At 37.7% G+C, this 144,179-nt stretch overlaps 1 protein-coding gene across 1 annotated transcript; it reads left to right on the top strand.

The window, feature by feature from the left end:
* The first annotated feature begins 28,362 nt into the window (after positions 1-28,362).
* On the top strand, positions 28,363-125,351 carry MPP7 (MAGUK p55 scaffold protein 7). The gene is made up of 17 exons (XM_086467327.1): positions 28,363-28,414; positions 30,330-30,448; positions 59,658-59,735; positions 64,250-64,330; positions 80,711-80,842; positions 88,996-89,077; positions 90,019-90,104; positions 91,913-91,987; positions 92,599-92,795; positions 93,322-93,386; positions 103,778-103,816; positions 112,054-112,224; positions 118,975-119,055; positions 120,856-120,949; positions 122,032-122,140; positions 123,662-123,805; positions 125,172-125,351. The coding sequence occupies exons 1-17, from the start codon at positions 28,363-28,365 to the stop codon at positions 125,349-125,351; spliced, it is 1,785 nt and encodes a 594-aa protein (XP_086323453.1).
* The last annotated feature ends 18,828 nt before the right edge of the window (positions 125,352-144,179 follow it).

Raw genomic sequence — 144,179 nt, 5'->3', positions numbered from 1 at the left:
ATTAAAAATGCAGTGGAGCATATGAATGTGGCTGAAGGTAGAAGCAAAAAAGGCATACAGTGATTGTGTTAATGTCGAATATTTTCTGATAACTGGAAAATACTTTTTTTTCTGGGGCAAAGTGGCAAGATTTGTCTATTGTGATTCTAGACGATTATTTTAAACAGTGCTTAGAAAAAATGCAATACGTGATACAATTATTTTAGGGATTGTTTGTGAGTGGATTTGTAGACTTCTCTGTCCTATGTTTATATAAGTAGTCTGATCCCGTCTTTAGGTTGTAAACTGATCTCTCTACTTATGAAACGAGAAGTAATGCGGCCCACCCCATTAAGTTTGAAAATCCTTTCAGGAGGTGGATAATTTCATTTCATTCAGGCTGACTGTTTGGTTTTGTGTGTGGGGTGTTGGTTTTTTGTGGTGTGTGTGTTTTTTTTTTTTTTTTACTTCAGCAATTGACTGGAAGTCAAAATGTTTTCATATGCATCTTTAAAGCCAGAAGTGAACAAGTATATTTCCATCCTTCTTGGAGAATTCAGGTTTTTGCTGCCTGATATTAAAATATGGAAATTATTCACTCTAGGTTGAGTGGAAAATCGGAGCAGGTCATGATTTTGTCTCTCCATTACACTCTGATAATTTAAAAAATAAAAGTAAAGTATTTCTTGTTTAGGTCATGTGAACTTGCTGAACACAACAAACCATTTTGGTCCTTAGAAGGTGCATGGTAGGGTATTCCAAAAGCACTTACAACCAGAGTACGTTTTAGTTTTACTTCTTTGAAGTTTCTCTTGTGAATTCCCATCCTGTGATGGGACTGGGGACCGCAGTAGGATTCCTTGGGGAGGCTCTGCTTCTCTGTGTTCGTTACATGGTTCATCTGGTGAATTAAAAATTTGAAATATAGCATAGAGCTCTGAAATACATGCACTTTCTTAATGTTTTCCTACATGGTGTTTCCTTCAGTGTGTAAATCCAGTGTTGCTCCCTCAGGTCATCGTTAACTTGTTTGTGTATTTGGATTAACTAACTTGGCAGCCTCCCAGCGCCTTACAGCAGATTAATAAGACAGCAAGTTTCACCTTGTTTTTTTTCATTCCTTTCATAACTTTATATGTGACTTTCTTTTTGCTGATTGTCCATAACTTGTTTTTTTCTGATCTGGTCTTTTAAAGAAGACATGCAGTTTCTTGAAAGTGGGGAGAACATTGTGTGCTAACAAGACAGCATGTTTATGATATGTAAACAAACCTGGGTATAGATCTTCTGCTCCCTCTGGTGTTAGGCTGATTTGTGTATTCTCTCCTGGAAACACAGGAAAAAAAATTGCATTTTTCTCCTTCAGTTTGGAAAGATTCTCCTTTCTAGTGGAAGGAGAGCTGTGGAGACCGAGGGATTTACACTGAACAAGTTTTGGAATATCTATGTATTATTTAGCAGTGGGCCAGGGAAGTTTTGTCTCTATATTTCTGCTTACACTGTATTTCTCTTTCCGCTAAGCTAGTTTTGTGTCTGTGGCCTGCCAAATATCAATGGGCTTAGAAGGTGTTTAAGGATATACAACAGAGCTGGCAATGCTGGTTTTCCTGCGGTCCAAGCATAGTGCCCTCATGCTGCTGGTCTCCGTCTGGGGTGGCAAGTGTCTGCTGCTGGTTACTGCAGGTTCTGGTGGCAAAGATTGGTGCAATGTTTTGAAAGGTCCAGTTTTTCCGCTAATGAACCATGTAGGTGTTGATGATTTGCCATGATAATGTATGTAGTTTTTGTATGAAGACTACAGGAAACTGTTTCTTCACTACAAGATTGAAAAAATACCACTAAAATTGTTGTCGGGTGCGCTGAAATTGAGCAGTTTTAAGATTTGCACTTATAGCTTTAGTTCTTTTCGTAGAAATGTTTTGATGGTCCTACATGACACAATATGCTCTTTGAACAGACACCTCAATCTCAGTTATTGTTGAATTTGTAAGGCTTACAGCTAATGCAAAAGGTTGCAGGAAAGGGAAGGTCAGCTATCATTAAGGCATTGGATAACTGGAATGGAGAATTGCACTGAGTTCCTGCCTCTGCAACAGAGTTGTTCTAGTGAGTTTAATAACACTTTAATTAGTGTTTCTAGGTAACTTAAAACTTTTCAAGAGAGGCTGCTAAATAGACATACTTGAGTTTGAGTTCCCAGTGTGAGTCTTTGGAACCTGGCTTGCAAAAGTCCTCTCTGTCTGTTCAACAGAGGTTTAAGTTAGTTGTAACTGTGCTGTTGCACATACAGGTCTTCATTAAAATGTCCTTAAATATTAGAGCCTCTCAGAGAGGGCAGTACAAATTAATCAGTACTGCTGACCTAAGCGCATCTGTGACTTCTTTTTGAACTTGGGGATTAAGTACAGTGATGGTCTCTTGCATAAATATTTTGAAAATGTATGAAAATTGTAAAACAGTATAGTGCAGAGAACTTAAGTCAAATTGTTTTGCAATAACCAGATTTGATAACAATTTATGTAAGAATCTGGAAATTTGTTTTGAAGTAGATTCTAATTTTATTTGCCCTGGAATATCTTGTTTTTTTCTGAAGACATTCATTCCTGTTAGTTAACACCACTTTTTTGCTAACAGGACTATACAATGTACTTCTATACATTTTTATTTAAGCAATTGGCTAGCTTAACACTAGTTTTCTTATTTTTTGTACTTTTACTGCTAAGAATAATGGGAACCTGTTAAACTTGTAATATAATATTTTTGCTCTTAATTTCCATGTAAGCAGCCAGTAAGTCATTGCTGAATTGAAAGTATAAAGAATCTCATAAATAATTTTATTTATCAATTAAAATTCAAGTGTGTATTCCTATGGGAACAGTTATCTAGTATATATGCAAATCATTTCATTAAAAAAGTGAAATACTAATCTCCATGATAATTTGGAGGAGTACATCCGTTTTACTGTCTTTTGAGAGAGGAGAACAAGCAGATCCTATCATGCTTGCCTTTCATCTGTATACAGGAAAATGAAAACAAGCATTCCTATACTTGAAGTTCCTATTTGGCCACTTGGATTTTAGGCTAGTTATTGAACCTGTTGAGTAATTTAAAATCAAGGAAATAGTCTCTGCATATGTAAAAATGCTGTTAGTAATGCAGTGTGGTACTCCAGAAAACCTGTCCATTGGAGCCACTTGTGCATTTTCATTGGTAACTGTTGCACAAGCACCCATGCTGTTACTCATAACTTTGCTCATTAACATACTGTAGATTTTACAGCTTTTGTACTAAAAGTGATGGTGTTATTGCAGGGCATTCAGTGAGTTAGATATTCTGCAAACCTGGCTGTTACTGTTACCTGTGGCTGTGGGGAGGTTAGAGGCTGGGCTGTGTCAGGTGTTATTATTCTATATTCTTCGAGCATATTGGTACAGAAAAGGTTTTTTGAAAATCACGTATCAACCCTATGGTTTTTGCATTGCTTCCTAAGCTAGACCTCCTAGTACTGATTTTCTTCAGTAAGTTTGTAGTTCATGAGGGCCTGAAGGTGTTTTGCACGTGGCCAAAAGAGGAGGGAGATTAACAGCTCTCGTTCATCCTCCTTTGTGTCAGCGTGTATGATAGATACTCAGCACAGAAGCAACTCTGATCTTCAAAATGCACTATTTATTTACATGCACTATTTGTTTATTTACATGTACTTACCTGTACATTTTGTGTCATTAACCCTTGGGGATTTTTTAATTTTGTTGTTGTCATTTATCTGTTCGGTTTTGTTTATGCTCTCTGCTTGAAACAGTGTGATGTGACACTTAAAAAAAAAGTTACTACCTTAGTAAACTGGGATTGTGATTATGAGTCTCTCTTATTCCTACTTGTTTTCATAGTAGAAAACAGTGTGAAAAGAGTTTTCTTTCTTCCTTTCTCTGCCACTTACTTTCTCAGCTCTGGGCAGGGCAGAGGCAGTGGCATTGTAGCAAAGACTTTGACGACCGGAGGAGCTGACCTTGGAGAAGCACAGGCTTGGGCTTCAAGAATGTCTTGAGTAACAACGTATTTAAATCTCAGTTATTTCAAAAGAAAATTATTTTTTTTAACCTATGCTTGACACTTAAGTGAAGAGAAATTTCCTTTTGAAAAATTAATTTGACTCTCTAAAGTTTAGGTCAAAACGTTAGCCAGCAAAAATCCTACATAAACTTTTTATCTGACCTAAAAAAGCACTAATCAAACTTGTTAGTGCATTTGCCTAACAGCAAAGACCACCGGACATGTGTTGTCATTGTAATCTCTGTGTTTGGTTGATTTTTCCATTGGACTGTTGGCTGTAAGAACTTAGAGCACACTAAGAAACTCTTCCAGAGTGCTTATGCGCTTTTGTACTTCCATTTCCTCGCCACTCCCTTACTGATGATAGCTACATTACTTTCAGTTGAAAGGTCATATTTTGTTTTGTTTCAAACTGGTGGGCTACGTAATGATGAAATATCTTCTGGTATCCACTTAATAGCTTTTAGGGAATTAACTTTTAGGTCCTAATATTTGTTTAAACTAGTTTATAATGTTATGAGTAACAATTACAGTATTTGTGAAAATTTAGTTACATGTCAAAACTCTCTTAGTATGCTTTAATCATACTGCCATACCTGAAATAAGCTGCGACAGCAATATTTTGGCAAATAATATACCATGAAAAATAGTTATACTCTAATATTTTCCACAAATCTGAAGCCTACCGATGAGTGAGAGAAGAGTAGTTACGAAACTGTGTGAAATTTAGACTACGTAATTATATTGCTATACTGTAAAAGCTTGCAGTGATGTAAAATTTGGCAGCAAATATTACTACTCCTTTTGCCCTGCTTTTTATCTTTATGACTTTTCTTCCCCTCCTCCTTCACCACCCTAGTTGAAGGTCATAGTAGACACAATGAGACAATTCTGAGCATCACTTTTCTTTCCCATGAGGCCAGATTTCCAGATTTTGTAGAACAGACTATTGCAGTTAGACTGACTTTGTCATTGAATAGATTTTGCTGTATATCAATTCTGTTTTTAAGCACAGAGCGTTAATTCAAGAATAATAAGATAGTCAAATTAGAAGTTACATAGACCAGATGGCTAATTGGTTGCTTGAATATGATGATGCTGCTAAGTTTTATATTTCTGATTAAGCTGAGAGTTGTGCGGGAAATGCTAATACAGTCATTAGTAAGGAGCGGAAGAGATTAGCTTCGTTTTCTTTGAGAAGAAGCCCAGAATATTGTCACTTTTACCATGGGGAAAATGAAATCATATATCAAAGTCCAAAGCAATGGCCTGGGAACCTGCAAGGAATAGCAGAAAGGGATGTGAAGTGGGAAACTGAAGTGCTTACCTGAAACTCAAACCACTGGGAGGTGGAAATAGGTAATTTCTTATATTTGCCACAAATCACATCTTACATCTTAGACACCTTTCCTCTTCAAACTGGCATATGCTTTCTAGTGAGAAGTTTTCACAGATTAACTTATTCCAATGGGAACAAATTTCTTGGACATTCTTTACTAGAGTATTACAGATAAAAGTAAGGACTGACTCAGTCTTGGACATTTTCATTGAAAGAGAAACAAGAGTGATCTCCAGGCTTAAGGCATATTAGTTCAGTTGTAACCCAGCCAATTCACTACCTACGTGTACTTTGAAGAGAAGTGACTTAGAAATTCGCTGTAGTGAGATCTCTTAAATATCCAATCCGTTTTATTCCATAAATTTTCCCCCACCCTAGAAAAATTACCAAAATCCAGTTCCTCATTTCTTGTAATTTTAGACAAGATACTCAACTTAAAGAAAGATAGGAAGAACAGCCTTTCACTGTTAGGAAATTCAGTGTGGTTTCATACCTATTGTGTCATTGTTTATAGATCATGTGATTTCACTTATTGAACAGTTTGCAGACAATTATTTCAGCTTTATATTTATGTAATGTGAAAATGATTGCTTTCATGAGGAGGGGAAATAAAGCTAATTTTAACCAATTTTGGTTTTAAATTTGTGTCAGTCATATATAATTACTGCATTATGTATCTTAAAGTTTCGTGTTAGATTCTCCCTGTATATTTTCTCTTTAAGCAACCAGATGCAGACCTGTGTGTGGCATGAGACGAGGGGAGCTGCTTTGTTAATGCTAAAGGCAAGATGAAAGCCGTGTTGACTTATTTGAAAAGTGCAGGAGCTCCCTCTTCTGGCTTAAAGCGCTTTAAATTGAATATTTTTGGGACTGTTCTCACTCAATTCATCACATTAAAAAATATCTTAGTTTGAATACTTACCTGCTGAAATGTTTTTCTCGTATCTTGGCAGTCATCATAAAATTTGGTTTGGCCTCAGATGCCCGTTTGGATTCTGCTCTGAGTGCAGCATCTATATTTCTGTAGCCTTGCTCTGTACTATCCTAGACAGCAGATGTCCTCTCTGTCACTGTGGTATTGCTGGTATGGTCACGACAGCAATGGTTAATGTAGGTGTAAGCTGCAATTCCAGTATGATCTCTTCATCCGACCTGAGCTTTTCACAACTGTCAATAGTAATGCGAGTCCTCGATGGTCACTTGGTACAAAGCCCTATAAATCATTATATGTTTAGAAAGGAGGAGTAGTGGGGTCTTTTAAGAATATTAAAAGGGCTTTACAGTTAATGTATTTATTGTGACCCCTTTCCTCCCCTTCCATCCATCTAGGGAGACATAGGAGAGAGGAGGCTTCATTGCTGTTTGTGTTTATTCAATCACTTTCCTTTCGTAGTCTCTTCAATGTTGCAAATCCTCAGAGAAGTGCTATAGTTTGGTAGATATTGGTATTGCAGTACCTGAGTCTTTCATGTGACAACAGTCCTAAGGTTAGGACCTGACTGGAAAAGGTGGCACTGGCGACAGATCTCTTACTATAGCTGTTTAAAAAAAAAAAAAAAAAAAAAAAATTCCAGTGAATTTCTTAATTCTGAGAATAAAGGATGATAAAAAAGTATTCAGCTGACCTCTGTCAGTGCTGTGCCTTTAAGTCATCTGTCAAAATAGGAGCCAGGAGTGCCAGATGAGCCCTACCTACTGTTCAGTTCCTTATCTTACCACCTCAAGGATGCTAATACAAGGAACACATACCAATATGTACTTGAAGAGACCAGTTATTTGGCAGTGACTATAATTTTTGTACAATATATGTCATTCTTCAAGGAGCTCCACTTAGCTGAATCCAGTTACCTGCCATCCCTCTATTTTTTGGACTACTTAGGTATTTTAGATTTTGAATTCAGAGGGAAGATTGAACTACCTCTGGTTACATCCTCTCATAGGAGCATAAGGGAGTATTTGCAATGTACAGGAACAGTGCACTTTCCTGTTTTAACTTGTCCAGTGCTATTGAGGAATCTTCAATGACACCATCTCAAAGATTTTACTGTAGAATATTTTTCCATTGCTTCTCTGAAACTTCTTTATTCAGAGTATTTTATTTTTCAAAGCATCAGATTTTTTGTAAAATGTTTCTATACTTTTATTTAGCTACACTTGCTGGAGCAGGTATGCTTACTGATTTGTATAGCATCACCTTTGTCATTACCTAACAAACTGCAAGATGTAAGTTGGAGAGGCCACTGAATAACAAAAATTGTGAAAGGTTCACTATCAAACTGCTTAGCTCTGATTTATACCACTTCAGACAAAATAAGAAAAAGCACTTTGGTATTTGTAGCAAATGCCAAAACAGAATCAATGCAGTATTGTTCACCTAGTTAGACTTGCAAAATCCAGGAAATGCAAACACTACGTTTCCAATAGCAACATTGACTTGGACTCTTTGCATATCCTGTGTTTTCCTGGTATACATTAAGACATAAAGTAATTTATTAAGCTGTTCAATCACAAGACAGAAAAAATTCTTCATGTGTGTGACACTGCCAAGTTAAGTTCTGGTGCCATTTGTGTTTACTGACCTTTTATAATTTTAAATTATTTTCTTCATAAAGATTGAATATGATTTTTTTTTTTTTTTTTTTTGGCCAAATGAAGTGAAATCTGAGAGCTTGTCTTCACTGCAGTGTGAAGCTGACACATGGTTTACCCCTTGCCTTGAATCTGACTCTTCATCCATCAGTATCTCAGATTTGAATTAAGTGGCTTTTAAACTTGAAAATATGACTTGAATCTCGGAGACTGGCACTCTGATTGCAGTGGGAATGTAACTTAGGCTATATAGGTTAAGAAGACAGAACTTACAATTAATTCTAATTGATTTATTTTCTGCTAATTAAATTTGTACATAACTAAAATGTCCAGAGTGACTGTACTTGGAGTTAATCAAGCTTGAAGTGTTGTAGTAGAGATGAACTCTAACTGTATCTCTCTTGAATTATAATGGATAACTTTGGAAACTATAAATATGATTGGTTCCAAAATTTGTAGGGAGTACTCCAGATGTTACTGAGCATTGATTATATGTAACTTAGAACATAGGAAGGTCCTGCTCTGAGGGCGGCTCCAGCCTGGAGACGGTACAGAGCTGCAGGCAGAAAAATCTCCCAATCTGATCTGTTCCTATCTGCGACTGCTTGTATGTGTCATGAACTGACGGTTTCTTGCCTGTGTGAACTAGGCTAATCCATGTTCTAGAAGACAGGTAAGACCCTTAAAGGAGATACCTGGAGAGTAGTAAAGCAAGGACTTGATGGTCAAGAATAGATTTGGAAAGTGAATCTAGGTTTGGGAAGCTATGGTGTGAAAAATAGAGAGAGTTGTTAGGGCAGCAGCAGGGGTGGGACAGGAATGGAAATGGAGACAGGAGAAAGCGAAAACTGTAAAAGAAGTAAAAGCGAAGTGTCAGGAGGTGGGGATGTTTGTAAAGAGAAGGGTAAAAAGCAAGTTTTGTTAATGGAGGACTGTGAATTAATGACAAGAGTAGTGAGTACACAGCAGTGTCACGTCAGGAAAGGGTAAGATGGATATAGATCTGAAGCAAGAAACTGCAAGGTGGAATTGGGACAGCAAGGTCTGAGAGTGGGAAGAAAGAGGGAAATTGAGAAGATGAAGATAATGAAAAGAAAACTGAAAGAAAGTATGTCCTGGGTGGCAAATTACACAGTGGACTCTGGGCTACCTCCCAGAGGTAGCCAAGGAGGAAGAGGAGGAGGGGAGGGTGTAAAGCAGGAGGAGAGCTTTGCAATGGCATTTGAGAGTTAGATGGAATCGGAGAATTCAGGGATGCAGAATGGCCACAGGGAGCTTCCAGGGAGGAAGGGAGGACTGCAAGGAGTGTCTGGTGTGCTTGATGTACCAGCAGTGCAGAGGCTCTGGAACGTGTCATTGCCTGGCTATTCAGCTTCACCTTTGTTTTCTGCCACAAACTTAGCATCCCAAAATAATTTGGCTTGCAAAGCTTGGAAACTTCTGGAAATTGAACACGCGTACTTCCTCTGACTAGCTCTCTGTCCATGTGCGGTACTTTGTTTTTGCTGTGCACATGTATACATCAGGAAGTTTTTTGTTACTTACGCTCAAGATGCAACTAATAAATTTCCACTTAACGAATCAGAACTTCTTCCAAAACTGAGGTAAAGGCATATACTTTTCAGATTGCTCATATTAAATTTTAAAACTTCACATTAAAGAAAGCAATCTGAACCTGATTAAAATGAAAATTATCGTAGTGAGGGTTTTTTTGATAAAAACGTATGTTAAGAAAGAGGGGGTTATTCTGCTTTTGCTCTTAGGGGAAAAAAAACACCATATCTTTTAATTATTAATTCATTCATCTCTTCCCTTTACCTATGTTCTCCTCCATTAAAAAAATAAATCATTACACTTTGACAGAAGTGTTTTATGGGAAGTTATGCTGAACAAAGGGGAAGTGTTCAAAAGATTAATCTGAAAGAGAAAGGGTGTCAAAACTTCTGTAATAATATGGAAGCACTGTAAAATATCCGTGCCTTATTTGACTCTAGAGATATACAAAACTAAGTTTGAAAAATAACATTCTAACATTGTAGGGGATGTTTCTGACTTTGAAATCATAGTATTTGAATATTTATATATTTCTGAGGATGATTTTTGGATGTGGCTGTTTAACAGGCCTCAGAATTGGTGCATGCATGTTTTGTTGAGCCACAGGACTATAAAGTAAATTATGCTGTTGACACAAATACTTGGCTAAACTATTTAAATAAATCAAAAATTTACTATTTTATTAAGCATGGCCTTAATCCTGGTTTTATTTCTATCAGAGATTTTCTATCAGCTTTTGTAGATGTGGGATCAAAGTGCATTATAATACTATTGAAATGCAGAGTGTATTTCTAAAACTGGAGTTGTAGAGCCCTTTGGCACAAAGCATGTGCAATTGTCTGTTTGGGAGTGTTGAGGTTACTCGGTGACTCATTGCAGCAGGTTTTGCTGAACTTTCTCATTTATAGAAAATGTTAGTTGTGAATTTTTTCTGTATTTTGGGGGGCCAGTAAGGTTTACCATTTACTGTAGTTACGGACATTTTTCAAACAGTCTGTCAAGAAACCATGCCAGAACAAAACTGTTTGTGCAGGTAATTAATGGAGGGGCTGTGGTACCTGCTGACAGTATTTTCTGAGAAAAGGAATGGTTTGCAGTTTGGGGAAAAGTGTTAAAAGTGTGCCCAAACCAGTAAATCAAACAGAAAGAGCAACCTTTGATCTGAGTTTAGGTCACATTTTAATGAATAGCTTTATTAAACTAGTTTTATTAAACTAATATTATTCTGTCAGTTGGTACATTTTATTTGCAGAAAATTGGATCAGTCTAAGGGTATCTGACATCGACCACAGTGATGCTGTTTTAAATTAAGCTGGTAGCTTTAGTGTATGTATTTAAAGGAATGTTTTCATGCATTTGAAGGAATGTGCTCCATTCCACCACTGACATTTAAAATCTGAGTCTGGACGGAGCTCATGTAGGGATTTTTGTGCTAGACAGGGAAGGTGCAGGTTGCAGTTGGTCTTGACACTGTTGCAATATTGCTGCTTATTGAACGAGTTTCACTTGTAGCATAGCTGCGTATTAAGGCAGCAAGGATCTGTCTGAAACATTTAATGTACAATAGATTATAATAATTAACATAACTCTATTACCTACAATATGTTTTATATTATAATCTATACTTTATTCCTGGTTTTGTTCTACATTAGATTGACTCATTGAAAGAACGTATTTCACAGTTGTATGTAGAGAGGGTTCAGATAAAGGAGGTATCTAGATAAACAGGTTTTGTTATGGTCCCCATCTGGCTGAAGGAATACCAGGGGGGAAAACAATCAAGAAGAAAATTAGGATATTGGTTTCAGTGTTGCTATTGGAGTGTCTAGGTAAGTGAGATTTTTACAGTTGACACAGGATTAAGCTCTCCAGGAGGAACAACCTATTTATTGCTGAAGTTGTGAAGGAAGCAAATCTTATGCTGTGCTCTGTCCCCTCTCCTGACAGTCTTCTGAGTCCTTTGTTCAAATTCAGTCAAACATGACAGAAGAGAAAAGATCTCAATATGTGAGTTTCTGGAACATTTTTGGAAATGGGTGGTCAGGTAATGATTTGAGTTGAGTTTCTTCTGTTAATGATCCAGTGAGGGAAGGGTCTAGCGGGAAGACAATAAAATTATAGAGGCTCAAACATGTAGCCTAGACACCACAGTGAGGAAGATCACTGGAAATCAGCCTTGCTTCATTCTGCTGTTGATCAAGCTGCTCGTTATAATAAGCACTCACAGAATTAACAATCACAGACTAATGGGGATTCATTTCTAATGTCTTGATGTTTTTCAGCACACAACTTCTTCAATAGTCTCTTTTTTAATAGAAGTAGGTTTTCTCATTTAGTTAATCTTTTTTTTTTTTCTCCATCTATGAAATTTTTGCAGTAAGTAGAAACCAGAGAGATCTCTTTTCTGATGCACTGGCACTTCACAGTTAAATTTGAGCCATGGAAGTACAGGGCACACTACAAGATATAATTAGTTCAGAGGTATTGTTTTCCAAACTGAGTATTTGTTAAAGATGTTGCCAAAAATGTATAAATTAAAAGTTGAGCAGTTACACGTTCTCAATGGATGCTTAAGAGTGTCTAAATTCTCATCTATGATTCCCAAAGCCCTTTAACAAAGGGAGGTTGTTTCTAACACCCCTGTAGTGTAAGCTAAACAAAATGGAGAGCACCGGTAGAACATTATACAGAAAAATATGATGCAGAAGCCATTCTTCTAATGGCTGAAGACTGATGTAATGGCAAGACCAGGAGAAAGCTAGTGAAAGCAGCGTTATCCTTTTCAATTTGAGACAGTCCATGTTCTCCATGTTGGTGTATCAGTTAATCACATTTGGTAGCTGCCATAGATGCTCCTATCTTTTTTTTTTTTTAATTGGACTCTATACCCAGAGGTTTTTGCCACTCTTTTCACTTCCATTATACCAACAGCTGAGTGAGTCAGAGGTAGCTTCTTGCTTCTGCAGTGCTGTTGGAGTCCCACCATGTTTGTGTGCCGTGTCCTCTATGCAGTAATTCCAGTTCAAGATTTTTTGAAGTTCCCATTGACAACATGCATGTACCACCCGCAAGTGCAGCTGACCAGCTTTGGAAGCCTGTCAGGAGCCACAAGCAGCTTCCAGTAGCCTGTCAGAGACCCTGTGATTGACAAGGTGGAAACTTCATCAGAGGAGTTTAAGGATTCAATATATCTTGTTAGAATTACAACTTCTAAAAGAGTAGACTGCCATTTTCAATTCAGATTTTGTCTACGAAACCAGATTTACTTCCCCCAGTCTAGAAAACTCCTTTGGCAATTTCCTGCGCTGACTAGGTTTTGGAGACTTGTGTACATGTCCCCAGTCATTAAGCTACCTGAGGGCTCGTGGTGAATATGAGGCTGAATGGCTGTCAAATTTCCTGACTCCACATGAAATCTGTATCTGGTAGTTCAAATACCATTTGCAGGCATGCTGATTTAGTTCTGGAAATCAAGGTTATAGTCTTCGTAACTGTAGCATCCTTTAGAAAAACAAGTTGCATTTCTTGGATCAAACAACCTGGTTTTATGTCAGGAGTCGTCGTGCCGTTCCCGATTTGTAACATCGCTGTGTTCATACTTTTTATGTTTTCACCTGTTTTAAAACAGTCAAAAGCCTTCAGTCTGCTTTTTAAATGTGGAAAAAAATCAATTTATATTCATTAAAGTGCCAAAAATAAATATTGTGTGGTTTATTGAGGTTTGGATGGGGAGTCAAAGGTAGAACCAAGACTTCATGCGTGCCATCTCCAAAGGCATGATGCTTGCCCTAAAGACCACTTGGCATGGGTTTCCCTACCTTGTCTTTTGTAGAAAAATGACCTTGACTGAAACAAGTCACGGCCATCGGGAGGCAGTGGAGGACGCTAGGAAGAAGTTACTGAAGCTGAAGTGACACGGAAGGCTGCTCCTCTTGGCACTCTTCCCCTGCCTCCCGCCCTCTCCTTTCACCGGCCGGCCCCCGCCCGTCGTTACCGGCCCTGTGTTGTCAGCGTGGGTGACCGGCAGCGCGCTCTGTCCCCGCGGCACGGGGCCGCCGGTAGCGCTGGGACGGGCGGAGGGGCAGGTGTCGCGCTCTGCAGGAGGGAGCGGTGGCACGCGGGGATCCGGCCCCGCTGAGTTACGTCACCTCCCGGACCGCGCCGGGCTGGGGCCGGCGCCCCCCGCCGCCGCTAGGGGTCAGGCGCCGCGCGGCGGGTGCCGGCGGCCCGCGGCAGGGCGCGGCGCGGCGCGGCGCGGGGCGGGGCGGGCGGCGCGGCTGGGGCTGCGGCAGGGCCGGGCCGGGGCTCCGCGGGGCGCCTCGGGGGCTCTTGGTGCTGCTGTGACGGGCTGGCGTCGGCTCCCGGTTTTGACGGAGGGGTGGGCTAGAGCTGGGTGTGAGCCCCGGCGGTGACCCCCCGGGGCAGGCCGCCACAGCTGGCGCGGCCGTGCCGCAGAGATCGGTTCCGTACGGCAGCCAGCGATGCCTATGGCCGGCAAAAACCTCCAAAGCATTTTAAATAAAGCGAGCCAAAGAAAATAACATCAGCACTGCAAAAATGTAGCTTAATTTGCAAGTTAGGGGGGGAAAAAAAATCCCCGTTCCATTCCAGCAAAATACTAAGCATTTTACTGGTAAGGATTTCATCAGGTCATTTATTTTTCATTAATATATATTTAGGATCTGGGGGGAATAACTTTATGGCATATGTGACCTTGAGGGTTTTTTTTATATTGAATGATTTACCGTGAAATAAACAGAGAAAATGATCCGAGTTTAAATATGTGACGTGTACGTAGATCGACGAGACTTTCCACGTTTTGCAGTGAACTTTTTTGAAGAAACTGAGATTTCTGATTGCTAATAACGTACCTATGATGAGAATGCCTTGCATGTTTGGGTTTTTAATAGGTGAAAGTACTTTAAGCTGCATATAAATCAAAGATGTCCCATTAATAGTAGATCATTTTGGTTTAACCAGTTTCTTATACGTGTGAAAACGAAAAATGCCTGCATCCTTTGTACGGCCGTAGGGCTGTGCTTGTGCCGGGGACTGTAACTGAGCTTAGAACGTGACTTCTCTGTGGCGCTTGTATGTGTTAAAAAGAAAACAAGCAGAATTAATGCAAAGTGAATATGTTCCTGCTTAATTGGTACAGTGTGTCCTTGGCTACGATGTCTTTTTTTTTTTTTTTTTTTTTCTTCTTAAAACTGCACCCTGGCTAGCTTTGCATATAGATGTTTTACAACTTTGTCATCGTAAGAGGAGCTTTCGCTCTGAAATCCTTAACTACCTTATCTCTGTTTTAAATGTTAAGATAATGGACTTTCTGCTGATTTGATGAATGTAAAAATATTTTTTGGAAGCTGATGCTTTTTTAGTGAAAACTTGCTTTTTTTCCTTCACCACAAACTTTTATAACTAAGAAAGCCCCAAAACCCTGAAACAATCTTAATAGATAGATTTTAAAGTTTTATTTAGTCCTTTTCATCATAGAAGTTATCCAGTCCTATAACTTTTGCTGTATTTGCTGCCTTAAAAAAAAAAAAAACAAAAAAAAACCAACAACCAGATTCCCTGGAGTTTGAAAGCTGATATGCAAAATCTTACTTTGGATAAATGCTTAGGGGAGGAAAAAAACCCAAACTTTAAGAGGTTGCCAGACTATTTAAACTATATAGGCTTATGCCTAGGGATGAGTTAACAGCTAGCTTATAGCTAATAATTGGTTTAAAACTTACTCACGATCTTGTGGATGACCCTTAATATGTTGCAATACTTCCAGCAATGTGCTGAATTTTTTTTTTTTTTTGGTGAAAAACAAAAATTTTGAACAGCATACAGTGTTTACAGCACCTGTATATTACTCTTCCACGAGACTGTTGCCAAGTATAAATGAGTCCAAAATACGCACTTTCAGAGCCAAAATGACTTCAAAAGTCATTCTGATTAATATGAATGTGTTTTAAAAAACAAACAAACAAACAACCAAACAAAAAATCCCTGAACAACAAAAACCAAACAAGCAACAGCAAACTGCTCTTCTATTTTTTTTATTTTCCTATGCTAAAGCAGAAGTATGTTGCTTGCTTTATTCAAGGATCCTTTCTGTTTACTGAAATTTGGAGAAAACCCTTGTTTTTTGTTTGTTTCTACTTCCCCCTCTCCCTTCTTTCTTCCTGCAAGCACATCTATTAGTAAACATTTCCAGTCTTAACTCTGAATTTCTTTTCAGAAGTTTATGTTCCAGTTTCATATTTTAACATACCTGAATGTAAATATGTTCATTTATTTTTATTATAATATTATTATACATTCATCAGATATATAATAATGATGTATAATATCATATATTGTATATACACTTATATTTGAAATTGTTTTTTTACTTTTGTTACATTTGCTCTGAATTTTCCTTAAGAACTGGTTAAAAGAAAGTCCCAAAATCTAGTATCAGTAGGCCTGTGCAATTATTAAAAAATATGTCTTAAAATCCCCCTGATTTTGTAGTAATGAATTACAGAAAAATTCCTTACATGGTCTTCATGATAATGGCTCCATGAGATCTATGAATCAAACTGCTGTTTACCTTAGAGAAGTGTTTGCCCCAGTCCTGCTTTTTACAACTTCAGTTAATGTTTAGGTTATATTTCCAGGTTACAAATACAAATTAATGAACTGAAAACAATTGAAAATATGTCAAATAGAAACACTGAAAAAAATTACCATGCTAGTAAGCAATTTTTGTTTCTGGGATAAATAGGAGCAAAATGTGAGTGACTTCAATTACTCACTGTTTTAATAAAAATAACCCTAGACTTTATTTCCAAAATACCTGGCAGGCTAGAGTTAGAGGGTAATTTACACGAGAGAAATGTGTTAATCAACTTCTACGGCAGAATGGGATTATAGGCCAGACTGAAGAAAACAAAACTAGTTTCACCAGGGAGGAGGGGGAGAATCTTAACAGTCATCAATAAATGCAAAGTACTTTGTTTTGAGAGTCTTAAATCAAAAGCTTATTTTGTGATAATGATTTGATTTGGTTAGCTGCAGTAATTTACAGTTTAACAATGTTCTTAATTGTAAAAATCTGTTTCTGTTCTTTCTAGGAGAAACTGGGAGATAGCATAAATCTTCGTAGACAACTTGGCTGCAAGCAGTTAAACTGAAATTAACTTCTGCCTTCTGGCTGCAGAGTGCTAGTCTGACATTCCTGCGTGACACTCTGCAGACTAAATCATGCCAGCGTTATCGACTGGATCTGGAAGTGACACAGGTACACAAGCCAAGGAGGACTGCATGTTTCCTGTAGATCTTTGTTCAGTCTATGGTCCTTATTTCAAGAAATCATCAAATAAGATAATTAATTATGGTCTCAACAGATGCTTAGTTTAAGACTTTAAACATAACCTTTTCTCCCTGAAGTTAATTTAGATATATGAAGCACCACAGGTAAAAGAAATTAATTTTTACAAATCTCACCACCATCTTCTTCCCCTCCATCCCCAAGCCCCCAAAAAGAAAAACTCCAAACAGATATTGTGTATAGGTCTGAAGAATTTGGATTCACCTCTGAGCGTGGTTTGTACAATGTTAACTTGAAAAAGGAGGAGGGGAAAAAAATATGATGATATCATACATGCCTTAATATTTGCAGCAGTCTAGACTATCCCCTCTGTGAGTTACAGTTATCAGTGGAGTTATTTCTGACCACAGACTATTCAGTTTTGACACTTCTTTAACAAATTAGGAGAAGAAAAATACTGTCTCAAGTTCTCTTCCTTCCCTTGCCTTCCATGTCAGAATCCAGTTCCTATCACTGACTGCAGGCAGTGGGAGTGCAAATATGTAGCTTTCCATAGATTTCACCTTCTTCCTTACAACATTAGGCTGTATTCAAAGGTTAAATCTCATCTTGCTGTTATGTGTACATTCTCTCTGTCTGACAGTATTTTTGTCTGTGTTTTAGGGACAACTAAAGTTACTGGTTTTACTTGAGGGTGTTTGGTAAATAGATGATCTGGCATGGGTTACAATACAAAGATCTCTGCTTTCCACCCCTGTGCTTGTTATTCTAGATCACATAGCAGGATTTTGAAAATGAAGAGGGAGATTTCAAGTCAGGAATCAAAAAAAATATATATAAGGAATTGCATTTGATTCTTATTTTAAATAGATCGTACAGTGCAGTATTTGTGTGGGTTTTTTTTCCACACCTCAAGTCCATGTAAAATTTCTTTTAGATGAAAAGTTTACTCTTTAGAGTTGAGGGTGTGTGTTTGTTTGTTTATTACTATGGGGAAGGAGGGTTGTTTTGCGGGTATGGGTTGTTTTTTGTTGGTGTTTTTGTTTTTTGGGGGTTTTTTTGGGTCTCCGTATTCCTGTATTTAAGGGATTCGACTATCATCTCACCAAACCCTACATCTACATACCTTGCTTTTCTCCCCCTTCCCCCATGGAAATAAGTGCAGTCAAAGCTGTTTAGTAGGGTCAAGCTGAATTTTGGAAGATTTGTCAGTGTCTGCTCTGGGCTGATTATCCACTCTGGATCTTTGGTTTTTTTATCACGCAAGCTTTTGTGTCCTTCCAAAACCTGTCTCTTTTTTTTTTTTTTTAATTATTACTTGGCCAAATGCCTTCTGACATTTCACTTGTAGGGTGGCTGTTCAAGAACATGTTGAGATGAACAGCAGGGGGATGTGTAATGGCTGGTGCCTGATGCTGACAATTTTGCTTGTTTTATTGTTTAAAGAATGTTAAAATGTCCAAAAATAACAGTCATGGATGTACTCACTGAATAAAGAAAGAAAAGGACTCCAAAAAGTGGAAGAAAAAAAAATCCTTATGTTAAAATGTCTATAAAAACATGTTTTACTGTGCTATTTAATACATATGATGCTCCAAATACACCTTTAATAATTATGGTGTGTATAAGCTCAACTCTCCATTCTCCCAGGAAATCTAAAGTAAAATATGATATGCACCATTAGTATCTTACTGTTAAATAATACTGCTTGTTAAATCCAATTTGTTTTCCACTGTAAGTGGTAAATTGTTTCTTTAAATAAAAATTTGCATTTGAGGGGAAAAGAGAATTATTGATTTTTTTCTTCCACTTTCTTTATGGTGTTGCCTGATGAGGATGATAGGTATTTAAGTATTTTTTGAATGGTTACATCAAACCGTGCTTTCTGTCCTGGTTATAATGCAGGTGGTTTCTAATCAGAACGCTGTTTTTCTGCTATTACTCTTACTCTTAGATTAAAAAAAAGAGAAACACAAAAAAATTTGGATTTTCTTACCTTTGTTCCTTGGTGAGTAGACCAGTTTTCCTTTTGCCATGCCTGCATAAACTGGTATTGTGACGTGTAATGAGTTGAAACTGCTGTAGTCCATGTGAGGACTATCTGGGTCGCTGTGGAGTTAGCATGTCATTTTGTGGGGACCTAACAAAAATGCACGTTTAGGGCAGGGATGCAGCTTGGTTTAGTCTATCTGCTAACACTCTCTTTTATTAACGCATTCAAACACAACCCCAACTTTATTTCTGTGTCTGTTATATCCTGGTGAGGTAAAAGTAAACCTCTTGAATTTAACAATAAGTGAAACAATTTGTTGAGGATAAGTAAACAGATGCATCACCTGTGAATATCAGAAAGTTGTCGAGTCATGGACTATTGGAAACTCAGATACTGGTATGGAAGCATTGATGATTTTTTTTTTTTTTAATTTTTTTTTTTTCTTAGGCACCAGACCACTGCCAAAAGCACGATAGTGTTCATGATGGGCCACATTTGATCAGACTAAATGTTGACCTACTCGTGACGATTTTACATTGCTTTTACTTTGTCAGCAGACTTTATTAGGAATGTCACCATGTCCTTGCAGCTGCTTCCTTCATATTCTTATATGTGCTTTTGTTATACCATGTTTTAACCTGTATATTCTTCTGAATACAGACCATGCCCCTTAAATCTGTTTTAAGAGGCATTTACCAGACTTTAAACTATGATAAGTCAAAAGCACGGCTACAGTATTTCCAATATTTTGTTTAAAACATTTGTTTTAATTAATTTAGATTCATCAAAATTGAAATTAGGCTTGTACCTTGCCAGTCTGATCTGGCTTCTTAACTTTAAGACAGAGAAGAAAGGCTTATGTGTGCACATACTTCTTTCTCTTCCCCTCTCCATTAGCCATATAGTTGTTGGTTAGAACATGTGCATGATCCTGTTCCTCTAAATTTTATAGTCCTGTCAGCATCAGGTCAAAGTTATCTTAAAGCAACTACCTTGGATGGAAGGCTGAGCTCCTGCCTGAGGCTGCATCTGAAGCTTTAAATATTTTCTGTGTTGCAAAAGTCTGCTTGAACTCTGTGTGCAAGCCCATCAAATAGTTTGAAGACTGAGCAAGAAGACTTGCGCTTTTGCAGGTAAAGCAAGTCTGTGAGATCTGGCACTTGTTTATCTGATATATTTAGGAAGATTTAAGTTTGCAGTCCTGGCTTCGCAATAGTTGATGGCAGCTTCCTTGCTGACTTTGGTGGAGCCAAGATGACATCATTATGTTTTAAGTGTTGTTTTAGTGTGAAAAACATCGTAAAATTGTTACAGACTTCTTTCCTGTCAACCCTGTATCAAGCTTGCTCAGCTGACGAGTTTAAAAATGTTTTTCTGTTTGTCTTTAAAAACTAGCACACAAATGTGCAAAGCAGATTTTGTGTTCTTAATTCATGTATTGTCAGCAAGAAAGTCACATTTATGGGCCAAGTTTGGCCACCAAGTAAAACTCCGTGAGATTGCTTAAATATAATGAAAGTCAGAAGCAGTTCTTGAATTTGGAAATTGTAAATTATAGAAATAAAAAATGTGCAGGGCTTACATTAATTTCTTTTTGAGTACATATAGGAGCTAATGCTGTGCCAGGTAGTAGAGTTTTTTTCAGTATTACAAGCCTGTAAAACTGAATACATGCTAGTTTTTTAAATTAAAAAAAAAAAAAAGCAACATATTTGTTACTAACCAAATTGTAAGTTCACGTGGCCTTTAAAATATACATGGTTTTGGTGTTTTCCTCTCTGTTTTGTACTAATATGAAATAAAGAGGTGAAATTTGTTCTAAACATTGGGTATTTTTCCAAACTGAATTTTTAGTAGCATATTTGGTGATTCTTTAAGAATTATCTCAATCTCTGAAGCTTCCTGTGGATGTACTGAATACTGGTAGAAATACTTTACTAGGGTATTATGTTGATACAGTAGCTCCACAGTCCATATGGATTACCTCCCAGTGAAGTGAGACTGCTGCAAGCGGTGCGAAGTACAAAGACGATTTTGCAATGATCTGAACACCAAAAGATGCTATCCTTGCCTTTACTGTTTTCATATAAATGTCTTCCCTTTATTTACCTCTAATGCATTTTAATCTGCTTGCCAGTTTTAACACCACCTTTTCTAAGATTGTTTGATAATGAAAAAGGTGAAAATGTGGAGAGGAAAAAAGTTGACATAACATGATGAAAAAGCTGAGTAGTTGGCTGAGCTGAGAGGGGACCATCAGAAACATCTACAGGGGAAGAAGGACAAATTAAGCTGAAGTGGCTAAAGATTTTAGCCTTTTAAACCAGTTTTCACAATGAGGAGGGAGATAGAAATCAGGGACTTCTATTTTAACAGCCTGTTTAAAAAATGTCATAACAGAAAATGGTGGCCAGAGATCTGGGTTCATTGTTATGAGATGAAGAGAAAGGGAATTTAGTAATGATGAAGGAAAGATTTCTATGAGTAGCTCTGCCATCGGAGGCTGCCAGGGCGAAGGCTTGCAGGGCGATTAAATCCTGCTCCAAACTGCTTCTGCTTCCCCGCAGACGTGCCGTGGTGGAAACAGAGCGGATGAAAAGCCTTCGCTCGCCTGCTTCACACCGTTGCTTATGACTTAGGCATAGGTGTGCCACAAGTATAGTATGTAAATGCCTTTGGCTGCATCATGATTTCACAGCTACTTAAATTTCTCACCACGTTGAAATGCACAGATATGGCTAGATTTTCATGAAAACTGATATGCTAGCTGAGGCAAAACTTATATTGAATTAATAAATAGAGCCAATATTTTACCGTACATTCTTGAATTCTCCCCATTTCCAGCTGCCAGAGGCATTAAATGGCTTGTAGGCTAATGTTAATACGAAAGATTTGGGAAAGTATGAGACGTAAGGCTAGCTTTAATTGCTATCAGATTTAATTTTTAAAAATGTAACTTGCTGGTCTTGGAAAGGGTATTGATTTTGGTATCAACATATTTATGGTGACTATTGGAAAACTTGTTCAAAGTAGAATGAAATTTCTCTAAACTTTGTTGCGTTAATATTTTATATTATGCTAGACTGATTCAGCAGTGTGGAATCAGAAAATGTGTGCAATTATATTTACTGATGGTAAACTCTTTAAAACTGTTACAGTTCTTGGACACAAATTTAAATTCAAATGGTCTGGCAGTTGCAGCTATTTTTACTCAATTTTTTTTTTTTTTTTTTTGGTGAGCAGTGTGTAGTTTTGTGGTAAATTTGAAAGTACGACAGCCCATATTGTTTCTAACCAGAGGCTTAAACGTTATAGCTATGTTTGTTCGACCAAAAGCTGTAATTACCCAAACGGTTGACAGTTCCTAGTGATGCCAGATGTCCTTTGCTGAAAGCAGACTGCCATGCTGTACCGCTCAAGCATAGCTGTGCCAGCATCCAGGTCAGCTAGCAAAGCGTACGTATTATGTGCATTTACTGTCAGATGAAAAGTTCTGCGGCTTCTCAGCCCAAAGTTATGGCACGTATTGGCTGATTTAATAAAACTAAAGCTGTTAATCTGAAGGAAACTTAGTACTACTAAGAGATGGTGAGAAGCTTCCCTGCTAGCTGTTAGTTGCCTGTTGTGGAACACGGGTTCAAATACGATTTTGCTGTTCAATTAACACATTGGTTAAAAACAAAACAAACCCAACAAAAATCACCACCTCAATGCAGCATATTAATCTTGGGAATAAAGTTTCATTTTCTAAACTTAAATCTGAGGTACGATGATGTATTTGACTATTTAAACTTTTGCATATTCCTATATACCTCTGTAGACTTGTATAGCAAATGTATATGTATGCATATATGACTGATTAATGTAATGACACAACTTGTTTTGTTAAAGTTAGTTAACTTTAACAGTGTTAAAATTTAAACTCAGTCATACAGTGAATCACAACACTGAAATAATATACTGGCATGTTTTGGGGCATCAGTACTGTCTAGGATTGTAGGACTCTTTCTTCTACGCTCAAGACACAATATGAAAGGTTGAGATGCATGGTAATCAAATGGTGGTTCCAGAAGTTTTAGGCACAACTCAGTTGAAAGTAGTCTTGGCTCCTGTTGTTACAAGTCTTTATTCAGTCTCTCAATGAGGTACTGTCTCTTCCTTTTGTAGATGTAAAATGCCGCATGTAATATTCCTTGCCACCCTTCCCCAGTGCCAAGTCTCTTAACCTTGCAAACTAAAGAGTTAAACATGGCAAGCATGTCCAGTGACATCCTAGTGCTGGCATGAGTTCCTGACTGCCTGCCAGGTACTCGCTATTGCCTCCTCTAGTGTTGATGAAGGTCTAGATAGAAATACTAAAGGCTTGCCAAGCTGATGTCTGTACAAAGGACCAGTCAATTAGTCAAGGTTATTCAAGGTGTCATAGTATGGTAGGCTTTGTTGGAGGAGCCAAAAATTTTCAAAAAAAAAATGTGAACACCAGATCTTTTTAGGAGCTTTCCACAAGCTGTTTATTAATTTGTGCTTGATAGGTTACTTTAAATCAGTTTCATGTATGTGTTATTCTTGCAGATAATAGGAGAGCTTTTGAATACCTATGAAAGTAAATTTTATGAACTTTCAACGTATCCTTGTTGACACAGCATCTAGTAACTGCATTTTGAGGGGTTTCAATTTTGAAGCAGCTTTGGTGAGCCGAACAAGCAAGAACTCTGCAGCAACAGCCTTGCCCTGTATGAATGCAAATAGGGATCAACTGTTTAACTCACATCAGAATGTAACGGTATGTGCTATGCCAAATCTGAAATACACATGTTGAGACAAATCCTAAAAGACCAATAACTGTTTCAAACAACTGTGGATTCTTAAGCTCCAGGAGCCAAGTTCCAAAACTAAAGACTTTTCCATTTTGAAGGAAATAATATTTTTAAAAGTGGTGGGCTTAAATGATTGCTCACTTTCAACATTTTCTGTAATAACGTTGTTTTAAGGTGGGTTAACAAATTACTGTAGTTTGGAGGAATACATATTAGGTACACCTTTTAAATGAAAAGACTGTATTGCCCTTAGTATGTAATCTTGTTCTTTGAGGACACTTATGGCAAAATTCTTGTTTTCATTAGGAAAGAAATAGAACATTGACATTTCTATTGCTGATCCATCCATAAGGATTTCAGTATTTTACTTTTTTTGTGAATTAGCAAATAAATCAAACCAGGTATTTCTTCAAAGATGCTGATCAATTGCTTGTGGTGATTATCTAGTTACTCAGTATTCTGTAGCTTTGAAAATTAGATTTTTTTTTTTTTTTTTTAAAAAACCCACTAAACTGCAAAATTAAAAAAGATACAAGGTTCTGCAAAGAAAAATTGTTAGTCTAACTTTTTGCAGTGTCAGGAAGCCCATATATTCAGTGGAATTACTTAAGAGAACATAAAAAAAGAGCTGTTTGTAGCACATAAAATTGAGCACATACTGGTCTCTTTACAACTGGAGTCTGATAGGATGGTGCAGTATGTCTACTGCATGTGTGTACTGCATATGTTTTTATTTGAACCTGTGCATAAATACTGATCTCGAACTTCAGAATGAAATGATTTGGTGTTAGTGACTGATTTTATTATGCAGCAGCAAGGATGTCAGAATGAGTGTTTCTGCTGCAATGCCGTTTGCAAGTGTTGTCTGAGCCTTTATAGAACTGTAAAGTACAGTTCAAATGTGAAAAAATGTCAGCTTGTTATAAATGGCAGCAAATGGTGCTGATTATTTTACCTTTGACAAAGTGGAAAATTTAAAGGTTGGTGTGTCCCATTTTATTAATACAATAAAATTTTACAGTGTTGTTCTGGGCTTAGATATATGTTCTTTAGTGTTTATTATCCCTCAGTTACTGTAAAAATTTTTGATTCGAAGTCTGGCATCATTGTTCAGAATGCTAATTCAGGAAATTAATTAACATATGAAAGCATATGCACATCCATTTGTCTCCGTTTCTTTCCTTACACTAACCAAAACAAAGTTGATGTTTTCTTCTAATAGGCAAGAGTGATGGAATGCAGAGACCATATTTTTTATCATTTAGCGCTAGTTTATAGCTTCCACAGACTTGTCCTAATAATGGAGCTATGAAGGATATGACAAGAATGGTGATATTAAATTTCTCTAGACTAACAGTAAATTTTTCCATTCTGATGTCAAGAATGTAGAGCATCTGGAATCTGCAGTGTGAGTGGTTCAGTACGGGAACACTTTCATCAATTGCTTAGCCATTTATTCTCCTCCTAGGAACAAGCAGTCTTCTATAGAATATAACATTACGAAGGAAGCAATTTTCTAGAACTGGAAAAATTCTCTATGTTCCGTTGTTTCTGATTTAAAGGCTTTCCATTGCTGCTTAGTCTTAAATCTTACTGCATGCACACATTTAGGATACACATTTTAAAATTGGAATTGTCATTATTATACACTCTGTTTTCAGATCAAATAGAACTAAATTGTATTAAGCTTCGGAAAAGCTGAAGATACTCTGAAGACAGAAGCTGCTTAAGAGTGTTAAAAAAACAAATTGAAATTTATCTATTACTTTTTCAAGCTGGGACAGGGCTGAGTTTTCAAAAATAGTTGGATTTTCCCTTGAAACTATTTTCTTAGTCCAAGCTGGCGGAATGCTACAAGCCTTGCTCTGCAGCCATTTTATCTTGCTTGCTCTTGCAACAAATCCAAAATCTTCAGAGTGGTTTCTCTATCCATGACAGGCTGTTGTAAATTTTTGGTTTAGATTGTGTGTGTGTGTATTTAGTTTATCTACATACGTACAGTTTATGTGGACTGTTTCTGTAGGCAAGGTTATCTAGTATTTTTTTTTTAATTCCCTGTGTCACTTTTCCTGGCTGAACTACATTTCGTGGAAAGTGTATTGTAGGTCCAATATTAATTTATTACTTTTAAATTTCTTTAGAGTCAGGTAATCAGATTTAAGAGGCTGTATAAGCACATTCAAACAACTCCCTGCCACTCTTAGAAGAGCTTTATAGTATTCCTATGTGCAGTGCTTGTCTCCTTTTATTAATATTTCCATGCTATAGGCTTTTACTTAGTTCCCATAAGTGTTAGGTAGTGTATCTAATTTATATAACTTGAATATAAATAGCAGCATACTAGTATCTAAAACTAAGAGCTCCCTTGTTTATCTGGAATTGACTCCTATTACTGCCACTGGATTATGTGACTTTGCTTAATCTAGAAAGGGCCCTTTTTCCTCCTCTGTTTCATTGATTTGGGAATGTCCAGGGATTATTACATTGTGATCTGCTGTTTTGTTTTCCCCTAGTTGTAGGGGAAAGGGGACTTTCCTCTCCTATAATTGCAAAATTACACCTGCATGTTTAAGCTCACTGTTGTTTTTTGGGGTTTTTTTACATATGCTTAGGTCTTCTGGGACTGTTGAATAAATGGTATGCTTTTAAAAATCGAAGTAAATTAGTTTTTCTTGTGTAAGTCATGTTTACTTTACTGACTTTTGACACCTGGAGTATTTTGATACTAGAGAATCTCAGTGGGCATATGATTCTTTTAAATATAAAAGCTGGTTAAATTTAGGCAGACTAAAAAAAATTACGAGAACCTGAGTGGAATAGCAACCGTGTATTAAAAAAAAAAAACCACCAGTAATTAAAAAAAATTTTCTTTTTGCAAGACTCTTTATAGTGTTGCCAACATCAGGCATTTAAAAAAAAAGTGTTATGTTTTTGGCTGTTCATTACTTTCTATTTTTAAAACACAACTTCTAGATACTTTTTTTAAAAGCTTTTTTTCGTGTGTTTATTTAAGTTGTGGGCATTTTCCCAAAAACGTGTGCAAAATGCTTTTTTTAATACGAGGTCTGTGCAGGTCATATGACTCAAGGGGGCCGGGCTTTAAGAAACATCAAATTGAGAGCAAGAGCAGAACCGAGGTGTGGCAGCCGTGTGCTTAACAACTGTAGCACTCAGTTCTGAGGTGCTGAGATACGTCTCATTCCATGGCTTATGCAATGCACGTTCATTTTTAATTTACAAAATAGTTCAACTGGATATGGAGGATACGGCTATGACCTTTTTGTAAGTTAAGTTTTGTTTTTAGAAGTGATCAAAAGTGTTCGGTACAGTATCACTTCACTCTTTACAACTGCTACTGAAAAGATTAAAAAAAAAAATCTGATTTCAACAGCTTGGCAGTACTAAAACCAGTGAGAAACTTGCATTTATTTCAGTGGCCTTTGGCTCTGCCTTGCAGAGCCACCTGAGATGCTAGTTAGAAGTTTTGCAGGAGGTTTGGGGTTGGGCTGAAGCAGTCTTTGCTGTTAAGTTCCAATTACTTCTGTTGCCACATGGCAATATCTCTGTACAGTGACACTTTAAAGGGCTGCAGAGGTTTGAGCTACCACCCTTCAGGTGTTGGAAAGACGGATGTGACAAGTTATCATGTCTGGTAATTTAAGTTAGGCCAATGTAGTGGTTTCAACTTCGTTACCGGTTTACAGTAATTTGACAAATTATTTTGTCCCTGTCTGTATCGCAAAAGCCATTAAATCCCATTTGCTGGTAAAGTCATATGCCAGCCACAGTTTTCACTGTTTCTTCACATTGCAATGAATACAAAAAGACACTTTGTGTAACTGAGACACCAATAAAATGCAATGTTTTAGTTGGAGGGGTGTGGTGTAGAAGATCCATATACTGTTTTTCTTCTTATATAAAAATCTGAATGCCCGTCTGAAAATGTTTGATTCTGTTGTGCTGGGCACCACAGAAGGAACAAGAGAAAAAAGAGGCTTGCTCTGTAACCTTTACAGATGCTAGCACCTTCTGCTGCCATTACCTTCTGTTTGGAAGGAGGCTATAGTTGACTCAGATGATCTGGGATTACACAAATTACCTTTAGACATATTCTAGATCTTTGTCTTCTGTTCTGCCCAACTAAATACCCTAAGTCTTCCCTCTGCCTGATTTTCGTTTGGCTTCTTGATTGAGTTTCTTCGTTCCTGGCTACATAGTGCTCGGTTTCAAGAGGAGTCTGAAGAGTGTGGTATTCTCCAGCGTGCTGCACGGCATAGTCCTCGGGTTCTGCTTCTGCGAGGAAGGGCAGGATTCTGATTTCCTTCTGGCTGAAAGCTATAAACACTGGCCTGTAGAGCCAAAGCAGGGCAGAACTAAAAACATAGCCATGGTATTGGATAAAATCAGTCAGCACCTGTCTAATTTTCTCCACTTCCCCAGGAGAGTTGCCCAGATTGGGTGCGTTGCTGTCGAAGCTAGAGTAGCGCACTAGGGACATGGACACCTGTTTCCCTAGAAGGGGCAGTTCAGGGCTGTGTGAGTAAGTGAAGCCCACAGACGCTTTTGAGCTGGATGTGGAATCCTTAATGTGTGTGAGCACCTGCAGAGCGAGTTAGTCCTGGAGTGCCGCCGGCGGGCAGGATTTTTCTCTGGGAGTAAAACCTAAGTCTCGTTACAGGCAGATTCAGTCTCACCCTGTGTCACTACTCTAATAGTTAATCCATCAGGAAACATGAACTTTCATTTTATTTTCTCTGGAGATTTAATTATCAAAGCTTTGACGAGTAAGTTACAAGGATAGAATAGTTTTGTAGCTGATTATATGTGATATTTAAGCAGATCTGATGGATCTGGGAGGGAAAAGAAAGCCTACTCTGTTATACATCTGTTATTTGAAGGGAGTGACTGAACTTAGTATTTTCTTTCTTCTGAGTGGCACATGTGGATTGTTCCTGAGCAGTTATACCACAGTGTAAGCTTATATTGAACTTTCTATTCCATTTTCTAACAACGGTCAGGTTATTCTGAGGTAAATGTATTTGCAGTAACAAAAGTGGCTATGTGCAGAATAGGCTGAGTGTAAAGAAATTTTTTTAATTTTCTAAATGAAAATGTTTTTGAAGCATAAATTTCATGATAAAAATTACCGTTTTTGCTAAGTGCTGAAGTTCTAATAGTCCAGAAAGTCAGAGTTAAGAGTCCCATTCAAATCTCTGTTCTCTCAGTGTCAGCTCAGTCACTCACTGTGCCTTGCTAGGCAAGGCTCAGCGTTCGTTTTCTGTCCATGCAAAATTGTAGTGGTTTGAGTTGTATCCTCTTTTTTTGCAGTATTTCTGAAGTATAAACGAGAGCAGATTTAAATAAAAGCAAGATTCTAAGAGAAATTCATGTCAACCATGAAAAACGCTTGGACCACAAAAAGAATGTATCTGGAAGGAACTTTTTTTTTGCAGAATGTTTTACTGAGAGGCAGTAAAAAGACAAAAATGTTAAATAATTGGATCCCGAAGGTGCTGTATGTAATTTTGAAAAGGATATGTAGTGCCTGGAAAGGCTGTGAAGTTATGTTTACTAATAAATATTCTAAATCATAAGTTTTATGGAGATAATAGGGATAATAATGATAGGTAACCTGTAACTTACAACTGTTCTTTACCAGTAGAATATCCTGTAAATCTGTCCTTGTGGTGAACAGCAGCACTCACTTAGACTAAAAATAATAACAGGACCATGTATCTTGGATCTCAGGAGACTATTGGTGTTTTTGTAGACAGCAGACAGGAGAAAAAGGCATTTTGTCCTTTTTACCCCAAGTAATCCCCCTGGAAAATTAAACATGTGCTATGAATTGATATCAGCTCATGCCAGGTTACCTCCCTAAAGAGGGCTGCTGCAAACACTGTTGCTACATTTCTTGGACAGCAGTTTGATGGCCTGTGTGTATGATGGATATTTTATGCTGTACGCTACTGTGGAACAGTGTGCTACTGTCTGCCCCTCAGAGACCGCTGGTGAGGTGTGCCACAAATAACTGGGAACAGCAATTGCTGTAGCCCTATGGAGAATCTCAAATACCTGCAAATTAAAAATGTTACTGAAATATTTCTCTGTGTGTCTGGGAAAGCTGTGTTGGTTTTGTTTTTTAAGGCTTAACCCTGCAAAACAGCAGTTCCTCTTGTCTTGCTGTGGATTCCTACTGAACACGGGGATAAAAAAAATATTAAGCAATATATTAGTAAGAAGTATTTAGAGAAACCACGAACCTTTTTTTAATGGACCACCCTATCCAGTTTCTGTTCTTTTAAGGAAGTTTTTCCTATTCATGACTCATTTCACTCTTTGGCTAACATCAAGGGAAATGGAATAACGATTAAGCAAAGGAATGTATGTGGGTTTTTTTCTGGTTTTGTCCTTTTTTCAAAAACTTTATGAATTTTCTGCATAACCTTGTGTAAATATGTATGGATGTAGAAGCTTGACGACTGTGACAAGGTAAAAAGTACACTGGTAATACTTGCTTCTTAATAATTTTTTTAAACTGTTCCTTTTAGTTCTACAAGCTAAAGTTATGCTGGATACCCCAGACTCCCCTATTCAGTTAAAATGACATGCTCCAGGCAGCCAATTACACAGAACTGTTAAGTGAAATTAATGAGATCACCCCTAGATTACACTTTGTGTTTTATTTTCATTTTATAGGTCTGTACGAGCTGCTGGCTGCATTGCCGGCCCAGCTGCAGCCACATGTGGACAGCCAGGAAGACCTGACCTTCCTCTGGGATATGTTTGGTGAAAAAAGCCTTCATTCACTGGTGAAGGTAAACCACGTTTAAGTCAGATTCTCTTTGAGAAGAGCATATGGAAAAATGTTTTGAGCGCCATCTAGTAAACCAGTGACCAAACTGTTGCTCAGTGAAAACAACAGCCTTGTTTTAACTCTGTTTCTGTCAGGGGTGGAAGTTGTTAAATAAGTTTCTACCAAAAATACATAGATGATTTCATTTAAGAGTGATGTTTTGGCAGTGTAATGCTAATGCAGCAAACATATGTTGTTTGCCCTTGTTTAGAAAAAAAGAGTAAGAAATAGTAGTAGGAAATCTGAGACTTCTTTATGGTCAACATTCAAGACCTGGAGTTTAGCTTAAATAAATAAATGTTCACAGCAAAAATTAGAAGGAATATATTTTCTGAGGTCAAGTATGGCAACAGTTCAGTAGCCACATTAATTTAAAATAATTTCCTTTAACAAAGTCAACTGAAATTCTAGTAAGCTGTTTCTTTTTTTGGCTTACCTCCATTTAAAATTGTGTTTTGCGCATAAATACATTGGACTAAGGTAGGACCTAAAATAAATTTGGAAGAATACTTGAGTAAAGGTCCTGCTATGAAAACGATCAGCAACAAGAAATCAAAGCATGCTATGGGAGTATGCAGAGCTACCCCAATAATGTTAAAATTGCTTATAGCAGAAAAAATGGGACCGATCATCTGGTTAGAAATGTTTCACTCCTACAAAATGCTAAGCATGTCTTCAGTCTGCAGTACAGAGCTACTTCAAGGTGGAAGGAAATTCTGAGGTCTCAAATGAGTCAGTAGGTGGCAGTAACCTGTGCCGTGAATATATCCAGACTCAAAGAGCAGAATTTATTGCCCTTGTCAGTCGCTGATCTAGAGGAAGCTTAAAGTTGGCATTATTTTGATGTAGATTTGACTGTTTCCGTTTCCCATTTGTTTCAACTATCTTATTCTGGAAGAAGATGTAATAACGTTGATACTTGGCCAACATTGTTTTCAAAATAGCTGAGAATGTACACATGAAAGTAGACACAAGTACTCTCTGGTAGTTGATACACAAAAGCACTAAACAGGGGAATCATGCTTGAGTGCTTGGCAGTACTTGCTTGCCTAAAGAATTTAATCAAGGTTTCTGAAGTGCAGTGATTCCCAGACTCCTTATTGCTTTGCTGCAGCTGTCTGTCCAGGTGGCTCAGAAGGGCACCACTGCAAGGGGAGCACTGGTCATCTTTCTAATATGGGCTGACAGTGGTGTGCATCTCGGCAAAAGGTTAGGTCAGTTGCTAAATTTTCATTCTGGACTGGGAATTATAGAAGGCTGGCTAGAAAATGAGTGTGGATCTGTGAAACTGACATTTCAACATTTGCTCTCATTTTTTTTTTGAGGTAAAACCTAAACTTTTTCAAACTCCTTCACTTGCTCCCTTTTACCAGGAGAAGACAAACATACCATGACAGTAACTCTTTACTCATCTTGAGGATGCTCTCAGTTTGGAAGGGTTGGCTCTCCTAGTGGCTCTGCTAGCTGTTACCTGGTTATCACGTTGCTTGTTATTGCAGGGTGGATTGGTCTTTCTGATTTCAGCAAAAAAGAGTTCATGAGAAAGCTTTCTTGAGTCAGATAGAAAGTTTTGGGGATCAGTCCAAATCCCCAAATAGTCACTTTATTGCAGTTACAACAAAAAGGCATTGAAGTATTCCAGCCATCTTTATTATTTTTCTTGTACGTTTTAGGTGCAAGTATTAAATGTACATGTAACTCTGACCCTGTGAATGGTTCTTTGAATGTCCTATTAAGTCTCACACTATCTTAAAATAGACTTAATTCTTGAAACTGCATCTTTAGTGTTCACTGATTGCACTTCTTTAATGTACCATATTAATTTCATTCAGAAAGTTTTGTAAGTATAGGAATTGAGACTATTAAGAGCATCTGGTCTGACCCAGTGCGTATCACAGGCTATCGAACCTCACCTTTTGATTTCTGTGGAGTTCAGGTATAGAAAGTAGGGCATGAAGAGCTTTCAAAGGGTTATCTAGTTCTTATCCCTGCCCCAAGATAGGCTTAACTGTATCTGAAACTCATGGTATTTATTTGAGCTTTAACACATTTTTTAGAAGTATTCAGTATCCTGTCATGTTTCAGAGAAGGCAGTCCATAGCCCTTTTGGGAGAGAGCTGTAAAAGCAAAAGAACAAACCCCATCTGCCACAGTTTTTCCCTGTTACAAGGCTTCAGAAGTGCCAAATCTTTCGTTCTGGGTTCTGGTGTCTTATTTGAAAGACTGTTTTTCCTAGCAATAACTTCTTAAAGTCAACTGTACGTGCAAAGACAAATGTTTTTAATTCCTCAGGGAGAGAATGATGACAGATACTTTGTAATAATAACAAAAAAAAGGCAGCACGATCTTAGAGCCAGGGATGTTGTGATCCTGGTATGTGTTGGTTTCGGAAGAAAATGAGCATGGGTATACTACTAACTAGGCGCTAATATTTCTCTATTTAAGATAGACACCCTGCTTAATAAAATTTCCTATGCTGATCTTACCTTACTGTTTAAGAATTTAAAATATTAAAAAAGAGATTATTTTCTAAGTTTAAAATTGATAAAATGTTCCAAATTGCATGAAAGATTTAAGTATAAAATGAACTTTGTACATTTTCCTGCAGATATTCTAAGTTTTATAGGTATGTAATTATCGTAGTGTTTTCTATATTGTTGTATACTATGGCATATGGTTTGCTATTCTGGCTCTCTTAATATTGAGAAGAAAGAAAAAAGAAATTAAAAAAAAAAAGCCCCAAACCTTGTCTTGGAGTTCTCTTCATTCAGTATTGTTGGACAGAAATCTCTTTTGTGAACTTGGATCAGCCTGAGCTGTTCTAAGAAGTCAGAAATGGAAAAGTTGTATTAGATCATCCAGTCCATTCCCCTGCAAATACTGGATTGTTCCCTACAGTGCATTCCTATTGTAGTAAGTAAAACCAGCAAAAACTGATGCAACTGTTCTTGCTGTCCCTTTTCTCAATAAAGGAATCTGTTGATTAGATTTTAGTTCGCAAAGTATAGAGAAGAGGGAACCCACAACTGTTGTTGACAGTTTGAAAGAGAAAACTGGCTGTAGGTAGCAAATGTTTAAAATTTGTCTCTGCTTCCCTCAATTTGTTACTTCCTTGTCTTATTACATGACTCTTAAGTTCTACCAAAAATCTTCAGCCATCTCATTACTTTTTATATAGCAGAGATCACAGTAATTCTGTAGAGATTTATAGAAAAGAAATGCGAAGAGATGATCCTTCAGGATAGCTGTGAGCACTAACATAGCTGAAACCTGAAACAGTACACATGTGCTCTGCTTGGATTTTTTTTTTTTTTTTTTTTTTTTTTTTGAGGAACAGAAGGGATAAATAAAGTTCTGTTCTGACTACTCTTTTAGCTTATTTTTAGAGGAGCTGCAAGAATTTCCATGTGCGTTTACTTGCTGTTAGTGCACCAGACACATGTTTTACTCTTTGTTTAGCTCTAGGATGAAGCTTCTACTTGCACTGTTGCCTTAAACATTTCTGATTGTGGATATAATGCTTAAGAATTGATTAAGCTTATCTGTTGGGCTGCTACTGAAGCATTTCTTAACGAACTGCACTTTACTGATTGGTTTTGGCCAGCTCAGAGCATGTACAGTACCGTACTTTGCATTATGAAAAAGAAGCTACAGCAAGTGGTGTTGCTGTTCCTCTTGATAGGGAAGAGTTTCTACATCCAAAAAGCAGTCGTGGCACTGGAAAAGAAAAGCACTACTGCAAAAGTTAGGACTATTCAGTCAATCTGGTCTGATTTTATTATAACTTCATAGTATTTTGATAGCTGGCCCTGCAAAACCTTAATTTGTGCTAATTTTCTGTTAGTTTCACCTGAGTATGACTTGAAGTTCTGAGAAATTATTTTTAGTGTGTGCTAACGTTTGGCCATGTTGATGGCTAACAACTTTTCCAAAATTAAAATTGTTGAAATAGTTGAGTGTATCCTCATGCAATTTCTTTGGAGTGTAAATTGAATCATATGATTACATAGCCCAAATCTTACAAACACTGTGATACAGAAGTATTGAAAGTTTCCAGTGTGAAGACCCGGATTTCTCAATATGTAAATATAGATGCTTACTGTGATTCCTTTGTTGGTAATGAGAAGAAGTAGAGATAGCATTTACAAAAGCTGGGCTTACTAGGGCAAAGCAAAAGGGATTGATTTGACACACACTTACAGTGATAAAATCAACAAACTGCAGATGATGTGCTGAATCTTCAGTCTGGACTGGTACGAGCCTGGTTCATAGACAAGTTTATATACGCTCCTATTTTTTACCCAGAGCGTTATACACAAACTCCATGAAAAAAACCTGTTAGTCTGTAGGATGAATGGCTTTGCATCTAGAGAATCAGAGAATCTCAATAAAGTTTCATGGCATGTTTTTTTGTTAGAGGATAGACTAACTCATAACTGTCCAACCTTTCATCTTGAAAGAGCTATGCAGGTTCTTCTGGCACTTGTGGAGGGGTCTCATGGTGCAGCTTCCACTACCCTGTGATGTGTCAGTTGTTCTACAGCCAACAGCCATCACGTGCATTCTCCCGTGTCATGCATCCGAATGGTCAATGCTCCTGCTTGGGCACGAGCTCAAGCTTCCACACATTTAAATCTTTTTCCTGAGAGAATATAGAGGAAACAGACTTCAGATTATATGAGTTGTTCTGAGGAGTCATGTGTGATGACTTGCTGTTCTGAACTCATTGTTCTGAACTTTTGATGGAGATGACCCACAGATGGAGGGAATGATACCTGAGGATGTCAGAGGACTTGGAGGGTGATGGTGGCTGAGGAGGATGTATTAGGTAGCATAAGAGCTGAGCGTGACACAAGTGATGTAGAATAAATGTTGGAGATTGTACTGAGATGGAGTTGGCTTTCTTCATGGCAGCCCGATGATGTTAATGTTGACTGCTTCTACACTTCAGGTTTGAAGCTGATACTGAACTATATTTAGCTGAACATATGAAAGTTATTTACTTTCTCATTACTTTGTTCTTCATGTATACTTTCTCTAGAACTAATATTTATACAATCTCAGTTGGAACTGTCTGTTTTCTGCAGGTTATAAGAACTCTTTTTTCTGTTAACCTTTATCTTACATAGAAGATGGAGGGAAGCAGGGTGTGTTTGTGAGGGGATTTTGGTGGCTGATATGTTTGCACCTGTTAAGAGAATGGTGAAAGCGGTTTCTGATTTCAGGGCAGACAAAACCAGCCACCTCAGAAGGAGCTCAGAGAAGCTGCATTACCCAAGTGCAGCAAGCCTAGAAAATGCACTAGAAGAGAAAGTGAGACTGGGGTTTGGTAGACCATAGGTGGCACCTAACCTCAGATTGAACAGAGGGGGTGGATTGTGGGTTTTGGGAAAAGCGTTGGAGAGATGTATGGACCACCATGGAGTGGGTGGAATTATTGAAACTGATAGCTTATTCACCAAAATGCTGCTTTGGTACTTGAAGTCCTGAAGGTTCTTTACTGCTGAGTTCTCAACTGTATTTGTATTTAAAAAGCTGTGCCTCCCTGGTAAAGGGAATAGGCTGCAGTTCTGTCAATTCGTGTGGAGGTCTGAAGTGCTGTTTGCTTTGGAGATGGGAAAAAATGAAGGAAAAGGCAGTGTGAGTAAGCATTTACCACCTGGCCATCGGGAGGAGGAGGTGTGAGTGTGGTGGTTGGCAGCCAGTAACAATTCAGGGCCAATGAAAAATAATTGTTCTTCGTGCTCTAGAGGAGAATCAAGCAAGGTTGCTTCTTAGTTATAGTTTACATCTTTGTCAGAGAAAGCATGCAAAGCCTACCGATGGCAAGAGTAAAGCAGTCACTCTTGTAATGCAGACTGTCCAAACAATGCACAGATGTGGTCTGTTGTGCCAGTTTTACTATTTCTGGCAAGGGGAGAAGGAATTTACTGTGGTTGAATTCATTAATATTGATGTACTAGATAATAGGTGGCGGTTATTTACCATTCTTTAAATCCAGATAATCACAGATCAAGGAAAACTTAATTTCTGTAAGGATGTCCTTAATTCAGTGAATGTTTCGTGTTGTAATAGGTGTCCAGTCTTGCCTCAAGTCCCATTGGCAAAACACACAATACACAATGTTTTCAGCCCTGCGGAACTATCTAGGAGTAAGGTGTATGTGGAGAGTATTATTAAGATACAGAATCTGCAAAGAAATATGAAAGCTGTGTGGAAGAAATTTAAGGCTTTTCTTTCTTTTTCTCATTGTCTGGAGAGGAAGCTCGATCTCCAGTTAATTTTTGAAGCCTCCTGCTTGGGTTATATGTACGGAATACATATGGAAGAGTGCTAGAATTTTGGTACTCTTCTCATCCAAAGTATTTGTAGGTAATGATCTAATTCATATACTGAAACAAACTTGACACGTGCTTTCTGCTTACCTAAAGATGAAAATTATTGGAAAAATAATACTCTGTAAGAAAGCCTCTTGGTGACTGACAATAGTTTGCATTCGTATTTGGAGTAATTACCACTGAAGCAATGAGTCATTTTGCTTCTATCAAAATTACTGCATTCAAAAAAACTGTAATGCAAGGTGTTAGTCCTTATGAAATGCCACATAGATTTAAAGTGCTACTTTTGAAGCCAGAGCGATTTTTTGGAGACTTGCTCAATAGCCAGCAACTGAAATCTGCAAGTAAAGAGATTGCTCTTAGCTGGAGGCAGTCAGCTGCCTTTAAACTTAATTTCCATGGGAACAGTGATCAGATTAATCAAAATAAGGTAATTGAAGTTTTATAGAAAGTAGTACAGGATCTTTACTTTATTCAGGCTGATATTGTTTCCATGGAAACATTAGGGAAAAGGTAGCTAGTAGCCAGGCTTTGAGCAAATGATTGCTTCTCTTGTTGAGTTTGGGGGGGGTTTCTAGTTAATATGTGCATATGTATGTGTTGAACCCTTTGACTTGTTTGTGCTCTTATTGTACAAAAATGCAGTACATCAGGTAACAACTGGGCAAAATAAGCAAAATAAAAATGGGTTCCTGTTTGAAATCATAGCTAAACTCCCCAACTTTTCAAATATTACAACATGTAACAGGTTTACTGTTTCTTCTCCAAGTAAAGACAAAGTTGTTTTGCCATGTGCGTTCACACATACATAACTGTGCTTATTTGTGCCTTTAGTAAAGCAAAAAAATGTAACTCCGATTTACTGAGAAAGTGGTCAGACGTAGCTCTGGGTGGTGTAACCTTGTTTGTAAGAAAATGCGCATCAAGTCAGTGCCAAACTGATAGGTTAGTGCAGTTGTGGTGAAGTATGGATCTTATGCGATGGTTCAGCTAAAAGTATTTGTTATAATTGTAGCTAGTACATAGTTTACTAGGAAGCAGGCAGCTAGTGGACATAAATAATAATTTTGTCCTGAAGTCTATTGAATGGGTTCTCCTGTGGTAAATACTTCTTTGAATTATTTTTCGTATGTTTTTATTTTGTACTTTTTGGTAGCAGTTTAACTGGATGTCTAGCGTTAACTTCTTTGTCAGAAGTTTGGACATTTGGTATCTCTAGCATCTTGCAGTTTCTACATCAGAGTTGCTAATGGGTTTAGTAATAGGTACTTGCAGCTTTTCAGCTAGATTTTTATAAGGAAGTCCTGTTCCTGTCATCAACTCCTGTCAGCCCACTTTGCTAAAAATAATAATAAGAAAACAATTCAAAGATCAGTTTCCAAAGTATCAATTAAATTGTCTTGCTGACAGTTTAGTCTCATAAAAGCTGTAGAAGTTGGGTTGATATCAGAAGTCTCTGCAGGTATGGTGTACCAGCAAACTTTTGAAATTAAAAATAAAGCAGATAAGGTTATTAAATCAGAGGTGTGAAGTGTTGGTCTATGACTATTACTGAAACTTGTGAATAAATCAGTGCTTTGGAATGTGAAAAAACTTTGGGTTAGGTTAAAATCCAGATGGAGGCATTTTTTTGGATCAGTGGTAATTGATTTAAAGTTTCTGCTGGGAAACCTCCAAAGAGTAGCAGAAATCCAGCCAAAATGTACTGGATGTAAAAGAGGTAAATCAATCCTTCTAAGATAAATAGTTTGTAATTTCATTGTTGCCGAGGGGGCAATATACCAGCCCGGTGACAAAACCGGTGCAACAGTTTGAAGAAAAATTTTAGAACCCAAATCTGTGCTCATATCCAGATTTTTCTTGTCCTGTTAAGCTTGTACATTATTTATTTAACCAAAGTCATACATTTTTTTGTCTATGATCCTGAGGCCAATCAAAGGTCTCATAAGCTACTCGGTAATAGTAGTCTGATAAATCCAAGACATCCAAGGATAATGTAATTTTAAACTGTTTTTCTACAGTGTTCTTTTCCATTGGACCAGAAGTTCTGTGGCAGAACATGTGAGGGAGTGTTTAAAACAATTTTTTTTGTTACTGTCTTCGACTATTTTCCTTTTAAGAACAGAAAGTCATAACTACCCAAACAAGCCTCTGCAGTTCAAAAACATTATAAGACAGATGGGATGTGATAGTTAAAATCCTTCTGAAGCATGGAAACTGATACAATAAGATTTAATAAAAATCTTAAAAATAAGATCTGGCAAAAATGCCTGCCTGTGTTTCCTACCAGCGGGTTTTGTTACTGCTTACATGAACTTTCCTTCTTTTTTTTTTTTTTTTTTAATCTTGGTTGAGTCCATTCTTCAACTAATCCTCGTGAAGTTAATTTGTGGAGTTCAGTAACAGATGTAATATTACACACATCCTCACTATCTTTCCTCCTTTGTATGAAATACAGACATATATGCACAATGTTTACTCATCTTTTCTTTTTCTGTTCCCTATTACTTTCCTTTCTTCTGTGCTGCCTTAAGCACATTTTGTTTTGTTTTGTTTTTGGGTTTGTTTTTTTTTTAATTTTTTTTTTACGATCATCTCTCTTATAACTCTTTTTTCCTGTTTAAAGCATGGAGAGAAGAGAGCAACATAGTATGCTACATGTGCACTATTCCTTTAGGCTTACAGATAGCATCATTTGTATAGCACTGTTCTCTTAACCCCAGGCTTTTTATCTAATAGCCATTTCTCTGTGTCTTTGTAGAAGCCAGCGCTCACTTTGCAGGTATGGTGATGTCAGTGGAAGTTCACTTCAAACATAAGTTACATTAAGTTGAGAGCTGCAGCATGTAGGTGCTTAACATACCGGTGTTATCCACATGGTGTGCAGTCACTGCAGAGTAACCATTAAGTTGCTGAAGAAATCAGATTTAATAGAATACGAAGCCTAAGGCTTACTTGTCTGTGCAAATTGGGGGTGAGTATGGAATGTATGCGCATGCAACTCTATGGTCATGTATTTTGCAGCTGTCTCCCCCCCGCCCCCCTTCCATTTTTCTTACTAACACCCAGTTATTCCCTCAGTGTATCCTGCCATATATGTCTGCAGGCTGCTTCTGTTTCTCATCTACTAAATAAGGATTGGATTAATTCGTGGTCTCTTAGGAAAATTAAGACAGTAAATGTATAAAGATGAAATGTTTGTATGTCATGTTAATGTAGCCATAAAAATTCCAAGGTAAGATATTACTCTCACCTAGTTTGCATGTTTTTGCAAAGTAAGGCTGTTTCATTAAATGCAAACTAAATGAGATATTTCATCTTTTATACTCCATCACTGCTGGAGTTTGAGAGTGTTATGAGAGTTGCCAAGTGTAGCCGCCCCCAGGATGTGAGGACTCCTCTGTCTTGGCTGCAGAAGCCCAGTGTGGTGCACTGAGAGATGGATGCGGCTGCTACTGTTCCCATTTGCAGGTACAACCAGTAGCAAGCCTGAGCGCCTATGCCACTAGCCCAGCTGGCCAGAAAGGCTACCATAGGCAGAGCAGTGTGCCAACAGCGCTCGTATAAACAAAAAGCAGACAGCCTGGTCCCATTTCTCCTCTCCAGCTGACCAGGGCTGAAGTTCTCTGCTGAAAACACATGCACCTTCGCTCTCTAGATTTCTAAGCAGAACCACGTTTACAGATTCCTCAAATACCAGCACTGGCTCCAAGTCCAACTAATTAGCCATGCCTGGACTCTGGGCCCTTTACCCAGCAGCTGGTTAAGACCTTGAGTCCTTCTAGATATTGGTCTTCTCTTACTCGCTGGCTACTCCAGCTTAAAGATTGCTAGCGAAGTACACACATGATTAGATTCATTAGGGAAATATAAACACACGCTGTGCTTATCAGTTTCTGGACCTGGATCTCAGTCACAGACATGCCAACCAACATTACTGATGCAAAAGAATAAAATAATAATCCATTTTGACTTCTGAATTCCATTTCTTATTTTCATTTAATTATCTACACCTTAACTCATGGTACTAAATTCATCAATATGCCCTTCTTGATGCAGCTGCTGGTCAGCAAGGACACATTTTTGCTGGTTCGTTCTTGTTTGTTTCAGAGAATATTATGCCAAGTAGGCACTTGGTGCTCTCCCCTTCAATGTTCAGTTCGTTTTCCTCTGGTTTCTCTCCTGCTGCCTTTCTGTGAAACACCCTGTTTCACAGAGCTCTAACATGAAATCACTGCTCCCAAGAGGAGGAGATTTTGAACCTTGGAGCCCAGACTCTCTTCTGCCCCAGTGGCTCTGGTACAGTGTGACCCTTCATGAGGAACATGGTATTTACTGAGTGATGGGGACGGTGGTGGGTCAACAGTCTTATTTTGTCCATTGGAAAGCAAATCCGTATTGTCTCCATATCTCTTTCTAACTTTTCTTGTTGACTTTTGCTAGAAGTCACAGCCTGCACAAGGTGAATGCCAGTGATGTCAATTATTCACAAACACTACTGCTTCAATTATTTTGACATTTAAGAGTTAAAAAGAAACCAAACCTGCCAGCTGTAAATGCTAGGGATTATGTATGGGATAGCTTCAGTGCTGCTTTACATTTAGTATGGATATCATCTTCATAAAGTATCTTCAATTTTAATGTGCTTTACAGATTGTGTTTCATGGAAAAGAGCACTTTTTGTTGAGATTTAGTGATTAAATAATCCAGTAATGACACTACAGACATATACGGCTTTAATCAGGATCAAACCATAAATCAGGGTACAATTTTGAATTTCCAAGTTTCAAACGTTCTAGGAAAAAAAGTAACCTATGATTGTAATCATGTTAATCGGCATTGAAATACTAAGCTGGTGATATTGAAGTTTGGTATGTCATTAAAGGCTAACTGCAAATCATACCATAGCACGTGCCAAGCAACACAGTATTTATAGTCGTGTGCCTATAATCTTTCATCTTGAAACATCCGCTTTCTACCAATTTCTAACTAATTCTATCTAATAATCTGACCAAGTTTTGCTATTGTCTTCTCCCAAAGAGGAAGCAATATTTTATTCTTGATGCACATCAGTTAACCACTGAGTAAGACCCGTGGCTTGATCACATCTTCTGCCCTGCATCTGCTCTGTCTCTGTGTTTCCTGAGTATGTATATTGGTCTTCTAACTTACTAGAACTGGATTATTTGCTATTTCTTTTCCTACTGCTGAATGAATTTTTAATGTACAAGAGACCTTTAACTCCCTTGATGTTATGTGCATTTATTCTCTTTTTATTATTCCTATTCCTATTAACACTTTCATAACCATTCTGTCATGGCATCTCTGTGGGAATGTCCTGCTGGTTTTTACTTATTTCAGCTTTTTCACTGATTTTTCCAAACCTTTAAGAATGTAGATAAGAGTGATTTCTAATACACCGAGGTTGGTCTTCCAAAGATGGGTAAAGTTAGACAGTACTTTGATGTATTTCAGTTTAGCTGGGGGAGCTCAACTGAGTTAAGCTGGAGCAATATTTATAATTTGTTGTTCTAGTAAGTGTAAATGGACATTTTTGTATGATATAAAAGAAAATCTGTGGCATAAAAATGTAAAAGAATAATAATCCCTTGTTAATGATACTTCTTCCTGATACTATTTAAAAGTTTTCTGGTTTCATATTCAAATGCAGGGTATAGGAGGCTAGGTCATTGTGGCTGGTGCTTTGGTTGCATAGTTGGAAGAAGGGGGCTGGGGGCCGATTCCTGATTGGAAGCTCTCGGGAAATCTCTTGGCCTCCCAGTAGTTGATACTTTTGTATTGCTGGTCTGTATTTTCATAGGTCCTTATTTCTTGAAGAATAAAATTGCTGAACTTATCTCTATATTCTTTTTTTATGATACTAGGAGTGCCAATACAGCTCACATGTTTTTGTTACTGTCATCTCCTCTGTCATTAGGCCATTTCTGCTGTTTTCCACCAGCTTTCCAAAAATTAAAGATACGGCGTGGCTGTAATTTTGTACACCAGTACAAATACATTTGTGTTACCCCTTCCAATATAAAAAGAAGTTAATATGTTTGCTTTGATTTGAAGCTTCCTGTAAAATGGGTTTGCATGTTTGGATGATTTAGTGCAAAAGCCTGGAGTGCGGTGGTCTGAAAAGGTACAGGGAAATGGCAGTAAATATCTCCTAAATTACTGCATTTTTTCCCCAATATTTTGATATTATTTTTCATATTCCTCTTTATCCTACAACACAGATTCCACTTCAGTGTTGGTGTTTTTCTGTCCTCTGCAGGGAAGGCTGAGAATTAGTTGTATCCATTAACACTATTGTAATTATCTGATTGTACTTATTTGGGACATTTTATTCCTAACACATCTCTCCATCCTTTCAAATAAGATTCAGATCCTGTCTTCGTATTTTTTTAAAATTAAAATTCTTACTATAAATCTGGTTTGTTGGTATTAATTAATTTATTAGAATCTCTGTTTTGATTTCCATTTAGTTTGAATCATAGCCTGGCACCTGGCTGTGCTGTGCAGACCTCAGCATCTCCTGTTCTTACATTCTGTGACTTTTGAAGTACTCACTGCAAGTCTTCTTGTGCGGTTTTTATTGATCTTAATTTTTTTCCTGTATCTACATATTTTCCTCTACATTTTTCTGTTTTTCTGAATTGTCACCTATTTGTACAGAATATTCCCAGAAGTAAAACTAAAATTGACTTTCCCCTAGTGCCAGGTAGAGTAGGGAAGAACAGAAAGTCATCCTTTACTAACTACCATAAAGTGCCTTTTAATTATACTGTTTATTTTTTAAGTTTTCACAACTTTATATTTTCACTTTTACTTTAGGTCTGGGATATCGCCAGAGATGTCTCTGTCCCTCATTGTCCGAATTCCGCTTGGTTTGTTGTGATCTGTGTGGAAAGTTGTGCTGCCTGTCAATCGCGTTTTTTAGAAACCAGGGAAGACCTGAACGCAAAGCATGTCCTCGTAGGCGTTCTTTGCTTTCATGACCATGGCTTTATTAAAAAGTGTGTAAGCAAATGCTTAATTTCACATTTGTGACTTGTCCTAATACTCTTAAGCACATACTTAATTTTGGTGATTAATTGTTTTCTGGTTTGTTTTGCTTTGTTTGTTACCCTGGGCTGGAAACAGGCAGAGGGAGAACGGAACAGTAATATTTTTAGCTCACTTGCCTGTTGGCAGAGGCTGGTGGAAATTTTGCCAGTTGCATTTAAGCACCCTCATGTGCTGCTGCTTTTTATTTGTGAGTCTTGCATGCAGTTGGTGTATGGGAGGGTCTACTACTGTTAGCTTTTGCATTTGAAATTCTTCAGCATTATTTATATGCACTTAAGTCAGTTTTTAACGTAAAACTGACTAAAAACCACTTTCTAGCTTTCACATTTGAGAAATGGCATCAATGAGTGTGGTTAGTTCTTTGGATCTGTTTTAGTTTTTGTTTTAGTGTAGGTTTAGTTTTTTTAACCTCTTTTAAATTAATTACTTTGAAAATGTCAAAAATATTTAATGTGTAATTTTATTAGTGTTTTGGGTTGTAATCCACTGATTGTGGCAGTTCAGTCTGGTTTTAGCAAAAGTTGTGTTTACAGCAGAATTCTGCTCTGGTGACGGAGGCCTTAAATAAAAGGGTTTTTTTCATTGTTTACATGCTTCAGAGTAGCTTCTTTTAAAGAGTGGTGGATTTTTCTTGAGCTGTGTTAGGGGAACAGAAGAGTAAAAATAGAAAATAGTAATTAAATTGTAATTGTCCTTTGCATGTGTATGAATAAGTAAAAGGTGGGGTTTTGTTCTTCCTATCAATAAATTTTCATGTGTCTGTACATGCAGCTTTCAGTGTTAATATTTTTCTTAAAATGTAATTTATAGTGGTATAACATAATGTTATGAATTAAAATGAGAGAGTTTGGGGTTTGTCTGGGGTTTTTTTACATCCAAATTTTATTAATTACTTGACCCGTGCTGTATCATGACATGATACAAAACCTGAACAGTGAGTTACTATTTCTCGTATCACATAAATTGTACAGACCCCACTAGATGGTGCTAATTGATAAATGTATGTCTCTGTTGTGTGTATATATATATATATATTTAATTTTAACTCAAAGCCTAGAGTCTTTGTCTGTGACTAAAGTTTGGGTTTTAAATGGGTTAATTCTGTATCATTGAGCTGTACAGAAGTGATCTCTTCAATATTATTAGGAACTCGGGGAACCTGAATTTAACTGGATCTTTGAATAACTTGCACTGAGTAGAGACTATAAGGGTGATGTCTACTGTACTAAGCAGGAATAAACGAAACTCCTCATGATTTAAATTTAGCAGGCTCTGCCTGAATAGTGAGTGAAAGTGAAAAACCACAAGTCTATGCCGAGGTTTCTCAGTCTGTATGCAGCAAATCCTATTTTTTGTCCGTTTTCTTTAATTCGTGTTTAATTTGCGTTTCTGTAAAGTCTTAGTTATGTAGAGAGTGGAGCTTGGTGAAAAAGCCCAAAACTGTCTGACAACTAGAAGAGCAGTTTAGCCTTCGTTCATGTTAGAAATCTGTTTGCCTGGTGAGCAGGGTTAAGAAAGTTCTTTCCTTTGGATTTATATTGTTAACAGAACAGTGGAAATTGCTTGCTTTTGGAAAAATGTCTGGAAATTAGGTTCTCTATAAAGACGTAAAAGTAAAGACCTTGACTCAAATTTGTGACGAGTGTTCAAAACCAGTAATATCGGGTGAAATGAAGATTAGAAAGCAAATTGTTTACAAGTAAAACATACTTCTGGGCAAATGAGAACCTTTTGATGTTTTTGCGTTTTCTGAAGGAATGGACAAGGCATTTACTGAGAGAAGTATTAGGTCTAGGCACGTATTTGTTTTGTTTCTAGAATCTAAAAGAAATCTTGAATTCAGCCTTCAAGGAAGGCTATTAGCAGAGAATTGGAAACTACTGCTCTTTACTGTGCAGTGCTCTACCTTCTTAGCAGATTTCCAAAGACAACTCTCATCTTTCAGTTCTGTCTCAGTTTAAAGCTGCTTCTTCATCTGTATTTATTTGACAAAGCAGGACTGTACAGTTGTTCATTTAAAACATGTCCTGACAGCTGCTTTATTTGGAAAAGTGTTCTTTGAATTTAGGGTTTGGGTTTTTTTTTTTTTAAAGTGCTATCTCCATATTCTTAGCAGTTACCTCTTCAGTCCTCTAATTTGGACTCCAGGAATAATTTAACAGGAATGGGTATTAGTATTGGCACAGAAAGTATCGTAAATCTATGTTCAAATTCACTTTATGGCTCTTTCTTTGCTAATCAGCATACCAGCATAAAGCAGTGGGAAATAATGGAATATTGGGTTTTTTTAAATTGCTAAACTAGATAATCAAATTTAATCTCAAGTCATGAAATGTTAAGCATTGCAGTTTTCCTAGATGTCTCTCAGCAATAAGATGACAGTTGTTGCTGTGTATTTTGTGCTTAGAAGGACTTTAGATAATGATAGCTTCCAAAACCCAGTCAGCCAGCTGTTGACATGATCTTTGTTCTTTACATTCCAGCTGCAACCAGTCTGTTTCTTTCCTTTTCCAGTTTGTGTTTAGTAGTATAATTATTTTTAATGCTTTTAGATAAATTTTTTCTTTGAAATACTCAAATCTGATATTCGAGAGCAGGAATGACTTTTTTTTCTCTCGTACAGAAAGCTTACTTTTCTAAGAAAAAAATCCTCCTCTCAAATTCGTAGATCTTTAAATTTGAAGTACCAAACCCCAAATGGAGAAACACTTCTGCTATATAAAATAGTAACATTATACTTGTGCTGTTTGTCGTAAAGCTGAAGAAAGTTTTACATTTCTTAAAATCTGACCAAGAAGTTCTTAATTTCTGATGTTTTAGATCAATTCTTTGGATTATTTGTTATGCGTAATAGCTATTCAAATTGGTTAGGCATACATTTTGCAAGTCTTTGTTAAATTAGTTACACACAGAGTCAATTGATACCTAGAAAATAAGTATAAGCAGATCGTTTAAATGGGAAAAAATTGAACATTTTCTTAAAGAAAGATAGAAAAAACAAGCTTATTGCTGGAATGTGGAATTGAAACACTATAGACGTGTATATATATATTTTTTTTTTCCTGATCAATCTAAGTTCATTACTGTCTTGAATTAAAGAAGTTTTTCCTCAAGTTTTGTATTTAGACTCATTGTAAAAATGTCAGCTGTTTGATCATTGTGGTAAGGATCACTTCCATCTGTATTTAATTACAACTGTGCAACTTTGCTGAGTAGTTTCTCAAAACTGAAGGGCTTCAGTGGGAGTTGCAATTCCTTTCTTGCTTGCATCAAGTATTTGGATAAAAGTATATTTTAAAAGTAACTTAGACACATTTCCTGATACAGTTGTCATATAAACAAATATTGCAATTGGTTATAAGTATCTCGCTATCAGTAGTTGGAATACCAAAAAAATTAAGCTTACAATATTTTTTTTCTGATTAGAAGTAATTTTTGTAGTATTAGTTTGAAAATTAAGTACATTTTGTGTCTGTGATTAGTCTTTGTCTTCCTTTTAGTGATGAGGAAACTGATGCTTAGTTCCTTTGGTAATGTGCTTTGAAATTGTTAGGTAAAAAATGGTGCCATAATCCTGAGTATTGTTACCATTTAAAGTTGCAGACTTTATGTATTTCTTCGACAGTTTTGTTGTGTGCATGATCAATTTGCTATGTCTGCAGTACTGTACAGAAGGGTTTCCTGACAGTTGGGTCAGGATCTTTATTGAAAGATGTGATCTATAATGTTGTGAATGGTGGATCCTTATCATTGTCTTAATGAAAGGAAGAGACACAAACAAAGACACCTGTGAGCCCAACTCAAATTCTGTGTTTCCTTTAAATCTGAATGCTTCATTTCAAAAAGTGTGTTTATTAAAGTAATAGTACTGGGAGAGGGTGAGCAAAGATTGCCAGAGTGGGAGTGTATAGACAGAAGAGTAAAGAGCCATGAATTGGGAAGAGCAGTTTGTGACCTGGAATCCTGAGTTCAGTATCGCTTTTCCAAATTTTTCCCTCAAACTTTTACCAAATTTATGATTTCTTTTTTTAATAGGTCAGTGTGTGCTTTTGAAAAAAAAAGAATTGCTATACTTTCGTTTTAGTAAATTCAGCCTGGTACAATTCAGCCTGGTACTTGATGCATTTACTGTTCAGATTTTGTTTTACTTGAAAATGTATTTGTGAAGGGAAGTGCTTTAAAATTGTAGGATCTTTCAGCATCCATGGATGCCAGTTTGAAGTGTGCTTGTTTCAAAGGAGAAAAAGTTTGATATTACTCTGTTCAAGGACTTTATGTCCTTAGCTCACACAAGAGAGTGGCTTCATTCAAATTTGGATTTGTTCTGATATTCCTTCCTTTGGAAATGGGGTTAAAAGTACAGAAAAACAATTTTGAAAATACTGTGTACAGTAGCCATGTAGGCTATTTGGCTCAAATGGAGCAGGGAAATTTATTTTGGAGCAAGTGTAACTTGTTTGGCTTTGGTCTGAACTTCCTCTGTCTACCTAGGGACCCTCTTCCTATAAGCAAAGTCATCAAAACCTTTTCTTATTACTGACCAAAAAAAATGCATTTGAATGAAGTCTGTGAAATCTCGTATAATAGCAGCTTTATTTTATTGTATAAGGAACAATGAATTCAAAGTGAAAAGTGTTTGTAACAGAAAAAATAAACATTTTAAGAAACTCTGCAAGGAATAACTGGGTTTATAGCCAGTATTTATTCTGCTTTGCTTAACATTGCAAAAATAAAATAGCTAATGCGTTAGTCTTATTACCATATGCTTTCATGTTCATTAAGACCAGAATTTTCTTATTCTTGAGTACTCTGTAAATAGGAATGAATCAGGAGTGAACATTTATTTGCTGTTTTAATCTTTAACCTTCTTGTAGTTTTAGGATCCTACTTAAATAATAACTATCAACTGTATGAAAACTAGATGGCATGCTGTGGATTATCTGTAGTTAAGGAAAAAAATGTATTGATCATAGGCAGATTGCAGGAAAGGCCACTAATTAAGTAGACTGTAGAAATTCCAAAAAGAGCAGTTAGAGTGAGGAAGCTGCAAAACATGATCCATGGGGGAAGACTGAAAGAATTTGGGCTTAGCTTAAACATTTCTGGAGAAGTACCTAAGTTTTCATGTTAGAGGAGCTATCACAAAGATGGATGAGAAGTCAGGAAATCAATTTACAGCAAGTCCAAGGCAAGGCTGCTGCTCCTATGGCTGTAAGATCTCAAAAAGGGCTGGGAGCCAGGTCAGAAGGCACTTCCTTGGAGGCGCTGGACCAAGGCGTTGGTCTGTTGAACAATGGTTTGGTTTTGGATGTTACAGGGATGCCTGGCTCCTGCTGTGTTGAGGTGCCCGGCTCATTCTACGTGTGGTACTTGGCTCTGCTCACGCCCTGGAGGAGCTACTTACAGAGGACTTGGCAGAATACAGTTTCATGCCTTACCTTGAGCATTTTGTATCATTGCACATCTATAGAACTTGCCTTGTTTACTTGGCTATGGGCAGAAGGAGTTGGATGGGGTGTTGCCACTGGGTATACGACCTCTGTCATTTTCTCAGGTTGTTCAGTTCAGTTTCTATATGTACGTAGAGAGGTTGTGTTTGTCAAATTTTTTTTGTCCTTGACAAAATCAATATATCATTTGATTTTGCCAGTTTAGAAGAGCTGCCTTCTTTCCCCACGAGGTTTCTTTCTTTCATTTCTAGCGTTCTTTTACTGGCTTTAACAATCGAATTCCTAACAATTGCATGATACTTGCCATCACTGTTAACAGGACATTTCTGCCATAACAACTCTGTCGCACATATAAGCACTCCATAACCAAGTCTTTACTGAATCAAAGTTCAGGCAGCAAGTGCTTGCTGAGTGTGTAAGTTGAAGCTGTGCCCTCTCCAGGCAGCGCTGCTGATTTGCACTGATAGCACCTGATTTAAAATAATGCTACTCCAGTAACTTTGGAAATCTGTAGATAACACATCATTGTATAATTTTTACAAAACATAACCTGACAAGAAGAATGCCCTTAAATATGATCTAATATAACTCTATTACTACATTTTGTAACTTAGAAAATTACTGTAATTGTGCACAGTTCTGAAAATTTATTTCTGAGATTGCTATGCAATTAGAATTTTCTGGAGGGGTTCTGTTTTGAATATAGGTAATTATGAATGTTGGGTAAAGCACGCTTTTTAGGTGTTGTCTAGCACAATCCTGGACTCTTCACAACCTTATCTTTAAGGGGTGAACAGATGCTAGTGTAGATTTAGATTGAAAATAAGGAAGAACTTTTTTGTGGTGAGGATGGTGAGGCACTGGCACAGGTTGCCCAGAGAAACTGTGGCTGCCCCCTCTCTGGCAGTGTCCAAGGCCAGGCTGGATGGGTCTTTGAGCAACCTGGTCTAGTGGGAGGTGTCCCTGCCCATGGCAGGGGAGTGGGAACTAGATGATCTTTAAGGTCCCTTCCAACCCAAACCATTCTATGATTCTATGCATGGAGCCTGGCTTGCATTCTTTTAACACAACTACAAAGGTTTTGGTAACATCAGAGCACTTTGGTCTTGATATCCATGTTTACTTGTTGGCTCTTTTCAAACAATGGACTTCAAGTACACGTATGACCCAGAAAAGAGAGTGTTGGCGTTTCCTTTTGTTTCATGTGTTCTGCTGTAGCACAAAAATGAACTCAGCAGAAATCACATCCGTTTTGTTTTGTTTTGTTTTGTTTTTCAACTTTAGGGCCTTGGTAACGAGCTTCTTTCCTCTGATACTTGGAATGTTCCCTGCAGTGTTGACTTGAGTTGGTTTAATCTTCAATGGATATGATGTTTTAAGATGGCAGAAATGAGGAAAATCCCATCAAGTTCACTCTTGGGCCTCATTTAATTTCTATGAATGAGTTGCTTACTTAAAGGACTGCTAAATGAACTAGTTACCAAGTTTTATCAGGGCTAGAAACATCTCCTTTTTTGAACTGTGTTAACGTTTCCAGTTATAACCCTCCTCCTCTCCCCAAGAAGAAAACACCTTTTAGGAGCTGATGAGATAAGGCTCAAGCTAAGGAGTCTGCATTTTTGGGTTTCCATCAAAGAGTTTAGGTGCCTTGGTTATTCCCTTGTTCTAGCTGTTTGGGGTGGTGGTAGAAACAAGTGATGCAAAAGCAGTCACTGACCACCAGCCGACCAATGCCAATCCAGTCCCCAAGCAATGGCTGCTTTGGAAAAACGTGAAATTATATGGTGTGGAATATCGCTCTGGTCAGTTGGGGTCAGCTGTCCCAGCTGTGTCCCCTCCCAGACTCTTGGCCACCCCTAGCCTTCTCACTGCAGGGGACAGAGCAAGAACAGGGAAGGCCTTGATGCTGCACAAGCACTGCTCAGCCATAGCTAAAGCACTGCTGTGTTATCAACAGTGTTTCCGTCACAGCACTGCACCATATGGGCTGTTAGGAAGAAAATTAACTGCCTCCCAGCCAAGCCCAGTAAAACAGTTTATACCAGACAGTCTGGAGGCTTTTTAAAAGTAATTTCATGCTTTCGTGATAAAGAAGCTTATGGTTCTTTTATTATAGTGCAAGTTTTTAGTTCTTTTGTCAAGGTTGTCTAACATTGATGTTCTGAATGACTTCTGACTACTGACTTTAACTGTTTAGGCAGAAATATTTCCGTGCTATTAGCCTGCTTTTGAATTCTTAGGAACTTCATGCTTCTGCTCTTTGGAACAAGGGCTTGAAAGAGAATTGCTCACCTGTTGTGATGAAACTTTTTGCTGTGGAAAAAGCAAAAAGGGCCAGGATAGAGGTATCTGAATATCTGTTTTTATGTCTTCAGAGACTTGCTTTGATACTTGTAACGTTCTCTCAAAAGCCTTTCTGCACTGTGCGATCACTTAATTTATATTTGAGGCAATTTAATGTTACTATAGGGAATGAAATTCTCTTTGCAAACTTAGAGTAGTTAGCTCTGATTTATGCATTTGTATTTTGTCTTTTCTAAAATACATAATGCTAAATTCTTAGCAATATTCTTCGCCTCTAACAATTCAAGTCAATTGGCCTGGATAGAATGTGTTTTAAAGGCTGTACATGTTCTAAGAAAGTCAGTTTTCAAGATGTTGCATTGGGTATTTGAAATGAGTTAGCATTTGATTTGCTGCTCATGTGTTCATCATGCCATATTACTGCAGAGTTGTTTCATATATTTAAGTTCATTAGTGTGGCAAAGCTACAATGATAAGTACTATAGGAAAGTTTGGGAACAAATGAGTAGATTTGCATTCAGTCCATATTTCTGTGCTGTGTAAATAGGCTTACAAACACCTGCTCAATGATGAAAATAAAGCAAAAAAATAGGCTCATTTTTCTGGTTCCTTTCATCTAATAGAGTAGGGTACTGCAAGGAGAAAAAGAAAGAATTAAGCCATCTTTTAATTAAAATTCTACATCAAGCGAACTATGCATACTCTTTCAGCATAGGTGATGGTATGCAATTATAGTTGGTGAATGTTTTTACGGTTATTTTAATTTGTTTCATTGTAGTCCGTCCTATCTAAGTTGTAGGTCAATTTAGACAGTGAACTCACTGTCTAAATCCCAGAGTTAAGGTACCATTAGTGATCAAATGAAAATCCTAATTCTTAAAATCTCACTGTGTAAACATTGGGACTGTTCGTAAATGAGTCCTTTGTAGCCATGAGTGCCTTGGAATGATTTCCCTTGCTCTAGATTTTACAGATGCAGGACAGAAACTGCAGATGAAGCAGAAACTAGCACTTACTGCCTCACCAGTTTATCTTTTGTTTTCTTTTTCCATTCTCTTCATCTGTTGTGGCTTTTTAATGTAAACATGGTGCTCTTTGTAGTAGCATCTTGCTGATTTGTGGTGCCACTAGTGGAAATAAAGATTTTTTTGCAAATGGTACGTGAGCCTGAAACTTTGATGGACAGTTAACAGCTCCTCCATATGAGAGAGTCTTTCATTATGCATCCATGCAAGTGACTAAGCCAATGCACACAGAAGCTGTGCGGCTTTTGTCAGTGCTTTGATTTCAGACACTCTTGTTGTTGATATATTATGAAGAGAGTAGTTAGGGGAAATGTTCTGCCTACTGTTACAGACTTTCTACAACAATATACTTAATACCTATCTTCTAGACTTGTCTTTGTGCTTCATACGAGTGTCTATATGGGCATTCTAGTTCAGATCAGGAGTGCATTTTTTAAAGCATTTTACCATCTTCTCAACTTGTGCTACTTTTGTTTGCATCAGCAAGCATCAGCAGTCCAGTACATGAGATGGAGTCCTTTCTGCTGAAACTAAACAAGGAGATTAGCTGCTAATGGGTATTCGGTGGATGAAACTAGACTAGGCTAGTCCAGAGTAAAACACCACACCATAGACATTTCTGGGGATTAGGTCCTCAGTGCCAATTGTTCTGTTGCATTAAACAAAGTTAGTGTTGCATGTTTTCACACATATGTGTAATTAGCTGAATTTTGCAGGTACCTTATCTCCATACTGAAAGATATCTCATCCAGTAAAATCATACCAAATCATACCATATATGTTTACATAACTAATAAGAGGATATAAGACTCTGATGTTTCTCAGAAGTGATACACTCTGTTCCAGAATTACTGTCTGTCTTAGATTGATGGTCAGAACAAACTTCTCACAATATCCTCTTCAGTGTGTACTGTCAGGACGGTGTTATTGCCATAAAAAAAAGCTCTTATCCGGAGGTGTTGACATGCCTGAGTAGCTGGTGACACCCCTGTATGGTTGGCAGAACATTTTCACAAATGCTTGATGTTTCTTGTGTCTTATGTGGCAGTATGGCTCATTGATGTTGATACAGTGTTTTTTGCCTGTATATTCTTACATACACTTATTATTTACCCATGCCAATTGTTCTGTCAAAAAGACTGTCTCCTGTTAACTTTTTTGCACCTCATTCCTCCCCTGTTCTTGATTATTAATAAAAGCTTTGTTTTGTTTTGGGTCTTTTCTGCATTTTGCTACCTCTTGTTCTCTGGAGCACCAATGCTTTCTTCATGTGCTTTTTGAACAAGGCCTATCTATGGGCTCTAAGTCTTACACTGGACCACTACAGCATAATATGTCTTCACAGTCTAATTGTCAGGTTTACTTTCTTTGCTAGCTCCTCCTAAAATTTAGATTGAACAATCCATGTACAAGTAAAATAATCTGGAGGAAAGAAGGTAAGAATTCTTTGAACCTATTCTGTAGGTAAAATTTAGGTTTAGTGCTTACTCAAACTATTGAGGGGGCGTAGTTCTTAAGCACATATCCACAGAGCAGAGTGCTCATATGAATATAAGCATATGGGCAGCAAGGTAGTTTCAGGTGACTTAAATGTGTTGTCAATAATCTCTGTTTACAAAGTAGAAAAGAGAAAGCAAAGAAACCAAAAAAATACTTTTGAAATGGAAAAGAGGTTGGGAAGAGAGGCCAGAAAGACAAAGCTGATGTCATGATATAGAGGAGCAGGGGTTAGGAGTGGAGAAGGTTGTAAAAACTGGAAGACCAAAGTCTTAATCTTCTGTTTCAGTCTTCAAAATTATTTCTCATAAGTAGGCTTCTGTGTCTGTTTTGGAAATTCATTTTGCTTTGACATACAGAACATTTGAAATTCCATTAAATCCAGCAGTTTTCTGCATCTTTAGCATGGCTCATTGGCATTGATGGGAAACTATTTTTTCAAAGCAGTTAGAGGGAACTGTACTTTCAATTTGTTGTCACTTCAGTATCTCCTTTAAAAACGTTCTGTTTCTATGCATGAAGCCATAGGTACATCAAGCAGCTAAAGACTGTTTTCTACAAGTTCAGGAAAAAGAGATAACATGTCTGACATATCACATTTCTTGGGTGGCATCGTCTTATGATGAAAATACCCCATTTTGGAGCTCTGCTTTACATTTTCCAGAAACTTTATAGGTGGAGAATTTTCTAAAAGTTTGCTAATAAATCTTGGACAGTAATACTAAGCTACACTTTCTGAAAACAGGTATGTAGTTTGTAGGTGTGTAGTATTGTTCTGTAGAGCACTTCAGAAAAGTCCTGCTTACACACCTGTACCAGAGCCAACTAAATACTAATAAAGTCACTCTTGTATTATGAAGTTTCCTTCCCAGAAGGAGCTGGGGTATTGGAAACTGATCATATTCTGCGTACATGCTTATCCGCCTCCCCTGTGTTGTTTTCAGTCACATATTGGAACTGTACCTGGAAATTAAGAAATCCAAAAGGAGAAATTAAGCTTATTTTGTAAAATTCTTTGCTTAAGATTTTTGGTTTTCCAACTCGGAATGCTCCCTGTGGGTTGTGACATAGTGCAGGCTGGGGACACTGCAGAAAACATATTTCTGCTATGCTCTGTTGTAGAAAGCGTAATTCAGTCTCTCTGGGAAAATCCAGAAACAATTTCCCTTACCTACAAATGGGCCAAAAATTGTATAAATTTGCATATGATTATTTTTCCCTTTTGGGGTGTATCTTCACAGTACATTGTCAGTTTTTGCAGAACCTTGTAAGTCTCCCCAAAGTACCCTACAGTGAAAAGAATAGGTAGTCATAAAAAAATCAAAAAACCAAAACCCTAACAACTTAGTCATCTGTTCAGCAGAACAGCTTTATAGGCTTTATTTACAGTACATAACTCATGCTTTAACAGACTCTGTCTCATCTGTGAAGAGATTTTCAGGGTTCAAGCTTTACACTTAAATGTCAGAACTTAAAACAGATGTACTATATTTTCTATTTTTTAAGCATGATACAGTTCTATATTCTCCATACGTTCCATAGCTTTCTACTAGAGAGAAGGCAATAGTATTAAAGTTACTGGACATCCAGTATAGCCATGGAATATAAGATAAATTTGCCTTTTGGGTTAAATAGAATTCTTTAGAATGAAGCCCAAAAAAATGATTGCAAATATGAAATGTTTTATCTTGAGTAGGTCAATGCTCTCTCTTCTACTACTTTGAATCCACTCTCATTTTTCTCTCAAAATGTTTCAGGATGATTTTAATGTCTGTTACAATTTAATTTGTGAGATTTGTAAAGGGGCAAAGTACTTGCATCACCTTGTCCTGTTTTGCTTTTCATTTCCAACTCCTACCATTCTCAATTCTGTGATTCTGTGTTTGCCTAGCTTACACTGCATTCACTTTCATCAACATGGTAACTTAATCTAGGTATTGAAATTTCAAATTCTACTTGTGTAAGAATTGAATTTTGGAAATATGATGCTAGTTGTGTATATATTGGCATGATTTAATAATTTCAGATTTGGGAAAATAATTAGGTGAAAGGCAGCATGTAGAGAAGTTGACAAAACGTTTGGCTGTGTGCACAGTAGCTTTTCTAAAGGTGGTTGTCATAAATGCAGTCATTCATCACCCTGGAGTCTGGGAAATTCTGAGGCCACCAGGTGAGTTTGCAAGTGTGCTCTGTCATCCTTGAAAGGCAGCAGAGATGACCTAGTCCTCAGTGCCTAGGGAAAGGCATGTGCTGTACCTGTCTTCAAAAAATGCCCAAAAAGGCCAAAAATACAATGTCGGGGACTAGAGGCCAGTCAGCCTTACTGTGGTCTGTGGAGAAAATTATGGACCAGAACATCATGGAACACGTTTTTAGACACATGGAGGGAAGAAGTTGCCTGAAAATGCATTTTTGTCGCTCTGAAATTTTTGCTTTATCAGTTGAATTGCACTAAATCTCCTGTCTTACTGCATTCAGGAAGCTATTATATATAAGCACTGCATACATTACGAGTAGATTAGTTATCCAGAAGTTAGAGGTAGGCGGTAACTGTAGGAGAGAAGTAGGAAGTAGAATCTTTGTGATGCATATGGTAATTTTATACTAATGTGAAAGGTAATCCCTGTATTGTGCATTGATTGCAGCTTTGATCATAGACTGGTGCTTTTTTAATTTTCTTGGATAAATCCTTTAAATTACAAGGAGGTGGAAGACAGATACTGTTATGTAAAGATCTGATTAAAAAAATATTCAGCTAACAAACTAGGCGAAATACTATCTATTAAATAAAATCAGTTGTTTTTAAAAAAAAACCCTGTATTGCATCTCGGATGGAAGTGTGCTGAGGTTGCAGTTCTGTTACCATAGAACATGTAATGGTTATCCCTAGAGTCACTCATCATGCCCGTATAGTAAATTAATAAAAACTTCCAAACTGATGTAGCAAAAGCTAATACCTAGAACTGCCTAGTAATAGTTAAATTTTCCTGCTTACTTGGTTAGTTTCTGTTGTTTGCTCCAGGTTTGGTTAGGCTCTCTACAGCTCCTGCATAATCAAATAAAATCTTAATGATTTTCCTTAAATGCTTAACTGTTGGAATCCACTGTTAGGAAAATAAAAAATGGTTTTCAGACATTTGCTGCTTATAGGCAGAGCCAGTATCTTGTTGAAGTTGCACAGTACCTTCTCTTAAAACTCTGTTTTTTGTTGCATGAATTTAGAATTTTATAACTTTTTTATTTTTCAAAAAAGGGTTATACAAGAATGTCTCAGCATTTTTTGGTTTGTTTGGTGTGGGTGTTTTGGTTTTTTTTTTAATTTTCACTGGTAAAGACACCTGCAGGATATCCAGGGTAAAAACAGCTTCATCTGCAGTGGCACTTCTGTGTTCTTTGAGAAATTAGAAGGTAGCACAAGCAACTGCTTTTAGCCTCAGAGCTGACAGAAGATCAGTGTGGATAAAATTAAGATATTGGCTGAAGCAATCAAAAAAGGATGGATTTGAGACTTTTATTTACTATGCCTTTTAATTATTCAAGTTCACAGTCTAAGTAAATCACAAATTTCATCAAAACACAGGGAACTGCGGCTCCTTGTTTTGTTCTGTTTCTGCGCTTTGTGAGCTAGAAATATGAAGTTTTCCAGTCACTTGTAGTTTTGGTGACATCTAATATGGCTTAGTCTTACTTTGCTGAGTAAACAAATGTTTATGTAAGCTACATAAAATTCAGACTCGTGTTCTGGAGCTAATGGTGCTTTGCATTAGTTTCTAGATGAGGTCCAAATACTTGCTGTTTAGAAGAAATAGTTTTACAACTAAGCAATTGAGCAACTGTGGTGACTATGCTTCACCTTGATATTTCAGAACTTTGGTATCCTTTAACCAACAATGTACAGAAAAAATCTTATTAAGATTACAGAAATGATGAAGGAATCAACCAAGACTTAGATCTTGCTGTGCCGCGTTGCATTAACAGAGGATCGTATGGCCTTTACTTCAAAGAATCTATAGTCTGAATGAGTAAAAACAGACCTGGGCTTAGAAAGTGTTATGAAGCACAGCAGAAGACAGGAAAAATGGCAAGCACAAGTGTCATTGACATGGCATTATGGGTGTAGGTGTTAGGAGTTTGGTTTAAATTCAGAAGAAAGGGCTGAGGAGAAGGCTGAGGGAGTCCTGGGCAGTGAGAGGAGAGAGTGCTGCTACGGGTAAAAGTAAGCGGAGAAAAGCAAATGTGGAAGAGGGGAGAAGGCTGGAGGGAACCGTCAGTGCAAAACAGATACAGCCCAGTCAGCTCCAAACATTTTCAGTGTGCAAAGACCACCGGTTTAGTTGCTTTTTAAAGCTGTCCTTGCTGCATGGCGTCTGCCCCATTCCTTCCCCAGCAGCACACCAGGGAGGGGTAGGGTACCACTGGGGTACCCCAAGGACGTGAGGGGCTCCCCAGCCAAGTTCTGTGCCCTGTGGCCTCATCCTTCCCTCCTTGCCAAGCACAGAAGTCCCCGATTTATCTCCTTCTGCAACTCCTCCAACCATCTGGAGTCCATGCCTCCTTCAGAGCAGCAGAACTACAGTAGGAATCTAAGATGCAGTGTGTTTGCATGGGTTCAGACTACTGTTGTCTTCTTTTTAAAAATTTTAATGTTTGTACATCTGTGTATCTTCAGGAAAATAATGTAAATGAAATTAAATGTTGAATATAATACTTTGGCATTCTGAAATATCTTTTAAGAAACTGGTTAGAAGCTTTACAATATTTTTGCTCTTTAAAGCTTTCACACTGGAAAAATCTAAATTTTGAAATACATAACTTGCGGAGGAGGGAAGAGGCTGGATATTTAAATGATGGTGTATCCTTTCCCCTTTTGAAAGAACCAAAGCACACTGCATTTTTAATGTTGAGAGCTCCCCATTAAAAACTTTAAGTGCTCCTAAATGACTTTAACTTGCTGAAGGACTGCCTTTTTCTTTCTGATGTGTTAGAATGCATATTAGCACTACTTTGCCCTTGTTTCTGAATTATTTTAATGATGGCAGCCGCTCCACCAAGCTGTCTGTCAAGATGTGGGTGGCAGGCTATTATTTCACTTCATAAATCATAATTTACAGGGTTTTTTATATCCATCTTGGGGATAAACACTTTATGCTTTGTGTTTTCAGCAGCAATATAAAATGTAATTGATACTTAAAGCAATATGTTAGAAATAGGGACAGAGAAAGCCAGGAGAGAAAAATCACAAATGTTTAGTTTTTCTGTGGATTGGTCTACATACTGAGCATTTTTTCCATCTGATTTCATATTCTTAGCACTTCAACAGAGGATGATGATGAATTACATTTACATGATTGCTGTCTGTAGGTTACTATAAGGATGTTTCTTTAGTTACAGACACTCAACAGATCAGTTATCTCGACAGGGTCATTTTGTACCATTTCTCGTGCTGCTAAATACACTTATCGCTTTGTGCTATTGTCTTCCAGGTTCATGAAAAACTGAATTATTATGAAAAACAGAACCCGGTGCCCATACTCCACGGTGCAGCAGCCTTGGCAGATGATGTAAGTGTCCCCTGCTGAGATCACTGGTACCAAGTCTCCCAAAAAACTGTCTGCAAGCAGAACTCCTCATAGAGCAAACATATGAATGTAATCCTCAGAGCTGAAATCATAAGAAGCTGCAAATGTTTCCAAAGGTGCTGTCATCACCGGGCTTGTTGCTGATATTACTTTGATTTTTATTCACTTGCCTGTTACAAAAACATTGCATCTAGATAGCCTCTTGTTCTGCTTTCGTAACTACGTAATAGAAATTACAGGTTGGAACTCTACTGGGAGGGGAAAAGCTGTCAACTATTAGTGTTTTGAGAAAGTCACAGACAAGAGGAATGCTTTGGAAAAATAAAGACAAATGAGATAGCAGCACTGCTGACAGAACATGAAAAATGACAGATAATAGTATAGAAATGAAGCATATGAAATGCCTAGGAAGGAGGCTTGTTAAAAAAAAAATAATCAAAAACTATTTGAGAAAAAGTACACTAGTGATTTATTGATATTGGAGCTTTCCAAATTGCCTTCATAACCAAAAAATAAATTGTAAAAGTGGTCGGCATTGATGGAGTAGTTAATTTCCTGTTACTATAATTTTTATTTTAAAGAAAAAAATCCAACCTGCCATTTCTTGCTATTTGGTTAATTCTAGGATTCAGATGAATTGTGCACACACCTGTATAAACTATGACTGAACCTGAGGTAGGCCAGGATAGAGAAATGTTTAATAAACTGTGGTTTAGGTGAAATCCAGGAATCTTTGTTGCAATTGATGATCTCAGGTTGTTTTTTGGAAAAGGCAATGTGTATTAGGATCCATTTCAAATATGGCATGTTTGAAGCTTCACATACTTTATAGATGTTTTAAAACCATAACTATCTTTTTATATAATTAATAGGTTTTGATTTTTAATTTTTTAAATGGTTAGATGTGAATAGAGAATGGTAACATATTAATGAAAAACGAAATTAAACGTATTTGAAGTCTGTTGAAAAAAGGATATAATGTAATTTAATCATGTTTCAGTAGGAGGAGAGCTATATCCTGTAACATACCAAATATAGTAATGCATTAGCTTTGACATCAGGCATATATTAGTAATATTTTTTTAACCTTCAAGTAGCTTTGAATAATGTTGATAGTAATTTTGAAAATTAGAAAGCTGGTTGAAATTCTCTTCATTAAATTCTTGGTGACATATTAATTATCCTTGTTAACATATGTGTTCTAGATCTCTGGGCTAAAATCCTTAATAAGAATCATTTCTTATTTTTGGATGCAAAACTTAGTTCTTGATATTTTCAGAAATGCTGAGCAATCTCATTCTTTGTTCAGCCCCATTTAAACTGTATACTTTTAGAAATCCCCAAATTAAAGTACTCTGTCACTCCTCAGTTGAGAGAAGTCAGGATTTTTAACCCTATGAATGTAGTATTATGTATATGTGGTAGTATTTTTTAAACGTACATATGTTGGGACATGAGTGTCTCTAGACATCTGCCTAACTTTTAAGCACAGCTTCTTTTTAAAGACCTCTTGCTGGTTCTTCATTTTTGCTGAACAGCTGGTTTTATGGGCACCATCCTGTAGAATGAGAATGCCCTTTGGCAGCTGAAGTCGGGCTAGCTCACTGCAAGATTTTTGGTGTTTAAATAGTTATCAGCAAACGTTGAGGAAGCTAATTTGCATGCAGTGGGTTTTGTAACTCCAAAACGCATGAAGTTCCAGGATTAAAATCCTGTTCAATTTTTGGCACATTTGTCTGACTACTTGTCAGCTTCAGGGATTTAAGAGCATGTTGGTGATATAAAACACACTTTTATTTCAATAGGCTTTAAATTAGTGGTTTGTCTTCCTCGTGATTGTAACTGTTCTATAGTTAAACAAAGAAGGAGATGTTCTTATTAGCATGTGAATGTTTCCTGTTTGATTTAAAACCCAAATTTGAGGTGCTGGTAACGTAACTAGAAACTGTTTAAGGAGTGTATTTTTATTGTTGCATTATTTTTAGAGCAATTTTAGAGGTGACAATTGTGGTGAGGCTTCTTTTCTAAACATTTTCATATTCCTAGCCGCTATACCTTCTCTCTCCTCACCCCCAGTGACTTTCAGGCTGAATTTCCCATCAGAAATTCTGTTTGCCTCTTATTAAGGAGCAGCAGTGTCTGAAAATGGACTCTTGATTTCGTGCAACTGTTCTAAACATGCTGGCAGTATAGGTATATATGGCAAATAAGACTTCTAGGTTGTAAGAAAGACTGTTATGGCAAATAAGCTTTCTCCAGAAGCTTTAAACCCCTAGGCCTCCATGCTCCTCATCTCACCAGCCTCACTCCGTGTCTGCCCCTCTCCCTTGCTTTGTCTTCCCCTCTCTATAGTGGCAGCTCTTCATAAAGAACTTGGTGAAATATTATGGTTCCCTCAATGGAAAATCCTGGAAAAGTTTCTCAGGCAGCTTTTCCTGCAGTCTGTGGCACAGGAGGTGATCGGCATGGTATCAGTGTGCCTGAAGTATTCTGTCTAGTTTGTACTGCTGCTGGTAGCTGTCACAAATCTCAGCACTTCCACAACAAATAAAAATCCAGTCCAAAACTGCCAGAAGTACAACAAGCCGCTCTGGTGATATCCATTTACTAATATGGAAACATGGCTTTAGCTTCCTCCTTCTCTATCAATCTGTGTCGTCTTCCTCCTCCTTTTCTTTCACAGGGTGTTACATGTGCCTTTAAGACTTTTATGGGAATATTTGGAAAAAAACTTGTAAACTAGATGAGTGAAAACAAATTTTTAGTTGTTTTATCTCTGAACAAATATTTTCTAAATTATGAGATTAAAAAGTCTGTTGAAGCAATAACAAAATACTCTTTTGTTTCTCACTGTTCTAAACCTTGTGTACCTGCACTTATATTTGCACCACCGAAGCAAACACCACTTCTGTTAAGTTAATAGATGCTTGTGCACGATTCGTCTGAGAGAGAGATGTGCTGAAGCCATCATTGTTACCAAGTGATTACTAGTCTTCATCAATGAAACACAAATTAATAGCTTTTATTCTCTAGCGATGAGTAGTACAAGCTAAGGAATGAGAAGAGAACTAAGGAGAACCTGTGCCATATACCTGCTGTCGTTCCTATCAGATTATTTTCAGTTTTGCAGAGAACATGCAGACTAGATTGCAGTCAGATTACCTCAATACTTGGCTTTGTGTCTAAAATATTTCATTCTGACCTTTCTACAGAGGTTGTTTTCTAATCTTTCGTTATTAAGACACAAATATCATGAAGCTTAGCATTGATGTATTTGATGGGTGCTTTTATCTGTGAATTATACTTAAAAGGCCGTGGGACTATAGATGACGAGTTTTTGTTTCAGTTCTGTTACCCCTGTATTAATTGGAAAGTTAAAAAAAAAACCTATTCAAACCATGTCTGATGTCTTTCATTGCTTCTAGAATTGTTGATTATATATATAATTATGCAAAATATGCTTCTATCCATTTTTCTTGAAAATTTATACAAAATGAAAGTACAAATTTAAAGTTAGGCTAAATGAATAAAATTACTTGCTGCAAATAACCAATCTTTCTTTGAGACATTTTTATGATACTGATTTAATGCAAAGAAAATAAGTGATTATCTGAAGTCACGTTTTGGATTATGAGCCATGTAGCTTCAGAATTTTAAACTAAAGTTCAGTGTTGTGAAATATGTTTTAGCTTTTCCTTCTTCTGGAAAAATAGTTCAAGTCTGAAATCCTGCAGTAAAATATGCCTCTTGAGTCCAAATTAGTTGAGAATGTCGTGATAAGAAAAACTCGAGACATGAGCCAAATAGCCATGGGATTAAACGTTAGACTGCTGCTCTATTGTTCACCAAACCACATAACCAAACATAAATTACTGATCTTGTTGTTAGGATATAGTTTGTGCATTTTAGGGGCTTGAATTGCTGATGACCTGTTATAAACTATATTATGATTAACCCGCTTCATGTTTAACAAGCTCCTTCCAGTGTATGTGTAAACATAATAAAAGGTTCAGATTGCTTGCACTGTAGGGGCACTTTGCTTTCTTATCCCAGTCCTAAACAGCACAGCTACTGTGGGTTTTTGGAAGCAGTGTGGATTTCACCACCTCATTCAAAACAGTTTTTTATAGACGGTGTCAAAGTTTGATCCAGTCATTTTTACAAGCAGGCCTTTGTCTGCACGCAAAGGACCATTCACTTAAATGAAGTGCTGGGATTTGCCCCCATCGCTATAAATCAGAATGTGATCTGGCTGCACCCTTGCCAGAAATGATTACTTGTGTTAAACTGAGCCAAAAGGCCTGGCTTAAATCTGGTCCACCGAGGGCCAGAAAAAGAAGCGCCATGATTGATGGTGTTTTTCTTCATGCTGGCTTCTGTTTGAACACTCTGGAAAGTAATAACATTGAACAAGATAGATTCGGGGTTGTTGCTGATGCACTGGGTAAAACAACGCTTTGCTGATGGTCTTTGTGTCGATTCCATCTCCCACGCAGCTGGCTGAGGAGCTGCAGAGCAAGCCACTGAGCAGCGAGATCAGAGAACTGTTGAAACTCCTCTCAAAACCCAATCTCAAGGTGAGGACGTGTTGTATGTGCAAACCGCTTTCTGCATAGGTGTCTGCATCTGCTTCCTCGGGCTGCGTGAGAGTTTGTCTGCTTTAGCAAATATGTGTGCTTCTAGGAAGAGATGCAATGTTAATCAAAAATACCTGTTACGAAAACACACAGTTAATGCTGTCCATAAATTATTATGCTGTTACTGGTATTTGTAAGAGGAATTCAGTGGAAAGCCATTGTTTATTTACAGTGGACATCCCAAAACGTTAATACTTGATTTTTTTTTTTGTCTTTTGCTAACTTTTATTGCATGCACTTCATAAATTTATTAAAAATGTGCTTTTACTAAAAGGTTTTCAGTTATACCATTGATTTAATTGTGCTGGACATAAGTAACACAACCTGGTACTTTGAACAAAATTCCTGATGGATATTATTTTTTAAAAAATTGTAATTTTGAAAACTCCTGGGGTTCTCTCTGGTACTTTACATGGAACTTGATACCTTTTATCTGACAGTAGATTATAGAATCATTGAATCGCTCAGGTTCGAGGGAGGTTGTCTAGTCCAACATGCTGCTCAAAGCAGAGTCAGCACTGAGTTCAGAGCAGGTTGCTTAGGGCTTTTTCCCATCAGGTCTTGAAAATGGCTGGGAGCAGATATTCCACAACCTCTCTGTGCAGCCTGCTCCCATTCCTAATTATCTTCCTATGTTTCCTTATATCCGGTTAGAACCTCCCCTGTGTATCATTGTTAATGTACACTATCACATTATTTTTCCAGTCTGAAGAGAACAAAGAACTCAGTGCCTTAGTTGCGTATTGCAATGCTAATTAAATGCAGCAGTTGATAAGTTTAGAAGAAAAACGTTGGAGTGGAAAGGAGCTCTTTTTAATGCAATTGCTTCTTTACATTCCCTGTAAAACACTGATCTCAAAACCTGAGACACTATGATATCTTCAAGGTGCTACAAAATTTTAGAGATCAATTATGCCTCCTTTTGAAATATTCTTGCACAGTTGGTTATTCCATAGTTTGCGAAGTGCAAGCTGTTTTTCTCGGAATAGGTAAGCAGTGCCAATGGCAAGACTTACAAGAGCAACTGTTGGTACATCAAATTGCAGAGATCCTAAACTTCACTGTCGGTGTTTCCTTAGTGACTGTCCATGTACGTTTTGTACTTCTGAAACTTCAGTCGATTGAGTCTGAAGACAGCTCATTTGCCACAACTGCATCTCTTCCTTTCCCTTTCTTGCTTTCTGTTTCTCCCCCCCACCTTGCTCTCTTGCTCCCCCGCCTTCCCTTTCTCTCTCCTTCTCACTCACTCACTCTCGCTGTCTGTTCCTTAGAAGCGGTTAAATGCAATGTGATAATCTTAGTGGGATTTCAGGGAAACAAGTGCCTTACCCTCAGCATGGTTAATAAGATTGAACAACTGCAGTAACTTAGCAAATGTCTTTCTTGGCTGCAGGTACCAGGCCCTCTGCATGGCCAGACTGCCTAATCCTGCATAAGGCACACGTTTCCCTGCCCTGCATAGTTTGCAGGTGTTTGTGTGTTAGAGGAAAGAACTGACAGTATGTCTGATGCTTTTGCCTATCTGTTATCTTCTCCATCTGCCGTCTCGTGGCAAGCACAGCTGGGAGAGATGGTAAATTATCACTGCTCCCTCCTCCATCATGTTGACCAGGCGAGTGTACTGCATTCAGTCAGAAGCTGTTCAGTTGAGATTTTCGTTGATTTCCCCTGCTCTCTCTCGGACAGAAAAGGAAAGGAAGGAGGTTGCTGGGACTCAGTATTTCCAGTTTCTCCCCAGAGATGCCCTCGAGTCTGTTCAGCTGTATCTGAGTTTATGCTGTACATTGCATAAGATTTTCTAGCCCTTCGCTGTTAGGCTGATGGCTGGAGTGGGTTTCTTTGTTTCTTTCCTTTTAGATTCCCATGGCAAAACAATGTCTAGAACAACTCTTCCGCACACATCTGAAATTATTTGGGATAACCAATCCACCTTTTCCAGTGATGTTGTATAGGCTTTATCTAAAATCTTGTATATGGCTTAATTTGGCATTGACTTAAGGCGGCTGCATGTTATTCTGCGGGGGAAACTTTCCTCTCCTGACCTGGCTTCTAACTGCTGTGTTAGCTGGAGCCAGCAGGAGAGCTTCCACTTTCCTTCAGCTCTGCTCCAATATATGAAGGATGGTTAGGATTAGTTTACTGCACTGTATCATTGCTTCCACAGGTTGGTGGTGTAAAGGATCAGGTGTAGCAAGGTGGTCATAACTTTGCAGGTTTGGTTGACATACCAAAACAGGCTGGGAGAGGTTTCCAGCAACTGTCTGGTTAGATGAATGTTTCTGTATTTTCATTTGTGTTACAAAACTGTTTTGTTGAATATATTTCTGAGTGTTTGCATCTGATGAGTAAATCTTCAACAAGTTTGTGGTGTTTGTGATTTTCATCCATAGAGAAAAGTTTTAAAGAAGAAAATAATTTCCCTGAGGCAGTTATGTTTCAGACCTGAGATTGTCAAAATGTCCTAAAAGTAATTCCAAGGTTTTGTCAGGTGCATTTTCTTTTGCAAAAAAAATAATTTGGTCATTTCTGGTCTTTTAAAAACTGGATGCAATATCCAGTTACACTGAGTGATTTTTTTTTCCTGCTCTAAAATGTGGCATCCTTTAGCTTAATTAAATGAACTAATAATGGTTGTGGTTTATCCTTTCTGATTAAAACAGAACTCTGGAAGTAGAACAGAACACGTAGCTCTGGGAAATCAAGTGGTTTTGTTTATCTGTGTGAGACATTGCATTTGCTTTCTTGATTTAAAATATAGTTGCAGAGTCCCGTAGATGCAGGCTTGCCACATCTATTGTTTTTCATTTCCAACGTTGAATAAAGACTTATAGTTCATAGGCCATAATCCTGCTATACCTTGTTAAAGATATCAACAAGTAGAACAATATTTCCATACCTTAGAATCCAAATCCAGTTGAATGCAGTATTTGATTTTTAAGCAGATCAGAAATTATGTCTTTGAAATGCGTCTTATCTCTCACTCAGAAAGCTAACTACGGCAGTGTGTATCTTCAGCTCTTTTCTGTCATAGTAGCAGCTGTGGGATCAAATGTTTGCAATCAATTGGGGAAGGTAACTGTCAATAAACACTTACACTTCCAGGGTATACGTGTGCAAGTTTAAAAGGTCTGCTGAGTTGGTTGTTAAAAAACAACTTAACAGTTTAACACATCAAAGTCAGAATGATGGTAAATAACCAGAACTTGATGTACTGAAACTTACATTGCTGTGCTTGTGTTTCCTAAAGCTGTCTAGTATGTGGGGATTTTGGTTGGCTGGTTTTATTAAGCTGCAATAAAATACATACCTTAAACATACGAAGGTATGTAAATTCATGGCCAGGCCGGGCCGGGCTGCCAGCAGTGCTGCGTGGCTCCAGTCCAAACGGCGTTTGGACTTAAGCGAGGATGCGCTTGGGTGACCTGAAGTACCGGCTGATCAGGATCCGCCTGCTGTAGCTCTGTGTAGGCATCTTTGAGATTTTTTAAAGTGAAGTTTCTGTCTTCCACTACTGCTGTGGTCCCTGGGTACTGTGGCAGCAGCGCTTGTTGCCACGGGAGAGCTGCGGAGAGCCCCTGTGCGGGGCAGCTCCAGGCCTTCCCCGCTCCGGCTCTAAGTGCGCGTGAGATAATCTGTATGGTGCCACCACCGCTTCCACTGTCAGCGTTCGGTGGTGTGGTGGGTCTGTTACAGCCGTACGTGAAGGAGGGATGGAGGGAGGGCTGTGTTGCTGTGTGGAAGGTTTTATTCTGGATAATTCAGGCTAATGGGCTGCATTTGGAGGTGGTAATTCATGGACCGTGTGGGCCACTCCTGGGTTTTTCCTCAGTTTCTGGAGTGACTTTTTCAGACGTTTATAATTCTTGAGGTGTAACCATGAATTAGATTATTTTTAACCTTATTTCAAGCTTACTTTGCTTATTTTATGAAGGAAGCATTTAGAAGATGGTTTGTGTTTTGAAGATTTGGGGTTTACATTCCAATTTGGTTGACGGATTTACATTGAAGTTATGTGACTTTATACATGTTTGAGTGAAACACAATGAGAAATTAAATAATATACTGTTTTTCATGTGTAAAAGAAAGGAAGAAATGTCTCTTACCTTCCTTGTCTAATGACAATATTAAAGTTACTTAGTATATGTTGTAAATGCACAACATATGAAGCTTGACATAACACTAAACATCTCGCTTATAGGACGCTTAGATGGTTTTATATTTTCTATAATGTGAAGACTAGAATATATAGTGGGCATGTAAATGAGGAAATGATGTTTCTAATTTAAGAGAAGACACTCCTGTATGTGCTATTCTAAAAAATGTGAATAGTAGCATAAACAAATGAGTGTTCTCAGCTTTAATGTTTTATAATTTGGAGAAATTTAAGGAACTTATGTGACAGCAAATGGAATGTATGTGAAGAGGGGAGTTGTACAAAATTTTGAAAATTTTAAAAATTATGATGCGTCAGGTAGGCACTAGTGCAATTGAGAGAGATGTCTTTATAAAGCAATTTGTCTTTTATATGTATCTGGAAGTATTGCTATTGTCTGAGAGCACTACACCTTTTTTAAATTAGCTACATCATCTAGAGACAAAATACTTCATTTTTCATTGTTATGCAATTGTATAAATTGGAATATATAATTGGAAGATTAAGATTCATGATGTTAACACAATATGTCTAAAAGGGAATTTAATTCTGGATTTTTAGTGCACGTCACAATCAAGTTAGCAAAATAGTCGTATCTGTCAATAGGGATGCAAATGGGAAGAAGGAAACTGGTCACTAGAGTTAAGCTGTCCGTCATGGGGCAGAATCCCAGTGACAGACACTGTAAGAAAGGAGATGTAGTAAATATGACAGATGATCAGACTAAGAATGAAAGACTTTAAAGCTTCCAAATTCTCTTCCACTTTTAATTATAAAGCTTTCTTGGATAGTAGCTCTCAGTTCCTTTTCTAACTAGCTGGAAAAAGCCATGTTCTTTTTAGGGCTGTGCCATAGTATAAGGGCATAATTGTTATTTATTTTTAAAATTATTTGAAATCTGAAACTATTAATTACAGGAATTAACATTTTGGGCACTTATTTTGTTGGTGTGGCTGTAAACAAATGACTGTAAAAAGAATGGACCGTCTTTTACTCTATTGAACCATGTTATCCCAGTTATACTATATATATTATTCAGATTTAACTAGCTCTTAACTCTATAAGAGCAGTTGCATTCCTGATCATTGCATATTGAAATGAGCAGTTCACCATCTGAAGTTAATCCCTATCAAGGTAACTTTAGTGTGTTTTAAATTCATATAAAATAAGTCCTTTGTGGCCATTGGTGGTGTAACAGGCAGAACAATAATTATTTTAAAAGCTTATGCCACTGCGCTAAAACTCTTCTGAAGGATGTTTATACCTTTTACAACCTGGAGGAAATTAGGATTCTTCTTAACCTCCTAAGAATGCCAGTGGTTGTACTGCCTGTTTTGGCGGAGTTTATCTTCTGTTCATGTGTGCTGAAAGGTTTGCCGGCTGCTAGTCTGAAACATAAACCAGGTGCCTAAACAAGGGCACAAGGCAGGACTGTGAATGACTTCAGTGCATCATGGTACACAAGAATGTAAAGTATTTGGATCACTTTGGGCGCTCTACCTGTAGCTGTAGAGGGAACAAGCAGTGGACTTACTTGAAGTATTTTGCTTGGCTTCACTTTCATTACCATAGAATGAATAGAATTTTGGAAGTAATTTGAAGATAACTTGCAGAAGGGAAAACCGCTGTAGTATGACTGGGAATGTTTTCAGATTAACTTATCCATGGACAACTTCAAGGTGCTGTTCAGAGAAAATACAGATTCTTTAAGTTGTTTTCAGCTTTTTAAATTGCTTTCAAATGGCAAAGATGCATACACCAGGAAATTGTAAATAGGATTTACGCTTGCTGTTTTATTTGCAGTTTATTTGAGGTGTGTTTTACTTTCAGTTTCACAAAGCATAAACAATTTGCATTTGTAAACATTTTCATCTAATAAATACCTCCTTGGCTTTCCTTCAGAACAGAACTGTGATTTAAACAAACCTAAAACTGCAGCTAATGAAGCCAGGGCACTTTGTTCTTTGTATGTATGTCTCCTATATTTGTTTAGGTTTCTTTAAAAGAAGAAATAGTGCTTCTTTTAGCTTGAAGCATACCTTTTCCGTGGTCCTCTCCTGTTCTGTTTTTCTTATATTTACTGGGAACACTGTAAATTCTAGCCTATATTTGATAAACAACTGCTGATACCATCATCCTTGCCATCTGAGGCTTACTAGATTTGCACAGTGACCTGATAGACTGTTCTGATCAAAGTGCTACTTGTTCTGTTAAAAAAACAAACATTTTAAGCCTTTATCAGCAGAGCCTTGTAAAGCTACCTTACAGTCACTGGCAAAAATGGACTGTATAATTTACTGTGCAGGAAACAGCAGGCATTTTTCTACAAGAACTTTAACATACGAAGCACTCAAAGAAAATATTGAGGTATAACAGTATAAAACAAAATCTGTTTTTTCTTCAAAAAAATTCATGAAGCTTTTCTTGTAACATGTAATTAAAAAAAATCTTAATCTAAACTTTGTGTTCTTTCCAACATTTCCTTTGTAATTAGACTTGCTGAGGATTTTCCATCAGGGCTTTTTCGTTGAAATACGCAGTTTCTGCAAAGTCAACATTTTCCACTGGAAATTCTTGGGATTTGCCTACAACTGTTGAGGTTTTGCATCTGGAGAACCCAAATAAAAAATTCAGAGCACTTAACTGAGCTACCTTTTGGCTGTTACTTCTATCCCAGGTGCTTGAGGGACCTTTTGGCCCTGTCCCTTTAGAAACCTGTCTTCCTGAATGCACCGATGGTTTCTATTTTTGCTCATGTGCTGGGAGACTATTCTTCTCCTCCTTATGAAATATTCATGCTTGCACATGATAACACAAACTACAGTATCTGTTCAGGAAGCATAATTTCCCATGATTTATAACTATGTGCTCGTCAGTGGTCTTTGAGATCTGCTGATAGGGCTGGTTACAGGGGTCGTGCTTTTATATTAAGAGATTTTACTATACAAACTGGTTTAGCTTATTAATATGGTGAGCTGGACTACATTGTACTTCATATGTCTACTGAAAAATTACCTACATAATCCTCATTTGCAAAATCAGATGCCATTAGTTTGTAAATCTGCAAGATCCTGCTTGATTTTGGATGGTGTGTTGTGAAATATCAGCAGTGAGAGAGAAATATTTTTTTTCCCCCCTAACTAATATATGCAAATGACTGCAACAATAAGCGAGGACCACAGCATTGATGGTTTCGTAACATTGGTTGGTGGATAGCCCGTAGATGTTCTGAACATGCCAGCCTTGAAACTGGGAGAGAGGAGACGGTGCTGGGGAGACACTTGCTGGCAAGCGAATGAGATCCTTCTGCCCAGTGTTTCCTGCCTTTAAACTGTTTGCCACTTCGGGAAGCCCTCCATCACGCATTTTGGCAACCTTGTTAGAGGAAAAATAGATTTTATTCTTAACTCTTTTCAGCTTTAGACCCTGCCTTCCTATTTCCATTTCTGCTTGCACTCATAATTCAAACGAGTTTTTAATAGAAAACTTTTTTTGAGTGGCCAGTGCTGGAAGAGTACGTTGCTGTCTTTATTTTCGGAATGTTCATGTTACTGGAATGGAGTAAGTGAAACAAAAATGTAATAGCAAAATAGTCCTTTTAAAAACAGCAAGAAAAGCCTTGATTTTTCACATATGACAGGCAGAGAAAATGAGAAAGCAGTTGTGGCACACAATGTAGGAGGAGCTGGTAGAGCATATATAACAATATACAACATATAAAAAGCATAGATATAAAATTATACAAAGGAGATGAAAGAATACTGCATGAATATATTTAAGTAACAACTGTCATGTTACCCTGGAAATGGTCTCAGGTCCGTCTCATGTGATAACTCAGCTGATGTCCAACGGACGGACAGCTTGTCTGTCAATCTTCTTAGACATATGGATGTGAGAGTGCTCGCTAGCAGCCAACGTGTAATAAGCAACGTGGTAGATATAATAAACAAAAGTGAAGCCAGGCAGGTTGGCAGCAGAAAATAAAATATTTGAAAAGTAAATCAAAGAAATTCTTTGTTTATATATACAGACTTTCCCACATGAAGGAACCAACTCTAACCCATGTAAAAATGTTGAATTGCGTACACGTAACTATAGCATTCACACACAGCGCATGAAAGTTGGCAACATTACTAAAGCTGGTATTTTAAGAGCAGGAACAAATCACTATGGAGAAAATCGTATCCCATTCAAGTAGCAATTCTGTTCAGCTAGTGAAAATGGAGAAACTGCACAATACAAAGCAAATAGTCCCTTTTCTAGTTGTTATCTTTTTCTATGCTGCTTTTTCCTCCAGCGGTGCTTTTCCATATTCTATTTGAACTCTCCATTCACTTATTCGAGTGTCTCCTCTTTTCTAGTTCATCAATGAATCTTCAATAATGGTCCAGTATGGTCTCGTAATAATTTTTTTTTTCCCCCCTTCTGCTTATTCCTGGGTTTCTAGTCAGTAGCAAGACTCTCTGCCTATGATTATGTAACTTATAAATCTATAAGTATCTTTATCACAAATATTTTGAAAATTCTAAGCTTTTTTCTTACACCTGCTCTTTTGCCAGCCTTTTAAAAAGAATGCTACTATTTAAAAGGCAGGATTTATTCTATTGCACCACATCTGTGTTTAGTATTTTATAATTCTTTAGTTACAACTTTATTAAGTACTTATAGAAGATTTACTTATGTATAATGGTGGAGGTAATACTCACTGCAGCTTTTCAGTTCTCCAGAATGATACCTGAATTTAGCGCAATTGATATATAGAAATACTACTTCCAGTGTTCAGGATGGGAAAAAGCAGGCAAAAGTAATTATCTTAAAAACTGAACTGGTTCAGTATTTTTAGTTAGGTGTACTCTGTAGCTAAATTTAAGACCTCCTTAGCATAAACAAATATATGTTGTTACTTTCTGGAGGAATTAGGTATATCCAGATTTTTAACCTCGTGGATCAGTAGATGTTTTTCTTTTCTTTTTAAGACTTTAGACATCATGCTGTTGTCAAATAAAGTCTGGGTCATTTCTAAAAGATGCTGTTTCAGAAAGGGCAACTGCAGCCTCAGCTTTTACTGTTCTTTAGTTTGTATTTTCACTTGATTTCTTCGGGGATGGAGGGGGCAGCGTCTTCAGGTGGTTTTCAGCCACGAAAAGGTGCATGCTACTGCTGTAGACACTTCACATTGTCAGGAGGGTGCCACTTCTTCCAAAAAAGAATTGATAAGGATTGCCAAGATATTGGAAGAGTGTTTCTGTCTCGGCATTTTCCACTCTGAAAATCACCTATTTGTTCTCTTGAAAGTTACTTAAACGGGACTTAAGCTTCAAGAACACCTTAGCTACATGAATCATGTTGCGAATGTAAAAGAGACTTTGTCCAGATTGTTCACTGTTGATTTAAAATCAGAGCTTATTCTGCCATTATCCAGAACTGAGGAAAAACATAGGACTGTCATCTGGAAGAATATTAACACCTTTACCAGATGACATGGACAGGCTGCGTGTTTCTGTGAACACTGAGAATAGTTCAACTTTCGAAGTGTCTCCAGGGGCTGTAAACAATGAGCCAGAGGAAGCGGGAGTCTGAAGATGCAGAAAGTTCACTTTTCTGTTGGCTATTGCTGTCTGGCTACCAGCTGCAGGTAAACCCATCAGTTCAGACTGGTGAATCTGAAATCAGGAAACTGCATTTTCAGGCAAGGAAATTACCCCTTTGTGAAAGGAAGTTCATATAGTCATGCATAAAGTCCACCATAGTAAAGAGGAAAAAGTAATGTATACTGAATATTGATCCAACTGAGATGTTGCTATGCTAAGAACATTAATATATGGTAAATATTAAGAACACAAAACCACACATATACAATATGTGTTTTAAATACTTTGAATCACTACTGTGACCCAACTGCATCAAAGTCAGATTGGAAGAGAAGGGATTTACTTGCCAGCTGGACAATCTTGAACTAGAGAGCAGTCCTGGTTTGAGTGCAGATGGGACAGTTGGAAACACAGAATATTTTTTCTCTTTTGTACGTACCTAACTGTTATCTGCTCTCTCACACAATATATATAGAGAATTTGTAAAGAATATATAGGAAAACTGTAATATTTGAAGTGTGTAAAGAAGTAAAGTACCCTTGTTTTTTTTTTTTTCCCATGAATTAGTGCACCCATTGGTTTCCTGATTAAAACTGAAAATCATGCTTAATTTAAAGGACCTTATTTAATTTTTCTTACCATCACTGTCAAAGTGGGTTTGTTTATGTCAAATGAATAGTGTAAGTAATTTTCAGTAGCAAAAGTAAAATGTGTTCATTTCTTTGGAAGTTAACTGATTTTTTTTTTTTTTTAACATGTACTGTATGTATTTAACCTTGGAATTTTATTCAGAACAGAAAATCTCAGATTTCTGTAGGAAAGTGGTTAGATTATTACACCTTCAGAAGGAATATTATTACTTTTCTACCTGATAAGTGCTTACTGTAGCTTGTGGGCTCACTCACTGCTTCTGCTGCCCCCCGAAAAAAAAATTCAGTTCACTTATCCCAGCCATCCTCTGGTTGTTTCAGCAGCAGTACCGAGTTTCTCCTACCTGTAGTTTTATTGCTTGCTTCTGCTTCTAGATTATGCTTCAGGCTTTAGCCAAGCTGGAGAATTCAGCTAAAGTAGTTGTTCTTATCTGTTAGTTGAGATGCCTGTTCTCACCTGCCCTCTTGTTGTCTTATTAACCCTTGGATCACAATTAGGGTTGCATATGCTCCCTTAGCAGGCAGTGTTGGTGGTCAAGAGACTGCCATACGCTGCCCTTTTCTGATAGCTGTTTCACCATCCATTTGCTAGAGAGTGCAATTAGGGAGGTGGAAGTCATCAGTACATCAATATAAAGTCTAGCTTATATACTGATGATACTAGGTTTAAAGATTAATTCTTCTGTAGAAGAAGAAGGGTTGTTCTCTTCTCCCTCTTATCTTCTTATCTCCTTATTCCCCATTAAATTTTGTGCTGTTTACCAGTTGCTCTTAAATGTATAGCTTGATTCTGAATACCTTATACTTTTGTTCCTTTCTTCTCCAAACTGTTCTCAAGTCAATTTGCTTTTCTGTGCCTAAAGCCTGTATGTATGCCATCACTGTTATGCTACAGCTTTCTGCTGGTTTTATTCTCCTGCTTTCTAAATTCTTGCACATGTTTGGCTGTTACATCTTTTATGCTTCTCCTTCTATTTTGATGCTCTAATGGTCTTTCTTTCAGTGGATTTAGTCTCCTCCCAGTTCTTTCAGCTTTACTTATTTGATATCTGTCACTGGATGACTTCACTCACTTGATTTTAACTTTATGCAAGTGACTCAAATAAATCTTTCAGTCTTGAATATTTTTCTCCATCACATTTTTAGCTTGTCTTTTTGTATTTCTTCTGTAACCCTATCACAAAGAAAAACCCAACTTGGCTAGAGCTCTCTGGAGGACAAGCTCTGCCAGGTGAGTTCAGGGGCATGTTGCTGTGGTTGCTGATGAAGTTACTTTTCTCCTCTTGTGTAACTTCTCTGTGCCAGCCTTAGTGGAAGTTACTAGCACCATAGCAAAGCAAAGAAGTGGGGAAAATGTCTCTGTCTCACCTGACAGAGTTCAAGTTGAACTGCCAGAGAAGGTGGCTGGTGCTAATGATCCAAGCTGTGGGCTGGGACAACAGTCATGGGCCATTTTGTTTCGTTTTGCTGACTCTGCTGCCAGGGCAGATATCTACTCCATAGGCAAGGTACCCAGCAGCTGAGTTGGCAGTGTCGCAAGCTGCTGCAGCTGTTGTCTTTCATAAAGGTTGGTTTGAGTCCCTACAAATTTTATGTCGATAATCTTGATTATTAATTATTTAATTTTCTAATCTTGTGGGTTTTTTTTTTTTTCAAGTACCATAAAAAAAGAAGCTACTTTTCTTTCTTTGTCCATTCTGTCTGGCTTCTTTATTTAACTTACTGTTCTCTAAAAAGTTTTTCTAGACTAATAAATACAAAACATTTCTGAAAAGTAAAGCTTAAATTGATATATATATTTCTTTTTAAATAATGAGAATTAAAAAACATAAGGAGCTGTGTCACGAGTCAGGGGCTACTTGGAGTACTTTTAGAGATGTCAAAATATAAACGGAAGTAAAAAATAATATAAAATTTGTCATTGTTTTAGAGGAGCAGAAATGTAGTCAGTGTAGTTAAATGATACACATTCTTCAAAATACAGAGCTGTTTGCATTAATAACATTCTCAGTTTAAATAAACATTTAAAGTTTCAGAACAGTTTAAGAAAAAGAACTTTGAATGTTTCCAATGTCAGATTTTCTTTGTGTAAGTTGATAGTGTAAAATTTCAGTTTATAAACTGTGAAATGATCAGTGATGGCTTTAATATGAAAAATACAGCACTAGTTATTAGACATTTCAGAAGTCTGATGGAAGTATTCATTTCCAGCTAGATCATGTCTAAGAATTTAGCTGAACATCAATATTTATATTTAGGTAGTGCAGGAGTTTGAATCATACCTTCTTTCAAGTTCTAAATATGGACCGTGTTTACATTAGTGAGTCGTAAGCATAGAACATAGAGCTGAAATAAAATCATTTTCTCCAGAGGTGCTTAAATATACATGACCCAAATGTTGGATCATGCATGCATAGTTCTGAAGAGCTGTGTATTTGAAACAAACAAAAAAAAACCCATTAAAAAAATATCTGCACTTATTGCAGTTTCTTGTGATAGGTAAAAATCAGTATTAGGGAAGTGAATAAGTTGATCACCTATGTACAAAAAGAGAATGTTACTACCTTTACATTGCCTTGTGCATTTAGTGCACAATTATTCTGGGTAAATCTTGTTCATCATAGGATCCAGGTTTTATTTCTTGAACATTTGTCATTTGTTTGCTTATAAAAAAAGTCCCAATATTTTCTATAAAAGTCTAGTCTGATGCATAATTTCTTGGACTAAGCATATATTATATTAATTACACGGTACAAAGAAGCTGCTGAAGAAATGCCCCTTTACTCTGTGAATATGGTCATTTCTTCATGTGTTCAAAACACAGAAGTTCTCTCGGACAGGCTCTGATCTCTTCTAGTTGAACACGTTAAGTGAAATCAAAATGGCTTTATAAGTTTTGTTTGCAGATTAATTATTGCCCAACGTCTATGCTGCTGACTGTTTCAAGAGCAACTACAGTGGACAGAGAGTAGTGTGTTCAAAAGAAGCAATGACGGAAGTCAAGCAGGAAAAATCTTAGCATGTTCAGTGAATTTGTGATGATGGAGGCCTGACTGAGAAAAGACACGTAATTTCTGGCATTCATACGCTTACCTAAAATATGCGTCTTTGCACTGAGATAAAGTAGTACTAGAGTTTGGGGAAAAGATCCTACATTGAAAACTAGTACGTTGTGGTTTAATACATTTTTTGGGAGGAGGAGGGAAGGGGTTGATAAATTCCAGTTGTTGTGAGTGAAGAAAATCATCATAAATACCAGACATTGATTGGCATTAGTTATAATACTTGGGCTGCATTGTTGTTTTGTGCACGGTGTCCAGGACCCTGATCTGGCAGTCAGAGCAGGGAAGTACCTTATTAACATTGGTGGCATAATTCAGTGTAGTAGTGGACAGAAACTGGTTTGCGAGTTTCATTGTCAGCAGTAGGTTCTTTTAAACGTGTTTTAAGTTGCTGCCTTTTACTCTGACAGTGGTGCTTTAGATTATTTTCATCTGTTTTCTCTATCTGCCTGATTGTTTTTAAACTGCAATATAGAACCTCATTAAATTGAACCGGTCCATGAATGTGCCCTAGCTTTATGTGGAAAAACGTAATTGCAGAAGACTAGTTTTAGAGGTCTTGACTGTAAGTAGCCTGAAGTAAAAGCAAACACTACTTTTGTTTTAATATATCTTCGATATTTCACATATATCTTTAGAGGACTGCATGTGATTGCATGGATTTTACATATGTAATGCTTCATAATACACATTTCCAGGAGCAACCATAATTGTTAGCCTGAGGTTTTCAGCTCAGATCTGAAGTAAAAGGAACCTTTGGTGGGAGGGAGTTGGTGATTTCAGATGGCAGACATAAATTCATCTTGGGAAGAAAAGCAGATATAATTGGTGTGTTAAAATGTTTTTATCAAATTGTACAATAGGCATAGAAATTAGTAAGACAATAGCATATTCTCATGAAGCAGGCATGATCTTCCTTTGTGTTTATTTTGTTGAACTTCAAATTTGAACTTTAATTTCAAAATGACCATAATGCTCTTTGCCTTCTGCTTTTGACATGATAACTTGTAGCATTGCCTGGAAATTGTTTTCTGTTGTTACATTCTCCTCTGTTCAGGAAAAAAATCCTGGAATAGTGTAATGGAAGTGTGATACTTTTTTAAAACATGTGCATTATCCTTGAGAACATACAATTTCTGGTCACTTGTGTACTCAGTCAAATATTATCTGCCTCTTATTCAGTAGCAACTAAACTGGCATCAGAGAAATGTAGCCGTTTTCTGTTCTTTATTAAGAATTTTCTTCTTAATCATTGTTGTAATTATTATAATAGATTCATTATTACAGTCATTGATATGATACCTTCTGATATCATCCATGTCAACAACGTTGATGTGTTCTGCTTCATCCTAAATATCTCAACATTTTCCAAAATGCTTTATTTTTATTGTTGGGAAGGTTATCAATTTGCAAGTTACTTCTGTTCAGACTACAACTCTTCGGGAAAAAATATCTGGTCAAAATGTAAAATATTCAAGTAGTCAGGAGCAACTACTTGAAAACAGAAGCAACAGAAAGCAGTAGATAGAATTATATGTATGGCTGTTGCTGTTATTCCTGCTATAATGCATAGTTTTCACTACAAAAGTAAAAGGATTACTTAACCATTTTTCACCAATTTAAAAGGTATTACAAATAATGAAGACTTTTCAAACTAGAAAAGAGCTTTGAGTTCTGTATCTAGAAAAAGCTGTGAATTTTAGATTGTAGCTGAGATTTACAGTCTTCCAGTACTTACAGATGGCCTGCATGAAAGGAAGGTAGTGATAGGACAAGGGGTAACAGTTTCAAAATGAAAGAGGGGAGATTGAGATGAGATTAGGAAGAAATTCTTCACTGTGAGGGTGGTGAGGCACTGGCAGAGGTTGCCCAGAGAAGCTGTGGATGCCTCAGCCCTGGAAGTGTTCAAGGCCAGGCTGGATGGGGCTTGGAGCAACCTGGTCTGATGGGAGGTGTCCCTGTCCATGGCATGGGGGTTGGAAGTAGATGATCTTTAAGACTACTTCCAACCCAAACCATTCTGTGATTTTTCGAGAGCCTTAGGAGAATGAGCTTTCTAACTTTCTTTGAATTCCAAGACTTTTTAATTTCTGCAAATTCACAAATTATTTTATTTTTAAGATTGAACCTTTTGTCAGGCTTTGTAGGCTTTTCTTTGAAAAATCTATTGTTCAAGCTATGCATGAACCGGAGAAGCAACAGAGAAAGAAAGGAGGAAAGACGTGCCACAGGTGGTTGATAAGCATCTGCCTAAACCAAATCATTTCATCAGCATGTTCCTCAATCTCAGTCATGAATTCCACAATAAATTAAAAATTCCTAAGATAATTTGGAGCTCATATGAAAGTGAGCTAGTAAGAAAGGGATCTAGTAACCAGGTAAGCTTCCAGAGCTTCTCTGAAGAGGGAGTGGTTGGGCAACATCTTAATGTCATGCAACTCATGCTTGAACAGAAGTACTGGAAGATGCTTATTTTGCTTATTTGTTTCATAGGACTGCTATGAAAGAAGAAGAAACTTCTTATCTAGGGCAAGCAGAATGATGTTCTTAATTTAGGAGACTTGGGTTTTCTCCTGTTCAGAATTTTTGTCATTTCAAGCTAATGTGCAAAGCACTTGGTATTTTTGTGTGTGTGAAGATACTGTTCTGTAGCCACAATTTACTAGTGTATACATTGTGTACATGAGAACACATACTTTATGGAGCTGTTTCATCAGTTTGACATGTGTTAAAATTGTATGCAAGGACTGTATTCAATCTACATGCATCACGCTAGTAGAGTCAGGCTATAAATAATATCCTCTGCTTTGTCTTTCATAAACTTTTCAGATGCCAAATAACATACTGACTGTTAATGTTTCCAGGCTTTGCTCTCTGTACATGATACTGTTGCTCAGAAGAACTACGATCCTGTCTTGCCCCCTATGCCTGATGATATTGATGAGGAAGAAGATTCAGTTAAAATAATCAGGCTTGTCAAAAACAGGGAACCACTGGTAAGTAACCCTGTCTTTTGTTTTGGAGTTTTTGTGTTTCCGATTATGAACGTGAATGGGTGACTAACTCAAAATGTGGATAGATGGACATTGTGCGTGTTTATTCATAACATTCAGTAATACACTTATGGCTTCCATTCTCAGTCATTATTAGTAAAGCATTCGTGGTGTTTGAGCATTATATATATGGCCAGTCTGAGTATTTAGATCAATAATATATTAATCTTTTATCTTGAATTTGAATCATGAACTTGTTTTAAAATGAGAGAGGGAGGGTGAATCCCGAAAGAAATCTTGACCTTTGTTGTGAACTGTGCCTGTTAGCATTCATGTAAAAAAATGTGACCTTTCGATACACTGAAAAGAAAGCATAAAAACATATTTTAAAATACTTGAATTGAAATCTGGGCAAATTTAAGATGTCTGTTGTTGTACTTTGGATTATGAATACTAGAAAGTCAATATCTTCATGGGGATATCTGGAAAAATGAAAGGACTAAACCTAGGTTGTATTACAAGAATATTAAAATGCTTTACTGATTTGGTTATTTTTATTTGCTGTAGAGTGGGAGTCATCTTGTATAAAATTTAACTATATTCTTTTTCTCCTGCAAACCAGTAAGAGCTTTGTTTTATGTTATACTGGATATTTGTTTTAATGGATAGCAATGCTGAAGAAATATCTGCAAAGTTACTTTGAGAAAGCTGTAATTTTGTACTTGAGATGACAGTGGGAGAGCAATGCCTCTGTTAGACATAGAGGGGTAGCTTGTCCCACAGCAGATATCTTACTATCACTCTTACTCTTGATAGATTTCTGGCATCAATAAGTCTTGGTGTTGATTGACTGTAGTTAGACCATATAGAAAATTTTTACCTTGTTTTAACATACGTATTAAACCTTTTTTTTGTCCCCCAAATATTTTAATCACAACTTTAAGCTTTCCTCTTTTTTTTTTTTAATCAAAGAAATTGTTTGAGGAAGAAAACAAATTTGCTTTAGGATTTAGTATCAGAAAGAGTATTAAGATGTGAAGAAGTTTGAACACAGTATGAAATTTTGTCTAATTGAGCAGCTTATTTTTAGTGTTGGTGAAAACACCCTTTTTCCTTGAATTTGTCAGAAAAATCTTAAAATCTTAATTTACATAGCTTCATGTTTCAAACAGGATTTGCTACTAAGACTTTTGTGAGTTAAATACTCGCAAGTTAATAATATCTCAAAATGGATTGGATAAACAGCAACTTAGAAAATCTCTCAGTTTTGTTTTCTGAAAACTGTATGAGATACATAACTTGTACATTGGCTTTTGAGATTTTAAGCCCCCTTAAACGGATAAATAGAGTTGCCAAAGCCGAATGTTATCCTTGGACTGTTCCTCAAATTCCACTCTTGCCCATTCACTCTGGTAGGATACTGAGCTCTTCCAGGTACCTGTGTTTGTGGCGATGTAACCCCGGTTGGCAGCTCAGCCCCACACAGCCACTCACTCACTTTCCTCAGTGGGATGAGTGAGAGAACCAGAAGGATGAAAGTGAGAAAACTCATGGGTTGAGATAAAGGCAGTTTAATAGGTAAAGCAAAAGCCGCATGTGCGAGCAAAGCAGAACAAGGAATTCATTCCCCACTTCCCATCACAGGCAGGTGTTCAGCCATCTTCAGGAAAGCAGGGCTCCATCACATGTAATGGTGACTTGGGAAGACAAAATGCCATAACTTCAAACATCCACCCTTCCTCCTCCTTCCCCCAGTTTTATTGCTCAGCATGATGTCATATGGTCTGGCATATCCCTTTGGCCAGTTGGGGTCAGCTCTCCCAGCTGTGTCTGCTCCCAACTCCTTGTGCACTCCCAGCCCACTAGCTGGTGGGTGGTGTGAGAAGCAGAAAAGGCCTTGGCTCTGTGTAAGCACTGCTTGGCTCTGTGGTATCAGCACTGTTTTCATCACAAATCTAAAACATAGCCCCATATGAGCTACCATGAAGCAAATGAACTCTATCCCAGCCAAAACCAGTACAATCTCTTAAAGTATGCATCCACACTTAGCAGAACTCTTGTGCTAAAGAGGTAGCAGAGTGTTTTAGAACTTTCTTTTACTAGACAGGACAGCAGCCATGGAAAATAATAAAAATTGTGAAAGAAATCCATTCTTCAGTTTAAGACTGCTTAGTTTATTTACCAGGGTGAAAACAGCCTTATAATGGCATCTGTGATAGACCCGTTACTAGGAAGAGGCAAAGGGCGGGAGCTAATTGCAGTCCACAGCTACTTGAGAGTGGGGCGCTCACAAGGACAAGTCAAACTCTTCTTAGCAGTGAAAGATGATAAAACACAGGGCAGTGGCCACAAGTTGCAGCTCTGGGAGGTTTAGACTGAGAATTAACAGAAATATTTCATTAGATGGGAAGTCCAGCACTGGAGCAGACTAACCAACCTACACCATAAAGCAGTGGCTGACCTGATCTGGCATTGACAGTAGGTCTGCCTTGAGCAGGAGATTGGCCTGAATGACTTCCAAAAGCTGCCCTTTAACCAACATTTCTAAGGTTGTACCTTATCTGTATGGAAAAGTACTATTTGTGGTCTTTCCAAATCCCCAGCCTATCTTGATGTTTTATTTTTGTTGGAGAAGAGCTTATGGTGGGTTCTGTTTTGCATGCTACTTGCTCTCCAGTAAGATTTCGAAGAATAGTGTATAGTGTACTCCTCCTTTTCCATGACCCACCTTCAATCCATTTTAACATTATTAATGTTAACGACAAACTTTAATCTCTTTGTGGCAGATTTATAGTGGCTTATTATGACACCATCACTGCAATACCTAACAAACCTTTTGTTATTTGTGTCTTTGTCTTCCCTAGATTTCCCCCCTGCCCCCCTTAGGTAGAGGTAAGAAGAAGCGTGGATAGCAATTCAGATAAGGTCTTACCAAAATATGGCATGGTGGAATACAGACAGATGTGCTTATACTGGCTATATTAGATCCACTGCAATTACGCTTCCTGAAGTTATTTTACTAAATAGAGGTTATTCCATGATCTATGTTTACTAAACTATTTAAAATTCTATTTTCTATTTATTTCCATGTCTTTTTAATGGCTTTTCCTTCAGAGCTTGTTCTAAAGTCTTGGATATTCTTAGTACAGATCAGAGAGTCTCTACTTGTTCAGTTTATCTAGTCACTATTCTCCAGTCAAAAAGTCTGACTTCCACTTGCATTATTATATCAGGATTCTTTCTGCTGAGCTTGAGATTTGATGTACTGTATAATACTTTTTCTGGGATGGAGATTGTCTGGTTTCCTGACTTGAAGATACTGAACTCGTTGAACTTTTCTTTCACCTCAGATACATTCTTGTTCTGTTTTTGTTTCTGCAAAGCAGTAAGCTTTGCATCAGTTGCATGCCCTGGACATTCTTGAACTGGATATCTCCTCTGGATGACTTTCAACAGTACTCTCTGTGAAGCAAATTAGGCCCTCTCAACTTCTTTGGAATATATCTAGTGAACATTTTTTATGTAAAACCGCACCACATTTCCTCTTGTACTTGTTCGTGCTTTTCTCTGAGTTAAGCACCTCACTGGTGTTCTGAGCCCGTGTTAATCATATATTAATGAAGCCTGAGTTCCCAGGAGTAATCATCTTAAAAGAGAGGGAAACACATGGTTTGTGGGAGGGTCTTCTCTTTGCCAGATTTCATCAGTTCAGGAGTCAGTGCTGAACTTTCCTCTGTTTTTTTGGAAGAGATGATATAAACTTTTTGTTAAGCCTTCCACAGTTGGTTGTTTTTTCTTTCCTACATGCTCTATTGGCAAATGGCATTCTAGCAGTGTCTTGCTTAAGTGAGGTGAAATTGTGTTAGGAGGTTTTATCTGAACAGTAGTTTAGAACATCTCTGAGCCTTATGTAAAGACAAGTAGAAAGATCTCTTTTCAAACATAGTCCAAAAGCCCCTGGCTATAATTAGGCTTTTTATCAGATAGCTTGTAGGGTTTTTACTTATGCCTACTTATCCAGGGCTTTTTCAGCCACTGCCATGTTCCCGGTTAGCATTCCTCATATCTGAGATGTACAACCACACTAGCAGGAGTTCCATTCCTGGCTTCTCACTACTTCCAGCTCCCAAATGATGTTCCAGGTTTGTTAGAGCTGTCGTGCCATTATTCCAAATAGGACACTTCTTCATGTTAAGAATGTTGCCTCTTAGTCACACAGGTTCATTTCACATAAATTTAGCCATTTGAAAACTAATCTCTATGCTGTGCCTATAGTCAAGAGAAAAATAGGCAGCTCCAGAGAGTGAACCATGCCATTTATTTAAGGTGCCTGCCTTAATGAAAGGAAGATCCGTTCTCCAGAGCTGCCTATTTCTTTTTATTATCTATAGGAGAAGGCTAGACACCTAGCTTGAACTAGATACCCGATTTCCATTGCTGAACTTGGGTGAAATGAATTGTGGTGACTTAAGAGAGTCATTTACACACTCTGCCCTTGTAGATTCTATGGCTCTTGCTTGCCTCGCACTCATGAGTCCCTATAGCTCAGTTCTTATTAGTGAATCAACCCAACTATGTTATAAGTGCGATTAATTTGGGTGTAGGGACAGCTTTAGTGTGTATAGTCTACTTTTAAATAACTCTTCACTATAAGGTAGGTAACTGATATTTATATTTGCATTTTCAATAGAGAATGCATTAAAATAAGGCTTATTGAAGTACTTATTTGCATTCAACATCTGTATGTGCTTTTGTTTGACAGAAAGGTATGCAAAAACATTACTGATGTTTCAAACTCTCTTATTAGTAATTTATTTTACAGGTAAGTCTTTCTTTAAGAATGAAAGCTTATAATACATAAGTTCTGGAACCAGCAGGTAAATGGATGAACTAATAAAGGTCACATCTGTGAAACTCTGAGTGATGCTTACCGATCAGTGTTACTACATTAAAAATGAGGAAAAAAAAAAAAAAAAGCCCCCAAAACCATCACAACCCCCCCAAAAAGTGAAAGAGCCTTGCTGAAGGGGCTTGTATTATTTTTAGTGCTTTTGCATGGTATACCTTTAAACATTTTCTCAGTCTGATCGCCATATGGCTCCCAAACTCCTTATTTTTCCCTTTAAAAGTATTTTAAACTGAGCTATGCTATTACATCTGTGTATGTCTCATTTAGGGTAACTTACACTTTTGGCTAGCAACACAGAAAATATTTTCCAGCTCTCAAGGTCCACTCTAACCTTCTTCCATTTTTAAAGCTCTAAATGAGGAGCTGCACTGCACATGTAACTGAAAGTACTGGAGCTGAACATCTCATAAGGAGAAATTCTTGCCAGATTATATATACCTCATAGTTTAAGCAGGGCTGGCAGCAGTACAAGAGAAGCTGCTTTTTCAGAAAATCAACTCTCAGGTTTTCAAAAAGAAATCCACTTGTATTTGATGATTTCTCTTTAAGTGTTCTTAGTTGAGAGGGAAGGGGAATTTAAGGAGCCCTCTTTTCTCTTTGTGTACTGTAGGTACAGCAAAAATACATGAACTCAAATAGTGCTTTTCCTGGGCCCACCCTTTCACTTTGAGTTTGCCATTGAGGAGTTATTGACAGTGGGCTAACTTGGGTTAAACAATGTTCATGTAAATTCAAACTTGATTTTGTGCTTTGTTTGAAAATCCTCGTTTACCTGTTACTTTTACCAGGACATCTTTACAGTTTCCTAATCTGTGCTAGGAAAATGCATTTTGTGCCAGCAGTGGTAATTGCATAGAGCATGAAGTGACCATTCCACTTGGACAAGAGCCTTAGTGTTACTACTAGATGCCGCCTGGGTCAAGACTGTGGTCTTTGATTACACACAAGTTTTTTTTTTCTAGGGTCTGTCTAAAAACAAGGTGAAGTGAAGTTTTCAGGCGCCAATGCTGGGCGTGGAAGGCTGTTAGTCGTTGCTGGCCTTTTACGTTCGGTGGCATTTAATAGTGTTGACTTCTAGGTAAAAGGCATAAAGCCTTTCAATTCAAGGCTTTTTCCCTGATTAGTTAGGAGAGCCTCTGTTTATACGGACAATAGCCTGCATTTATGTTTGACTTTAGCATCCTAATGCTGCTTTTTTTTCTTTTTGATGGATATATACAGAAAAAGTGCTTTGTACTTTTAAATGGATGTAACTGTCCAGGTATTAATAATAAACTTCAAATTAATAGCTGTTGCTGCGAGGTCAGAACTTAATATTGAGACACAAGCTAGAAGGGTTCATGCTTTGTTTAATATATGCCTAATGGTATGCAATTGTTTTCGCACAGAAGTTTAATTGTGAGTTTTTAAAGTGAGATTAGCTGCAGCTAAATCTTCATCTTTTTGAAACTCTCAGACTCATTTGAAACTGTAATACAAACAAATGCTTACTGATATAATTACATTATAAACAACATGTAAGAATAAGGCTGGCGAATTGCAGAATTACTTTGTTTATGGATAGAATTTCATACCAATAAATTTAATATGTAAAATAAAGTGCACAAACAGAGCATATCAATTTTGCTGTGGAGTGCTGGCTACTGTTAAAGTTTCAGAGAATACTGTGTGGTGATTGTTTTAATTTTTCTGTATTTGCAATAAATGCAGTCTGCATATAGTAAAATATAAATGAATATCCCGTTTGGGTCTTTTACTAGATTTCCATCTTAGAGGCAGAGGGAAAGGAAAACAAGCTTATTTACAGTCAGTGTTAACTGTAGTAAAATGTCACCCCTGTTATTTACTTGTACTTATTTCAGTTTCACATCCATGAAACACTTAAAAATTGAAGTAGTGATAAAGATGATGTTCATGTTTAATCTAAACAAATATAGAAAGCTGGCTGTAAGAGCAATTTAATTATTCGAGGAATTTTTTATAAAGTACTTCTGTATCTTACTCAAGCACAACACATCTCTGATGGAAGGAAATTCTAACCAGTGATGGCAGAGTTCACGTAACACTGTCTTGTACTCAGAGGTGAAGTAATACTGTTCATTTGCTGATCACAAACATGGAAATTTTCAGAAAATTGACTTAACTGCCAGAGTCCTAAACCTCTCTGTTGATTAATGAAGTTAGAACTATTGCAGGTAACTAATGACAGTCACATGGCAAAATAATCATGTGCAGGTCAAAAGCTGTTGGCCTGGAGGTGCTTTTTTCGTGTTGTTATTTGATCCAATATTTTTAAAAAATACCTTTTTGAAGGTGAGTATACAGTACGACTTATCTAGCTAAAATCCCCTTTGTTATTCTGTGGATTCTGTATTCCAGAGCAGGGCCAGCGTTTCCTCCCCTGTCCCTGGCAGGACTGGCACCGCAGCTCAGCCAGCAGCTCTGCTGCCACGTCCCTTCCTTTCTCCCATGTCCCTGCTGCTTCCCCATCACCTTGTGCCTCTTGTCCGTGCACCTTCGCAGTTTTAGTTACAAAAGGCTTTTTCTCATCTAGACAGCTGTTCGCTGGAAATTTAAGTATATGATGTCATTTTACCTAAATGCCGTGCACTGTGTTTGTGTAACGTATGAAAACTGTCATGACTAACTCAGGAATTGTTCCGCTCCTCTGCTTTTCTGTCCTGCAGGTATTCCAGGTGAGCCCTGATGGGCAGGGGCATTTTTTGAATTTGTGGGGTTTTTATTGATAGTGCTGTAAAGCAAAATGATGATCAGTGGGTGCACAGGCAGTTTGGAGCATAAAGTGCAACAGTTATGAGCGCAGATAAACTTTTTGCGCCCATAGTATGTAACAAGGCCTATTTTAATGTAGGAACAACAATTTATCAATTTTCAGCAGTAGTTTAGTACAGTTTTAGCAGCAGGCTCAAGTAAGGTATACTGCAGTTAACACTGTTGAAAAGTAAACTTTTTCTATCATTTGTCCTTTTCTTTAAAAGCTGTGTACATATAGAATGCATAAGTTACTTCTGAATGGAAAAGAAGGATGGTAATTAAGCAACATATTTTGTATATTCTTTTCATGAGTAAGAATAATTTCTGGCTTATTCACATATCGATACAATGTCAACTTTTTTCAGTTTTACATTGCAGATGTTTCTAGTGTAGTGAGTGAAGATTATGGTGAGATTAACAGATTAACAAAACAACCTTTTTTTTCTTTTCTTTTCTTCCCCCCCCTTCCAAGGGAGCTACTATTAAGAGGGATGAACATACTGGTGCAATTGTGGTGGCCAGGATAATGCGTGGAGGAGCTGCAGATAGAAGTGGTAAGGCATTGCTGCTTGGCAGCAGCCATTCAAGTTCTAGGACTCAGAACAAGATGAGATGAAATGGCATATTTTGTAGAAATGTAATACCTCACTATCACAAACAAAAATATTTGGGGTCTGGACAGTTTTCCAAAGTGATATTTTAATGCTAGTGAAAGTATTCATGTTGAATTTTTTCCCCAATTCTGTTGTAGACAGGTATCTTTGGGTTAAGAGATACAGGGACTTATTTCAGATATATCATGGTATGTTTCCAGTTGAAGACATCCACTTAGAAATGATGGGATATGCCAAGATTACAACCTGTGATGGAGGAGCTCAGGATGGTTGCATTATTTTATATTAGGACGTCCATTTGGAGTTTCAGCTGGTAATTCTCAAAATACCAGCACATTCTTGACTGCCACTGTTTAGTTGGAGATGCTCAAAGATTGCAAGAACTCAAGCAAGAGGTCCTGAATTATACTCTAAAGTGCTATTTTTCACTGAAGAGAATCTAGGACAGCTGTGCTTCACACTTAGATGCGGTAATGGAGTAAATCTAGAGATAAGTATATTGTTAAATTAGCAAGCATTTGTGCCACAAATTAGCACTCACAGCCTAAGTGATCTTTGCAGTACTTGCAGCTGTGTAGCAATAAGAAAGTAGTATGAGTAGAAAAAGAATTGGCACAGACATTTTTCAAACATCTGCATAAAAGTCTGGAAAAGTCATAGAGAAATGGTACTAATTTTCAGAAGGAAGGGAGGGAGGTGAATAAATCAGCCATCTCAAACTATCTGTAAGGACAGTAGCTATTGTTGTGTTCACCATATATTCCTGCTTTTAAGTTAGAGCTTAAAGTGGATGAAAAAGGGAGAAAAAAGCTGAACATTAATGTCATTTTTTTCCTATAATACATAGCTATAGTTTAACAACTGCGCTTTGTCTTCTGTAGGTCTTATTCATGTTGGTGATGAACTGAGGGAAGTCAATGGGATTCCTGTAGATGATAAAAAACCTGAAGAAATAATACACATTTTGGTAAATACCAAACATTTTAAAACTATTTTAGGGGAGTAAAGAAAAAAGAATTAGACTTAGGATTTCTGGTGTATTTCTTAGAAAAAAGTGTATCCTACAATAATGCCTTTTCTTCTAGTGCCATCATTTACAAGCCTTTATTGCCTTTCTCATAAAGAATATTTTTCCACACATTACATATATGTGCAATTACAGATTACATGTAAAGAGTTCATGTTGGTAATGTGGCTATAAATATGTTGCAGGCCTCAATTTATAATCTACAGTTTTTAAGGCACACCATGATCTGTTGAATTCAAACTATTTTAAAGGTATTCATTAATAATACATTAACTCCATGTCAAAATTAATTCATAATACAGGTACTTGATAGACTGTATAACTGGTATATTAAGATTATATGGATTTGCAGTATCTATGATTATGGTTACACTCCTTGGAACTACACCGTCTCTAAAGCCAGCCTCATTACTCACTTATGGAGCACTATTGCAAATTATGTAATTTAGACTTTTTCAGAAATATTTAATATTTTTACAGGAAAGAAACCGATGCGGGTCGTGCCAGCTCTTTATATTCATGGTGCAGGCATTTCTATATACATAAATACGTTGCTGTCCTGCTGAATTGAGTGACTGTCTCACAGTTTTGGCTCAATAGCCAAGATGAGTCATTTCAAGTGTTGGCCTGCTGATATTCATACTTGCTTTATGGTTTTGTGTTCCCTGCAGAAACATATTTTCCTGCAAAAATTAATATTTAAAAATCTCTAGAAACACAATAGCACTAGAAAAGGTGTGAACAATTTCCCCATTTACCTCCTTGAGGTACAATATAAACATCAAAAGCTAGTTAGAGCTTGTTTCAAAAGTAACAGAATTATTGATTCCAGTCCTACGGCTGGTGAAATAAGAACTTGGCTGCTGCTTGTCAAACAGTGAGCTCTTGGATCGCAGACATGCCGGCAGAAGTATGTCTCGCTTGGTAGTGGACAGGCCTGTTTCCATTTTGCTTAAATCGTTGGCTGTCTGTTGCACTCTGGTAGTTTTATGAAACTTGTCGGCTGCATGCAATAGTAGCAGAGGCTCCAGCTGATTAGCACTTCCTTCAATAGCAAAATGTCACTGAGGCAGTGGGAATATATTGTGGTTAATAAGTAAAATGCAGCCAGACACACTTTAAGTGGGATACAGGGAAAGATGAATGGATGAGGTGGTTGATGATGGCTAACTTGTTTAAGATTTATAGCGGAGGGCTTTTTTTCCATTTAGTACACATAGTCTATTCAAATATGTTTTTCTTTTCTAGTTTCTTAAAGTTGCCAAAAGAATAAATCCCCCCCAATAGTTTTATATGATAAATATGGCACAAGCCTGTTTGAATTTTTCTATCAGTCTTTTTTTTTTTTTGAAAAATGAAATGTTAGTTGGATTTTTCCAAGGATGTCCAAACTGTGCCAAGAGTCCAGTGGTTGCTTCTAGTATGCATACATTTTAGCTTTAGAATTTGCTCCTGCTTTCAGTGCAGAAGTGGGACCTCTGAAACATGCAGGTCCCAGTTTTTAACAGTCCATCTCTGCCCAAAAATGCAGAAACAAATGAAACTGAACATTTCAAGTGGGTGTTTTCAACTTTGCAATGCCAAGTTTGGTATGGTGAAGAGGTAAAACTTCATGGATCATGCTTGGGAGAGAATAGATTCATTATATTTGAGTATTTTAAAATTTATTTTAATTTCTTTTCCTTTTAAGATTTTTTTTAAATGTACAGCTTAATTCTCAGTGCATTTTCTTTCCAAATGTTTACCAGGCTCAGTCGCAAGGAGCAATTACATTTAAAATTATACCTAGTGTGAAGGAAGAAATGCCAGTGAAGGAAGGCAAGGTAGGCAAGACTATTTCAGAAGCTCTTGCAGTAACTGTTATGCTGAGGATATAAATTGTTTTCTTGGATGACAGAACCAAGAATGAAATTTATGCCTCCGGACTCAGTTTTTCTGATGTGACAATGTGTAGCGCACTGTACACTTCAATACTCCTGCGCTGGATTTACAAGTGGATGTAACACGGTTCTTAAGCCCTAATTCTACAGCTGTGAAGTTTACATAGGTAATCTTCCGTCTGCTGCAAGGACCTGGCTTGCTCCCAAGTACTCCTTCCATCGGATGCTGGATAGAAGACACTTGATAGCACCTTGGTTCAAAAGTATCTTCTCTTCTGTTCCCCATATGGGCACATTATTCACCTGCAACATCCTTTTTACCTTGGATCATAGAGCCTTTACTGCACTGGGATTGCGGGTGCAGAAGCAATGAATTTAACGTTCCCATATGAACTTCTAATGTTAGATGTCCATAAGGATGTTTTACAGCAGTACATGTTTATTGCTTTACTTTATTTAGTTCAATGGTTTTGAACAGTAAAAGCAAAAAAGGGAGATACCTTTGCATTACATTTAATGTTTTGATTCTGAAGATAAAATACGGTTTGTTTCAGATGTTTATCAGAGCCCTGTTTGACTATGATCCTAACGAGGATAAAGCAATTCCTTGTAAAGAAGCTGGACTTGCTTTCAGAAAAGGAGATATCCTTCAGATCATGAGCCAGGATGATGCAACCTGGTGGCAGGCCAAACACGAAGGTGATGCCAATCCCAGAGCAGGCTTGATCCCTTCAAAGCATTTCCAGGAGAGGTGAGCTACTGAGAAGCATACTTTCATTATTTTTTGTAGTAAGAGAAGACACTTATTTGCCGAGTTGTTAAGTTAGCATAGTTGTCATATGTAATGCTCATAGATTACATGGGCATGGTAAACTTGCATTTGCAGCAAGACAACTGAACTTGGAAACCTGTTCCTGAAATGCTTTGGATTTTCTTGTTTGTCTGGCGAGAATTAATAATGACAAAACCTGATAGGATAACAGTGATCCAGATTGAAAGAAAAAACATATGGAAAATAGCACATCAGTATTTGTATTCACACTGATGTACTATGCAGGAATAAGAACTGCAGCAGGTTTTGGAAAGCTTACAAAAATTTAAAGCTGAGGATTTAAATTTTTTAGATTGTGAATAGATTGCACTGTTTTAAGTTATTTTCTTATAAAATCTTCTGGATATTTTGCAATAGTCTCATGATGTTAAGTGTTTATTAATCCCGAACTTGCAGTGAAAACTGAGGAGTATGTGTCTTTCCCCTACCACCTCCCATTTTATAGGAGATTTGCACTAAGAAGACCAGAAGTGCAGATTCAGCCACTGAAAATTTCCAACAGAAAATCATGTAAGTCTGTTAACCTGGAATAGAAATCATACTCCAGATATCTAACCTTATAAAATAGCAGTTTGTTTCAGCCCTGTGACTACAGGATGCATTTCTCCTGGGCACAATATCTTCTTGATCACACTGTATCAGTAGGAAGATAAATAAAGAGCTGAAATTAAAAGCTTTAAAGCCGCTAACAATTTTTCCCAACCCTCTGACTTTGTTTTTGAAGCACCGAACCCAATTAATGTTTTGATATCTAATATTACGGAGGTTGAAGAGTGTTCTTTTCATGTTGAAATAGTACAGAATTGGCTCAACAGTTTATATAATTTGGACTGCATCAATATAGTGAAATTTATATTGAGAGTGAGATAAAAGGTTGGATAGTGTCCCCTTCTCTCCCCCATATAGTTGGTGATTTGTGTCCTGTGAAGCAGCATGAATTTTTAAAAGTCAGGACATTCAGTTCTTTGACCGGCTTTCACAGAATGACTTCTTACTATTTTTTAAACACATTCATTCTTATTGCCTCTGCTTTTAAATACAGTAGTTGCACAATATAAGAAAAACAAGGTCTAAGAAAGCGCATACATCGCAACAAATATTTTCTTTCCACTGGAATTTACATCAACATCTGTTTTAAGTATTATTGCATATTTTACTTGACCTGTTATTTCTTTCAGTTGTACAGGCTCATAACAAAGTGAGTACAATGTAAGAAACTATCACTCTTCAGTAGGATCTAAATCTTAAATACAAACGTGTTTGTGAGTTCAATTAGAAATATTCAGAAAGTGGTCTAAAATTTCCAACCATCTTTCATTCTTTAACATTAAAACAAAAAGTATGGACACTATGGCAAACAGTGGATGCTGGTGCACTAAGTGCAAAACTAAATGCTTTTAACTTTAAAACTTCTCACTGAGGTTTCTGTTGCAATTTTCCTAACTCCTTGCTATGGCTTTTGTCTTCTGAAGTTTGACTATTACTGTTAGTTTTCTAATAATCCGTGTTTTCTATCTTTCGTTCCATTTCACTATTTGATTATGTGCCCTAATGCTATTGTTAACTCCAAAGCCCTTGATTAGCCTTGTAATTACAATAACAGACTATATGATTGCACTATAGCTTTTCTAATTTACATAGCTCTTAGAAACAAAGAGGAGCTCCTCCAGCTTGTAGTAAATCTGTTGTTTTTCTAGGTTCTAGGTCAAGTTCCTCTACCCCAGTTTTGGAAAAGTGTCTGATCCCAGGGTATAGCTATTTCTCTCTGTCCACTGTTCTTGAATCTGGATAATACCCTCAACAAGAGCCTTCAATTAAGGTGGCACTGGTGCTTTTGAAGAGGTAAATCAGCTGCTGCAGCAACACTGCATGATTCCTTTTGTAATGGACTGCATCTTTTTAGTGACCTTAAAGTGAAAGGTTTTACAAGATGCATCTCACCTTTCCAAATAGGCAGCCTGAACTTGATTGGGAATTGCCAAAATTACAACCCAAAGACGACCCACAGTACGGTGTCTACTATTGTTGTCTTTGCTGTTTCCTCTGACTTCGCCTTAACTAGCTTAAACGAGAGAGAAGAGTTCCTCTCTTCTTCCCCTTTCCTTTAAAACATGACAGAGCCTTAGGGTCAAGCAGTATGCCTATATTATTCTCCTTTAGACTGTCTTTAAACAAAGCAAGGTCCAGCTAAATACCATCTAGAAGGCAGTGCTGCCTCTTGGAGGAAGAAAGACTGTGGAGTAATGTAGGTTTGTTGTTTTCTCCCTTCCCCATTTCTTAGGACAATCTGCTGCTACGTCTGCCAGATTTCCATGGGAAGAGGGAAAGTGCTGTTCTGAGTAGAGGCTCATCCCTTCATTCAAAGACTAATCATGTCTTTAGTGCTGGGGGGGAATTCACATATTTCATAGATGAGGCATTTTAAGGACCAGGATTCAGCTAATATAGAAAAAAATGTTGTGACTAGTAGAACTACTAGTAAAAGTCCCTTCCCTGACAGGACTGGGAGTTGCAACTAGAGTTGCTCTCAGGAAAACCTTCCACTTGCTTGGCTTTTCAAGATTTCACATAAGCTGAGACACTCTGTGCCCTTGTGATCTTTCTAAAGTTCAGCAGCTTTTTCATGTTACCAAGCATGGCAGTGAAGCTGTGAGACATGGAGGCCACGTCTGTATTTGTGCACAGCGATCACCTTGCCAAAACTGGGAGATGCTGGAAAATCATACATTGCTCAGCTGCATAACCAGCACGCTGCCAGTATCAGAAACATGTGAGGAAGGTGACACAGAGAACAGAAAATTGGAAAGAACTTGTGGGTCTGATTTTTTTTTTTTTTTTTTTAAGCCCTCTTCTGTATTGTGGGGTATAGCCCACTGATTATTGTCTTCTGAAGTTTTATTTAGCAAGTTTCCATGTACGGAGGTGGGAAATTTTTAAGGCTTCATTTAATCCAATTCTGTTTTAATCTTTTAATCAGGCCTTCAGCTTGATATAGAGTCCTCCAATGTTTGGAAGGGTAATTGTGCGGGGGAAACTGATGTTCTGTAGATCTTCCTGAACTAGCTGTGTATTGAGAGGTTGCTTGCTATTGCAGTTGATCCCATCCAATTGTATGACCTGAATTTCCTTAGCAGTTTGGAGGGAAAGGGCAATTTGCTGGCTGGTACTCTTAGAGCTTCCCAAAGATGAAAACCTGTTGACTTTAACAGAACTACTAGTAAAAGTCCCTTCCCTGACAGGACTGGGAGTTGCACTAGGAAGCTTTCTTGAGACGTGGTAAGTAGCAGTGGATGTCAGCCTGCTCTGTTCAGTCAGCTCCTTCCCTGGATCCTACGTTTTGTAACGAGGAAGAAACCTGGGTACATGCCTTTGTTTTTGATAGGGAGAATCAAGGAGAAATACTCTATGTTTTGGATACCCAGAAAATGTGAGTCAGCTCTTGTTTCTTAAGTGGGCTTCCAGGGCATTAGTGTCCTTCTACTTGAAAATTTATCTAAAAATTAGTCAAAATTGTATAGCATACTTCTCATATGTTACAACTTCTTTTTTTCCTTTCTTCTCAAGCCAGTTCTGGAACTGGGAAGCACTGTTGTATTTGTCTAGAAAAAGAGCTCTCTGAAGCATAGTTAGTAACTTTTTACAGTAACATTAACATCCATCAGGATTTGCTTTGATAATTAAGTATGTTTCAAAACCTGCAAGGAGCTAGATTGGATTACTTTTGGGAAGCCTTTCTATTTCCCATTTTGAATTTTTTACTCTCTTCAGCATAGCAATGCATGTTGTATAAATTTCTTAATCTGGACACATATTTGTGTATCATAAATTTGGAAGTAAAATAAAAGTGGGCTATTTTGGTGATGCTTGTATGTATGCATGTATCAAGAAGAGCAGAGGACACTTTTTCAGCAAGAACTATTTGCACTGAAAAAAAGCCAGAAACCCAACCTAGTTCTAATTATTAAAAGGATCCATTTATAATGGAAATGGCAATTCTTAGTTTCAGTTTAATAGGCAAGTAACTGTTTGTGTATGTGTAGAGTGAATACAAGTACAAGTAAATACTTTAGATTTGGGAAAGATACATACACACACCTCTCCTAGCATTTAGCCATTTTCCTGAAAGACAAAACAGAATCATCCTCACATTGCACCAGTCAAAGTGAAAAACCTTTAACATGTCACATGTACACTGGAGGAGTGGGCAAAACAGTGTACACGCCGTACTGAAAGGTAAGTGAAATCACACTTTGTCATTTGCAGACGGAGAAGGCGCATAGTTTGTATCTGGGAGTAAGGTCAAGGAAACTGATAATATAGGTGGAGCCTACACTGACAAGAGATGGTTTTACATTGAGAGGAAGATGCAGAAAAAGTAGGAATAAAGAAACAAAGGGAAAAGCAGGGAAGTGGAATTTCGTATTGAGGATGAAGAAAAGGAGAAAGTATTGCAACAAGGGCAATGGAAGAACAAATGGACAAAAGCTGCCCATAAACCTTGTTAGGCACAACCTCACAGAGGATGGGCTTTGGAATTATTAGAATTAACACTATTATGCTCTTGCATATATGCTCTTGCATTACTACTACTATAGTTACTCTTTGCACTATAGTTCAGTTGTTTCTCAATTCCATTTAAATCAAACACTAATGTATTTGGTTTGTTAAAGTTTTTGAAATGGTGAATGCCGCAATTACTAATGGGAACGCTTACCTGTTTTATTTTGTTATTACTGGTAGAAAACCTCAATAAGTTCAACACTAATATTTGATAAGTTTTAAAATCATGAGATAAGTGGCAGTTAGATGTGCTGACCCGCTAAGATTGATAGAGTTACTTTCCAGGCTCTGGATTAGTGCAGAAATGATGGAGGAATAACAAACCTCTCAAGCATTTTCAACGCTTTTCTCAATACTTAACAGCAGTGACTTTTCAGGAAAAAGCAGTGTTGTGCATTAATGCTATGGGAAAATTACACTGGGGAAAAAATGATAAGAAAAAGCAGCACAGAAAATAGGAAAATAGTATGAAAGTAAAGGAATAGAGATACATGAGAATGTGTGAGTAGGACTAAAACCCTCCGCGTGCTGGGTTGGTGAATGTGCAGTGTACCTGGTGTGGGGTGCGAAGGAGCTCTGTGGGGTGCAGAGGGAGGTACAGTAGAGGTGGATCTGGCTGCATGCCATCAGCTTTGGCGTGTCTGAGCTTGTGAGCCACTGCTGAATGCCAGTTCCACTCAGCTGGTATTCCTCAATAATACTTAACAGCAGTCCTGACTTTAGGAGGTCATCTTAGCTTGGGCACAACTTTGTAGCCAGAGTTGGCTCTGAGAGTTCTACTGTCACCGCATCCTGGCTAATTAGGAGTGACGTGAGGCTCAGTATGGTGAAGAATTCATTTGTTTAATAGCTTTCAGTCTGTTAACTTGAATACAAAGGCTACTGATGCTCTGACTGTAATAGTCATTGCCAAAACCCATGGTCATTCTTGCATTGTAGCTTACTTTAATTTGTAGGTAAAACAGTCATCACCTGGTGTTTTGAAGAAAAAAAAAAAAAAAAAAAGTAAATTTCTTTGCATAGCGACCAAATAACCTATCTGATATTGACCAAGACATTATATTCCTTTATAATTTTCCTTTCACAGCAGTTACTGTGTTTATTTACTGTGTTTATTCTTGTGTTATATGTTTTGTCACTGGTATGAAAATTACTGGTAACTTTATATCTTATCCTAGTGTAGCCTGTAACTTCTGTTAACTTGTGCAGTGCATGCATATGTGTATGTGTATATCCATACCCTGTGTGTATAGTTATATATAAATATGTATATGTATGTATCATATAAGACAGAGCTGTTCAGAGATGTCTTTTCCATTAAAATACATTTGTTCTGTATATTTCAGGCTAAATGTAAATACTTACTGTGGCAAAGCCATCATCATATAGTTCTAGGGCTTAAAACCCCTTTTACTTTCAATTTTGATTTACCATATGTGATTGGCATTGTATGAGCAAGAGGAAATATTTAACTGCAGCCAAATGGTGTTCATTCAAACAAGATGTAACCCAGTTTATCCTTAGATGAGTGTCTTGTGAATTGAAGATCATGTTCTGCCAACAAAAGAATTTAAACAGCCTAAAAGAATGAATGCTTTGTGCCACATGTATTTGAAGACCTAACATTTAGGATAAATATATAGTAGGACTCTTTTGCTTGTTAAAATTGCTGCACAGTCTTAACTCTGCCTTTCTTCTCAGTATTTTTCTGTCTTTGTATTTGAAACTTGATTGCCCACCTGCAGGTAGTTACAAGTAAAAACAAAAAATAAACCAGACCTATAGAGTTAAATTAGCACATTAGCATCTTTGTTCAGAAGTCTTCTGTCCTTACAAATATTAACTTCCTGCTACCACAGAGAAATTAAGGAAAGCTGAAGCTGGATGACATTTGAGTCAAGGTCCCATGAGACAGAAGTGGAAACGGATCTCAAACTCTTGCTCTGTCCTTCACCGCAAGACTATCCTTCTTCATTTTCCAAATTAGCTTGGTAGAGTTACTGTTACCTGATGATGTTATGAGAGAATTAAATGACATCACCTTAAATTCCTATAGCATGAACATATATGTATCATTTGGTCTACAAAACTCTGTAGGATAAAACCCTGCAAAACAGTATAAATGTTGATTGCTATGTAGGACTGTTCGTCACTGAAAGATGAGGAGTGTTTAATATATTCACTGTAATGCAGATTGTTGTATGTCACAGTTTCTTGCTTACTAGAGTGAAATAGAATTTAAGGGATAATGTAACTTCCTTGTGATAAGAAGCTAGAACAGAGATGCTGGATCTAATTTTAGACTGAGAAACACTGAAGTAAGATTCTAGGTTGGAAATACTGTTGAAAGTAAGTCAGCAAAAGCTAAAAATTTTAATCTGGTGCTGGACTGTTCCAGAGAGTTGAGGAAATTCCTGGAGTGGCACTGGTTTAGAGCTTCATAAGTAGTATAATTTAGGTGACGCCACCAAAACCAAATCTTAATATATTTCAGCTAAAATACATACAAAAATACAGCGTATGTGGTACTGTTCTGTGTTGTTACAGTTTAGCATGTTGGCTAAAAGTCACTGAAATCTTTCTAAAATGAATAAAAACACCTACTTCCTAAGCTTCCGTTGCACTTGTGTTTCCTATTTCTTTTTTTTTCCTTTTATGTCTTGTTACTGCTTTGTTGTTGTTCTATAAGCCTGTTCCATTACTATTTTCTTTGTAACTTCCTCTTCCTTCTTACCACGCTACATTTAATTGACCATATTTCTTCTTTTTTTCAGTGTTTTATTTGCTCCGTGCTGCCTTATGGGTGGTTTTTTTTTTTTTTCATTTGTCATTGCTTTTATTGTCCTACTTCCATCAGATTTCCTTCTCTTTAGTCGCTGTCCTCTTTTAGTCACTTATTTGTTCCTTCCAGATAAACGCCTCTATTTTCTCTCTCACCCCACGTCAGTTTAGTGAAACTGTATTGGCCTGAGATCTAGCCCAATTTTCCATGTCTCTAAACTTTGGAACTTTAGGCCTGTATGGACACATATCCACTGCATGCATACAACTGCTTCAACAACACAGAGCTGTATTAGTGGTGAATCATAATGCAAAGTTTTCTGGCAAATAACCTCTGGCTTTACTAAGGACAGGCAATAGCCCTGGTAAATTCTTGGTAAAGTTCAACTTGGGAGCTACATGTCAACTGTTATCTTCAACTGTAGGAGTAGCCCAAGGAAGCCAAGAGCAGTATTAAGAAGGAAAATTTTTTACAAAACACAAAAAGTTCAGAACTTCATCACTTTATCTCAGCATTAAACCTCAGCTTGTAGATATTTTGGCTTGTGGTCTCTGGGATCAGCTGGCTCGCTTGGGAATCGTAACATCTTTGATTTATGGATAAGACCATTCCATTTCCTAGCAGGGGTAGCCCAGAAGCCTGGGTTCCCTTCAACTGTACTCAGCCCTGCTGCTGTAGCTCCAACATCTCCCACACTTGCAGGTCTTCTCTGAAGATCTGCAGTGGCCAAGGTTGAGTGAGTGTATACCTGTGTGTACCTGTGGACCTTTTTCTCCTGGTCCAGTCTTTCCTGTTCATAAATGAGGACTTGTCTGTTTCCAATAATAAAATGCGAAACAGAATACTTTAGAATGCACAGTCACTAGTTAACAAATAACTTTGTTGCATTCAGAAGACTTTTTATATGTGTTGGCGTGAACTGGTTTTGAGCGTTAGTGACTTGTTTTCAGGAGATACATTGCAACTTACTGAAAGTCATGGAAATGGAAATACAGAAAAACTTGTCATATGTATCAGGAAGTGCAAGAGGTCTCTCAGCACAGAGAAAGAAGTAGTACCTGGAAGCCAGCCTGCCATTCTAGGTCCAAATTTAGGGTGTTTGTAACTTCAAGAACTGGGAGCTTTTAAGGTCAGGAGAGGAAAAAGGATCCCACGCTTTGCTCTCAACTCACAAAACTATCGGCACTCTTTTAAGGCACCAGATGTGGTCAACCTTACCAGTGCTTACCTTAGAGGACTTTGCAGCCTTCTAAAACCGTGTGGTCACTTAGAGTGTAGAAATAAACTTTAAACAAGATTCAGAGAAGTCTTCCAGATTAATATTTTAAAACATATGTCCTCAAGAAAAAAGGTACCAAGGAATGATTCTGCAAAACAGTATTCTTCCCCTGGCAGAAAAGACTCTTGTATCCATTTCATAACATGAAATGAGAAAAGCTCTTCCATGTCAGATAGGCAGGAGAGTTTTGCCCTAGCCTTTGTTTGGTACATAATTTACACATGAAAGTTCATAAAATATCTCTTGAACAATTTCTCCACATTTCAAGGAAGGACATGCTTCATGGAAACTCCTTGAAATATTTATATTTTAGGTATATTTATCTAGATTACAAAGGAAATTTGAATGAGATGTAGATTGCAAGATCTCTATATAAATCTAGACTTTAGTCCCTAATATCTTTGTGAATAAACATTTATTATATTTATCGTGCTGTTCTGTAAAAGCTCAAAGCTGATTGTAAAAATGTGTGTTTTCCACTATCAAGGTGGGAGAAATTTATTGGTTTACAATTGAAAAGTAGAAAGTCTTAAGAAGATCTATTATATTGTGATAGTGTTAGAGAAAAAATTACAAGAGCCGTCTACATTCTTTCAGCATTGTTTCATCTACAACTATAGACATAAAAAAATACAAAAAAACTCCTCTCCGAAACCCAGCTCCAAGGGCAGTAGCAGCTGTTACTGTAAGTGCAGAAAAATACAGGGATACCATGTTCATGGTAGTGGTACTTAGAAATTCTGGGTGAAGACTGATTAAATGAAATTATCAAACTTTGCATTTAATACCAAAGAGACCTTCCATGACAGCTGGGTAAGGTCATTGCTACCAAATAAATAGTGGAAGAATCTCATATAGGAAATTTAAAGTGCACATGGTATTTCAATGTCTTTTTAGGTTCTTTTCTAACTCATTGTAGTTGAACATGTAAGTTAAACTCAGTGCTGGTATGTTGGTATATGCCTCAATATAATAGGTGCTATCAAAGGATTTTAGAGTAGCTTACATGGCTGATTTTTTTTCCTATTTATGAAGCATTAAACAATGATACTTTGTTTTTTTGGCTGTTCTAAGATGAGGAAGCGGTTGAGTGTGGTAGGTGCATTTTTCTTCTTTGATTTAACTTTTCTTTCTTAAGTTATGTTTTCACTCCATTTAATGATTTCCTTTTCTATTTTTCCTTTGTGCTTCTCAGAGGAAATTGAAGGTACATGTACAAAAGTTTCCCTGCATAGCCCAATAATTTTATTTAGAGAACATGTGTTTAGAATTAAACTGAATGTAGTCCAACATTTCTAAGAGATGTTATACATATAATGCTTTTATATTGCCACCAAATACGTTGAATCATCTTTTGAAGTAGATAAAAATACTAGAATATTCCTAGTTGCTTCACGTGAAGATCAGTAATTTGAACTATTGTTTTAAACTGTGTTCTCTCTCTTGAACTTCTGGAAGATATGTATAGAAAAGTAGTATCATAAAATAATATTAGCAAAGCTTGGGTGGGCTGGAATGGAAAGAGATGGTTCTGACTTAATTACATGGTCTTGCAATTCTAATTAACACTGACAAAGTATTTCTCTGAGATGGTAGAAAGTTCATCCATGTAGTATCATCTTTACTGTTTTCCCTCTGAGTGTAGACGGTTACTGTTATGCTTGCAGCATATGTTAAAGTAATAGCAGCTGATCTCTTGTATTTCTTTTTTTTAACTTGAGGCCTTTGTTTATAAAGGCATTAGAAATTGTAGCTCATATTTTTGATCAAAGGGCCTCTGGCATGTAAAAATATACATTATAGCTATTTTATATCAAATGAGAGGATGTGTTTTTGATCAAAAACCTTTCTGTCTAATCCAGTGAGCCAAAACTTAAAGCTAAAGTCTGATAATGTATAATTTACGAAAAAAGCTTGATTTACATCAAATACATTTTGCTTTCTTTTAAGTGGCATCATATTTTCTATTAACTGATAAAGTGTGAATAATACAGTGTTAGAATTCTTTTTAGAGTGTTTGCTGTCATCACAATTTTTGCTTGAAAAGGTAAAAAGATCAGTGTGCATGCTGCAAAATTCCAGAATATCTCCAGTAAAATATAAAACAATAAACGTTGTTTTATGTTTTTATGAAAATGGCTTATTGAAGGCTTTTTAATGCTATGCTTTGTACAGTTGTCATTTTTAAAGTAATTTCTTCTGTATTTTTTGCTGGGCTTCTAACTATTCTGCTTTATTTCTTGGCTCTTATTCTGTATGCTTTTACCCTCCGTCCAGAAGATGCTGAATGTGCTGGTCACAACAGTGGATCCTATCTAGGTGAGCAATTGGTTAAAAAAGACAATTTCTTCCTTTCTTTCAGCTTCTTTTCCCTGGAACTACTGTATCCACTTTGCTTTTGTGGGTAATCTGCATATAAATGTCCTTACTCTGCATGAGAAAAGCATGAATATTAAGGTTTTAAAAATGGCTCATTGGATTTGACATAAAGGGTTTCTGTAGTGTATGCCTTTATCTGGTTAAACATAAGCTACTAAAATACTGGTTTGATCTTTAAGTCAGAATAAAAATATATATAAATTTGGGGAAAATATTGACTTTTAAAGTACTTTATGTGTTTAATGAAACAAAAAGGTTACTGTATCGTGAAAAGTTTGACTAAGTCTTTAAAGACACACTTTGAAGGTTTTATCCAGGTTTTGCTTACACTTTCTTTCTTTGTACTTGTCTATCTAACGATTTTGAGAGGAGTCAGAGAGAGTACAGAGCAAATTTGCAGGCACTGGTTCTTTTTCCACATTACAAAATAAAATAAGTTGTAATAGCTCGATAGCTTAAATTTAGCTTTAAAGCTAGTCTGAGCTCAATGTATCATTGCAGGGAGAGGGGAAGAGGAGGGGAAGGAGCCCTTTGGCTTCAGCTTCAAGATTCCAAATTTCAAACAAAAGTAACATTTAAAAAAGGTGAATGTTCCATGATATGTTTCAACTTTTTAATTTGTGCCATTTTAAAAGCTATGTGAAAATATTTGAGTTGAAACTGTCCAGAATTCCTGCCAGCTGAAGGCTGGCTGGAGCGGATTTTGTGGCAACCAGCCCTTTTCCCAAGGCTTTCATCCTCCTACTACAAGAGAAATGGGAAGAAGCTTGTCAAAGTGCTTTAGTACATCCAAGCCACTGGGCTCCCTGAAACACCCTAGACAAGTACTGTAAATTAGAGATGGTTTTCATATTGCACTATACTGTTTTTACATGTGGTATATAAACTACATCAGGAACACACAAACTATATAACTGAAAAAACGTTGACCTCTTTCCAAAACCTTAATGGGGTATAATATCATCACGAATTTGTAGAACTAGTGGTCATCTGATCATGCTGAAAATAAACTATCTACCTTTGTTAGTTAATCAGCTAAATTAATGTTGAATTGTGATTGTATTGAGAGATTGAAGTATGCTTGGAAAATACTTTGGTTGTGATTCCAGGTTAATTGCATTTTTCTTATCAAATCATGTCTTTGAATCAGAAAAGACAAATCCCCCCCCCCCCCATCTTTTCTTTCTTTCTACAAATACAGATTGCATGAATTCTCAAGATTAGACTGTCATGCGTTTGCAATCAGATCTTGGTGGGCTGCTGCTTTATTTGAGAATTAAAGTGAAAAAACAGAATCCACATTTTCTTGTGCTGTAGTCCTTTTAGTGAAACATTTTGGTCTGCAGTTACCAAAAAGGCTTGGTCATCTAGGAAGGAAATCTCTTGAGGAAGAATCTACTGTTGTCCCAGATGCAAAGAACAAAAATTCAAGATGGAGTGTAGTTTGCTTAGGCAAAAATTGTCAGAGAACTACTGTACAGTGCAGGCAACGGTTTATCTCTTGAGAGCTTCCATGCAGTGGAGTGCTGCCATCGGTCTAGGGATTGTACCTTCAGCCTTCTCATGTTTGGTCTGTGCTGCTGGAAGTGAGGTCTCAAAGAGGATAGCCAGAAGACACAACAGGGAGAAGAAGACTTGTCTAAGGTTAGGACCAGTTTTGGGGTAAGGACACAAATATATTCACTGGTTGTGAAGAATTAGCTGTTTGTTTTAGAAATCAGAGGTTCCTTGGAGCTCTTCAGGAAGAAGTGAATCGTTCATTAAAAATAATCCTATCTTAAGATCAAGCAGGTAGGCTTTTGAAAGTTGATGTTATAACTTTTGCAGATGGTAACGGGACAGAGTGATTTGTAATTCAAACTGTCTTGTGCACGCCAGTGTCTCCTTGTTTTGCAAACCATTAAGAGCCCAATCGTATTCAGACACGTTTAGAGTTGCTTTTCTCCTAAATTATTTTTCAGTTATATTTTCTTAAGGAATAAAGTGCTGTGGAATAACTTCCTGGGCTGGACAAATGCCACTGCCTAAAGTGTAATAATTTGAACAAAACTTGCTGATCAGCTGCAGGGACACAAAACTCGTCCCTCTATGCTGTGCAAGGAATAAAACTCAGATAGTCTATAAGATAAAGGAGTCATAGACAAAGACGCTTTATAAACCCTCTGTTAAGTACGTGGGAGCCAATATACTGTATCTGACTGCTGCAGTCCACCTTTCTGCTTAGGAAGGCCTCTTTCTTTTCCACTGGTCTGAGTATATATTCCTTTGATCCCAAGGGTAGTGAAGGCCTTCAAAGGTACTTTTTTATTTTTTTCCTGCCTATTACTTTATCAGAGAGTGGGAATTCAAATATGTCTGATTTTTGAGCTTATTCTGAATGTCCACCTGTTTTGCAGTTCTATCTTTTGGAATGAATCCCGAGGATCTCAATTTTTCTGAATGTGCATGTTCTTGAAAGATAATAGGCATTTATGGCACTCCTTGATTAGAAAGCAACTAAGAATTTCAAGGCAAGTCTCCTCATTATTGTAACATAAAGTCCTGATTAAACTTACTACACTGAAAACAAAACCTAAGACATTGTCGCTGAAGGGCTTGGGTCACACCAACAAGTTCAGGGTGTTCTAATGACACTTGAGTAACTGCCTGTCTGTATGTTGTAACCTGTTACAAGAGCAAGGTAGTCTGAATTAGCTTAACCGTTGATGAAGGAGTTGACCTGAGTAACCTTGTATGTATTCACACATATGGAGAGTTAGTATGAGGTAGGTTGAAATGTGGCAAATCATTTGTGTGTCTAAATGCTAGAAACAGTTTTCAAAGTACAGACAGACCAGTTACTTCCTGAAACCCAAACCAGTTAAGTCATATTTCATGCTGCTTCTGATAGTGTGTTACTACATCAAGTGAACTACAATTCTAACATCAATTAATGAATTTTCGGTTGATTTTATGGCTCGTTATGGGTTTGGGGCTCCCTATTTATTGGCATTTCAATCTGTGAAGCAAAATATTCTGTGAACATCTGACCCTCTCTGAAAGGATATGTACTTTAGACACACGAGGTGGTCGTGACGAGCAACAGAAGAGGCAGCTTTCAGAAAGCAGAATGTCTGTACCAGTTAGGGTCAGATCTTTTATGTCCAAGGTTATGCTAGTATTAATTTTGAATTTTCCTCTCTAAAGTGACTCAGATATATTTCATTATTTTTCACCAAATTCTAATATTTAAGTTACAGTATAGTATTGTATGTTTCTGCAGTAATTTCCTGAGGAATTGCTGGGGAGAACATTAGGAGTTTGCCTTTGCCAAGCTTAAATTCTAGTTACATTACTTGAATCTTTATGAACATACAGTAAATATAGATGAATATCATCTGTTTACTATTCTCAATTTTGTCTTAAAAATCCAGACATAATCTAAATTTTTATTAACCCTGTCTAAATGTGCAAGCTGGGAATCAGTCCAGAAGCAAGCAGAGTAAGAAGTCTGCTCTGTGTTTGTGCAGTTCCTGTGTAACAATAGAAATACTCAGTATATGAGCCAGTATTAAAAAATTGCAATATTGGGGGGAAAACAAAAATCCAGAAATATCTAACAAAAATATTGTGTTCATACAAACCTAGATAATGGCCATCGTACCAAACTTACTTTTGCCGGTAACATGAATGCAAAAAGTACTTGTAAATGTGTTTGCATTTAAACAGCATTTTTTCACTCTAAATTATGTAAGATTAGACTAAATTCAGTGAAGACTATACATAATTTAAACACATACTTAAGCACTTGTTTTAATGAATAAAAATGAACAAAAGTATGTGTAAGTGCTTTATATTATTCTGGAACATTACTGGTGAATTTATGAAGCGTAGGTGAATTAAATTTATGATATTTCCTAATAGTGTAATTTCTCTGAATTTGAGAAATTAACTTTCTACTTCCATGGATGTATTTGGATTTAAATTCACACGGCATAGTGCAATCTTTTGTTCACTACTTCTTTAGAATTATATAATTAAATCTAAGTAAGCACAGCTTTTTACATCAGCATCCTTTTAAATATTTTAAGGGAGACATGCTCATGCATTGCCTGTTTTCAGTTTGGTTTTCGGTGTGAGGTCCAAGTGCGTTTCTCTATGTAAATGTAAGGATGTTATTCTGAGATGCCCAAATGTATATTGCTAGTGGTTAAAAGAAAAAGCACATGTTTCTGCTAGCATTTTTTATTTTTCGTTCTTTTTCTTAGCGATATAAATAGTTTCTCTTGGGTTGTTGTTGGGCCTTAATTAAGTTTATTAGTAGTGGCTTTTGATTTTTATTTCATGTTGAGAAGTGTTATAAGGTTTGGAGACATCTGTAATTTGAGAACGTTTCTTTTTCATATTTTCTTCCCAGAGACTGTGCTTACTTCACCAAATCTATTACATTCCAGCAGTAGTTTGTGGATTTGCATGTTCACTAAGCTTCTAGTCATGTAGCTGAACCCAGTGAGCTGGTGCAAGCTTCTCAATGTTCAGAATTGTATGTAGCTTTAGTGACAGACTTTTCCCCTTTTATTTTATAGTCTGCATACTTGGCAACTAAAGTTAATCTCTGCTGATATCCATATTCCACAGACAGTGTAGCCTGCAGCTCCTTTTGTATTCGTCAAGGTTTATATTATCAAATGTTCTGGGCAAGCAATGCTTTTGCCCTTTGTTCTTTATAGGAACTTACTTTTAAGGTTAATCATTTTATAGAAACTTTATTTTTCTATTGCATATCAGTATTAATTTTGTTTTTCTGTAGTGATTTTCACTCTATTTTTAATAATGCTCTATTGTTAATTCAGATATATGAAGTTTGTTTTTATCTTTCCTAAACTGTAAAATATATGAACATTAGCAGAATACTTTTTTGCTCATTCACAAATGGTTTTATTCCTTGAAAGTACGATGTTGTTTCAGTTCCTCTTAATCCTTTTGCGTAGTCATAGCTCCCCAACATATAATGCAATTATAAATGCAGAGTTCAATAGAAAATAATTTTTAACAGTTCTTTATAAAATAGCTTCTGAAGGTCACAGTAAAGTTAAGCCAAATATGTGAGGACATATAATGGCAGATGTGAGAGGGGAAGAATCATTTTTCCAGGAATGCAGTAGCAGTATTTTATACCAGCAGCATAAAAATGTTTGATATATTTGAAACAGTCTCATCCTTCCTCTCCAAACTGTACGTTTTCCTTGGTTTTGAAAGCTGCTTAAAGCAAGCTTTCTTGGGTTTCTGTATAGGGCTATTCAGATGTGCTTTGAGGAACAATTAAAACAACTTCAAATCACTGTGGTCTTGAAGTGGCAAAGCAATCAGCATGTCACAGGGTTTTAATATTCAGTGATTGTACAGAGTGTCTTCACCAGCACACTGCAGAGAAATCAGCCATACTGGAAACCTGCTTCGTTATCTCTGGCTCCTGTGTTTGTTCTTTTTAATTAATATGATAGCTTTTCTGTAATGTCCAAGTCTTAGCTGAACTTGGGGAACCTTCTTAATGTAGAGGACAATATTACTGTTTCCATTTTAGCAGTGAGTTTCAGCCACAGAAATATCGAATGTTTTAGTCAAGGAAACCCATGTTAGCAGTGGAAGTGTATCACCTGAGTCTATGTGGTACTTTATATGCAGCCTGTAAAAGTGACAAGAGACAAAACACACTGAAGATAGCACTGAAAGATTTTATCTTTTTTGATACAAAAAATCCCCAAAACTATTTTTTTTCTCTCTTAAGAGAAGGAATGAAAATTCTTAAATAACCCACCACCTGGTAATTCAATAATGAAATCTGAATAAAGAGGAAGAAGTTACAAATGGTATTACTAAAACCTACCAGCAGAGGTTGAATAGATATGAAGATTTTTCAAAAAGAATATTTTTCCTAAAGATTCTGTAGTTCAATGTGTAAGCCGAGGTTGAGAAGCTGTTGGTAATGGTGCTCTGAGACTCAGAGGCACAGAGCTGTTGGTATTTATAAGGTCAACACCAAACTGGAATGGAGATGATTGGTTTCGCTTCATTTGGTTGCTACCCTTACTTTTTAACTTTTCCAGATACGTGGATTCTGGGTTTTGTGACAGAGCTCTTTATTTTGTAAACAGTTAAGTAGCAAATGGTGAAGAATTATTCTTTCTTCTTCTATTTTTTTTTTTTTTTCCTCACATAAAATGATTATGTAGAAAAAAATGCAGAACCATTTTCAGCTTGCTTTTAGGGCAACTGGAGTTTGTTTGTTTGTTTGTTTGTGGGTTTTTTTGGTTTTTTTTTAATCTGGTGCCTTTTAGATGAGGCCTCAGGAAACTTGTAACTCACTTCATGTGTCTGTATTACTGATGTTACTTTTAACCTTTCTTTATATAATTGTCTATACAGTTAGGTGTAGTTCTTATGTAGCAAGAAAACATCCTTGTGTCATGACGGACTTCACCCTAGGTCAGACAAGTTGTCCCAGGCCCTCTCTTGGGTGCGTAAGCTCAGAGCTATCAGCACTCCAACAGAGCTTTTCTGACTGCAGTCACTTCAGTGTTAGTGTTCTTTAAATAATAAAATAATGTAACTCAGTTTATTTCATTATGTTTTCATGTCTCACATTTTGGTCCCTTTTCTATCCCAGCCCACATCCTTCTCAGTCTAGACAATACTGCAGCTCTTAAAAATGTCATCAGCCTTTTCTGTGGATGCTAGCTCTTTTCCTTTTTCATTGATTTTCATTGTACTTACTCATATTTTGAATATGAATAGGTCGACATCACTGTGTTCTCAAATTTTTCTTCTCTTTTTGTGTGTATGCATGTGTTGTAGATTCCTATAGATATAGGGGCTCACATCAATAAAACAACTTGGTTAACATCCTCTGTGATCGAGGTTCTGCAAAGATTTATGCTAAGTGGAGTTCTGTGTGTGTGCAAAATGCTAAGCCTGTAACTAAGCCTTGGAGGATTTTGCTTCAGATCTGGTTCTAAATATTTGCAGAACTGAGTCTTGAATTTGCCAGATACTACCTTTGAAGAAAAAATTGTAATATGATTACTTCTCAGACATTTAAATATAAATGCTATTACAAGTTTATGAAAATATATTGCTGAAAAATCTGGGGTCACCAAAAGTTTACACGTGTTTGCTGTCATATGAAATGTTCTGGGGGAAAAAAAAAAGGTGTTGGTATTTTTCCAGTATTTAAAGTGTAATTTGTGTTTTACTTTATTACCCCAAATAATGAAATCAGCTTTGCACTCTTCCTTTGCAGTCCTTGCTGTAGTTCCTTCTGGAAAAAAAAAGTGGTGCCATAGAGATACCAGTAAAATGTAATAGAATGCAATGTAAAGGATTTATTTGCAGAAGTGTAAGGTAATTGTTAACAGAGGAGTAAATTAGTTTTTACCATATAGTGTAGAAGGGGGTTTTGTGCTGTTCTGCTTGAAAATGCCTATGATTATCCCCTCTGAGAGTACTTAAAAGCTATGTGAAAATTCCAGTCTTCTAGATAGGCACTATAGATGTCACACTGTTGATGCAATTGTAAATGCAAATGAAATAGGAATATTAACTTTTAATTTCATGCTAACATATCCATAATATGGGTATTGTATTGTCTACGATGTTTTAGAGTGTTTTGGAATTTAACTAACAGTGTTTGGTTTTACAGATCTTCAGGAAAGGTTTTGTGCACTCTTTTTGTACTGTCAGCATGGAGCTAAGCACAAAAAAATTGTTCAAAGAGTTAATTCTTATTAACCCTTTCTGTCCTATGTTGCATTTGATGTCTGTGTGCCATGGTGATTTAATAGAAATGCATTGTGTGGTATGAGAGCCCAGATTGCATGAATTTCCTTGTGTATATATATACTAATGTACAAGATACTCAAATTATCTAAATATGTTAACATATTATTGTAATTATATTTTACAGCTTGTTGTTGCAACTGTTACAATTTTATTGGAAATCTTAATTGTGCAGTTTAAATAGGCACTTGATACAGTTTAAAACTGCAGGAAAATATTGTTCTAATGACCTGGCTTCTTAAACATATAATACATTTTTTTTTATTCCGTGCACCAATCCTCGAATGTTTGGAAGAGACTGTTTTCAAGTGTTTTGAGAAGACTTATTTTCTTACTTTGAAAAAATCCCATTCTTATTGCAGCTGGTTTTAGAAGAAGCTTTCGTCTTAGCAGAAAAGATAAAAAAACAAACAAATCTATGTATGAGTGCAAGAAGAGTGATCAGTATGATACAGCAGATATCCCAACATATGAAGAAGTTGCAAAATACAGACGACAACCTAATGACAAATACAGGCTTGTAGTTTTGGTTGGTAAGTTGTTTTCTTTATTTTTGACCTGGTAAAACAGAGGACTGCTGATTAGCACAATGCTTACCACAAAATCATTTAGATTGGAAGACATCTCATGAGGTCACCTGGTCCAGCTCCCACTCAGCAGGATTAACACTGAATTCAGAGCAGGTTGCTGATGACAACAACTTTGGAAGCCTGTCTTCCCACCGTGAATTCTCTTGTCTTGGCACTTCACACCTCAGTGAAGAGATGGCCTCTCTCTTCTCAACAGGTGTCAGAAGGGTGATAGTGGGTCCCCCTGAAGACATCTCTTCTCCAAGCTAGACAAGCCCAATTCCCTCATCCTCCCCTCACAGGTCATGTGCTTCAGCTCCTGACCACCCTGGAGGCCCTCCACTGGCTTTGCTCCAGTTTAACATCTTCGTTGTAGTGCAGGGCCCGTTGTGGACAGAGTATTTCTCACAAGGTCTAACAAGTGCTGAGTAAAGGGAAAGAATCATTTCCCTCTAGCTGTGGGCTAGGCTCTTGCTGATACAGCCCAGTCTTCTGTTAGCCTCCATTGCTGCCAGCATGCATTGTGGACTCATGCTTATCTCGCTGCCCACCTGGACCCCCTGGTCCTTTTCATCCAAGCTGCTCCCCAGACAGTCAGTCCCCAGCCTGTACTGCTGTGGGGCTTAGTCTATCCCAGATGCAGGATTTTCTATTTGTCCTCATCAAATTTCACAAAATTCTGCCAGCCCATGCCTGTAGCATATCAAGGTCCCTCTGAATGGAAGCTCTGTCCTTGAGCGAATCACTTGCATCACCCATTTTTGCATCTGCAAACTTGATAAGCACCCATTCTGTATCCTCCTCCAGGTTACTGATACAGATACAAAGCAGAGTATGTCCCAGGGTAGACACCTGAGGAACCCCCCCTTGTAATGAGTCCCCAGTAGTGTACAGATGAATAACACCTTTGGACACGATCACCCGTATAGTTGTTCACTTGTCTAGTAGTCCACCTATCCAGACAGGATGTCCCAACTTGCATATAAGGATGCCTTAGGAGATAATGTTTTTTAATGTCATCTCTCTTTGGTTTAGCAAGGCTTTAAACATTAGCTACCATCGTTGCTAGTCTGAACCTGGCAGTCAACCTGTACTAAAACTCACAAAGAATTAGGTCAGTGTTCTGCTCTGAGAGATCATTCAATAGATCTATATGGAAAAAAAAAAAAAAAAAAAAAAAAAGAACAAAAAAGAACAGAATAAATACTTGTGGTCATCGAAAACAGACTATTTAAGTTGAAAGACTTCTGTAGGCCAAGAACAGATGTAAGCATAGCTGCAGAAGACTTGAGATGTCATCCTTAGTCAGCTTTCTGTTCTTCTATAATCTGTCACTGCCATGGCTTCCCCACAGCATTTGTTATCTAATCAGAATCCATTGCTTCAATCTCCCAAAAAAAAGAGAAAGTACACTATCTAAAATTTTTCAGAGGTAACCGTTGGAGTACCAATGAGTAATGAGTAACCATTCCTACCAGTGAGTCTCATTACTTATTGTTTCTTTTGCAGTAGCACATAGGCTGATGCTTCATTAGTAAAGTGTCCTCCACTCTGAAGGCAGCAGAGCAGAGAAATATGACCCTCTATCAGGGACTGTTATGAACTGTTGAGTAGCTATGTTTTTATATCACTCATATCCAAGGGAACATTAAATTTAGTTTTTAATAAACAGTTTTGTCACTCTCCAGCACTAAAATTCAGCCACCTACTAGTGTGATCACTGTGAGATTGTGGGCTATATACAACAAGTAATAACATGGCTGAGTTGATTTTACAGTTACATCAACAGAGTGCAGTGCAGAAGTGTGATAAGTAGATTTTTTTATAACAAATTGCATATGTCTGATCTAAGGAATACCTAGAGATTTCATTTGATTTTTGTTGTAATAAATCAAATGAAGAAAGCGTGCTTTTTCAGTAACAAAAGCAGTTCAGAAATTTATTGCGGACTTCAGTAATTCTAATGTTTTTCTCTGGATATTAAAAGCAGCTTAAGTCTGGCCAATACCATAAAAATGTCTTGGGCAAAATGTGGAAAAACTAGCAGAGCTAAGCAATACAGGTATAGTAGAAGTGAACACATTTAAAAAGCTTTTTGTGTGCCAGTAGCAGCATTCAATATAATGCGTCAAATATAATTTGGATAGCAGTACCAGGAAAAAAAGGGACAGATAATTAATTTATAGCTGTAATCGGTGGGGGCACTAAATGTCTGTTGTGTTATGCTAGGCCTAAATGTATAATTTACTGTTGGAAGGAGGTTTTTTAGGTTTTGTTTTGCCCTTTTTTAGGGGAAGGGAGTTCAACAGCATTGAAATAGAAATTTCTTCTGGCCTCATTTTAAATTGGTCTAGTTTAATGTACAGAATGCAACTTGCACACATAGTAATTTTTAGCGCCCTGTACTGTGATACTAGTCTCAGGTTCAGCTAGATATATTCATTTGTCAAGATTCTACCTTGTCTGCAAATGTAGGTTCATGAATAAAGTCCTGCATATCCTTGGGGCTAAAATAAGAGATCATCTGAAGCAGTAATGATACAGATGCTTCTGCTGTGCTTTTAGTTATTATGAATGTGATGAGCCTGCTGAAAACAAAATCATCCAGTATCATCTCACCAGTCATCTTCTGGTAACTGCCTGTCCCAGGCTGCCGACAAATCTTGAAATCTTCCTTCACAAATATTGCCTGCATCCTAAGCATGATACCTTGCAGTGCTATCAGGCAAAGACAGATATTTTAATATAAAATGTATTATTTAGACACTAGAATTTTCATTTATATTAATAAGGGAAAAGTCCTGCTCACAAAGCTTCTGCTTCAGTAATTGTGGGGGTCAGACTAGCACAAATTTTATTTCCTACGAGTCAGAATGGATGTGACACATACTATACAAGGTGTAGTTTCAGCTAAAGTCAGAGCTTTGAGGGGGCCATGCTAGGATAAAGCAAGGTCAGCAGTAACAAACCGTGAGCACATGTCCCTCAGTGCACACACTTATGTGCATGCCATGTTATCACCAGAAGCGTGCAAAGCCTTTCAGGTGCTGCAGTCACCCATGGTGATCTGTCTGTCCTAGGGCACTGGTGGAAGCAAGGATCAGAGGTGTGTAACCACAAAGGAGCAGTTATTGTGTGACACAATCAGAAAAGTCTCTCTGTCTCTTAATTAAGATGTCAGTATTCCCCACAAAGGTGTCCTTCTAGTCACCACTGCGAAGAAAAGGAATCTGGGACTGGAAAGTTCTTTATTTTTATATTGCTTACATTTTTAGAAAAATCCCATCACCTCTGATTTTATCGTGAAGGAGCTATGTGGAGGCCAGGTCTGTCTCAGAGCAAGGGAGAGTGAAATGGAAGTGGCTTCTAGCTCTCCACATCTCCTGGCTTGCCTTTGACATGTGTTCAGTAGTGGCTTGCAGAGACTTAACAAATCTACAGCAGTGGTGCAGGAAAATGGCCTACCATGGCCATGCTACTTCAGGTGAGCTATCCGGATGGTGAAGAAAGAGACCTAGAATTGTTATCTTCATTAAACCTTCCTAGTTGAAGGCATAGGTAGGTCAGCACGGCTCAGGAATGAATACATAGGATGTACCATATTGCCTAGCCTTGCCTATGAGAACACCAGTATGAACTCACAGATCCTGCTTCAGTGAACAGCAAATCTCCAGGTACACTCCCACTGCTAGTTATAATTTACTGTAACACAAAAGAGCGAGGTTCTACTTTCCTACAGCATATCTCATTGAGCTACAGTTGGACATGCGTGTGCAGTCATTGCATTATAGTGATCAGTTGTACTAGTAATTGAGCCACAGCACACTGTCAAGGCATGTTTTCTACAAGGTCTTTTTGATCCCAGCAGGGATGTTGTCACCTAACTCCCAAAATCTTTTCTGAAAGACCCCTTTTTTTTTTTTTCCTTTTGAATGCACTTCTAGGAGCTTTGTATGTATTTATGAAGAATGGCTGGTTGGATTAACCCCCCTAAGACCTGAACTTACATCAAACAATTTTTTCAGCTGTCTTCAGATGTGTCTGAGTGGTACAAAATTTAATGCAGGTTTTAATGATTGGTGGTTTAATTCTGCAAGTATCCCTCAATAAAGTGAGGTAGGCACTACAGTCCATTTGTGCAGGATTCGACCATTACTTAGCTTATATGAATCAGCATGCAAAAAAAAAAAAGTCCAAATTTGTCACCATAACCCTAAATATTGCTGCCTGGCGTCATTTATAGTAAACCAAAATCATGCTACAGTCATGGATCCCCCATGCCTGGTATTTTACTCCAAGAATTTGGACTGTCCTTTTCAATCCTGATGTTTTATTCTCTTCTTGAGTTCAAATTGTGTTCAGATGCATAATTAGTAGAAACTGGCATCTTTCTCTGCATCAAAATGAAAAGAATATTCAGAATAGAAGTGTACATTACACTTGGGAGATGTAGTGTAACAATCAGCATAATGATGGCATCGCTAATTAGGAATCAGCCTTCAGCGTCCATATGCTGCAGTTACGAGAACTCTGGGAAGACAGCACTGAAAAAGAAGAATCTACACCTTTCAGCAGTTAAATTTAAAGATTATTTTTAAATGGTAATCTGGAAGAGGAGACAGAGTAGTAGTGAGGTTGTGGTCTGGAAACAGATTTGATCTAAGTTTCCAAAGCATCTGTCACAGGAAGCAAAGCCTGGATTCTTTATATATAAATAGAGCTAAAAGGTTATTGATCTGACAGCATGTAGACTGAGGAAATAATATTTGTGTAGATTTGATGGGAAATATTTTTTGCTTGAAAGGAATACAGTGTTTTTTTAAATTTGAATTCCGCTTGTTTCATTCTACTTTGCTAGGATATATTGACAATCTTAATTACTTTTCCTATAAAAATACGTATTTGCCATAAACAGCTAAACTATTAAAAAAGCAAAAATGTTGGGTTTTTTAAAATAAGAACAAAAGTAACATCATTATCTACATAACACGTTGCTTTCCTCTGCAGACATGTACCAGTAGAGGCTGCTGTACACCATATTAAATAAACATTTATACATACTGATAGATTAATTTACAGGCAGGTCAGAGATGGAACTTGAAATGTAGTTGTGTGTTTAACTTAGGTAAACATATAAAAGCTATAAATGCAGAAAGATTTTACAGAGAGACCATAGTCTGTGGGTAGCAGCCAAGTAGCAAGCATTTGCTTTTCATCATTATGTATTTCTAACTTCAGACAGGGCAGATAGCAATTTTTACAAATGGGCACCTGAAAGTGCTGAAGCATCTGTTTGCTTTTTGACTCTCACTAGTAGTTAACCAATGTATCACTACTTCATTAAAATGTTTATTAGTTTTTGTATTTCTAATGTCTAAAATGTCTCTGTTAAGGACTCCGTCCATAAATATGTCACTTTTACTAGAAAAGCAAGATTTTTGCTTGAAGCCACATTATTATCCTTGTGTTATTTGGGATATGGCTCCAATGACTCGCTCTCCTCTGCATTCTGCTGTTGCCCTGGCTCTGCAGAAACTAAGCCACTGCACTGTCAGAAACACATGAGCATGCAGAGCTGAGCTCCTTCACACACACAACACCATGGCCCCACCATGAAAGGGGCTAGGCAGGCTGGAGCCCTGTGTGAAGGGCTCCTGGGGACAGGCAGCAGTTGCCCATGGAGTCTTTGAGACCTCATGGGACAGAGTGCCCTCACGGAGACCTAAAGCAGCACTGGCAAATGGCTAAGAGTTAGGGACAACCTGAAAGCCAAGAGGAACATCTGCTCAGTAGCTTCTAGGACAGCAGTGCTCAAGTGGAGGTGGAGGAGACGGGTGAAAAAAATTCCATGCAGTCTTTGTTTTTTCCTGCCATCCTCTTTCCAAGAGTGGTCTCTTTTTGGCAGCTGTGTGAAGAAGGAAACATTTGCTTTGGACCAGTTCAGACAGCAGGCAGGAGATGAGCATAGTTTAAAAGAAAATCAACAAAGAAAGAAACCCAAACATCCCAAACAGGTTGTGACCTGAGGAGTGCTGTCCTTCCTTCCTCTCCCCGTGCAATGCCACCCTGGCCCAGGCAAAAGGGGGATGGAGGCTGCTACAGCCAGCCAGAGGCTGGGCAGCATTCCTGCCTGCAGCCGGGGCTGGAAGGAGCAGTGCTCCCAGGGCATGGGGAGAGGGTGGGAGCAATGCTCCTCAGGGGTGTCTGGTGTAGACAAGGGATGCAGCAGCTGGAGGGAGTGAGGAAAAGGCTGTGCTGATGCATGGAGAAGCTTCAGGGGAACTTTGTGCATGCCAGCTGGGGCCCTCCAGTCTGTGAGTTGGGGATATTCAGACAAAATGAACAGCCAAACCAGTTTTGGTGCTGGAAAGCTGCAGGTTGGGGTGCAGGGCTCTGTAGTATGGCTGAGGACGGAGATAGGTGCCTGTGACAGTGATTGCTGTGGAGAAGAAAGTTAACTTTGCTGTCAACTTTTTCACTGATTTTTCCTCAGTAATAAAGTCAGAGCAGAGTAACTGACAACTACATCCCCCAAAATTTGTCAGCACTGTGTATTCTAGGAAAGGGTAGAACCATGGGCGTTTCCAAATGACTCTGATTAAAAGCCAGTATGTATAATAGCTATATGCTGCGTAGTCTTATCTCGGAGAGTATTTATACCTGAAGATGAGAGAGAACTAGCTGCAGGAAACAGCATGGGTTTTTTTCTTTCAGGTCCTGTAGGGGTTGGACTGAATGAACTTAAACGGAAATTACTGATCAGCGATACCCAGCATTATGGGGTAACAGTGCCACGTAAGTAAAAATATACTTCTAGTCTCCTAATGCTATACTTGCATTATTATCCTTTATTATTGCATTACCTTGAGGCACTTTCAAATTTGGGTCTCTAAATGCATGCTTGGCATCCAAATTACTTTTCTAATCTTTGAAAGTGCTGCTGCAGTTGTATTTTTAAATAGCATTGATTAAACTGATAGGACATTTTGGCTCAGAGGCACTGCAGTAGACTTTTAGCACGAGTTTAATATGATTGATGTCAGCGAGGTTTAGCAAATGAAACTCAGCTGAAGAACACCCTGGATTTGGCTGTAAGTAGTGAAATGTAGTCTTGTTACCAATGCTTACTTTCAGCAAAATGGCCTTTATATATTAGGCTGAAAAATGAAGATTGATGATAAACAGTTTAATCCTGTGAATAAATGAATTAAATCCCTTTGATTAACTTTAGAAAAGTTCATTTGGGGATTTTTTCGTCTTTCTCTCTATCTGACCGAGCAGTGTGATTTTTATAACATTGAATAATATTCTGCTATATTAACTTCTACAATATTTTATTGGGTTTTCTTTAATGTGGAGGACTTGACAGTTTTAGACTTTCATTCTTTGGTTTGCATTCTACTTGTATTTGAGCTTCCTGTAGGGATTTTTCAAAAATAGAGGTCCAGCATTCTGAATTTGGGAGATACTGTCACAGGTTTTTTGCAGGCATAGGTATTCTATAAGGTATATTTACTAGGTAGAAAAATGGATACATTTGGGTTTAGCAAGTCATTTAATTTGCACATATTTGCTTCAACTGGGTATTGAAAACAACAACAAACAAAGCCAGATGTTCCCAAACATTTAACACATTGAAGCATATGCAATCATTTGCCCAAAAATATTTCTCTAAAAATTGCCAGTATTCATCAAGCTGCCTTCTCTCTTTTCTCTTCCAAATACGTGGTTATAATTTAAAACAAACACGTAAAGAAATCCTTCTCCCTGAAATTCAGTAAGTCAGGACTTGGAGGGAGAACTGGGGTTCTTGTCTTGGCAATGTTCCTCTTTGTGTCAACGTAAGAAGAGCGTGAGATCAAATGGCATTTAAGACTGTGTTGCTGCCAGCAGGTTGTGTATGTTCATATGTGTTGGAGAATACGTGATGCTGTAACATAAGACTTGTATTAAATAGGACTTTGAATGGGTTCATTGACCATAATAAGCAGCCCTACAGATAAGTCATCTATAAGCAAAACCTAGTACTTGAGGGAAAGCAAGAAGTGCAAATACTATAAGGCTACTGAAAGAAAAAGGAATTCTATCTTGATCACCAGAAAAAGAAAAGCACTAAAACATAAAATTCACACCCTGCGCTTTTATTATCGTGCTTCACATAGCATAGCTAGAAGTGATGTTAATGAACACAACATTTTATAAATCAGGTTGGTGAGCTTTGTTTCCCTTTATGGTCTTGTATGCTAATAAGTTTAACAAGTGGCAAGGCTTGAGTAATTGTTATGGACTGCTGCTCCTTTTATTATTCAGCTGTCCCCTTTTTAGTGGATTTTTCCACTAGTTAATAAAAATGATAATCTGATACTTGTCCAGTAGGTTTTTTCCTGCTTTTCCTGAATGCCTTTATAACTCAATCCTGTTATGTGCTTGTGTGCTGCCTACCAGATCCAGAGCAGCCTTATGTCTCTCAGAAGTGAGGGAACCGCTACGCTTAGTGTTGCGCAAGAGTGTTGTGCTCTTCAGTGTTTCCTGAACTGGTTTGCATTATCTTGTTTTGCGCATCTTTTTTTTTCTTTTTGTTTAATGAAACTGCAGACACTACCCGCCCAAGGAGAAGCCAAGAAAGCGATGGTGTCGAATACATTTTCATTTCCAAGCACTTGTTTGAGACAGATGTACAGAATAACAAGTATGTCAAAGAGATTTTAACTAGAACTGTAGTTAAAACAATGGCTTTATTATAAAATGGGGCTGGTTGTAATTTTAGATAATAAGTCAAAGTGGACGTAAGTTGTAGTGATTTGAAGGTGTATTAAAATTACATTTTGATATGTAAGCAGATGACAGAAACACAGAGCAGAACAGCAGGATGTACAAACACAACTGTTTCTAAGCTTCCAAGTAGTTTCAGTACCTTAGCTCCTCCAGAAGAGACTGAAATTGTAGGTGTTCAGGATGGGGGAGCACTCTTAATAGAGCATCGTCTGTCATAGCAATAAAGCATTGTAGCTTTAGGAGGGGGTGCCCTGGAAGTGCTGCAAATGTGCCTGAGTCAATATTTGTGTAGTTCTGCTCTCTTTCAGGCCAGATACTTCCTCTGCTTTTGTATTTAGAGATCTACAGTGAAGCCCCTGCCTGTAAACCCTCCAGAAAATAAACTAAAATGAAGACAATGGTAGCATCGTGCTGTCTAGCAGCCTGTAAAATACTGCAGCTTGAAATTCTGCCCCAGTGTTTCAGAGGGCAAAAGTGTATTAGACACAAAGCTGTGGGTTTTATTGAAACTTCAAACTGTGCTTTGCTTTTTTGGCAAATAGTGCTCGTACCTTTATAGCACATAACCAGCCGCCTTGGTTCCATTAGTGCTATCGTTGCTCCTCCTCCTCTTCTGAGACAGAGAATTTGGATATTCTGCAGTGTGCAATGAAATTTCAGTAGTTTCTATTGTTTAGCTTATCCACTGTTTTATTGCATTGCATTAGTTCAGAAAAAGAGGTGATGGAAAACATTAGTGGGCTGTTGGACTACAGTACTTTTTTCTCTTTAACTGTAATACAAGCAGGTGTTACTGATTTGAAAGTGGTAAAGTAGAAGATTTCTTAAAATTGACATGCTGAAGTACTCGACAGCATTTCCTTTATAAAACATGGTAAAACTCTCATGTAAAGTAAAATATTTTTGCTCCTGAATTAGATCTTGTAAACCAAACTGATAAGGTTTTTTTCTGGAGAAAATGGAAATCATTCCAGTTGTTTTCACTTTCTGCCACAGGTTTATTGAGTATGGCGAGTATAAGAACAACTACTATGGTACAAGTTTAGACTCTGTTCGATCAGTTCTAGCTAAAAACAAAGTTTGTCTGTTGGATGTGCAGCCTCATGTAAGTAAACACATCTCTTAGACTCTTGTAGTTCCCCGTATTGCATATTGGGATTCCAGGAAACAAATGGTTTCTAAAAAGGTACATTTTGTGCCATGCTAAATAACTGTTGAGTGGGCTTGCTGGGTACCTTTATCACAGCAAGGCTCTCTGAAAGGAGAGGAAGGAAACTTCAATACGTGTTGGCAAGTATTCAGCTTGGTAATTAAGTGAATTGAAAGCCTGCAGCATAATACCAAAGGTTTAATTACAAAATGCTCCTATATTTCCATTCATCTTTCTGCTGGCTTGAGTTAGAGGTTCTCTCTGAAACTTCAATTTCAGACCAGCTTTCAGCTATCACCCAGTCCAGTAACACTCTCTCACATGTTTAACCAGACCGTTCATGCCAAGGGTTTACATGCAGGGTGGACATGACTCAAGGAATGCACTAAGTGTGAAGCTGGCTGCATAATTGTTAAGAACATTCCTCTCTAAACCATTTGTTCTTGCATTGACCTTGTCTTTCAACCCTGCTGAACAGCTCCACTGGGAATTTTTATGCTACTAATAACCACAGTGCTTCCAGGAGCTGGACTAGTTTGTTTAAACCAAGCTAAAGCATTTCTTCTCCAAGTGTGGCCAGCCTGTGACTTCTGAACCAGGAAGCTTGTGAACAGTTCCCGGGGCAATTTCGGACACAGGGCTGTGCCCTAGGAGCAGGGCAGGGGGGCTGTGCTGGCAGAGGAGCAGCCAGCAAAGCCAGACCCCGCACCAGGGGAGGAGGGGAGCTGGACAGGGACTCCTGGGGCTGATATTGCCTGGCTGTTCTGTGAGACTGCTGCATGTCCAGCACAGCCATTTTCCAGTGAAGCACTAAATTCTTCTGGGGATCTAGACTTGTGAGCCATCCTGGGATCCCACTATCTGACATGGCACTTTCCTGTGGGCCCTGGCAGAAACCTGCTGGCCGTCCCTGCTTCACCCTGTGCTGCAATTGGAACCATAGACCTATCCCTAACTCCGTCCATAGCATTGCTCAACTCACTTGGGAAGAGTGAACAGCAGGGAGTTACGTGGTGGACACACAGTATTGAAAAGAAAAATCACTGACCTGTTGTGACTGTGTCACAGATGCCTTTTTTCCATTACTCTTCATGGGTACAGAAAGTGTTATTCCTGCTAAAACGTGATGAACTCTTCCTTCTTTCCTGAATGCCCTGCTGCTCCTCTCCATCCTCCCGCTGCCCGTGGCACTGGTGCGCCCAGCCCAGCCTCTGCCGGACTGAATGGGGTTTAGCAGCAGCCCGTGTGGAAATCAAGAGAAATGGTCACCCTTGGAGAAATGGTTTTCTTACCATTCGCATGAAAATTCTCCTTGCATGAATCAATGCCGATCAGCAGAGCAGGATGGCAGTAAATGAAAAATAGCCTTCTAGGAGTGCTTTATGGGTTTATTGTGGTTAGTGGAGAGTTTCTTTTATTGCGGTAAATTCCATTGTGCAAAATAAACTAATTAATTATCATCTTTCCTCTTCCCAGACAGTGAAACACTTACGAACATATGAATTTAAACCATTTGTTATATTTATAAAGCCTCCATCACTTGACCGTTTGAGAGAGACCAGAAAAAATGCCAAGATTATTTCAAGTAAAGATGATAAGGGAACTGCAAAACCCTTTACAGTAAGTATATTTAGACATGGTAAAACATGAGAACTTGTGAAGTTTTGTTGTAGTGGTTCACCTTGAAAATAAAGGTGATCACTGGATCTCATTGACAGGGCTTACACATAGTATCTTGTTTCCCAACTTCTCTCATATCACAAATTTACTGTGATATTTTAATTGTTTGATATGCTCATGGGTATTTACATTTCTGTGGTCCTCTGATTTTATGTCGCTGAAGAACCCCCACAATGCAAGTATACTTTTATGAGAAATAATGCTGTGGATTTCCTTTAAAAAATTTGCATCTGGGCTTAGATGTTTCTATTCACATATAAGAGTTTCCTTGTTTTATCAAGTGTATTATTGTCTCTAAATTTAGAGGAAAGCTCAAATATAAAGCATCAATTAAAAAAGTAAATGCTACTTTAATAAAAAGCCCATATTTGTGGAAAAGAAACAATTTTTTAAAATGTTACAGGGAAATGAACACTGTAAGAAAGGAGAAAAACTTAAGCAAGTAACAAATGCTGCTTTTTGTCAGTAATGAGGAAAAAAATACTAGCCAGATTACCCAATGGTAACTTATTTACTTCCTTGAAATCTAATTAAATCATATTTTAATTGAACCTGATCATTGTTATACTTTTTATCTACATTTATAGCGTGTAGCATTTTCCCTCATTGAGATGTTATTTAGGATTTTTTAGATTTTGTTTCAAATTGAGTAACTAATGTAGTCACAGAATGTATCTGGGTAAAATACGCACTTGAAATAGTGTGGAAATAATGCGCTGTAAGAATATGTTCTGTGGTATATAAAATGTAAGAGGAGTTCGTTCTTAAGAGCAACCTTCAGGACATTGCTTATTTAGGATGGGTTTAATCTCTCAGAGTTACGTAAACAATTAAATTCCTAAGATTTGTTCCCTCCCCAAACAAGAAGAGAAATCCACTGAGCCGGGTCAAATCAGGCACAGGAAGACAGCTCCTACCAAGCTCTTAAAAGAAAAGGCTGCACTTTATTATGCCCCATACTAATAGCACGCTGAGGCCTAAGGAATGAAACTTTAAATGTATCATCAAAGTAAACAGCTAGAAACATCTTCCACTGGTACCGCTGACAGAAAATGTAATTACCGTGCAGTGACTAATTGTGTCACTGCAAGGGGAGAGATGAAAGAATTGCCTGTTGAGCAGAGTCTACTTGTGAGAATGCTCTCTGAGATCATTAGAAATGGTAATTTCTATTTTTTTTTTAATAAAAAGTACAGTTTCCATCTCCTGATGAGATGAAAAATAAGCAAGTAGTTTTGTGTTTCCCACAGAATGAGTTTATGTGATGTTGCTACGAACTGACTATGCCTTGCACTGATCTTACTAGGAAGAAGATTTTCAAGAGATGATTAAATCTGCCTACGTGATGGAGAGCCAGTACGGCCATCTTTTTGATAAGGTGATAGTCAATGATGACCTTGCTACAGCTTACAGTGAGCTTAAAACAACTTTTGACAGGTTGGAGACCGAGACCTTCTGGGTTCCCGTCAGCTGGCTGCATTCATAATGATGTTTTAAATAGACAAAAAAATCTGCTGATGTCTCAGCATCTAAATATGGGGCGTGGTTAGGCATTACTCAAGGGCCATTTTCTTGGTAGGAGGGCTTTCAACTCTACCTGAGCAGCAGGTACACTCTTCACGCACTTGGAACTGGTCTTGTTTTCCTGATCTTCAGTCCTCCAGCCCATATTTTTGGGACAGAACAGTCAGATTAAACCAAAGTCTTACTGTGCTCCATGAAGTGAGCTAATACTAGTGTAACAGAGCTGCCCAACACTTCATCTGTGTATTTCCAAGGTAAGCTTTTTTAACAGAGAGTTTGCAGAAGGTACTAATTAATACTGGAGATCAGCACGTTGATGGTTTTAAGCATAACTGCTTCCATAAAGAGCACATCAGCACTTGGAAGTTATTACCCCTAAAGTGCTTGAGAGAATTGAAACAGGCAAAAGTGACCAACGTTTTTATGAGGAAGACATTGTAGTTGTAATTACCTCTCAAGATAAGTGTTTTTACTTTTCTAGATGTGAACCTTGTCTTATATGTACAGAGTGACTTTAGTATTCCTTTGCACTTACATAGTCATGGAAAGAAAGATGTATTCAGTGGCTTAATTGTGAAATACTCTGCTGTGAGCATGCATGGATTGAAAATATTTTCACGCATGCTTTGTGACACAACAAAGAGAACTCACGGGAATATTTATTTAAACAGGGAAAAATGTGAGTTACCATGTATATAACAAAGTCTTTGGGATTAATCTTTTGTAAAATCAATGGCAAAATGATATGAATAGCAACAAAGTAGAGAGTAACTTTTTTTTCCTTTAAATTGATTTCAAACATTTTTGACATCCTTTAGAACAATTTTCCCATCAGAAATTTTCAAACAATTGATGAGAAAACCTTGGGGATCTGGGAAGCAGTTGCAAGAGATTAATTCTTTTTATGGTTTAGTATGTAGCGATACATTTTAGTATTGTAACAGATATTTTGTCTCCACTCAAAAATAAATTAATGCTGTAGACTTCACTGTAAAAATATCCTTATCACTGGTCAGACACAGTTGGAAACCCCATTTTAAATTTGATGTGTCAGTGTAAGCAAATGTATATTAGATGATGTATTTTTAATATAGATAATTTAGTATTTTTATTTACTACTGATATGCAGGAAATGAGTACAGCTGTAAAGACCTAGTAACACCTGTGTGTTGTGTTGTGAATATGTCTTGTAAGTACAGACTGCGTATAGGAACTTGCGGACTTCAGATCATCCCATCTGTGGCATTCAAACAGGAAACCGTTATTTCACGTTAATCTGTAAAGAGAATGTAGCTGTCTTGTTTAAAGAAAAAATAATTTAGTGAAACTTTATATATTTATGAAAGGGTTGAAAAGGGATGTTAAGTTTTTAAATTTCTTGTCAATGTCATCATTTACTAAAGAGATTACGAAGTCTGTAATTTGAAACACTGTCTCTGTAAATGGAGCTCAACATTCCATGTAAATATTTTAATTCTGTTCATACTCTGATAAAGCCATCAGATTTTGCAGTTTTATTCTAAATGCGTATTTAACGTGTGGGTCATTGCATTTGGCTTAGAGTGCTATAAAACAAATGAAATGCAAGCAATAGCAGCAAAAACCCTAGGAGTCTGGAAATGTTTATGCAAGAGTTACATACGGACACACGCTCTGCTGGAGCAGCTATAATGTAACTTTTGTCAAATTTCACCGTTTTCTTGGTGGACTTAGACTTCTTTGTAACATAAACAGAAATCTGTGGATTAAATTAATTGCATGGAGATTATATGAGTTCAGAAAACGTTTTCTATTTTTTTTAATTGCTGAAAAATCAAACTGTTTTTCCGGGGACCTGGAATTCAGTGGGTCTGTTTGCCTGTGAGACGCCGAATCCCTTGCCATCTCTTGCAACAAACCCAAACTGAGAGGGTGCTTGGCCTCTCTTAGGATCTGGCCATTTCCAACAAGAGGGGCTTGAATCCTTACTGAAACACTGCTTCTAACCTGGGCTGTCTCTGAACATTGGCGTACAACAATGCTCACGTAAGGGACCTGCTTTTCTCTTTAAGAAATAGAATAATCTGCAAACTCCCTGGTAGAAGCAGTTCTGGCTGTCCTGCAGGCTGTTTTTCTTGTCCTTTTGAAATTAATTTAATTCCCATTCCTGGGTCGGTGTGGTCTAGGAGGACCTTCTGCACAGGTTTGCTGTGCTGGGCAGCAGCAAGCAGCGCGGTGCTTTGCTGTGTTTTCAGAGACACTGACCCTCTGATCCTCAGCACAGTCCTGGCAGGAGTTTTCTAGATGGATGGCTGCCTGCCCCGTCTCCAAGCCAGGAGCTAATTCCTGAATTGTAACACCTGCAAAAGAAAGGGAATCACAAAAACATAAATCCAACCAACCGAGTAAAATGTTCACAGAGACTTTTAGGAATGAGAAATAGTTTTAACTAAATTACTAGATTGCTCTTGAAAAATCAACATTATTGCAGTGTTAGCTTAAAATAAAATAAAAAGAATTGAAGCTGCTGGCCTCCATGAGGCAGGCAGAAATGATAGTCGGTCAAGGACGAAAAAAATGTCTTAGCCCAACAGTTTCAACAGGGCAGGAGCCTGCTTATCATGATGGACGCTGAGCCCATGTGCTGAATTGTTCTGGGATACCGGGGATGGGGGGGTGGATTGTTCCTTTGACTCCTAAGAATTTGGGAATGAAGACAACTAAACGTGTTTCCAATATTCCACATATTCAAGTTGTGCTGTGTGGGTTTTTAGAGAACTGTATGTTTTGACAGTCAAGTCCAGATGTTTTTATTGTGTTTTAGCTGTTTGCCATAGTCAAACAAATGGTAGTATTTTTTAGTATTGTACCAAGCTCTATACTTGAATTTTCCATCAGGTCCTTGGTTGATGTCTTACCTGAAATCTGATCTTACATTCGTATGCAAAACAATAAATTATTGATATATTACTGATGGTGGTTTTTTCTTTATTGTAAGTAGCACCACAACGTATAGGCTTAATGACTTTAAAAGGTAAAATACCTAAGTAGTAAGTTATTTCCTAGATCTCTCTATTAACTGTAATACTCCAATTATCTTAAAATGGAAATATAAAGCAACCTAGAACAAGAACTAAAATTCTTAATTTTTCATTTTTGTTGCCAAATTCTCCTTCAAAATAGATGTTTACCCTTTCCTGCAGCCCACCCCAAAATAAACCATTTTCTTTCTGAGAGGGAAAGCTTAAGTCAGTTGGTCAAACCTGAGACATGAGCTCACCTGGGCTTGAAAGTGCTTGGAGTGTTATCTGAGGTACCGACTCAGAGTGTTTCATCAGTCGCATACGCTCCTAGGCCACTGAAGTCCTGTTGGAGGGTTGTGTTCATTTGTAGGACTCAAAGAGGGTAATGCTTAAACTAAGTTACTTTCTGCATTGTGTTATGTCTTTTCCAGAAAAAAAAAAAGCCTAACACATAGTAGGATGAGAGAGAATACTTTTAAGACCCTTCTGGTTTTTTTCAGTGCAGCATTCTGCATTTCCCACATGTACTTAGGTTCAGGTTTCTACTGTGCATGGAGAATTTTTTCCTCGGTAAAACTCATATTTATTTTTTGTGAGATTGTTTCGAAGGATCAATAGTTTCTTCAGAGATTTACAGTTAAAGTCATAATCTCAGTCAATTTTTGCTACTGCAGTATCTACAGTCATTTCCCCACAGGATTAAGAGTTTTCTGTTTATCAATGCTTAAAATAATGTATGCTTGCAATTTACCCAAGATCCTTTTGTTCTCAAAGTCATTAAGCATTTATGATATATTACCATGATTAACATATGGTACCAAGTGTTCAACAGAAAAATGTGTGAACACACAATTAAAGGAACGCAGTGGGTGTATTTGTTGTTTAAGAATTCTAGTGCTAGATAATAGTTAAAGTTTTCAGCAGAAACATACACAAAAACATTTGGAAACAGTTAAAGTCTGGTCTTAAATTTTGTCTTATGTTGAATGACAGTACAAATGAGAGAATTTGGAGTTCTAGACAGCTGGAGAGTTTTTCCCTCTTGGTATCTGTGTCTGAAATACAAGTTGCATATTTGGAAGACTGTATGGAATGATTTTACATCTCTATAATAAAATACTATGGTATTTTGAGTAGCTGACATCCAACATTTTAACAAAGAGGGTAAATCCTTGTGAATATTGAGACTTTGTTTTGCTTCTATTTTAGTTGTACACGTGTCTGTTTAAACAAATTTTTAAAAGACTTAGTGGCACAAAGCTGCCAGCTACACATTTCAATATATGAATGGAGAAAAAGATCTTCAGGATTTCCAAAAGAGCTCAAGTGACACAAACAGTATTTGAAAACTTCTTCATAAGAAATAAATAGATAAAATTAGGTCACGGTTTCTTTTGTAATTAGGTCTATTTCTTTTCAGTAGTTGTAATAATATTCATGACTTGAATATGCTGAAAACCAAAAGGTAAGCTATAATTTTCCTCAAGTGAAATTTAGATTTGTGGTGTAACAAAGATGTTACAAGCTTTCTATGGGATTATTCACAAGCTCATGGAAACTTAGTTTTAAGAGATTCAGTACATGTTTTAAATGCAGAGGGTCTGTGGGTATGGCAGAGAGGGACTGAGAATGTTATGAATAAGAGTACTCCCCTAGAAATGCATCTTTTTTTGGTTTTGTAAGTCTCTGAACAAGGAGGTTAGCAAGTTGGCTGTGAATGTTCTGTGGTTTCTGTTCCCTCCTTGGTAAATATAATTAAGTGCCAGTAAATCTTTATTGGTAAGCAAGGCAAAATTGTTGGAATTATGGAGACTTGAAATGTAGTACCCAGAAGGATTACTCCAGATCCTGGTGATGTTGGCAAAGCTGTTGCTTTACTTTCTTCTGATTTTGTTAACTTTTATAGCAAGAGTACAGAGATCCCAGCTTTGACACAGACTTACCAAACTGTGTTTAATCTCTGGCAATTCTGTTCTTTTTTGTGTCTTGTCCCTTGCACAGCTTTAGTTTAGTAATCTGACATACAAGTGGGGGAAAGGGATAATTAATGTGTCTTGAAAAACAGTGAGACACCAAAAACTTGATACAAGGGCATTTTTTACCTCCTTGCCAATGGACACTAGAGGCGCTGTGTTTCTGAAACAAGGGGTGAAGAGCTAGCGTTTGATCCAGATGGAGAAGCGCATGAACAGTGTTTTGTCCCATGAAAACAGAATTGCCCTGAGAGGTCCCTGTGGCCTGTCTGATACTGAGAGCAGTGCCTGGTAAAAAAGACCAGGAGCAATTTTAAATTTTATGCAGCCAGTGTTGGATGCAGGGGTTCTTATTTAAGAAAATGACAATTGGGAGCAGTTCTGCTTGTTTTCTGTGTGACCTCTGGACATTTCATGGTGTGTCCCCTTCCTTTCAGAAACAATGTGGTGTCTCCCACATGGTGTCTCCCCTCCCTCCCAGAAACAATGGCTCCCTGAAATTGGTCTAGGCTTCAACTGGTGGGAGTAGTTGTGCTTCATGATGGGGCAATTGCACAGATGGAAGCATGGGTTGAGGCCACTCCATAGAGCTTTGCATACCATGTATGGGTTATGCGTCCCCATTAAACCCACTTCGATGCAGCTTCTGGAGCCCTGCTCGCAAATACAGACTGGCCTGTGTTAGGCATCGTATGAACATGGAACTAAGATGTAGTCCCAGGTTCAAAAAAGCTCACTAAAAATGCCAGAGAGATGGCAGAGCAGTGCAGACCAGCAAGAAGGTGCGAAGAGACCCAGTGAGCGCAACTCTTCTTACCAACTGGCACCAGAGGCTGTGCTGGCACAACAGGGCAGTCAGGTCTGGGATTCAGCATCTCACAGGAGGATCAGGTGGTTATGGGGCTTCCTGGCAGGGCTTCAGCCCGTGCTGAGTAGTGCCCAGGCACAGCTATGGGGTAGGAGAAGGTTGGTACTAGCAGCTGTGAGGCCAGCTTGACTGCAGGAGGGAATTTAGCTGTATATATATGAGCTGTGCTCTGCCTCTCTCCTTCAGAGCCAGAACAGGTCTTGGCCCATTTTACTGACTGGTGCAGATGGAGGCAGTATGTTTGAAGTCCCATTTGCAGTCCTGGCTACTATTGATTGTAAGGCACAAAAGGAGTCCTTTTGTTTGGTTGGGGTTTCTGTTGTTGAAAACTAGCCTGGAAGTTTTGTTATTATTGGTGCTATCTGGATAGTATGAAAGAGCAGCTTCAGTTATTGGCCCTGCTAGGCTATTATTCCAGATGTTTTTCTTTACACAGCTGTTAAGCAGGAAGTAGAACCAAAACCAAAGATTGATTTGAACCATTGTTTTGTCAAAAACCAGAACTGAACCTGAATTATGGTCTTCTTTTGACTTCATTGAATTCAGATCATCTTTGGCCACAGCTGAATCCAACCCCAGCTCAAACCAAACTGAAAAAACCAGACACTCTGACCACGCTTTTGAATAGGTGAGACTTCGAAGGCCAAGAGTCTGCATCTGTACTGATTGCAGCTGATGTTACCTTCATGCCAATAGCAACTTTATTTTATTGTGCCTGTGTGCATATGTATATATGTTTATGTATTTTATCAAGTGCTGTAGTTAAACCATTTTTTTAAATGAAAAAAGCAGGCTTACAAAACCACTGTTGCTTAATTGGAAGATTAATGAGAGAGTAAAGAAAGAAGTCTACTGATATAATACCAAAGGTTTAGAAAATATGCATAGTTTTGCTCAGGGAGGACTTGTACATCTCAGGAAGCTTAGAATTTTACATTTCAAATATTCTGTTTTACCCCTATTTTGTTGAAGTCAAAAGAGCTTGATTGAATGCAGACTACAAACTTGTTCACTACAAACCTAGTTAAACATGAAATCTTGCTGGGATTAGTTTAATTGTTCCCTAAATGAAAAGGCTGCTTTGTACATAGTCTATAATTTTATGTTTGCCAGATAAAGAAATGTGAACCTGTCAGGAGAAACAGGAATTTGTCTGTGTAGGAGTATCACTGGGCCAACTGTCTTGCCTTTCATGTGATACTGTGGTGTAAAACACCACTCCACTGGTTTCGTTTTACAGAAAATAGTCTCTCTGGTGGTATCCTGTGGGAACTGAAATATCAAGTTCTATTTTCCCTTCAAAAATCCAACTTATGTACCACACTTCTGAAACTATGCCCTCCATGACTGTCAGCCAGCCGCATGGGCTGGGGGGATGCTGTGGCATGGCAGGGGAGCTACAGGGAAGCTATTCCAAGCGAAGCAGGAGGTGCCACTCTTTGCCATGGTAGAGACTGCCATAGGTAACACCACAGTGTTTGAAATGAAAGATGCTATTTGTGGTAAGATTATACAGTAACTTAGTACAAGAGGAAAACACTTTATTACTCAATTTTTAATCTTCAGAAGTTTATGTGACACTTCTGATTATCAGACACTATTACTCTGACTGCAAATTCTTCTGTTTTTCTTTTGGCTTCCCTACTGCCCACTTGAAAGCAAGAGTTACTGTAATTAAAGCCTTTATTCTTTATATACATGTAACCGTAAAAGATGTGGAGTTTCTGTCTTCCAAAGCTACCAGACCAAGCAAATAAAGACAAAGTTTCTGCAACTGTTCTCAAGTGACTTACTCTGTTTAATCTTGTTTCCTTTCTTCCTAACCAGTCTTCTCAAAAAGCCTCTTCATGGCAGGGGCCAACAGGGCAATGTGGAGCAGAAAGGAGAGGCTGGCCAGAAACTGCTGGAAGGGAGAAGCTGGGGCAGTGCCGGGCTCTGAACCACCAGGAAGTCTGCAAGCCTGGCACGAAACTGAGCAACCTATGGGTGAAAACATCATGGGAAGATGATTTAAGCAGTGAAGTGTCATTTATTCCCTCTTAACTACGAAAAGGAGCAGTCTCCACCCCTGTGCCCTTCTCTTACAAGCATTTAGCAGGGAGCGGTTAAGTTACCCTCTGTGCCAGGTAAAGCACTCCCAATGTGCAGTTCTTAATCAACGTAGCAGACCCTGCACGTGGTTTCACTTCACACTGTCACAGTCTGAACGTAGCTCTTGGCTTTGTGGTCTCCAGAAGTCATCTTCTGAAAAGTGGTATTAAAACCTGCCTACTCTCAGAGTCTGTTCAAGTCCAACAAGTCCTGAGATGCACGTGGTTGAAGTGTCTGTATATCACTACAAGGCGGGCGCATTCTTAATCCTGAGCCTCCTTCACATTCACCTACTTTGTACCAGAGGGATGGTGGTGGCTGGTGTTAACTCTGCTACAAAACGTGATGCATTTATACATTTGGTGTTTGTTATTGTCCTTGTGACCACATTTAAGTACCTCCAGTGAGGCGCTCGTGCTCAGATTTTCTGCAGGAACTCCTGTGTCACTCCCAGCTACAGTAACTGTCTGTCACAAAATCTAAGTGGAAAATGCAAGAGGCCAGATTCTCTCTAAATCTGAGAGCGTTGCAGGGAGGTAGTGCTACTACTCTCCTCCCTGCACAGCTCCCCTTATAGCAGTGGTTACTTGGCTTGGGCTCACTAGCGTCATGTAAAATCCTTATGGATCCTCACGGTTCCAGCGTTCAGGATTGATGATTCTTCCTTCTCTTTTAGCATCTTGTGAATAACTTAGGATTTTTTTTCATACTAATGCAACTCCCTCTCTTCCTGGTAAATTGCCTCATTTTGTGCTATTGGAAAGTGCTTTGTCTAGATTGCTTTGCTATTAGTACCTAACGGCTGCTGCTGCTTTCTGTATTATGTGTATGGGGCAAGTATGAGATATCAACTGATAGCTGACACCACTTCAACCCCTAAAGGAGTGATAGTAGGAACTCTTCCTATAGCTAGCCTCAAATGACTTTCAGCTGTACCGCTTAAAAACATGGGGTTGTTCATGCAGTTAAACAGTGTGGCACAGATGAGATGGCAGTAGATAAAAACGCAGTGCTAGTGAAGTTAGTAGAAATGTTTCGGTTTTCTTTTAACGATATCAGAGTTTTATCTCTTGTCTTTCTGTGCCTGGGAAATTAGGGATGCCTTTGCTCTGAAGACCTTGTCATCTAATGCCAGGTCTTGCTGACTTTTACTGTTGAGCTTTAGTGCCTCATTTCATGTGTGGTCCCTTTGACTTCAGTAACACTCCTCACAATGGGGTTGGCAGCTCTTACTCTGGAACCAAGCTGACAACTTCTCTGGGCTCAGGGTCTGGCTTTGAGATAAGATGCAATCAGCAAAGATGATAAATATTCTGGCAAGTAGTCAAACCTGTTTGGTTATTATCTTTGGATTAATATCTGAGGTTAATATCTGGGAGTGCATTTCAGTGCAAATGCATCTAAGTCCTGTCAAGCACATGATAGTGAATAAGTGTTGCTGGTAAATCTATTGACTCTTTGTCTGGATTATTTAATGCAAATTGTAGGACTGTGTTAGACTGGCATGCCCTTCGCTGCTTAGCTGTTCGTCCAGGGTTTCATTTCTTTTACACCTACAATGTGTTCTTGATAAATCTTCTCTCACACTTTTAAGTAATTTCCCAAGTGCTCTCAAAATGGAGGCAGCAATTCATCTCTGTCACTTTAGGCAATTATTACTGAAATCTCTAAAACAGCATTTCAGAATAATTAACCTTAATTAACCATAAGCCTTAAAAGATCTTCTGGTGTTGATCACCATGCTTGTAAGCTGCCAGTCACGCATTTGTAAACTCGGAGCTCTCAAGCAGTTAGTAAACCCATATAAAGCCAGCGAGCTCTGCTTTACTGATTTCGGCTCAAGCAAAGGCACAGCACTATATATTTCAACTTGTAAACTGCGTATCTTGTTTTTTCGTTATTGTATTTCTGTGTAATACTTTCCAAACTCTATTTTATTGTGTTCCACAGTTAAAAAGCCACCTGGATATTCCTTTTCTTTCTTTTTTTTTTTTTTTTTTTTTTTTTTAAACTATCTCTAAGCCTTTCTGCATGTTTTTCTAATGTGTAAGACTCGGAGGACAGCGGTTTCAGAAGACTTGTGCAGCTGGTAGCTTTTTGATGATTTCATTTCACAATTCTTTTGGAATAAATGTGGGTACTAATAAGAACAATGAGTAAAATGTCAGTTGTGCTGAATACAAGTGATCTGGTTTAGACACTTTTTGTCAGTTCAATTACACCTGTGCATCCCTCTACTCTAGCAGGGTAAAAAAATGGAGTCTAACGGATATATGGCAAGTACACAAATGGGGTGAACCAAGGAAATATCATAAATGTTTTATATTAGAACATTTTGTGAATGTTTTAAAGACTAGCAGATAAGAAAATATCCAGCTGCTCTTTGAACCTGCGAGGCGATAAACGTGTACAGTAAAAACCTGAAATGACAGTACTGACACACATGAAGATAGATGCGTGTGATTGGGGTTTACGCAAAAGCAACAACTAGTTCATGGCAATGGCAAGACTGCCATGCCTGGGAAATAGGGGAGATTAATATTAACAACTTTCTCCACATGGGAAAACTGGTTATGGGGGAATCTCTGTAAATATTTTCTTACACAGGAAGTAAAAATTTATTTATTTATCTGAAGCAAAACATTCACTGCTCTGCTGAAAGAAAAATGAGAGACACAATGGGTTGAAAGAGTGTAGCCAGTTACGAGCAGCATGTAGGGTCTTCATGTGAGTGAAATACTGAGTGCTAGAAGAGGATAATCAGTTTTATGCATTTTTAAATTAATACGAAATGCTACTCTCCCACTTTTGCTGTACAGCCTGGGTTTTAGAATGTCAAGAAAGTATTTGACATTTACAAGAGACTGCAGGCACTAATACAAATCATTTTTATCCATTTTAACTACCATGCTGAGTGAATTGTTGGCTCTGTGCAATTAGTCTCCGTGCTTCTTGACAATATAACCACAGATTATCATGAATTCTATTAATAATGCAAGGTGGAAGCTCTGTTCTCCAAGTCTGTTATTTTACTTCTAGAAAAACATCTAATTTCTTACAAACCTAATATAACTAGGCCAGATGACAAGTATCCCAAAAGAACAGAATATGCTCGGAATAGTGAGATTTGAACTGACGTATTTTTGGCAAAAAAACCCTTATACAGGCTGTGTTTGTCTGAAAGTTTAAAAATAGGAGCCTTTGTCATATATGGCAGGAGAGGCCAGGTTGAGTCATGATTGATGTCACTTGAAAGAACACTTTAAGCTTAGAAAATGACATCAGAATCATCAGAATCTAGTGAGATTTAGAGCGGTCCCTGAAGCCAGCGTGCTGGGGATTCTGGAAGATACTTTGTGGATGATACACAGCAAGCTGCCAGACATCATCTGAATGGAAGCCAGGAACTACGGTACTTTCAGATTACATTTCAAATTATGGGTATAATTTGTTTTAATAACATAAATTTTTAGTTAAATGCATGTTTCAAACAGTTTTCAGTTTTTCAGCTTTGGTGCAACCCCCTGTTTCAGGCTGGAAGAACAGTCTGTCACTGCCTGACCTCTCCCCCTGCTCACTTACATGACAGGTTTCCAAGAGCAGTCAGGAGTGCTTTCCTTATTACCACGAGTCTGCAAATACAGCAGGGTCTCTTTCCATTTACTGTTCTCCAGTTTTAGTGCTCAATTCCTGCTGAATTTACTACTGAGCATTTCTAAGTCAGACTGTAGCAGTACATACGTATGTTAGAAGTATTTCTTTTAGCTCCCAGGCTAAAACTAAACTTTGTCTGTCTGCTACTGCTAGTGTTAAAATGGAAGTAACAAAACAGAAAAGGTGCTTGGATTTTGTTTTATTAAAGATAACCAATAAATCGTGCAGAGTCTAGGTCACGGAGAGGCTGTGCAGAGCTTTTGTTGTGCAGAGGGGCGAAGCTCTTTGGAATAGCTTCTTACATTTCTCCATTGCCTTCCACATACAAGTCTTTCCACTTAAGTCTTTGCTCCTTAAAGTAATTATAGTGTGAAAATGAATATATTTAATGTAAGTACACAACGCTACTTTTGATCTGGTTAGATCAAAAGTTTTGCTTTTAAATAGCTTTGAACTGTAAAGTAAATTGCAAATCACATTTCTAAGAAGTGGATTTGTACTGATTGCAGTTAGCAGCAGCATGTTTTTCTCCTAAAAATGACAGGTATGAGTGAAAAAATGAGTTGTGTAGTTGCTCGGCTGCATGCCTTTAACAATACTTTATGCATAATCAGTTTTCATAGTAAAATGAGTTCATTCTAGGAAAAGAAAACGTTCATCACGCAAGCAACACTGTGAGTAAAGCACACTTGTTAGCTAATCGCTGCTGTTATCTGCCATTTAGATTTGCACATTGTGCTCATTCCTGTTCTGTTTGAAGAGCCAAGTGGTGGATGAATTATTCTTGTATTCCTGATTTTTCACTTCAAGCCAATAAACACCTGTGTGCGACTGGCCTGCCAGAGCCATTCCACAAAACATCTGGGCACGCTCCAGCCCTGGGGCTACTGGCGTTCAAAACGGTCTTCCCTGATCCTGCCGCTCATTGCTGCTGCAATCTGGGGCCTGATTAAGCACAGGAATCGGATCAGGAATCCTGTCACTCCCCTGCACCCAACTCTCTCGGTGGTAGAAGAGGCAGACAAAGGGACAAGGACTCTGGTGGATTATGTGAGTGGTGAGGGAGAGGGAACTGAGTGTGATTCCTTTGAGAGCAGAGGGAGTTTTCTGTGGGTCTTCTGTGCTATGTAGCGCATAGAAAAGACCTGCGCTGGAGGATGAATCACGGCGTAGTAAAAGCGAGCGTGCTCTGTGGAAACTGAACCTTCTTTGTTGCAGCCGTTGGAAGTACGTAGTGAACGAAGCAGACAACTGTAGAGAAGAGAACATGTTTTCATGATTAAGGCATGAGTGCAGCCCTGGGGAACTGAATTGTATCCCTGCCCTTGCCACAGATTTCCTGTGTGATACGAGTCACTTTGCACATGTGGTTGTTAATTGTGTTTTTCTTGGTGCTTGGTACCGTGGAGCGTAATTTGTAGAAGTGCTGAGCACTTGCAACTGCAAGACGTAGGCAGTGGGAGCTGTGCTGTGACTGTGAGCGCTGCTGTGCAATGAATACTGAGAAATCAGGCACCATGCATCTCAATGAGGCTGTCAAGAAAAGCGGAGGCAGGGATTACAAAGATAAATCTTCATGAGTTCAATTTATATGGCTGGAGAACAGCTTGAAGGGGCTTGTCCTTCTTAAACTTGTCCTTCCTTGTACCTAAATAAAGAACAGCAAAGTTCAACCTAAATACAAATGCAGTATTTGTGAACAATGGCTGAGTTTAATCTGAGAATTAGAAAAGTTACAGTTTAGCACTTGTCTGTCCTTCATCTGTCTTGCTTTTTTTACCCTTTAAAATGGAGATATTATTGTATCACTGAGCACAGAGTCACTGAAGAACCCACTAATAAAGCAATATTGTGAGTACATACATGTTTTTACTGACTATATGCGAAGCAATCATTAGGGATTCAAAAGCCTCTGTGTTTTCCCATAGTCTTAACATTGTACAGCAAAAAGATAACACTTTAAAAATACTACACTGTTCTGTTGGTAAAAGTTGAAAAAGACACATAAGACACTTTATGGGAAGATACTACTTGCAGAGAAGAGCTACTCTTCTGTATACTCTCCAAACATGATGGTTTGTGTAATGTGTATCTTATAAATCACAAATTACATGAAAAAAAAATGTACAGCATATAAATACACAGCTATCCTTATATCAAGATGGGCAAAGCAAAAAATAAGAAACTTTCATATAAGAAATGGAACAATGAGAACAGGAAAGCACATCACAGATTTCTGTAGTATCAATAGCTTTGTCAGATTAAATATACTTTGTCAGTCCTTGATGCTGTAATCCAGTGCCATGATTTTTTTTTAAAAGAAGTGCCATTTATTTAGCATGTTTACCATATTTTATTAGAAAACTCTTCTATTCCCCCATTAGTTAATCACAGCTTTATAAAACATTACATTTGGAAGTGTCTGTTTTATGTAACCAGAAGAGGCACACTCAGTTCCACCAGAAGTGTTAGTTACATAGGTCACCAGAAAATCACAGGATTTTTTTTTACTTTAGTAATCACAAACACATACTAAAATGGAAAACCAATTATTTTCTAAATTTTGTTTACTTGAGATGTAGCCTATATTTTTGTTGGAACACAGAGCCATACACTCAGGATGCACACAAGGCACCGAAATTGGAATTCAGGCAATCCAAATCCACAAAAGCGATTCAGAAAACCTCTGCTTTACTGACTGTAAAATCTGAATTCACTTGGCTCCGCTGTTTTGGTCCTATCATTCTCCAAAGTGCCAAAGCTTAGGTTTCTGAGTACACCAAATGCTGAACTTGTAGCTACAGCTTCTTTTAACCCCACTAAAAGACAAGTCTGCACTGACTTGCCTGAGGGGTTCACTTCAGTCCAGGTGCCCGGAGCACACCTACCACTTCCTGACACCACTGGCTGCTTCCAGGAAGGATCTTGCTCATGTCCTGGGCTCGTGGCTACCTGGCAACTGCCGTCAACTTGCGGAGTTGTCTAGTAAAGAGGTGAGTTAGGGAGGACTCAGGTTCCTGCATACTTCAGTGTCACTGCCTTACTGTTTTAAGCTTTGGCCTGTTTTATAGAAAGGAATCCCCTTGGACAGGGACTGTGGCTGCATGAGGTGCCCAGGGGACTACCTCAGAGCCCTGCACCCACACGGGCACCCCCAGGCTCCCGAGGGGCATGGAGGGGTTTAGAAACACCCCTGCCTCATCATTCCTGTTTGGCAGACTGAAGAGCCAAGCACAGCACGTCTGCATGTGCATTGCGGTGTGCTCACGTAATCAGAAAGCAGTAAAATGTTTTGAGATTCATTTGAGTATGTCCTGCTCTCAGTCTCAAATGCAGCGTATGTAATTATCACCAAAACTGTAGATGAAAAAAATTACTAGATCATCCTTTACTCTTATCAGTATGGCAGACAACACAGAGTTTTTTTAATTACTGTATTCTTCTTCTATATAGAATAAAATTGAGCTGAATTTACTTGTAAAGTCTCAATACAGTGAGATTGCAAACAATTTCCCCTCTTGAAGATGCTAGTCAATCCTTCACCATATGGAGTATCTAATTCCAGTTTCGCTTACTTTAAACTGAATGGAATTTTTGTACCAAATTAGGACAGCTAAGTCCTTCCACGCAGAAAACTACCGAGCTCACTGGATATTATTCTGTCATGGTGCCAAACCATACAGCAATCACTGTGAGGATATGGATGGAAGAAAGGTTGCTCTGCACAGTAATTCCATATAGGAATCACTATTGATTACAGCAAGGATACTTTATGGGTAGTGGTAAATTATGAGGTTTCTCTTGTAAGTGAGAACATTGATTTACATGAGTAATGCAAAGGCTCACACGTAAGCTGAACTCAAACTTTAACTGTCAGCTGTAACACATCTATTTATACCACAGATCTGTGCTTAGCCACTTATATTTAATTATAATCAGTTGCGGTCCCTCCATTTTCTGTGTTTACTCAGAGAATCACATTTCTGAGGTCAAATGCAATGGCTGTTTTACTGTGGTTATTTGAAGACATGCTTAGTTGTACATTCTGCATGTATCAGAGGACAGAATTTCTGGAGAAGAAAGGATGGGTACAATTCATCAGTCCTTCCTTACATGAATAAAATTTCACACACATCAATTTTAGTCAGGGCATGTCTGTGCTGCACAACACAGCGCTGTGGAGAGCTAGCCAAAGCAGCTCTAAAGAAGCCAGCTTGGGTAACTGGAAGCAGCTTAACCACATTGCTTAATGCTGCACACTGTCTAATTTACCTTGTTTTTTAGCAAAGTAAATTAGCTTTGGCAAAGCGTTGCACAAATAGGCTAGCCTGCTTCCATTCCATGAGCCAGCTTTGGCACCAATTCCTACATCGTACTTACTGTGCAGTATAGTGTATCCAGCAGGAGATGCAAAGTACTGCTTTGCAGATTTGGATCCTCAAATTTTATTCTGCACTTATTCATTTTAATGGCACAAAACTTTTCTTAATTCTTAAATGTCACTGCTTCACATTTAGTGGTGTTACTGAACCAAAATATCAAAATAATAAAATACCATTATAAATTAATCACTAAAGGATGTAATTTTTGCCTTTCCATGCTTAAATATGTTTATATTTACTTGACAGCACTAGCAAACTGCCAATTGGTAGTGTATTTCTTCAGAAGCTCAAGCCTAATTGCTTCTGACCCCTGGCATACAAAGACAATCGCTTTTTTCGCTGTGAAAAACTTAACCAAACTCAGAACAAATCACAAACTTTTACACTGAAATCTCAGCAGAAAAGTGTCATTAATATAACTAAACTATGTTTTAGAATGTCCCAGGTACTAGATTTTTTTTTAAAGAGTCTGGTAAAATTTACCTGTTTGTTGATGGACTGAATTTTTCCTCCCATGAAATCAGTGACAGGAATCTACTGATGACAGTGGGAGCAGATACTAAAATCTTGCCAAGTATGATTTTCCAGTAGGGACAGAATCCCCTTCCATCTCTAAGAAATTATTTCACACTACCCAGTGAGACAGTCTTTTGGCATGATAATCAGCGACCTTTTCAATACAAAAGTAATAGATGCTAACTTGATATTCCAGGAAAAATTACATTCAAACTATTCAGTGTTATTCTTCCCAAATCTAAACAGAGCACATGTGCATGCATTTTGAAAAAGTGGCCTGCTGCTTCCCCAAAATTTTACATTCAGAGTTGAAGGCTCGCTGGAAATCAACATCTCTTGTAATAAACTGAAATATTCATTTATGCATAAATTGGATGCAAAAAGAATAGTGAGTTTTTTAAAATAGATAGCTTTAATCTCCATCTCTGCTTGAGCTAAAAAATAAACGAAGATGTTTCAGCTAGATGCAACTCTTCCTACAATAGAACAACTAACTACCAAAATGTGGGAGAGCTTCAGATCCTCTAGAACAACTTCACTGATTCTAAACTTCAAGTAAAATGCTTGATTTTATACAGTTATTACCAGAAGAAGAAATGGAAAAAAAATCAGAGAGAAAATGTACCCGTATGGAGGACCCTAATATTCATGGCACAGATCTTGAGAATAATACCAGAAAATTGCCTGAATTAACTGTATCAGAATGCATGCTGTGCAAGAAGACATGTATATGTAACATGCATTTCTGCTTCATTTCATAAAAATAATGTTGATAAAAAGGAAACTTTCCTCCCTGATTTGAAGTTCTACTGTAAAAGGATTTGGAATGAGCTATAATCCCTATTCTTATCCACACAGGACTTACTTTTCATCCAAGTTGAGTGAAGATGTTAGTATCATCAAATATATTCCATGGACTTGAAGGAGAGTTGCTTTTTTATTTTGTTTTAATAGCTCGTACAGCACAACTACTATTAAAGAGAAATTTAGATAAATTATTTTTCTACCAGGCACTGGATTATTGCTCAACCTTGCAACATCCAACTGTTGCTCCATATTAATTTTACAGCCAGTTGCTGCTCAAACCCTGTAGCGATTTGGCTTTATTCTGGTCTCCACTCCTCTCACAATTTCACATTTTCCCATATAATATTACTGTACCACCATAAATGATAGAAGCAGTCTCTTCAAAAACCAGTGATTACTCCAAGGTGCTTGAATTTCTGCCTTAAAATGACCTACAAAGAAGAGAAAACGCCCTGATGTCAGTCTTGGCTTTCTGTCTGATTATATAACGGGGGAAAAACGATTTGAGTGGGTTTTTTTATTGTTATGTTACTTTTCATAAAGACTATGCAGGGAATTAGTCAATCACCAAAAGTAATTCTGGGTAAGTAGTAAACTGGGGCTTGCACAGTAATAACTAGAAGCTGAATACCTGAAAAGAAAAGGATTTTAAATTCTCTTTAATGTGTCTTTTGCATGTTTGTATTAGCACCTAGTGTGAGGATCTGGTCTTCATGGAACAGCCAAACTCTCTTTCCCGATTAATATCACCGCATTACAGTCCAAAATACTTTCCACCAATACCTCTCATTTTTCCTCTAGGAAAAGAAATCCATAAGTGGAGACTACTTATGACATTCTATTTCTAATTTTAAAACAATCTCCTTTTCACACTCCCACCCCAAAACAAACAGCCCAATCCTTTCTCCCTTTTTCCCCTTGAAAACGGAGGAAATTTTTAGAAATCACTAAGAAAGTGAAAGGCATTTGGGCATGTCAGTAGGATTCACTTGCAAAGCGTTTATGTTTGAAAGCTAAAAACACTGTCTTCAATCACAGTACAAGACACAATGCCTGCAGTATTACTTTTAATATCAAGTTATTTCAAATGTCTAGCACCACAGGCTAAACATATAACTAATAAGTGCAGCTGGCAATTTTTCTTCCTACATTTCAAAATAATTCTCCATTTTTTGTTTTACTAGTCAGAAAGTAAAAATTTTTCCAGACCTCAAAGGTGAAAAGTGGTTCTGGATATCTGTGACTTAGGGTAAGGTGCTCTAATTTGCAGGGTTACCACTTTGTGCATTCCACTTGGCACACGCTATTTTTGGATAAATATTTTGTTGGGTTTGCTTTCTCTTGTTTTAATTGCATCTCTACTATTTCAGAGAAAAATATCACTGTTGAAGTTCCATTAATTTCTATAATACAGATTAGAATGCCTGATTTACACTGAAGCCTTAAAAGGCTTCTGTATCTTTCCGATGGCTGTACAGAAACTGTATTAACTTTGTA

Source organism: Leptosomus discolor, chromosome 6, assembly GCF_034619465.1.
Source record: "Leptosomus discolor isolate bLepDis1 chromosome 6, bLepDis1.hap2, whole genome shotgun sequence".
Taxonomy (NCBI): domain Eukaryota; kingdom Metazoa; phylum Chordata; class Aves; order Leptosomiformes; family Leptosomidae; genus Leptosomus; species Leptosomus discolor.
Note: the sequence above shows the minus strand (reverse complement) of the source record. Positions and strands in the feature narration are given on the sequence as shown.

What these genes read in the sequence shown, in the direction of transcription:
- MPP7 (XM_086467327.1), top strand. Translation starts at nt 28,363, where the DNA reads ATGAACTTTCATTTTATTTTCTCTGGAGATTTAATTATCAAAGCTTTG. An exon ending in TCTCAAAACCCAATCTCAAG is followed by an intron (nt 64,331 to 80,710) that starts GTGAGGACGTGT and finishes TAATGTTTCCAG; the next exon opens with GCTTTGCTCTCTGTACATGA. An exon ending in TCAAAGCATTTCCAGGAGAG is followed by an intron (nt 92,796 to 93,321) that starts GTGAGCTACTGA and finishes CCCATTTTATAG; the next exon opens with GAGATTTGCACTAAGAAGAC.